Source organism: Sciurus vulgaris (assembly GCF_902686455.1).
Source record: "Sciurus vulgaris genome assembly, chromosome: 17".
In the NCBI taxonomy this organism is placed as follows: domain Eukaryota; kingdom Metazoa; phylum Chordata; class Mammalia; order Rodentia; family Sciuridae; genus Sciurus; species Sciurus vulgaris.
This window is the reverse complement of record NC_136478.1, coordinates 13,816,849-13,960,454: the sequence shown is the minus strand read 5'-3', so window position 1 is coordinate 13,960,454 and position 143,606 is coordinate 13,816,849. Positions and strand designations below refer to the sequence as shown.

The following is a 143,606-nucleotide window of genomic DNA, read 5'->3' as shown; positions in this document are numbered from 1 at the left end:
AGGTCTCAGGTGTCAGCAGAGATAAGCACATGAAGTCAACCCACCATGTTTCATCGAGGGTCCTGTGCATCATAGTTTAGAATTTTAAGATCACCTCAGATGAGTGCAATGCCACTGGCTGAGATCTAGAGTCCCGTGGATTCTCCAGTGACCTGAGTGAGGATGTTCACCAGGAAGAAGTAGTTCGTCACTCTGAGTACCACCGTATAAAACACACCTCACTTACCACCAGGACCGTCCAGAGCAGAGCAAGCCAATCATGGCCTGACTCTTCTTCCTTGAATCTTCTTTAGCCCACTTCCGCCACATAAGTCAACATTGACGTTTTATATCACCCTTAATATTAGAGCAAGTGAGTATTTCTTTGCTGCATTTGTTTTGCTTGAGATTTACTTTAATATTGCTTCTGTTTCTATAAAGTACGACTTTTAGAAGATTAGAGTTTATAGCTACTTTGTAGTACTCTCTATACAAAAACTTTTGGGAGAATCAAAATACTTAACATTGAATTTCATACCACATCATTATTATATTCATTCAGTAAACACTGATTGAGTGCCTACTGTGTACTAGGCACTGTTGTAGGAATTGAGGGATCAGCAGTGAACAAAACGGACAGAGCCTCTTCCCTCTGGGAGTTTATATTCTCACTGGGGAAGGTAAAGAAAAACTAGTTGGTATACATTTCAGGTGATCTTAATGACCAGGAAGAAAAATAAAGCAGAGTAAGGTGAGGTGAGTGAGAGGGTACTGTTTTTTAGCACGAAAAGGGAAATCCTCTCTGATTTGTGTCACATGAAAAGACACATGAATGGTTTTTACTTCTCATACCATTACCAAAGAGACTTTATAATTGTGAGTTAACCCTACTCATGTGTGCAGCCCCCCCCCACACACACACACACAGAACTGTATTTGGCAAGAGCTTTAGATTTGCATATAGTCACTATTCTATGGTTGACATGGTCACTATTTGAGCTTTTGTCTATGTCATTCTCTCCTGTTTAACCCACGTGGTTTTATTGCTCCTTTTCATGTTAATAACTGTTTCCTGACATCAACTGAGCTTTTCATCCAAAGAAATCGATATGCTTAAACTGATTATATCTCACTTAAATGAGGATCAGGCCATATTTTCATTTGCTAAATGAGGAAACTGAGGCACAGAGACCTACAAGCCCAGAAGTCTCTGGTGAAACCCACATGCAAACATAAGGCCTCTGACTGACTAGAAGATAGTCTCCTAAGACCCACGTCACTCCGTTGCTGCAGGGGCTGAGTAAGGCTGCTTGTCCTAAAGCTCCTTGCACACCCCTAAGTGCCTCGTACGATTTCTTTTTCCTCTACTAGTCCTTCTACTAACATCTGGCCCTGAGGTTGATAAAACCACACCTTACCACCATTGACTACCTGGAAAAGAACTTACCCAGCCAAGGAGCACTTGGCTGGTATTTTTCCTGCTTTTGGTCATGAGACCCTTGCAGCAGGGTAGTAGGTAGCTTGGTAACCTTGGACTGTGGAAGAGTCGGGCGACTGGGTCATTTCTGCAAAGATGGCCATGGGACTAACTTAACATGTCACTTGTCTTGCGGACCCCTGGCTAGCCTTGCCCCTGCTGTGGTAGGAAAGACTTCTTTGTTTCGCTCTGAGTCAAACCACTGGCGACCCAGTAACCACAGGAGCAAAATCGCCCCTGGTTTCCTCACAGCCTGTCAATCTCTGTTAAATCAGAGAGGGCTGAAAAATGAATTCTTTGTTGTCCCTGTCCAAACGTGGCAGCTGTTTAATTTCAATTAGCAAAGCTCGAAGAAGAATATTGCGCCAGAAGTAATTAAAGCAGGAGGAGGTTCCTGCTCGCCCCGCACCTCCTCCTAATTGAGGATCCGCGGGGTCCCCGGCAGAGCTGTGAAGTTTGGGTTCTGGGGAATTCTGGCGCCTGGGGCTTTGATGTAGCTCTCCTTTCAAACAAGTGACAGGACAGGGAGCACAAGCCTCCAGGAAGGATTCATTTAACTTTTTTAAAGTCTAAAAATTAGCCGTACAGATCAGACTTGTCTGCACCAAAGCGCCGGCTTGCTCACTTCCAGCTCTCGGTGAGAAGCCTGTCTGCTCTCAAAGCCCCTCCGCCTCTCCTGCTAGGGGAGGCTGGCCTCTCTCTTCTCTATCAAACAAATATTTGTTCTGGTTGATGCATCGGAATCTCCACCAACGAGCAAAGCCTCCCCTGCCTGCAACTTCTGCTGAGTTTCACTGTCGGTCAGGGTCCCCACCGGAGGCAGAATCCACCCATGAAGCCACGGATGAAGAGAAGTAGGGAAGCGGGTACGGACGGAGGAGAGGACAGGGATGGCGGAGAAGCCCGAGAGTCTAGCGACAGCACGGGCCGCTGGGAAACCGAGGCATCGCCACCGTCCTCTCTCACTGATTCTTGTGATCATGCCAGAAAGACTTCAGACGTGTCGCTGAAAAGGAGCAAGTGGGTCTCTGCAGAGGGAAGGACAGGGCATCCTCCTGCCCTCCAGGTTTGCTGGGGGTCTCAGGGACGTCTCCCAGGGCCACCTCCTGACTCTTGACGGACAGCAGACTCTTGATTGCACAGCCACCTGGAAGGGAAGAGGGTGTGGTGCGCAGAGAGGAAGTCTTAAGGAAATGGAGTCCCCTGCTTACCTTTGAATAGCACTCAACAGGCTTTCTTTGTGAGGGTGCTGGTGTTTGGGTTGCCTGGGTGATTGGGGCTGTGAAGGTTGGGTGATGAGAGAGGGTGCAGGCCACCTGGTAGGGTGTGATGTAGTTTGAAACAGCACTTTTTTTAAAAAAAATTTGATTCATTGTACACAAATGAAGTACAACTGTTGTTTCTCTGGTCACACACGCAGTAGAGTCGTACCATTTGCATAATCATACATGTACTTAGGGTAATGATGTCTCATTCTGTCATTTTTCCTTCCCCCCACCCCTACCACCCCTCTTTTCCCTCTATACAGTCCCTTCTTCCTCCATTCTTGCCTCCCTCCCACCTCCCATTATGTGTCATCATCTGCTTATCAGAGAGATCATTCGTCCATTGGTTTTTTGAAGATTGGCTTATCTCACTTAGCATGATATTCTCCTACTGCATCCATTTACCTGCAAATGCCATAAGTTTATTCTTCTTTATGGCTGAGTAATAGTCCATTGTGTGTATATACCACTGTTTCTTTTTTTGGGGGGGGGGGGATACACGTTGTTTCTGTTTGTACATGGAGTAACAGCATACCATTTGTGTAATCATACATTTACAAAGGGTAATGATGTTTGATTCATTCTGTTATTTTTTCCTTCCCCCCCCACCCTTCCCACCCCTCTTTTCCCTTTATACAGTCCCTCCTTCCTCCATTCTTGCCTCCCTCCCACCTCCCATTATGTGTCATCATCCACTTATCAGATAGATCATTCGTCCATTTGTTTTTTGAGATTGGCTTCTCTCACTTAGCATGATATTCTCCAATTTCATCCATTTGCCTGCAAATGCCATAATTTTATTATTCTTTATGACTGAGTAATATTCCATTGTATATATATACCACAGTTTCTTTATCCATTCATCAATTGAAGGACATCTAGGTTGGTTCCACAATCTGGCTATGGTGAATTGAGCAGCTATGAACATTGATGTGGCTGTATCTCTGTAGTATGCTGATTTTAAGTCCTTTGGGTATAGGCCAAGGAGTGGGATAGCTGGGTCAAATGGTGGTTCCATTCCAAGTTTCCTAAGGAATCCACACACTGCTTTCTAGAGTGGCTGCACTAATTTGCATCCTCGCCAACAATGTATGAGTGTACCTTTTTCCCCACACCCTCACCAACACCTATTGTTGCTTACATTCTGGATAATTTCCATTCTAATTGGGGTGAGATGGAATCTTAGGGTAGTTTTGATTTGCATTTCTCTTATTACTAGAAATGTTGAACATTTTTTCATATATCTGTTGATAGCTTGTAGATCTTTTTCTGTGAAGTGTCTGCTCATTTCCTTAGCCCATTTATTGGTTGGATTATTTGTATTCTTGGTGTAAAGTTTTTTGAGTTTTTTATATATTCTGGAGATTAGTGCTCTGACTGAAGTATGAGTGGCAAAGATTTTCTCCCACTCTGTAGGCTCTCTCTTCACATCCTTGATTGTTTCCTTTGCCGAGAGAAAGCTTTTCAGTTTGAATCTATCCCAAGGGAATGTAACTATGATTGATGGAGGTCTTGACATACCAAGCCCCCATCCTCCAGGTGCTTGCCTGTCAGGTAAGGCACCCTGTGGTTTTTAGTCACCCTTTATTGTCACACACACACACACACACACACACACACACACTGTTTTAGTCTTTTTTTTTTTTTTTTTTTCATTGCTGTGATCAAAAGACCCGAAGAGAACAATTTTGAGGAGAAAAAATCATTTTGGTTCATGGTTTTAGAGGTTCAGTCCAGGGTCTCCCAACTCCATAGCTCTGGGCCAGAAGTGAGGCAGAGCATCATGGAGGAAGACCATGGAGAAGGGAAACACTCAGGACATGGCCACCAGGAAGCAGAGAAAGCTCTGCTCACCAGGGGCAAAGTGTAAAGCCCAAACTCGTGGCTCAGTGCTACATCCTACCTGCCTATACTTGCCATCCCGTTAATCCTCTGGAGTAATCCACTGATCAGGTTACACCTTTCATAATGTTTCACCTCTAAAATTCTTGCACTGTCTCACACATGAGCTTTTGGGGGGCACCTTGTATCTAAACCGTAACACTTGCTCACCCATTCATGGCACCTAACTTTACTACCCTTAGGACAGAAGGAATATGGAGGACCGTAGTGTTACCAGAGCCAATGGAACTGGGGATGTAGCACAGAAAAACTGCAGTCATATAAAGATGTGACCTAGCCCAAGAAGGTGAAGCAGGGTGAGCACAGAGAAAAATTCCCTCCGCCCCACAGGCTTCTGCAGATGCCTCCTCTGGCTAACCCAGCTACGACAGTTAACCGTTCCTTCTTGTCTGTGGGTCTTGCTTCCTCAACTTGTGTGTGATCAACTTGAGGGTCGATGTGTTTTATATTTATTATATTTCCCATGGGGTTTAACCTAATACTGAGCACATTGGTGTTCAGCGTATGCTTTTGTGAGATTCTTTGCGTATAATTAGTTATTGTATTGTAAAAAAAACAAGTAAGTAATTGAGCCAGGCATGATGGTGCACCCCTATGATCCCAGTGGCTCAGATGCTGAGGCAGGAGGACCACAAGTTCAAGGCCAACCTCAGCAACTTGACGATACCCTAAGCAACTTAGTGAGACCCTGTCTCAAAGTAAAAATATTTTTTAAAAAAATGACTGGGAATGTAACTCCGTGGTAGCTGAGTGTCCCTGGATTCAATCCCCAGTATAAAAAAAAAAAAAAATGGAGAAAATAGCTGTCACAGTATATTACACCAGGCACATGATATGGTGATAATATGTAGTGATAGGTGAACATGTGGGGTATCATTGTAATTGATGAGTGGGTCTCAACTAGAAACACAGAAGGGACCCTCTCTTAAATGAACACAAGGAACAGTGAAGCCAGTGAGAAAGGACGAGCAATGGTCACGCTGGGTGGCTGACCTGCAGGAGACGCTGGGAAGAGACACGGACACACGAGGCACCTGCCCAGCTGGGCCAAGTGCTACTCAAGGGCTCTTCATGGTCTTCTGCAAGACATTAAGTGACAAGAGAGATGTGGTTTCCAGAAAGTGAGTTCCCCAGGCCCAGCTAGCTGTGCGGTATCTGTTTAAGGGCAGACGGCAGGTGGGGGAGCACAGGTGAGACCCCAAACCAAAATTCTAGAAAATGGTCGGCGATTCCATCACCATCTGCCTCTGGCTTCTCAGGTCCTCGATCTGTCCATTGTCATTGCTCACTATGTGTCCCTCCCTCCCTCCCTCCCTCCCTCCCTCCCCCCCTCGATCTGTCCATTGTCATTGCTCACTATGTGTCCCTCCCTCCCTCCCTCCCTCCCTCCCTCCCCCCCCCCCCAGAGCAAATAGGGAGCAGTGCAGGGCGGGCCGTAGCCAACCCTGCACCTGGTCCAGCTGACAGACCTATGGTTTCCACTGCTCCTTCTCAGCCCTCTGGTACCAGTGCCTGAGAAGTGCCCTTCCCTGCATTTCCTCGAGTAAACTCTAAGGCAGTGACAAGTGGCTAGAAGAGAGCCGCTCGGCATCCCTGATGGAAAGCCAGGAGTAAAAGAGCAGTGGACTGGATCTCTGTAAGGAGCACACACCTTCATCCACAGCTCGTTTCAGATGAGGAGCTGGATTTTTCCTTTGCCCCGATCATTTCTGAACCACCTGCTTCTCCCAATAGTGGGCATGCCTGCCAAAATGCAAACTCACCTTTGGGTAAATATACTAAAATGGAAAATTGTATGTTCAATTCCTCCTTTTGAGGCGGGCAGAATAGCAAAATGAAAGTCTGCATGGGTTAGCAAAGAAGAGTCAAGTTAGGCCTCCCTTATCATTTAAAGAACTATTAGCTGCCCCTGCTGTCCCTTCCAATTAGTGTGGAATTTTCTCCCTTTTCTTGGCTGCCAACTTCTCAAGTGGGCTTCCTACATTCTTTTTCCCAACACACATTTATTCTTCAGCTCCCAACAAGCTGACTTCACGGTACTTATGATAGTTAATTTTATATGTCAACTTGACTGGACAGCAAGGTGCCAGACATTTGGTCAAACAGTATTCTGGGTGTACCTCTGGATTAGATTGACATTTGAGTTGATAAACTGAATACAGCTGATTATCCTTCCCAATGTGGGTGGACCTCACCCAATCAGTTGAAGGCCTACATAGCTCAAAAGGGCTGCATAAAAGGAAAGTCCTCCTGCCTTTCTATTTGAACTGGAACCTAGGACTTTTTTGGTCTTTGAACTTGGACTAAAACATTGGCACTTCTTGGGTTATAATCTGCCAGCTGTGGAACTGAAACAACCCTATAACTTTTTTTTCTTCTCCTCTCTCCTGTCTATGCCAGACCTTCCCAAAGTCACTTCCTGACATCCTAGATGCCCCCCCCCCCCGTCCATTTTCCAGTAGCAAGAAATTATCTAGTCAGGACATGCATTTTCAGTGGATTCGGACTGAGGCAAAGAAAAACAGTGAGATTTCTATTCTGGCTTTCTGGTCATTATCTTTGGAGCACCCACCATTATAAACAGTCACCCCAGAGCAATAGAAAAGGAAAATACTGAGACCCTGGGGCACCTGACACATCTAAGGCTCACCTGCTTGTGGTGTGCCACCGAGCATCAGGGGTGATGGACAGGACAGAATTCTATAGGTAAGAATACTCCAAGAGGGAACCAAAGCGTGACTGGTGATCATGCCCTCCTCCAGCAAGTTCATTGCCGAAATCCCAGGACTGTCTTCTTTTAGGTTCCGCAATGCTGATCTCTAAAAATTCTAAAAATGCACTGTCGGAACTTCAAGAAAGGAGGCTGCTGTCCAGCCAGGTGGCCACATACGTGTGCAGAGTGTGTGTACAGCAGTCTGCATTGGCACTACCGATCCCAGTTCTGTCCTTGAATTGCCCTTTGTGTGTGTGGCCAGACCCAGCAAAGTTGCCGGGACTTGCATGTGTCAGGGTCCCCACAGCGATCCAGATGCCCCCGGGGGTGGTTTGTATCCCTGACCTACAACTGGACACGCTGTGGTTGCTGGAGGAGATGTCTCCTTCGTGAGGAGCTGATGTTCAGCGCAGGCCGTGGCAGGGTCTCCACAGTGGCCGGCAGACCTCCCAGTGGCACCAGCCTTTCAGGAGGGCAATACGTAGGGAATGTCATTCATCTTAAAGAGTCAGATGACCTTTAGAAATCAGAGGAAAGAGTGTTTATGAGCTAGTCCTCTGTTTTTAAAGTTCCCCCATGAAACCACTTCTCTATCTTTCACCTGAGTTGTGAGGCCCTGATCCTGGGCCCAAAAGGCAAAATCCCAGCCCAAAAACACTAAGAATGGTATCTAAAGTATACGATGGAGCGAATGGTAGCTGCAGAAGGCCCTGGGCCTGTCCAGCTAGTGTGGGTTTTGATGTTGCTCTTTCCAACATGGCACCTGCTAGCCACTGCGGCTACCCAGATTCAAATTAATTATAATTGAACAAAATCTTAAATGCTGTTCTTCAGTCTCATAAGCCACCTTTCAAGTGTGCAGTAGTCACCTATGGCAAGAGGCTACCTCACTGGAAGACAGAACATCTCCACTGTCACAGAAAGTCCTGTTGGCCAGCACTGCTGCCCCAGTGATGTTGGTTAAACTGGCATAAGGTCTTCAAAAGGACCCCCAAATCTCTATGAAGGAAAATGGTGAAAAATGACACATGAGGGCCAAGCCGGAGAGCACACCTCATGTCCCTCCCTTCCTCTGTCCACACGTTCGTATCATGAATGCCGTGGTGGGCCTGTACACACAAGGCACACCCAGGGTTGGGACTTGTGGGACCGTCTCTCCTTAAGGGTCGACAGTTTGTTCCAGGAGATAAGAAACATGCATAAGTAACAATAACAAGTAGAGAGTGATCCTTTCGTTAGAGGAATGTGCTCAGTGCTCAGTGCTGAGAGCTCAGAGAAGACAAGCTGCTCCCAGCTGAGTGGACTTGCAGCTCTCCAGGAGGAGGGTGGGGTGGAGCGCCTACCCAAGCAGCCTGAGGGCCTGAGCAGGCCACAGAGGCGGGCAGGGTCCTCCTTCCTCTGAACAGTCACCCTGAGGCTCGGTGTGGAACCCCTGCCAACTAGACTGACTGCCCCCGTGCACCCTGCGGAGCACGGGGGGATGAAGATCCTAGCCCAGTCGCTCTGTTTTGACTGAGAGTCAGCCCTAGGGAAGAGACTTCACTCCAGCAAGTTAGAGCCAGGAATCAGATGACTGGCAGAATTACCCAAGAACGCTTAAGAAGCAGACCCTAGGTTGAACTTTCAGGAGTGACTCTGAGCACCAGGCTACAAGGAAACTGCTGCCTCTTTTGTGATCAGGAAGCAGTGCCAGCAGGTAGCGACCACCATCCACAGTTACCACAGGAAATGCCAACACAGCCTTGATGGTGCTTCTGGAGAAATTGTGGCCCCAGACAACCTGGACTCCAACTGGTTTTCACCTTCCCTGTTTCAACTGGGTACATCTCACTGGCAGAACCAAAAGGTACCTGGAAAATAAGGATGTGGGGAAGAGCGGTGCTAGCTTTCCAAGCTCCCTAGTAGAGGAAGGAACATTAGGAGAAGGGGGATCCATTCTGGCTCCTGAATGCCACACCTGCAAACTCCCTGGGATTCGGGGCCAGGGGAGGTAAGGCGGCAGTCAAATCACAGGGTGATGAGAGCAACTTTCAATGGTCAGCGCCTGAGAGCTTGTCTTCTAAAACCAGAAGGCAGGAGACAACATTCATATAACCACATTAGCAAGAACAGAAAGTCTAGATGTTATTCTAAGGAGACTTGAAATACTTGTTGTTTATAAAGCAAGGGTTCCACGTTGCTTCAAGGCAGCCATTGCAATTCCAGTTTGCAAAGAACTGTAGCAATAGGTGGCCTTGGACAACATCCGCCCAGCCACACACCCAGAACGACTGAGGGAGGCTATTTTTAGGGTGAGTTTCCAAGTCCAAAAAATGCCAGGAAAGCAAAAGAAACACACACTAAATTGAGCTTTCAGGAGTGACTCTGAAAGTTGGCACCCAGCTCCAGGTTTTGTTTGTCATATCAGTCCCTGCTGAGGAAAGCAAACAGCAGGTAACTGCAGAACACACCTGTCTATAGCAGCTGTTTGATGTCAACCGGCTTTGATTGTCAACTGAGCAATTTGCTTAGGATTTGGAAACAAAGGAAGGAGATTGTCAAAAGCCAGAGGAGCAGGTGACATGCAGCATGCCTATGCGCTCCCAGCAGCCGGGAAGAGAGTGCGTGAGCGGAGATTGGCACCAGAGGTGCTGCACTTTGGGAAAGTGATAACCTCCTACGGGGCAATAATGGGATCGCTGCAACAAAGTGCCAACTCCCTACCCCAATAAAATCTTGGTGTTGCTAAAGACCACACTACCAGTCAATGATGATAGCCAGCATCAGGGTGGGACCTTGGAGGGAGGCAGGGTAGGGGGGATTGCTTGGTCCTTAGCATGTTTAGAGAAAGACATCAGCAAGGGATCCATGAAGGATGCCAGCCAGCATGGTTTATGGTTTATAGTGTCTAATTTATGACTGAATAAGGTGTGGACCTACCTGTCCTTCAAGATCTAGCTGTAGTTCCAAGTCAGCTCATTCCTTCAAGGTATACATCTGCTGAGCACCTTCTGTTTATAAGATGTACAGGGAACCATGCCCATCAGGGTGACCACAGAGAGATGAAAGAAAGACACAGCCTTCTCTAAGGTAATTTCTTTATAATATGAAGAAGTGAATAAATAATCTAGTGGGAGGTAGCAGGTGAAATAAAGTGAAAATTTCATAATGAGAAAGCGTCTTCAATTTGGCAGAGGGAATTGAAGAGAAGAATCTGAGAGATCTCCCAGGAGGAGGAAGTCATCCTGGTGGGTCTCTGAGCACCTGTTTCCAGGTGCGTAGTCCCTCTGAATGACCAGGGTAGTCTTCCATGTGGCCAGCACCTACCATATGCCACCTTGAGGAGTCAGGTTTTTTTTCAATGTATCTTATCTTCTCACTTATCTCTGACTTAAAATTGTAAGTATTGAAATTGGAAATACTGAATGGAGATGATACATATAAAGAAGGGTGTTATGCCATTTAATGGGTACTTAATAACATGAATCCTTTCCTGAGATAGAAATTGATCTAGAGGGAAAGGCAAATGTCATGACTGAACAGAAGCTAGAAATGCAGTACAATCCCCTGACCAATTTCAATCTTAAAGGATCGGGATTGGCAGCTTTGCTTGGATTTCTTCTTATTTGTTTTAGAGCCAGGCCCTCCTGTATCCTGAGAAAGGGTTCGTTATCATGTTTGAAGAAATTATTCTGGAAATCTCTGTTTCTAACTATGATATTCAGAGGAAGAATACCTGATTTTAATGGAATTTAAAACCAGATGCAGTGTGGGAAATGTTGAAAGGCTTTCCAACTATGGGCAATAAAGAGAATCCATCATGAAAATGTGAACATCGTTCCTATAATTTTTGCACCTCTCCAACTCCAATTTAAACTTAAATCCAAAATGCATTGTTCTAAAGATAATTGTTCAGCATAAAATTAAGAACTCGAATTAGCATCTCATCATCCTCTAAGGAAATCTCTAAAAACAGGACTAACTTTCCCATCAGACACCTCCAGGTCAGCTGGGAAAAGAGCTGGAAAAGCAATGATAAAGTCACAAAATATGTTTCTAGGAGTCTCAAGAGCCCTGCAAATCTGTCCCAGAGGTGGGGTAGGGACAAGAAGTTACTCAGGCTGTAAAACAATAAGTGAAAGAAAAATAAATGGATAGTGTCCAGAAAGAGCGTCATAATCTGACCAAAGCATTCACTAAGGACAGCCTGTCTCTATATCACCAGCAGCTTGCAGAATTGGGGCTCACACTAACTCCCTTTCCCCCAGGCACCCCACTATTCCCCAAGGCCTAGTAGAGAATGCCCAAGAGACGTGACTTCTCCCTCAAGCAGAGTGTTGTCTTGTGTCCCAGTACAGAGCAGGTGGGGAGGAGAGCACCAGGTACCATGGCAAGCTCTGGATGTGCACCCAATCCAGGGTATTTCCCAGAAGCCAAAACTCATGCTGCAGAAATACAAGGCAATCGAGCTCAGATGAGGGTCCCACACATGGCTGGAGACACAAAACTGCTTCCTTTAAAATGTCCACGTTTTTTTTTTTTTTTTTTTTTTTTTGGCAATTCAACAAGTCTTACTGAGCAATGCTTGTCAAGTACAGGAACATTTATATCATAGGAAACTGTAAAACTCCTTCAGTCCTAAACATGTGCTTTGGGAGTTTCCTCCCTGAGTTGGTGAGGTGCCATGGTGAGGGCCAAGAAGAGGAAAGCTCGGGCTTGGCACGGATGGCCTGGGCTCCATGCTCGCTCTGCCACTTGCTAGTGTGTGGCTCAGATGAGCTTCTCAGTCTCTGCACCTCAACTGAGCACATCTGAAAAGGGAGAGTATGCCTACTTTACAGGATAATAGTTAGGACTGGATGAATTAAAAATTCATAAAAATTTATAATGTGATTAGAATAGTGTTCGGCACCCAGAAAGCATCACGGAAAAGTGATCGTGACTGCCGCAGTCACTACTGTTGCTGCCATCATCCTCGTCTATTTCCTGTGGGCAGTTGAGTTTGTGACAGATGCTCTCTACTGGACCCCCAGGAGACATTTGGCACTGAAATGTCTAGGGACAGTCTCCGTGGTGGTGCGATGTGTGGGTGGGTGCAGGGAGCCATTGGCATCCAGCAGGTAGAGGTCAGGAATGCTGCTAAACGTTCTACATTGCACAGGACAGCCCCTGTGGCAAAGACCTGTGTCAGCCATGCCAAGGTTGGGACACTCTGGCCCAGCTGCTCCAGGTGTGCTTTCTACTCTGGGGTCTCGCTCTTCACCTTGGCTCATCGCCAGGACTCAGCATTCCTGTCCCCTCTGCAGTCCAGACCTCTACCTGTTTTCTTCTCTCTTTTGCCCCCTCCCTTCTCCTCCTTCACTCTTACCAACTTTGGGGACTGTCCTTTAGACCCTGGGGAATTCCTCTGCCTTCATCTTTCCTTAAGACAATAAGCCTGTACTCCTGACTCCCCTCTCCCAAACTGAAGGCACCATAGCTACTGGGGGCAGGACAGCTCATGGTGTGGGACTGTCCACTCTTTGCTACATGTTTAGCATCACTGTCCCCTAGAGAATAAAATGCCAATAGTACCTCGAATTCACTTGAACTAACAATAAAACCCATGGCACACATTTCCAGATCTCCCTTTTGGGTTGATATTACCCCTTTGGAACCATTGTCCCAAGAACTTGAGCTTTAATAATGTGAAAGCCAGAAAGACTGGCCATGCCCTACTGCATACCTCCCCAGAGACAATGACCAATTGCTTGTCAGGAGAGAAGGGAAAGACAAAAAGAGAGAAAGAAAAAAAAAATAGATGGATCTATCCCAGCAGTATCCAGGATCCATAGAAACCTGGAGGGGCATGGGGTTTTTCTATTAGCCAAATAATTATCAAGCCAGATGTTTCCATGGGGCCATTCCCCCAAAGTCCTTTTGATGTATCCTCATTCCACCAGCCAGTGTTAAAACTCTTTTTTACTGCTAGCTAATGTGTCTTCCAGACACCGCTGATTCTCAACCCACCCTGACCCCATCCGTGTACCACGAAGGACACGAAGGAAGAGGGTCTGGAATGGAGGAGGGCACACCAAGAGGTAAGGATGTCTGTGTCTTCCAAGACCTGGCAGCTGAAAACACAATGACTTGTATTTTTGGCTCCATCAAAACCTGAGATGCCACCTTCACCCTGAGCCTCACAGTTTCTGAGGCAGGCTTACACAACAGCCCTCTTGTAGAGGACAGCGAGACCTGTGATCTCCTTGGCCCCTGGGATTCACACTTTCCAAAAGAGAAGGTTAAATTGTGTTGGGTTACCTCCATTCAATCTGAAAAACTCTATTGAGCAGAATCCACCAAACTCGTTCATAGGCAGCTTGTCCAGTGGTGCTCAACCCACAGATAGTTGGCCTCTGATTAGCACCAAACTCCTTCCGTTCAGCTGTGTGCTGGTTGTTTCCAAAACAGGAACAGAGCAAACTGTGCAGGAGAGAGCCTCTTTGGGCCTTTCCCTCAGAAGGAGCTGTTTAGAGGGCAGGCATCCTCACTCTCAGCCTGTCCAATCTGTCCTGGGTGGTGGGGGAGGCACCTCACCAGTGCCTTGAAATCTAAGTCTTGTTTTTACTCTGTGAGAGTTTATTGTAGCCCAGCCTTTGTAGATCTTGATTTTCTCATCTGTGCCACCTACATCACAGGGTTGCTGTGCAGTTCAAATAAGATAATAGTTATGGAAGTACTTTGAAAAGCTGTAAGAATTGTAATAATGTTATTCCTTAACTATAGATTAATGAATATAATAAAATTGCTATTGCCAGTATTAGCATAATAGCCCAGATTGTCCTTCCCTTGAATGAAATTCATAGGGATAAAATGCTGGGACTCTTCCCTGACATTCTCTCACCCTCTTTCTTGAGTAGGAGGCCATGAGTCTCAGCGTCTCCTGGAAGATACTTCTGAATGGTTAAATTTCTAGAAGGCTATTCTGCCTAAAAAGACATTGCTTAGTGGCAGATCAGTCATCCTTTAGAAGCCCTCTAAGGCAGGAGCTGCCTGAACAGCCCCAGAAAGAGGGCCAGCAGGTATCCAGACTAGTAAGTGTAGAAATGATGCTCTAGTGTAAATCAAGTCAATTTTAATTGAAAATTGAATAGCAGGACAATTCGCCAGTTAGAGGACAGCGCTTCCTTACCTAGCCAGAGGGAACTTGTGCTGGGTTAAAATCCCTGATAGGAGCTAGCAGGAGGACTCTCCCTGAGGGTACCTTGTCACCCCTCTTGGGAGATGGGAAGTGTGGGATGAGACTCTTGACAAACCCTTCCAGAACTCGGTCACAGCAGGGCAGGCACAGAGCCATGTGCACTACCGACAGCTTGGCGTGTGGTTTTCTTTCTCCAGATCCAAATGTCACACTGCTGATACAAAATTCATTGCAAGGATTCTCTCCAGTTCCTCTCTGGCTGCTTCTCTCTCGCAGGCTCTGTGAAGATTTCCATAGTTACCACATTTTCTGTGTGGAGTCAGCTCCGACCACCAGCCGCCTGTCGTAATTCCATGCTGCCCTTCCCTCTCCTTGGGTGTCTCTCCACACTTCCGATTCCAGTCATGTTAGAACAATGGCTTGATGCTGGCTGAGTGACTTTCAACTCCATCCCCACCCTACTATTGCAGGAACCTACCTGCTTAACTAGGCCAGACCTTTCTAATAAATTCCCTATGTTTTAAAGGTTCTTTTTACTTGACCTTCAACATGGACTTTCTGAGAGCTAGACTCTGCCCTGTCTCCATTTAGCTATTCAAGCAGGTTTTACATCTTTTTAAAAGTGACATTCATAAAGTGGGGAGGTCACTGGAGGGCTAAGGCCATGCAAAGACTGTGAGCCAGGGAGGACACCGCCTTCTGCCTTGGAACACAGACCAACTGCTGACAACACCTGAACCGACAGGGGAGAGGTGACCTTGGGCCAGAAACAAAGGGCTAAGCCCTGGAAGCTTGCTTCCTAGTTCCCTGCAACGACATCGCGACTCACCCTGGGCAGCGCAAGAGAGCAGAAAACAAAGGCTCATTTGGCATCTCTGATATCATCTTTGGAAGTGAATAAGACAAATAACTTAAAAGGGGCAGGGGAGATCGATGACGCTGCTAACTTGAGACCATCCGTATGAGAGACTCTGATTTATCAGCCTTCATAGGAACTGATAAGCTCCCGAAATGAGTGTTCTGTGATCGGAGGCTGTACCTTCTGGTCGTCTGTGTTGCTCTCCCGATTGGGGGGTGGGGAGAGGTGACCATGATGGGGACGGAAAATACACACTCTGATTTCATTATTCACTGATCCGTGGGGTTTGCCTTATGATGGGGACGTTGGTTGTGGCATTCCAAGGGGTAGCCCGAAGCTGGTAGGAATTATATTGCAGAACAGGTTTGGGGAAGGGAGGGAAAAATACAACTCTTGCTGACAGTGGAGACTTGTCGTGTTTTATGGGTGTTATCATGAAGTCTGTGTTCCTTGCGTCGGCGGATGGAGCCAGAGACTCCGCGCAGCCATTCGGAAAGGAGGAGGGCAGTTCTCCCCAGGGCAGGGGGACGGGCGGGATCCAGCAGGGAGAGGGAAGCTATTATTAAAAATAAGAATAAGAAAATAGAGCTGTGAAGTGGGTGAGTAGCCGGACTGAATATTGGTGTGAACAGTGTCTGAGCACTGGCTGGGGCTGCCTGAGTAAGATTAAAATCTGCAGGGAAATTTTGTTCCTTAGCACTGGCAGAAATTAGGAATAAATTCAATTGCATTCTGCACAATAGCTGGAAGCGATTGAGGTTAAGTGGCCTCGCTCTCTGATGTGTTAGTATTACTGAGCACTCTCTGCTCACGTGACTTGGTGCGATCTGCTCTTGGAACATGTCGCCATGGCAACTGATGATTTCTATTACAGTACATTCAAGTTCACATTCTAGGCCTGTCATACGCTTGGAAATTTCCAGTTAAAATATTTATTTATGAAAAAGGCAAAAAAAAAGGGGGGGGGGAGGAAAGGAAAAGCCACCCCAGACTCTTTCAGGGATAGAAAACAAAAAGATGTTGCTGATGCAGAATGATTTATCTGCAGACAAGGAGAGAATGATGCATTTGCTCTTAGCTATTGCCACCAAACAAAAAATTTCCCATGGGGTGGTCAACTCTGCTGGGGAAGGGGCACATTGAAATCTTACCTACCGTGGTTTGGTGTGCAGGTGTGATCTCAGACTGAATGCAGAGCGACAGAAGTGGCCTAGAAAAGCTGCAGATCAGAGTTTCCATTTGACTCTCAAGGAAGGTTCTGCAGCACTTTATCTTAGTCAGCCCTCAGCTGAAAAAGAGTCACCCTCCCCTCTCATCTCTGAAGAAGGGGGAAAGGGATTTTTCATGGGATGGGTCAATATTCTGGGGTCCCCAAGGATTCTCAAGGCTAACTCCAGTAAAAGTGGAGGGCAGATTGGGACAGGATGGCAGACTGCTGTTACGGAAGGCAAAGCCTAGCTGCGTGACAGAGTTCCACGTGGCTTCTTATGTACTTCTTCCAGGTGCTGCCATAGGGCCCCAGAGACACCAGCTTTTTTAGGAAGGCTTATTTATACATGCCCACTGGCTTCTCCCTGGAGAAAGACAGCCACGGGTTAAAATAAACCCTTCCTGAGAAAGGAATCATTATTTCTTGGCCATGCACTATACAGGGATACGTTGCTAACAAGGCCTTCATATACCTTTTCCCCTTAGTCAAGCATTTTAATATGTTAATAAAAGATTCCCTAATGCTTCCTCTATCAGAAGCTTCCAGGTGGCTACAGTGACCCTAGGTGCCCAATTACCTGCCAAGGGCATCCCCCGACTCACAGATGGTTCTCTGACTATTAAAATCTCCAGGATCTCTTTTGCATTGTGTCTCTGCTGAGTCTGATTGGAATCATATGCTAGCTCATAGCTAGAACCCACTCTGTATAGTGGGACAGTGTTTCCTGAACTTTCCTAACCATAAGGGCCACTGGGCTGATGGTTGAAACTATATATTTGAAAGTGTACCTCAGACCAACTCAGTCAGAACCTCCAGATTGGAAGCCCAATAATCTGGATTCTTACAATCAAGCAAATTTAACTAGCACGGCACTTGGGCTGTGGAGCCTACCAGCAATATTAGAGCTATTTTTCAAAAATTATCATGCTGATATCCTCATTTCTCTTTATAAGGAACTAGAAAATTCCTAACTATTATTGATGTAAAATGAGACAGAAATGATGGGACACTATTTTTAAAAATGTAAATAAGGGGTTGATAAAAAAAGGGGGGGTTGATGATTGTGGTTCTAGAGATTCCTATATTGAAAGCATGAATGAATTCAGTCCTGTTAATATCAATGTATTATCTGTACCACCAAACAATCATCTCCTGCATAAGAAAATAATTTCTTAAAACTCAGATTAACCAATGTGCCGATCCAGCCTTCTCCAAGACATGAGGACTGTGCATCTAGAATGGATATGATTGATTAGCTGTGGGACTGAATTTCAGGGTTAAATTTTTAGTCCCACTCAGCATCTTTGTCCGTGAGGATTTACAAGACAGGTGTTATGTTTACAGATTGCTGACGGCGCATGGAAGAGGCGTAGGAGAGGCAGCATCAAAGATGGCAGCATGAAAGTCAGGAGCCTGGCCAGAGACACGTCTGTTCTGTGTTCAGCAAGGAAAACGCCAAGCAGAGAAGAAGCCCTGTTCCCTGTGCTCAGTCTCCCTATGCTACTAGCACAAGTGCATGATGCTTGGACATGCAGCTCTTTTGAGGGACTCTAGATAAAGCCTTTCATGTCAGTACCCTTCAAATTAGTCTTTCTCCCATGTCTGGGGCATGAGGTGGGGCTTTTGAGACTTTCACTTGTTCTGTTGATGCAAAGGTGCAAGCAGCCATGTTAAGTGAACTGGGGGTCACTTAGAAAAATTAGAGCAACCACTGACTATCATTGCTTCACACACACACACACACACACACACACACCCCACTGTAAGCTCTAAGAGAATATGAGATTGATTTAACCTACTCTTCTAGAGTCCAGAGAGTCCAGAATTCTCTATCTGGAAATTGTTTCTTCAGATGCTAGAGTGGATTATAGGCCTGCAGGCCCTATGCAGTCAGGGAAGACAGGACCTCAAGCCAGGATGACTCTGGCCAAGCCCAGCTGAGGCTGCTGCCTTTGTGTGGGGCAGCAGCATCACCTAGTGATGCAGTGGTTTAAGTACAGCTCTTTTCCTAGGAACCGTGCAATTTGATTAAACTGTAATAAGATCAATTATCCATATTAATGAATGAGAGGAGTAGTAGCATTACAATCCCAAACTGGAGGTGACCCCCAATCCATTTCATTTAGCCTAGAAGGCACCCTGTGACCATATCACATTTGGGGTTTCCATAAAGTCACATGAAAGCATGTGTGGCTGAGCTTACACCAGGCAGAATGGATGGGGAGGCAGGAGAGGTTAGCAAGGTTAAAAGGAGGCTGGGCTCTTATGTCAGTTCAGGTCCTCCAAGAAGCAGATGCTGAGGCAGCATCAGAAGTGCAGGAGATTCAGTGAGAGATAAAGCAGAGAGGGATCAGGGTAGGCAGGGAGAGCCTTCATTCTGCCGTGCAGGTCTGACATCTGTCGAAAAGAGGGGGAAGGAAGGAGATGAGGCGGGAAGAGCCTCAAACTGCGGCGCAGCTCAGAGAACAGAGGGGCCGTCCCCACAGGGCAATCTGGTGCACAGAGCACCTATGGAGAAGTCCTGCACTGGTGGAAGGGTAGGCCCTGGTCCCACTGTTGTGCCTGGTCATAGACCAAGCTGTCCTGAGACATTGGAGGACAGAGGCTAACTGCACCTCTGGGGGCAGTTGTCTCTCGAGGGAGACCAGAAGAGCATGCTTCCAGGTCGCTGTAGGCTTGAGGGGCAGCTGTCCCAGGAGCACAGGTTTACCTGCAGGTCCCCATGTGTGCATGCTAGGAAAGGGAACGCTGGATCAATGCCTCTCAGTTGATGAGTGTGAATCTAGCATCCCTTCTCTGATTTCATTAACTAATAGGAGCCATAAAGAGGACGCACCGAGCACCATTTACCTGTCTCGCCTTCTAAACTGCAAGCTCTCTGCCTTCCACAGTGTGTCCTCTGCCCAGGAAACCAAGCTCAATGTCAACAAGCAGGAACACCAACGGCACTTACGCGTCTTTGTGGAGGACACATTTGGGTCTGAAAATGTCTGTATCCTGCCCAAGGCATGCGCAGTGACCTCACATCTCTACCGATTCTCTCCTGCCCATAAATGGTCTTTGATACTATTGACCATGAGACACCGCTGCCCAGGTGAGATGACCTGATCCTGTCTTTGAAAACATTAAGGAGCTTGCTCAAGTTCAAGGATTTTTAGAAACCCAATTTAGGTGAATTAAGAAACCCAGATAGCACTACAGGCAAGGGCACAAAGTTTTCAAATCACAGTTAGGCCACAAAGGCCCAGGATGTCTTGAATGAAAAACGCAAGGAGCTGCTTGACAAAAAAACCTCTCGAAGATCTAAGGATGGAAGAAAGCCCACTGCGGAAACAGAGAGAATGAGGACGAGCAAAAAAGTAAACGCACCAAGTCTTTCTAAGGCTCGTCCAGGAAAGAAAGAGAAGAGCAGAAGAGGAAGAAGACATTAACCCCGCCAGGGAGGTGAGAGGCAAGCGCAGGGAGGAGGCATGGGCAAATAAGAAGGGGAGAGAAATTAACGCTGCTTCTGAGAGGCAGAGACACCGACCGCTCTTTTAAATTGGTCTTTCACAAGAAAATTAAAGACAGGGAGCATGGATAATTAGGAAGTAATGAAGCCCTTTAAACACAGAAGTTGAAGTAAACCAGGTAAGCGCATCCTTGAAATCACGGCACACTAGGTAAAGCGACGGGTCCAGGTAATGCACATTCCCCAACCGTAAGGGAATTTGTTAATGAACTTGACAAACTACTGGCCATTATTTTCAAAGACTCCACGACACCATGGACTATAAAATGAAAATGTTGGATGAGTTCTTTACCAAATAAAGTGACTTTGGTAATTAGTATACCTGCCACGATACACCCTCCTCCTCATGCCCTCATTGGGATGTTGGAATGGCAAATGGAATGAGAAATATTAAACACCTGGAGGAAATCACAGGTGAGTAGTGAGCTGGCCATGGTACACAGGCTGCCTGCAGATGGACCAGAACCCAGGCAGAGGAGATGAGCCTTGAGTTCGTGTTCAGGGGAATGCGACTGGTGTTGCGTATTTATATTTCTGGTTTTTTTAGGCTGATATGAAATCAGTTTGCATCCCCAGAGAGCACAGCAAGGGAGAAAAAGACTTTGGAGTAGGTATCAATCTATAACATCGTGCTTTCCAAAGATGATCCTCGGATGGATAATGGAGTATAGGCAGCCTCAGACACCTCCAGGCATCCTGTTTAATAAATAGACAAGTTATTCTTTATCAGAATAAGTTACGCACTATTCTTGTAGAAAAACAAAAAATACACCCAGGCAATGATAATCACAGTCATCTAAAATCCATCCGCTGCTTATAAAATTTGGTGTATTTGCATCTGTAACTTTTCCCATGAATATAAATATAGAGGTTATTTTTATACAAATCAGACGGTCCTAAAATAGCGTGGTTCATATGCATATTATATAACTGGTTCTTTCCTACTGACTATGACATACACATCCTTTCATTTTAAATTGCTGCATAGTTATTTCACCAACAACCTTTGGACATTTTTTATTATGTCTCCCTTTTTCCTTCTTGCTACTTTCAGTAACTCTGCTGGTAGCATCCTTAAACAAACATCTTCATTTACCTATCCTTTTCTTCCCTTAGAATAAAATCCTGTAGGGGGAATCGCTGAGCCAATTGTACTTTTTGGGGGACTTTTGTTCCATATTGCTAAATTACTTTCAAGAAAGAAAGCAATTAACGCTCTACAAACAATAAATGAAACCGCAGTCTCCTCATATGCACACCAACTGGATTTAATATATTTTTTAATCTTTCAATACAGGAACATTTTTAACATCCTACAGATAGAATAAAACACCTGAGGAAATGTGTATATTTTCTATACTGGTCTTAAAGTAGTCAAGGGAAGTGTGTGTGTGTGTGTATGTGTGTGTGTGTCTCCCTCCTCCCCTTGAGGCTATACTTATATATTCAATAAAAGTATTTTTTCACTGGATAAATAATAAACACAAAATTCAGAATGGTGGTTACCTCTGAGGGGAGAGCAAGGGTCAGAGAAATGTGGAGTGGGGACACTTGGGTGCCACAGTACCAGTAATGTTGGTTCCTAGAGGATCACACCTCCGTGTTACTGTCCTGCTTCGTAACTTGCCTATGTTATAAGCATCTGCATGTATCAGCTTCTTAGAGGGGATTATGAATTGTACACTCAGTACTTAGCAAATTTCATTTCCTAGCACATCAAAGAGTGTTCCAATGTCCCCAAAGAGCATAAGCGGTTTTTTGCTGCTAAAACCAGACCTGATGCCTTAATGTCTGGGTGCCTGCCATTGAGAAAACAGTACAGAGCCTCTCTGGAGAGTTCCACAAGCCCCCAGAGAAGGGGCTGGGCCCTCAGACCTCAAGTGGAGAATTCCTACCCTCTGGAGAATCAGGAAGGGAGAGAAATGAATCAGAACATATGACAGACGTGACTTCTAGAGAAATTCTCTAAGGTTCATGACTGTGACCTTGCCATTCTCAGTTCCTCCTCTAAAAATAGATCCCCAATTCTGGTAAACTATTAGAGGAAAATAGCCTATTTTTAAAGGAGAGGTCCTAAATAGCTAAATCATTTTGCTTAAGCAATGAGCCAAGTCGCTTCTAATGAGGTTGTAGCATTACTGGAAATAAAAGATATATTTAAATAAATAGTCCATACATTACCCAAATAAATCACTTGAAAGATATTCTCCAATGTTTTAAATGTATTTTTAGTGGCATGTGCCTGACCTTTCAGGAAGAAGAAAGATAACACTGGAACATGTGGAGAATAAACATTTATCCAAATTAGTAGTCAAGACACTAGTAAAATTGTTTTACATTTTCTTAACACCTTTATCTATCTCCTATGCCTCAGAAATCATTTGGGTTTTGTTTTTTTTTTCCTTACCTTTAATAAAATAGAGAATTTTTCTGTAAAGTGGCAGAATGTGAAGGCAGAAACTTTTCTGATGACCCAGTGAGAAATCCCGTAATGGTCCTATTACTCACGGCCCCGGGCGGGATGGATATGTGTATTCGCCACATTTCCTAAAATGATTCGCAAGGCTATAAAATTTTAGTTTTTTTATGACTGTGTTTCCAAGTACTTTAAAATCAGTGCCATATTCTTGTTTTATAATATTCACAATAAAAATGTAAATAAGACCCATTTATTCAACAAATGCGCTAAGAACCTGCGCTCGCCTGGTAATCTGCGGGGGGTGCACGGGGCACCCTCACAGACCCCCCAGCCTAGGGTGTCTTAGGAGAGCCCTGCGTGGAGTCCGGGTGGGAACCTTGGTATGCCATCCCCACTGCCTGAAATAACAAGTGCATTATCATTATTATCATTATTATTATCATTATTATTATTATTATTATTATTTATTTATTTATTTATTATGCTCCAGAGATGCTAAGGTGGGAGGTCTGAGGACGGAATTCCGTACCTGCTGCTCCACCGCCCGCGCCCCACCTCTCAGCCCTCCCTCCGCGTTTCTGCCTCACCGGCTGCGCCGCCCTCTTCCTTCCCCCGTTTCGCGCCCTCTCTTCCCTTTCCTTCCTCTCTCTGCCCGCAGCCCTGTACTGGCAGCTCCCAGGAACACATCCACACCACTCGGCCTCCCAGCAGCTCTTCGGCCCTGGCCCACCACCCTGCGTTCATGGCCTCAGATCAGGAGCGGCCTCTGATCTCCCCAGGGAGGGCGTCCTTCTCCTCCTCTCCGTCAGCAGTGGCACCGGGTCCTGCCTCCACGCTGCCCTACCCTTGCCGAGGTCCCTCCTCGGGTTTCTCTTCTGTGGGCTCCTTGTGTGGCTCTTTGTCGGCTCCCTTTTCTCTGCCATCCCTCCAGGCTTGGCCACACTCCAAAGGTGCTCCCGCTTGTCCCCCTGCTCCACCTCCTCATCAGTTATACTTAGTCACTCCTTGGTGCCCTTCGATGAGCAGGTCCCTGTGCCTGGAATGCTGTCCCTGATGTCTTCCTCTTACTCCTTTTCCTTTTCTCCATCTTCCTGAATTCCACTCTTCTTTCAGGGCCTGGCTTAAAGGGAACAGATAGTGACTGAGGCCGTGGACTCTAGAGACAGATGGTGTGTGGTCAAATCCTGACTCTGCATTGATGAACTGTGTGACCTTGGGTGAGTTACTTAACCTTTCTGTGGCTTAGTTTCCTCAACTATAGAACGAAGATGATAACAGTATCTGTCTCTGGAGATTGGCAGAATTAATGAGTCAATATTTGTAAAGACCATGAAGTGGCACCTGGCTTATTATAAATACTTCATATGTTTAAGAAAAAAAGTCAATATTAGAAGTGTTTTCCAAGGGCCCTAGCTTCTGATCACCTCTTACTAGCCCATTACTATACTTTTTTACGAGTGTCTCCCCAGCACACTTTGAGCTCCATTGCTCAGGGACCCTGTTCCCGCCACCACTGTATCCCAGCCTGGCAGAAGGTAGCTCTCAGCAAATGTTTGCTGAGCAAGTGGGAAATCATAAAGGCTGAGTTTTCCATGACGAATTAGAGATCATGGGTCTAGAATTTCCTCAGGAGGTATCTTGGCAGGGGATGAGGTTGGGGTACTGTTAGTCACCAGCGCTTTCCATTCCCCGTAAACTGAGCGGGTGACAAGAGCACTAACAGTGCCAAGCCCAATTAATCCAAACCAGAATGGCACGCACTGTGTCACATCAGTCGAGTTTTATTTTCCATCCTCCGTACCTGTTTCCTTTTCCCTGTGTGTTAATAAGCTTCATATTTAAAACATGAAAAGCCAATAAAACATGAAAACCACAAATCAACAGTGCTGTGTTCAAGAATATCCTATTTAATCAAAAAGCCTTTCCAAGTAATGCACTCAATTCATCCACCAGGTGCCAGGTGGCAGAGGGTGCTTTTAAAAGGGCATGTCGGGGGAGCACGCCACAGAGGAAAGCTGTGTTCTCCGCCATGGGGGACTCACGATGCTGTATAGGATTAGAATATGGTCCCCCTCCTAGGCAAGCATCTTCAGAAACCAAAGATGTCCCCATACCCCATGAATGTATCTGTACCTTTAATTAGCCCAATCGCACAGATAGCTCGCTGGAGTCTCTCACCTCTTTTGCTCCTTTCAACTAATCTCTGAACACTTCATTTTCTCTAGGAAGCTTTCACTGCATAACAAGCGGTAATGAAACGACCAATATTAACCCATTGTTAGATTAAACAAAGTACACCATTGGCTGGTGGTGGATTCTCTATTATCGGGGTTTGAAATGGGTCCTAGCCTGTGATGAAAACATTTGGTATTTGCCTAATGAGACCAATCTTGTACCTACGAAGGGAAAAAAAGACATTGTATTAAAACATTGCGTGTTAACGACGGCACGTTCAGCACTTCGGCTCCAACCGCGTCTGCGGGTTAGGCAGGTTTCTCGATGTTAGATGCTGCAGTCCGACCCATATTCTCAGCGAGGTGTCTGATTGGCTACTCCCCAAATATAACTTAAATTGGCTTAAAATAGAACAATCACATGCTAACCCGGTAGCATTAGCAACTCTATTAACAGCCAATTTCACATCCACACCAGAGGGAGTAAAAGGTAATTTGCTCATTATCAACACCCTCCGGCAGTGGAAGGAAATGACTGTTCATCAGAAAGTATTTTCCAACATAACAATAGCAGCACCCATATGTAACCACCTCACTCTCCCTTCCCTGCCACCACCTGATCACTGAGGAACAGCCACAAGGTAAAAGGCTTCCAGACATCAAACCACCCTTCATCTCTTCTTGACCTTCGGGGTTACAAGGGAATTTTGGCAAAAGTAATGCGACAGGGCACAGGGTACATCCTAGTACAATACGAATTGCTTAGACCGAAAGGTTTGCAAGTCCCGACTGCTTGACTAGTACTTCCAACTACTTTAACCCAACCTGGTGAATACAATCGGTTCTTGGAGCCCAGTGTAGTAGTCCTCATATGTAAACTCACCCAGTGATTAAAGAAAAGGAGCCATTCCAAAGGACTGTATTATCCCAATGATGATTTTAAATCTCACTCACCAGCAGTTTTCATTTAGTTAATAGTTCTTCAAAAATTAAGTTCCTTTGTTTCTTTGCTTTTATTCAGTGCTTAATAAGCTTCCACAGGATGTGTTTATCTATTTGGGTATAATAGTATACTACTATAGTGACAAGTGAAAGAAATTGATTTATTGCATGTTAGCTATTTTTCTTCTTCTTTTTTTTTTTTTTTTTTTTTTTTTTTTGGTACTGGGGATTGAACCCAGGGGCACTTTACCACTAAGTCACACACCCTCAGCTATTTTAAATTTTTTATTTGGAGACAGGGTTTCACTAAGTTGCTAAATTGTCCAGGCTGGTCTTGAATTTGCAATCCTCCTGCCTCAGCCCACAGAGTCTCTGGGATTATTAGCAAGTGCCATTGCACCCAACTGACTGAAGCAACATTTTTTTTTCTTTTTTTGGTACTGGGGATTGAACCCAGTGGCAATTTGCTTCTGAGTTACATCCCAGACCTTTCTTATTTTAAATTTTGAGCCAGGGTCTCACTAAATTGCTTAGGGCCTCACTAAATTGTTGAGGTTGGCCTCAAACTTGTGATCCTCCTGTCTCTGCCTCTGTCGTCACTAGGATTACAGGCAGACACCACTGTGCCCATCCTGAAGCAACTTTTGATGTATCTTTCCCAAGTTCAAAAACCTTTCAGGGTTCCCTATTACCTCTAGACAAATTCCACACTCCAAATCCTAGTATCTAAGGTTCTTCCTAGTCCTGCCTCTCCTACTCTTCTAGCTCCAGTTGATTTCTCTTGTTTATCTACCTTTGAAAATAAAACGTGCTGGTCATGTAGACTAAGAGCATTCCAGTTTCTGTGACGATTTCTTACTATACATTGGTTCATTGGCTCTTCATTCTTTCAATAAGTATGATTGGGTATCTATCTACTATAGCCAGATACTTATCTATTCATTTGAGATAAGATGGTAAATGAGAAAGATACAATCCCTTCGTCTGTGGCGTCTGCAGTCTAGAGGGAAGCACAGAGGAGTATGCCCAAAAATGAAGAGAGTGTGATAGCTGCAAAGGAATGGAGGTTCAGGGAGGATGGGACGATGGCTTGGAAGAAGAACCCAGGCCTGGGGAGCAAGAGGTGACTTTGTAGAGGAAATGATATTTCCCCTGAGTCCTTGAGGGATCAGCTGGAGTTAGCCTAGAAACGTGGGGAGAGGGGCAGGGTGGTGCATGCAGCTGAAGCAGCACAGGCCAGAGACTGGGGTGTGTTCTAAACACCAAACGCTGTTCAGTAGAGCTGTGGTAGGGAGCGTGAAGAAGGTCAGGAGGAGGGCCAGAAAAGAGCACGTAGATGAAGGAAGGCCTCTGCACCATTTTACCTAAACTTCATCTGAACTTTATTACTGAAAGGTAAACAAGGAATGACATGATCATTTCCTAGCTGCTGGAAGAATCGGTATGGCTTTGGGGATGAAGAGAGCCAATAAGAGATTTATTTAGAAGATACAATTTGCAGGACTTAGTGAGTGACGGAATGAACGTACTGGGGGTTGAAAAGAGAGAAATCAAGATGGCACTCAGATTTATGGACTTGAACACATGGTGTGGGAGTGGGTGCCTTTCAGTGAGGGAGCATGCTGTAGTGGTTATGGGTACCACTCCAGAGTTGGGCTGCCTAGGCTTCAATCCCTGTTTTATCACATAGTACTATCAAGTCCTGGACCTCCTAGTGTGTTTCTCATCAATGATAAAAATAACCCGAGTGCCTGTATCATAGATGTGTCAGTTAATAGTGATGTGTTCAGAATATGCCTGATACACAATAAATGTTATGTGTTTGTTAAATAAATAAGTGATACAGGAGGAGAAACAGGCTTAGGGAAGAGGATTATGGATTTAGTTTTAGAGGTTGAATTGCAGAAATCTGTGAAACAATCTAGTATAGCCATCTAGAAGGCAGTTGTGTCTACACATCAGAAGCTCCAGGTTTTTTCTTAGGGGACCCATCCTCATGAATGGTAACTGATATCAAGACTGTGTACACAGTGGGCCAGAGAGGGTATAAAATGAGAAAGGGGAGGACAAGACAAGGAGAGAAACTTTGAGACCATTTGATGGCAGAACAATAGGTACTTGCCGAGGAGACTGCAGAGCAGTCAAAAAAACAGGAGGAAAACAGGGAAAGGGTCTCAGGAACCAAGGACAGTGTTTCTAGGAGGAGGAAGTGTTTTTAGAAAATGATTCTAAAAGTAGTCACTGATGTCAAGTTTGCTAAATACAGTAAAAACCAAAAAGATCTGACAATAAAAATTTGATCTTGAACTATCAGAGGTTTCCAGGTGAGGTGGGAAGCAGATGGTGGAGAAACCATCAAGAAAAAGCAAATGTAGTCAAGTCATTCATGAACACCAGTGGTGAGAAGAGGGGAGGTGTTGTGGTTTAGATGTGAGCTGTCCCCCCAAATCTCACTTGTGAGACAATGCAAGAAGGTTTGGAGGAGAAAAGATTGAGTTAGAGCCTTAACCTAATCAGTGAATTAATACCTGCTGGGGTTAACTGAGTGGTAACTGGAGGCAGGTGGGGTGTGGCTGGAGGAAGTGGTTCATTGGGGGCATGGCTGTGGGGTACATATTTTGTATCTAGGGAGTGGAGTCTCTTGCTGCTTCCTGATCATCACGTGAGCTGCTTCCCTCTGCCACACTCTTCCGCCATGCTGTTCCTGCCTCACCTGGAGCCCTGAGGCATGAAGCTGCTGTCTATGGACAGATAGCACTGAAACTGTGAGTTCCCAAATAAATTGTTCCTCCTCTACAATTGTTCTGGTTGGGTCTTTTAGTCACAGCAACAAAAAAGCTGACTAAAACAGGAGGGGAGAAGAGAGGAGATGAGAGCAAGGAGCAGGAAGAGGTCAAAAAGAATTTCTTAATGCATAAGAGAAGACACTTGAGCATATGTCACTACTGTTATGAATTGAATTGTGTCTCCCCAAATTCACATATCAAAGTCCTAACCCTCAGTACCTGAGAATGACCTTATCTGGAAATGGGCCATTGCCACCACAATTAATTAAGAGGAGATCATACTGGGGTAAGCTAGTCCCCCATTCTATATAACTGATGTCCTTACAAAAGGCAAAATTTGGACACAGGCGGGCACACAGGGAAAATGCCATGTAAACATGAAGGCAAAGACGAGAGTGATGGGCAGAGGCACCAAATAAGGCCAAACATTTTCAGCAAATCACCACACGCCAAGGGGAGACCACATCAGACTCTGTCACAGCCCTCAGACGGAGCCACGCCTGCTGACACCTTGATCACAAGCTCCACAGCTCTGAGGTGATAAACTTCTGTTGTTAAGTCCCCTGTCTTGTTACAGCATCCCTAGGAAATGAATCCAATTGCTAATGAGACTTTCCACCATTTACCTTATTCATCAGGGGCCAGGCTGGTGATTTGTGGAATGTCTCACAAAGGGATGGGCATGCAGCCTTGACCACCACCAGCTCCCAGGAGCCAGAGGAGAACACAGTTGAAATGCCCTGGGAGAGGCAGTCTCAGTCACTCCTGGGGACTGCCGGGGCAGGAGCTGAGGGCACACATGCAAAGGGCTGTAGTTCTCCCTCCCCCTGACCTCCTGCTGGTGCTCTGCTTGGCCACAACAACAGAGGCCAGTGGGCAAGAAAGCTTGTAGGACAGAGTCCACCTCAGGGGCACAGAGCCGAGGACAGAATGGGGATGTGAGGAGCCATTGCAAACCCAGCCAATGCCTTTTCACATTTAGAACTCATGAATACATTACACATTCAACTGTTTAAACTTTAGAAATGATAAGAAGAACCATTAGAGGGGGTGGGGCTACCAGTTACCAGGCAGCCCTCGGCAAGGCTGCCTACAGGAAGCAAGTGGGCTGTTATCTCTGGTGCCAATATTCTCCTAGTTATAGTTGTCATTGTACACTTCTGCCCTTGGCTTATGTACATTGGGTTTCAGTATTTATGAATTTCTGAATAAATTAATAGTTTTAGTCTCGTTTTCTCTTTTTCCATCAATGGAAATAGCCATTGAGAGAGACATCTCCTGCTCTCACCTACAGTCCTGACTTTTGAAGTGACTAAAGGACACCTCCCTTTCTCCTATGCTAGAGGTACACCAGTGACCATGAGGAGAAAAGGTCTGATTTGAGTATGGGCTCATATCCAAGACGAGCTTTTGTGCAATCAGTGAGAATCACTTCTTTTATCTATAATTATAAACTGTATTTAAATACACCTATACTAAAGACCATATATTAATAAAGCTAACAACATGTTAACATTTAGCCTTTTAATATACCAGAGTTAGCCAGTGCTTTGTTTCAAATAAAATTGCAATTCATTTCAGAAGTTATCAGGACTACCATTGATAAGAATACAGGTCATTTATAGTGAAGGCTAGTATTTACATGTTCGTACCCCTTCACCTTTGGGTGTTGCAACTTGAAGAATCTTTTAACCCCATGAAGGAGGACCAGCCACGTGATAGTCTTTTGACTCCCTGGACTGGTTTTTCCCAAATGAAATCAGGGATCTTCTTTAAAACAGCCCACTCTAAAGGTCTCGAGCTTCTCATTCCATAGCCACAGTATTTTCGTCTATTGGTTCACCAGTTCTTGTAACAAAAAGTTCAAACTTGGAAATCAGGCTAATCCACGTGAATATCTGCACACTGTATTTTTTTATATATCTGGTGAAAAAAAAGGACACAATAAAATATAGAATTTTTCATAACATAAGAAGGCTGGGCAAATCATTTGAGGAAAATCAGAATTGAGTTTTGACCTAATTTCTTTCTCATATGAGTAATGAGATTAAGGAGAGGATCAAAAACAGGCCTCACAGAACATCCAGGGTGGCAAAGGAGGAAATCAGGTAGGTCAGAGAAATAATAGGTAATTCAGAGATGCAGGGTTCAGAATCTTCCTAGGAGGAGATATTTGGAAGTTGGACAGAATCCTGGGAGGAAAACTTGTGAAGCAATGAGAAAATGAGATAGTTAAGAATTTTACATCATGCGCACACATTGAAAAGCAACCCACCAAGTGGGGAGGAAGGGAGGAGATCCCACGGTCCACGCTGTCTTCCAATAAAACACACACTTCCGTGATGGTCAGTCATCCTTGTAGAGTATTTATAATTCTTTTTTTAAAAAAGTCACGCCCGGATGCCACGATGCGCAGAAATCTTTTTGTTTCTTCCATTCATTTTGGGGACAGAAATTCCCTTTGAAGTCTCCTTGTTATCAGGAACCACAGGAGCACAGGGACGTCCTCTCTGGTCACCACCTGTGCAGTTGATGCGCTCTGAGTTACAAAGCACAGGACGGCTGCCGCCTTCAGTCAATCCGTTTAGCCGAAGGCCTCTGATTTGTTCACATTTACTACAACACAGACAGAGGGAAGGAGGATTTTTTTTTTTTTTTTTTTTTTTTTTTTACTATTGATCTGGTGCTTTAAGAGGGGAAAAAATCTCCTTGGCTGTCTAAACACTATCGATCCCTGCTTGGGAGTCGCAGCAGAAGTGTAGAAAGGGCGTGGATGAATTGAAATTTCATTTCCGACAACTTGTTCCTGTTATTTTTACCCTTTTGGATGGGGAGAAACACGTTGCCGCGGCTGCAGTCAATGTGGTCGATAGCTCCACTGAGAAACTCAACACGGCTTCTGCCAGAGGTTTGGCAATGAGACATGATGTTGGATTTAGAGTGTATGAAACTGAAGGATGCTGCTGAAATGCAGGAGGTCTTAACACCAACCAGTGGCAAAACAAGTGGCTTTGGGCTCAAGATGGCCTACAGGAGCCCGGGCTTTGGAGAAAAAAAAGGATTACGGAGAATAATAACACTCGCCTTGGGAAAGGGGGCCCTGGGTGTTGCCAGTGCCTGGCTTTCCGACTGTTGGCTGACTTTCTGTAACAAGCAAGGACGAGAGGGTCTCTCATCAGAGCTGTTTTAGGCCTCAGAGAAGAGTATCATGTTGAGCATTTACAGGAAGTTGCTCATGAGCCCTCTGGGAAAGGACCCATGCAGAGTCTGGAGCTGCAGGTCAGTAGGGAACTAGAGGCAGCCACCAGGTATGCAAGGGTACGCACACATCTGCGGCCCGCAGCCTGGGGAAGCGCTCGAGCCCTTAAGCTCACGGACTAGGAGATGTGGTTTGGTGCCAGCAGCACCAGCTTTGTTCTTTTATTAGATGTTCAAAGAATACAGGAGAGAACCAGGCTCCTTCTTAATGGCGACATCTGGCATTTATGTAGCCGTGCACCTTTGATCCTGAAAGATCCCAAAGCTCTTTACAACCTGCTGCCGTGTTAATGGCCACAGCAGCAATCTTAGAGCAAACGTGGCCACGGAGCCCCCAAAACAGTCCCCCTTCTCAGTTTTTTGCCGTGTACACAGTTCATCCTTCCGGAAGGGAAAATTGCAATTTGGATCCCAAATACTCCTTTTGTTCGTCTTTTTTTTTTTTTTTTTTTTTTCAAAGTTTGTTCAGGATTGCTCCTTTTTTTTTTTTTTCTTTTAACAAAAAGTATTCAATAACTGTTCTTAATAAACAGTACTTCATTTACATTTCCAATTCTTTTCTCGGCCCATTTCTGCCCCATCCATCCCATTGCAGAGAGAGATGGAAATGTTCTCTCCTGGGAGCCAAGAATCTGCATTGCCGATGAGGTTGCAAATTCAGACACAATAAACAGAATTAAGAAAAACTGAGCTGGCATTTGACAGAAATTGTAAAATGACACTCAGAAATGTTGCTCTTGTGGAAATTACTGATATTAAAATATAAATCAGTGTCTTGTGTTTCCCGTAGCACCAGGGGCTCTATTAGGTTATGCAGTTTGATTGCTGAGCTGAACGCAGGAGACTTGGCAGTTCAGTGCTGAAGTTATCACAAAGTATTTAACCCTTGCATTGCTGGAGAACAGGCACCTAGGAGGATGCCCGTTGGTACTATGGCCTCCAAAAGACCTTGACTTTTTACTGAACTCTTTGAAACCAGGAGAAGTCTTCAAAGATGAGGAGAGGAGATTTTTAAAAACTGGAAAATTCTTTCTCAAAACAAGAGTTTTGTTGCACAGTGTGAGGCAGAAGGCAGCTGAGAGCAGCTCAAAAAGCAAAATCCACCCTCCAAAAGGCAAAGAAGAAAAGCCCACTAAAAATGTTAAAATATTGCACATGGTATACATATGTTATTTATTTAATTCTCATTATAACCCTGTGAAGTATTTTTATTGCAATTGTTTCCAAGTGAGGAGACTGAGACTCCAAAAACTTAACTTGTCCACTGTCACATGATTTGGACCAAAATGTGATCCCTGGCTCCATGAAGAAGTGGCTGGGACAGGAAAATGCTAGATTAGCCTGGAGGACGCTGTGGGGCCAGGAAGTGTGGAAATGTTCCAAAAAGGATAGGGGCTGTGGAAGAGCCCAGGAACCAATGTGACAGAGCTCTAACAGCCAACGTCGGGACAACTGGGCAACCACAGGAAGACTAGTATTACAGTATAACCCAACGTTAACATGGATATCCACGAGGTCATACCAATATGCACAAATAATTAAATGGGGAGAAAGAGCAACTCTTCCTTCCAGAAGAATTTCCATGAACAAATGTAGAAGGAATAAGAGAAATAGGAAATTTTCATTGGAATGTCATCCTAATAATTTTTGCAGGCAAAATCCACCTTGATAATAGCAGGTGAAAATTCAAGGAAAAACAGGATATTTGTATACTCTTAAAGTATCTCCCCTCAAAGTATTTATTAATCATAATGGGGAAATAGGGACTTTATAGTAGATGAACCCAGCAGACACCAAATAACCAGTGACTCTAGGTTAACATCATCAGTGACAAAGATACACTGACATCAGCTATCCCCTGCTATGATTCACTAAGCGCGCGTAGTTGATATACCTGCCCCAAATGCACAGCATGAGGAAACAGAAGGCTCATCCAAATTGAAAGTCATCCTTTTAAGACAACTGACCACTATTCTTCAACACTGTCCAGGTCATGGAAGACTAGGAAAACCTGAAGAACCAATCACAGATTGGAGGAATCTAAAGAGACAAAGAGCAACAAAGTGCACCGTGGGATCCTGCATTGGATCCTAGAGCAGAAAAAAGGACATCAACAATAAAACTGGTAGCATTATTCTAATAGAGTCTGTCATTTTTTTTAATAGTTTTGGATTCAAAACTTAGTTCTGTTCCCTGTACTCTTATGAAAGATGCTAACACTGGGGAAACTAGAAAAGGGATATATAAGAATTCTCTGTACTATCTTTGCAACTTTTCTGGAAATCTAAAATTATTTCCAAAAGTTCTATATGTTCCTGTTATTTCACCTGAGCAGACACTGCTGAAAAGAAAAGCAAATCAACAACATCCTTAGTAAAGGCCAAGAGTTAGTCCATACCAAAATCAGATTTCTAAAATGTACCATCTATTGTGCATTTTGCAGCAGTAGGGGTGCTAGAAATGAAGAGTGAATTGTAAAGAGGTCTCTTTGAGGGTACTTTGTCCGTTTGCATAAAATTTATCTGCATGAAACAGAAAGAACAAAATAACAGTGACTTAAATGAGATAGAAAAGTATTCTGGGTAGTTCTACATTGTTGGGGCCTGAACTCCTTCCATCTCTATGAGCATCAACTTGTGTTCCAAATGGTTTCTGAAGCACCAGGCATTAAATTAGCACTGCAGGCAATTAGGAAGGAGGAAAGGAACCAAAATTTGTGCATCACACCTCTTTAAGATTTCCTTAGAAAAGTCCTTACATCTCCCTGGCCAAAACTTCAACGTAGCAATACCTAGCTGCAAGAGGAGCTGAGGGTGTAGACACTCCACTATATTCAGGGTTCTGTTACTAAGGAGGTAAGAGGATGGATATTAGAGCAGGCTGTTAGCAGCCTCTGTGAATGGTACCAAAAGGGAGAGCCCGGGAAGAGATTTTCGCTTAGGACAGTGAGTCTAATAAATCCTGGTACTCCTTTTTGGCTCCTCCAGGCCCCTCATTTCTTCTATCATCCCAAAGTCTTTTGGGGGGCACTCAACCAGCCCTACTTTCTCTCCAGAAGCACATCAGTCCTGGGGTTGGATTGTGACCCAGTTGGTGCCTTCAGTATCAAGTTCCTATTCCCTGTCACTATACAGGACCCCACACCCTCCTTCTACGTCCCCCATCAGTCAGGCCCCACAAGACCAGGGAATTTTTTTTTTTTTACAGAGACTAGTTGGGATCCAAATAGGTGAACTCTCTTCATGCCGGGCTCTGGACTAGAGCTCCACTCGCACACCCAAAGTAGAAAAAAAAATGTATTCTACCAGGAGCATCTTGATCCATCCATGGTGCTCACCTATCTTTAAAAATAAAGGAAATGTTGAAGATCTTTTCATCATTTCAATAATTCAGAGCGCTGCGATTCATCACACTTTTTGTTGGTAGGAAGTAGAACATTGAAGAAAACTCTGAAACCTGCCATAGGTAAATCTAAGTTTTGATTTGCCTCTGAGGATAGCTTCAACTTTAAACTTAATAGCATCTCTTTCCCTGAAAACCCTGAAACTGTTTTAGAGAGGAAAAACAGATGCTTGATATTCTTCTATCCAGATCCAAAAGGAAAAGGAATAGCCCATGTTGTTGGAAGACCAGTCCACTGTCCACCCAGGCAGTTACCATTCCCTGGGGAGACAGTCACCAATCCACGGTGGTGGACTTTGCGGAACCCGCCGTGCTTCCAATCCTGACCTGCTCAGCTTGGGTTTCACTGAACTTGTTCAACTGCACCCTTTATCCTTCCTCACCCCAAGACTAAACAATGATCCTCTGAGTTAGGAAAAAGAAGTGATTGAGGGATTGAAATATAAGCAAGAGAATTAGACCCTGGTGAGATCTCTAAGATGCAGCAAAAGCAGAGGAAAATGTTATGTGCTACATAGGCTTAGCAACCCAGGGGCAGAGGCACCTTGATCGACATGAAGAGAGTGAGCAAGATTCTTGCAGTCTACTTTCCAAGGCAAAGCATAGAATTTTGGTGGGACAAGTGTAAGAGGAGAGGCCCTGACACTGTGCATGTGCATGCCCGATCACACCAGGAGCAGGGAGGGATGTCTTCCTAGAGGCTCGGGTAGGGGGAGGAAGATGTCTTCCTAGTGGAACAAAATTCAGCTCTGACTTATTTTACTTAGGAAAATCCAGTATATTTTCATTCAAACATTGGAACCTTTGTCTTCCACTTTTCCTTTGAAATGCTCTTGACCCTTGCATTGGTAGCTCCATAGTGGAAGAAGCCATTACAGTCTAGAAGATCCTCTGTGTGTGTGTGTGTGTTTGGATAAGATTTGACTTAGGAAGCATCTGCTGATTATCCAGTGGGTCTGCTGCAGAGACATATCTTCTCAAGGATACATTTGTTTCATTACAACTTCCGTATAATTGTTTTAAGTTTAAAGTTCCTACTAAAGAAAGACGTCCATCATGTTATAACACTGAATCGGTAAGCCTTAGAGCTAGGACAGACCTTAAAGGTCAGTTTCCAGAGGCAGAAAAAAAGGCTCCAAGAGATGAAGACCTTCCCAAAGACACTCTTCAAACTGAGTACCGCAGGTGTAGAAGCTGTACCAGCGTCCTGTTAGGGTTCCCTTCTGCCACTCTATTTTCAATCTTCCCACTTGCCTAGTGTGAAATTAGTTTGTGACACTTGGCAATATTTTCTTGAAGGACAAAGGAAGTTAGGCATGGTCACGTGATTTCTTTTGGCCAGTGAAATGTGAGCGGCAGTGAAGTGTTTCACTTCCACTTTAAGAACCAGTATGTAATTCACCAAGTTCCCTTTTGGCTGCCATGGCAACAGGTCACATATTAGATAATAGAAGTTCCACCAGCTGAGGACAATGAGGAGCAGAGAGGGACAATGTGGTACAGAGCCCTAGATGACTCATAAAGGACATGACATGAGTGAAAAATCAACCTTCATAGCTTTAAGCCACTGGGATTTGGGGGTTGTTTGTTACTGCGACATCACCTAGCCTATCCCTATCAGGTAAGCCTGATCTACATCATTACTCCCATAATGCATCTCTGTGCATGGAGACCTAGGAGGATCCACAATACAGAAAATCAGAATACAACTCCATAACACATTCCAAATTCCATGGATCACCAGCATTCTTTCTTCCTCTTGGCTTATATTAAGGGTGGGGGATGTGGTTCATTACAAAGAATGAGTATTTTGATAGCTTCTCATTCTTGGAAGTATTCTGCAGGTAAGTGCCTGGTGAAAATCTCCTCTAGTTCTAGAGATTAAAATAGTGAATTCGATTATTTTAATAAGTTTAGTGCATTATGACCTCAAATGCATCATCCTGTACTTACACATACATGTGCAAAAATCTTTGGTTTCCTTGGAGGCTTTTTAGCCAGATAATTCTCAACGCTTTACAAAGTTTCCTGACTTCATAAGCACCAGCATTATGGCAAGTTGATGCTTCAAAAACCTCACATCATCAGACATTTCAGATCAATAGTTATAAAATGAATGGAAGATCTTTGTGGAGTAGGGGAGAGCCTGTGTGACCTTGAGTAAGTCACTTAGTCTCTCTGGGCCTCAGCTTCCTACTCTGTAAAATGAGGGGAGAGTAAAAGTACTTGTCTCCAGAATTCTTGTGAGAATGAAGTTGGGTCATGCACATCCTGTCTGGTTCATAATTAAGTACACAATATCAACTCCATCTGAGCCTTAAGAATACTTAGAAATCTAGAAAATAAGTTAAATTCAGTGTTTTTGCTTCCCAAGAAGGGTGAATTTGGAAACTATTTGGTCCACCGAGTGGTGATTTTTCTGGGAAAAGATATAAAAAACATGGTCCTACCTCCCCTGGTGAAGGTTTTTAACACATTTTTGAAAACACAAACAGATGGGTAGGAAAGTAAGTACAGCTAACAGTTTAGGAAAATTTTTCCAAACCCCCTGCTGAGGGCATAGATCCAGCTGAAAAATTGTTAAAGGGTTAGACTCATTTATACTTTTTCCATCTTAAACACTTGGACTTTTCCAGGTTTATAACAAAGCTCAGAAAATGCTAAAGCTTAAAGGAGAATTGAGTGCTGCCAAGGAACTGAAAGATGAGGTAAGGCTCCTAAACTTGTCCACACACATGGAGTTGAAACTGAGTTACAAGGGACTTCTTTTCTTTTTAAGTCTCATGACTCAAATTCCAGGTATAAGCATCACAAAATATCACAGACAGCAATGAACTGCAGAGTGTAGAGTTTAAGAGCTCAGACTTGAGCTAGGTGGGTCTGGGTTCGCATCTCATTACAGAATGACTTGTGGATGTGACTTTCTCTGAACTTCCTTTGCTTCATCCAGAAAATATGAGTGAAAAGCACCTATTTCAAAGGCTTGCTAGCAGGGTCACGAGATATGATGTGAAAACAGCACTTAATAAGTATTTATTATGGTTGCGAACATTCTTTTTTATCTGGAATGATATGGAAATGGGGTGCTCTGATTTGTCTAACATTTTGATCAAACTGTATGTGTATCTCCTGACTTATTCCAGAAAGGATTGTAGGGGGCTATTTTGGTTAGTACAGTAGTATTCCACATGACTTAGGCTTTTTAACAACCCTCCGACCAAGAGGTGAGCAACTTCTGCCCCTTGCCCGCTGGATTAGGAACCACAAGGGATTTGCTGCCAGTTTTGCAGGAAACCAGGATCTGGTGTGAATTTTCTAGAAGTCCATTCCTTCACTTCACTGATCTCTTTTGGAACACCTTTACCATGCTGGGCATTTTCCTAGGAGCTGGGGAGAGAGAGGAGAACAGCACAAAGACCCCTGCTCTCATGGAGCTTACCTTCTAGTGGAATGACAGATACGATGGTAAAATGATGTTTGTCCAAGTGCCAACTAAAGTCAGCCCACCTTCCAAAGGTCGCCCATCTCTGCCATACGTCATGTGCAATCTAAACTACATAGTTAGACAGAGTGCCAATGCTAAAAAGAATTTAGAGTCTAACAAAATATTCTTATTCTTCACTATATGAACATAATTTGTTCCAAAATTCTTGCTCACAGGCAAAACCTTGTATGAGTATCCATTAATTTCCATCATATGTAATGTGAAATCTGCGATGTTTCCATAAATGTGAAAGTAACTTGGAAATCTAGTGATATCAAAATCAGTTTTGAAATTACTGTAGATAACTATAAACTCTATCATTACACAAGTAAAATGTAATGATTCCTGAAGCACGATTAGTTTTAAAGGTTCCCTGTTCTGTAAAGCATGGTTCTCTCCATAAATTGAAATCTGTTGAATAGCTGTGGTCTTAGTGATAGTTTAAAAAGAAATGGTTTTCCATTGTTTATTGAAGATTTGTCCTTATCTCAAATAATTTCTCAAAGATGATAACCCTTATAGTGTTGTTGGTTAACTCTAAAACTACTCTGGAAACTCTTCCACCAAGCTTTCTTGTTCAAGTGCCAAACCCCTGGGAGTGCTGCCATTTTGAATCTTTGTAGAGCTCTTGAGCTCTAAAAGTGCTACTGAGTCCCCAGCTCTAATTTAACATCAACTCCTCCTCAAGAAGAAATATGAAACTACCCTTTGGAGCCTAAGCATAAAGTCTTCTCTTTTGAAATATGTTTGAGAAGGCATGTTCTTTGACAAAAGAGTCATTTAATCAATACAGAAATTCACCTCAGTAAATAATCTGTTTTCTCTTTTCATGAGTATGGTAGCAAGTGCAGAATCAGTACTCACCCTTTTGCCTGTGGGTTGTTAGCTCTGCTGGTGTCACATGCTTCTAAACAGAATGACCAGGTTCTACCCTTATATAAGCAAACGTGGGTATCTAAATATATGACTTGCCTGGATGAAACCCACCTAGCAGCAGGGACTTGTGATTTCAGCCATCGCTAATGACTTCAGATCCAGGATAGGATCAGGTGGTGCCTGAGGGGTCAGCATTATGCCTCTCAGTTCATCTCATGCCTCGGTCCTGGTTGCAGAGTTATGATTGATGAAATGTCAGATTAAATCCATTCCTACTGCATATTGACACTCAAAAGGCATCCGCCTAGAATTTCGCCTTCACAAAGTAGATAGGATTATAAATAGTTCACGGCTAAAATCTGTGCAAGATATTAGCAGGAAATTAAATTTACTGGGACTCCAGAATAATTTTCCTTCTGGAGTTCCAAGGTCAGCACAGCTTCCTCTAACAACTACCTGTAGTTACAAATGGAACACGGTTCAGGGAAGTCAGCACACTGCTTCTCAAGCACTTCGATTCCTGTTCTGGGGCTTCAGAACTCCTTTATGGTTTGGTCTGTAGGAACAAATGGTTGGGTTTCGATTTCAAATGCAGATTTCATCTGACATTCAGCAAGAGACATTTGTTATTCAACTGGTTTAGGGAATCTTCAAAGAAAGATGATTTATTCCAAGTCTCTTGTTTTATGAATGAAGAAATTTCCTCAGAGACTCTGAGCCAGTGCTAAATATCCAAATCAGATGAGATCATCTCCATTAAAGATCGAATTCTGAAGTCCTCATGATATAAAAGAATATGGCTAGTAGACCTTTTACTCATAGGACATCCAAAACTGGAGCGAGGGGACATTTTTATTAGCCTGCGAGAGAACATTTAACTGTTGACTTAGAGGTTCAAGTTGTACAGCATTTAGTATTTTGCTAGTGAGACCTCAGTGGACTAGGGCACCATGTGGAGCAAACTGGTGATATGTTCCTCTCCTCAAGACACATATATTCAGCACTGGGCACAGGGGATTCAGTTCTCCAGCCAGTAGGCATCGTGTCATCACCTAATCCACTCACTGATGCCAAAGAAACATGGCTCAGTGACAAGAGCCAAAGGGATCCTAGGGCCCTGCTCCCACTCAAGTGAGGTTCCATCGCCTATTCCCAAGCCCTTGAATCAAACTACTACTTCTTATTGGGTCAAGGATTTTATTTTCAAGTTAGAAAACAGCCTCTGCACATTATTTCTTTTAACCACTCTACACGTATTCTCTTAAGAGAGTCCCTGGTAATTGTCTTAATGGTAATTACATGCTTGGGGCAGTTGACATCCACTGTTATTTTTCTGAAAGTGAGGAACAAGGGACAGAAGCAAGAGAGGAGGAGGGAGAGTTTTGAGATAATGAAATCCTTTTAATGACAGAGCCATGCCGTTAACCTAATTAAATTGTAAAGTGGTAAAAAAAAAAAAAAAAAAAAAAAGATCCAGGTACTAAATGGAAATGAAGAAATAAATCAGCTGAGACAGCAGTGCTTCTGGGAAACCTTCTGAATTCCGAACACTCTGACATTGCAGTGTCCGGTTCTCACGTTGTTCTCTGGCCCCCTTTGGCCTTGTACAGAGGTCTCTTAAACTGACCTGTCCAGTAGGACTTGATTTATGATGTCCATATCAGGTCTCCAGTTCCCCTGGGAATGCGTGTCATGTAGCTCACATATTTCAAAAGCCAGACGGGTCTGTAAGATACGGTGGCAGAGCACTGGCTATAGGGATGGAAAAAGGCACTTTCCTGGCTCTACTACTAACCAGGTAGAGGATACCTGGGACATTGTGGCTCAGATCCCTGCACTCATTTATGTAGACCCGTCCCTGACTTCTCTCTTAGAAGAACTGCCCTGAGACTATTGAAGTCACTTTGCCTACAGGGTCAAGAGCTGGAAAACCTTGGGAACTTACCTCCCAGGGGGCAGCCCTCAGCCATTAACTGACTGATGCTGAGCTTGCAGCCCAGCATTAACTGCCACAACTCAAGGCAGACTCTGAGACACAGCTTACACTCTGGAGTTCCCAGAGTTCAGGCTAAAGCAATTCACAAGGACACTGTCTGAAAGTGTCCCCTGCATGGCTTCTTCTCCTTCCCTTTCCTGCCTCTGGGTCCTTTCTGTTGGTTTCTCTTGGAGCTTGTCTTTAATAGATGCCACAAATCTGCATGCAAGAAGCGGCTTTTGGGGAGTCTGACCTCAAAGACAAGCGTTTCCTATACATGCAACAGTCCAAAATCTAAAAGTCATAGATTATGGCAATGCCTGTCCCCATTAGTGAGGAAAAGCCAGCAGTGATAGTATAGGCAAAGTGATAGGATCCTACAGGCAAAGTGACTTCAGTAGTCTCAGGGGAGTCTTTCTGAGAGAGAAGGCAGGGATGGGCTTCCAAATTCCTTTTCATACTCCTGCCACCTATAACAGAGAGTGGAAAGGGACATCGTGATGTGACAGAGGGCCTACCCATCCATCACTGCTCTGCCTCCCCACTGCACCCCACCCAAGTTGCTGCACTCCACAGTCTCTATTTTGACCTCCATCACTATTTTCCACTCCAACCTAGCAACAATTAGCTAATCCTTTTCACTCATAATCAAAGACACGAATCTTACCCAATCAGCCCAGGGATTTTACTTTTTTGTTCCCATTGGGGAAATCCTATAAAGAAAACCACAAGGTTTGTAGATGAGGGAGATTTGGAATAACAGATAAAGTTGATCCATTATACTTCTATGGGACTTCAGAATCACACATCAACTCCATCACTGAGTCACTCAAGTCTTGACGAGCTCATTTGACATCGCAATGTGTTCATTTCATCGGTGGCAGAACCATTAATATTTATAGACAGTTCACTGGGTGCCTGGAATTATTCTAGGTGTTGACTTCCTTTTGAAAAACAGGGAAATTATCTGAGGCACCCACAGCAATGTGGTGAAGATTAATTAATATAAATAAATAATTGCCTGAATAATGCAGAGCACTCAGACACCTTGCAAATGGATTTTGTGTAAATGTTACACAGGATGAGTAATAATTGTAAAGGCTTGATGGACAAATTTCCAGCAAATTTAAAGTCTCTTGTCAACCTCATAAGTGAATGAAAGTAAGCATTTTCTTGATGGTTTATAATTGATGCTTTTGTTTTTCCTGTTGCCTAGGCGGAGGAGAGAGACAGAGAAGTGAGCAACCTGAGCAGCAAGCTCCTGAGCCTGCAACTTGACATCAAGAACCTTCACGATGTCTGCAAGAGACAGGGGAAGACCTTGCAAGAAAACCAGCTCTGCGTGGAGGAGGCCATGATGAACAACAGCCACGTAAGGAACTGGGCAGCTGCTACCTGCCGCTGCTCCCTTGAGCAGGAGCGGTGGAAAGTTCTTTCATGGGTCATTTAAGACTACTTATTGAGCAAGTGATGAGGGACAATGAAATGGATACACCCTAACACACAAAAATGCCACTCCTGCCCTCCGGATGTTTCACTCTAGCTGTTTCCAAGATCATCTGCCTCCCGGGTGTGCTGTGTTTTCCTTAACTGACCTTTCACAGGTTGGTAGCCCATTGCCCAGAAAATACCAGATCACAGGGATATAAGGAGAGTAGCATCTGCTAATGGCTCTTAGACACACTTCTACATCAGCCCTGAGAATAAAAGCCATTGCACCTACTCAGGGGTGTCACTCTTCATCTGTGCCACCGGAGCTCCTTATGGCCACGCCTGCCTCTCGCTGCCTTTGAGACGTTCTTCTGGAGGCCAGAACCCAGTCACAGAACAAGCTAAAAGGTTGAAGAAGAAATGCTCGTAGGCGCAGAACTCAGCCAATAGCAAATCAGGAGATGGTTGATTACATAACCTATCCTCTCTCCTGTGTGGGAGTTATCTCTACACCCGCTCTTAGCTCTCTCCCACAATCCTTCAAGGGGATCAGGCCCAGTTGCCCTTGGTGGTAACTAACTCAATGACACACCCTCCGTCAGCTTCCTTCCCTCCCCATCTCAGTTCCTGGCTCCTCTAGCAGAGCTTCCTACAGTCTCCTCCTGCATAAACTACTAGTTGACCGTCACTCGGTTCCTTGTTCCAGGGCCTGCTTTCTTTCAGGGTGCCCAAACCAAGAAACTCAGTGCCATTTACCCTGCCTGCGTGTGAATGGTTAGGCCCCCTGGTAGGACCATCTTTCTGGAGTGATTTTGAATGAATACTGATCTAGGGCATTCACCAGCTGAGGTGGTTTTATTTCAGCCTGAGGTTCTTTCTCTTTGGAAACTCTAAAACTAAGGTCTTTTAAAAACCACTCTCTAAACTTATCCACACACTGGAGAGCCGACTGGGATATATTTTCTAAAAATTGAATTTCCAAGAATTTCTTACTTGCAGTCTTTATTTCCATCTAGTGACTTGAGTTCTACGCAAACAGAAAGCGGATATTGGTTGCACAGGTCTTTGCTGAACCCCAGGTGCTGTGTAAGCAATCACTGTGTTCCTTGAGGTCAAGGATCTGGTTTCTCTCGTGGTATCTCTTAGAGTTCCCCCAGGACTTATCACCTCACTATGGAAACTAGAACTGTTCTCCGCCATGCCCAAAAAATGCCACCAACAAAGCAATTCTACCCTACCCTCCCAAGCACTGCTATCCTTTCCTCAGGAAGTAGTGAATATAGACAAATCTTTGGTTTCCCTAAATGGATCTTGGGAAGAAGATGATCATAATTTACTTCTTTCTAAATATTAACATTCTAGGATGTTTTCACTGTCCTCGGCTGTCGTGGATTTACTTAGTCCCCCAGTCAGGAAAAGCCATGTACTTATAAATGTACCTGGCAACTTGAAAGGAGAAAAGTATTAAATTGCATTTTATTATTCTAATTGCCTAGAAGAAGGTCTAACAGCTTGAAACAAGCTTTAAAACAAGCTCTTTTTTTCCTAGCACTTAGTGCAAAATTTAAATTGCAGACTATGCATACAAATACACAATTACATGTAGCCCTATACTCATCTACTCAGAACATCCCTTTCAAATCCGCTTTGCACAAGGAAATGTAATATGAAAGAGAGCCATCACCGTGTGGAGGAAACCATGATTTACAGCAGCCACGGAAGGAAGCTGGCACCTGCTGCCTACCCCCGCTCCTTTGACTACCTTGAGCAAGAAGAATAGAAAGCTCTCCCATTGGTCATTCAAGAGTCCTTGTAGAGCAAACAATGAGAGAGAACTAAATATAAACACCCTAACAGTGAAAATGTGTCTCCTACTCTCAGGACTCTTCACTGTAGCTATTTTCAAGGTCATCTACATCCGGGGATGAAACCTAAGACTTTCTGGAATTTTGGCTAATATCTGAAAGGAGCAGGGGAAAGAAGCACAAGGTCCCGGTTCAGGATCACAGCAAATTACATCAGATGTCACTGGTAACAAAAGAAATGGAAGGGACGGTGTTTGATAGGAAAGAAAATGATCTGACCTTATTCATCAAGAAAAATTCATTATGCTCTAAACCCCCAGAACAGAGCCAGCGAGGTGCTCCTGGTGCAGAATTTATGGGCACTGGCTCTTCGGTGCCAATCTGCACTTGCCTGATCCCGAGACTGAGTGCCTCCTTAAAATCTGCACCTTGCTTCCCTCACGCCAGTCCTGGCCCTGCCCAGGAATCAAAAGAAAACCTCAAAATGAAAGGAAAAAAGAACAAGAGAGGAATTGCAATAAAATGAGGATCAAATCAGAAATGGAAGGGTCTTTTTGAATAATTTTTCCAGGCCCCATTCCCTGGTGGAAGCATGGGTAGTATACCCTGACATTCAGTTGAACTCAGGTTGTCAAACTGAGCTGTGAGTTATTTTTAGGATAAAACTGCATAGTGGAACTTTTAATCCTACAGATGAAAGTCATTAGTTGAATATGTAAAGATTAGTAGTCCTGATGGATATTATCACACAGTGTCATTTTGGATTATTTTTCATCCTTTTTTTAAATGTTTTCCATAATTTTTCTTGGTGCATAATGATTGTACACAATGGTGGGATTTGTTGTTACATGTTTGTAGTTGCACACAATATAACAATATAATTTGACCGATTGCATTCCCCAGTATTTTTCTTTATCCTCCTCTCTTCCCCACCCTCAACACTTTCCTCTACTCTACTGATCTCCCTTCAATTTTCAAGAGATCCCCTCCCCCACACATACTTTTATTTTCCTTTTTGCTCCCCAGCTTCCACATAGAAGAGGAAACATGAGACCCTTGACTTTCTGAGTTTGGCTTATTTCACTTAACATAATGTTCTCAAATTCCATCCATTTTTCTGCACATGACATAATTCCATTTTTCTTTATGACCGAGTAAAACTCCATGGTGTGTATATACCACATTTTCCTTTTCCATTCATTCATCGAAGGACACCTAGACTGGTTCCATAGTTTCGCTACACATCATTGATAATGAAAAATAAGAATTTTTAAGTGAATCTGCTAAATGTAATAAGGAATCCTGGGTTGGATGATCATAGAACAGAAAAAAAAAAATTACATTAGTAAAAAAATCTGACAAAATTCATCTAGTTTCATTCATAATCATCTAACAACATTAATTTTTAGTTTGGGCAAATGTATAACATTATGTGAGAAGTCAACTTTAGGGGAAGCTGGATGAAAACTCTATAGGAACTCTCTTTGCTACTTTTGAACTTTTTCTATAAATTGAAAATCATTCCAAAATAGTATATGTTTTTAAAGTGAATCTCAGGTAAACAGAGGTCACTGGTGAAAAGAAGGTCAAAGTCACAAATGCAAGCAAAAGAAAAGCAGGTCAGCTAAGCACACAGTTCTATATGCTACCAGTACGAAGACCTAAGAAGTAGCAGATCAACCTATCTGGTGATTCAAGGCTAACATACATCCCAAGAAAACTCACTATGCCTCAAAGATAGAAGAAGTTTATAACAATGACTATAAAAAGATAAGGAGACTTTCAGTTCTTAAATGAAAAAAAAAAAAAAACATCAGAAATCCGGTCATCAGAACAATGACAACTTGTGACAGAAGAGCATGCAAACTAGAGTAGGGAATAAAAGGGTTAAAAAGTATTTTGAAAAGCCGGCTTTAGGCAAATCAGCAGGGCCTGATGACATTCTTCTAAGAGTACTTAAGGAATTGGCAGGTGTTATTACATAGCTGCTAGTGATTATTTTTGAGAACTCAAGAGGATAAAGAAAGTCCCTGTAGACTGAAAAAGGGTAAATGAAGTGCTCATCTTTTAAAAAAGGGAAAAAGGACAATCCTGGTAATTATAGACCTGTCAGCTTAACTTCAATATCAGGGAAAATATAGAACTTAACATCAATCAATTAGCATCAACTTGAAAAGCAAAAAGTATTGGGTGGAAACCAACGTGACTTTTCAAAAGGCAAATCATGCCAGGCCAATTAATTTCCTTCTGTGATCAAGTGGCCACATAGGCAAGGAAGGAGCAATAGCTATAATCTCTGACCACAAGTAGGGCTGAAAGGTTGACTAAATATGGGAACAAGTTCCTTGGGTGGCCAGCACTCTTCATGTCAAGCAGCTGATACCAGGATAGAAATCTAGCTGAGAAACCTGGTAGACCAGAAGGCCCCCAGAATCATCCATCTCTGGATGGTCACCTTAAGAATTAATCTTACTTCCATAAAAATCGTTTCTATCATTTCTAACTTGCTCACTTTCTCCAGATCTCAGTTTCGAAGTCAAAGAAAAATGCAAAAATTTAAAAAAAAACAAAAAACTATGTCTTCACTAGGAAAAAAACTTTTCAAAAAGAAGACCAAAAAAAAGGAATGTTTTGGTGCTTTTATTAAACTGTTCTGTTCCTTAGCACATATATAAGGTAAATGTAGATTTCATAGCATGTGAAATGGATTAATAGCATGTCATTTTCTATTCACTTAGAATTAATAAAAATAAACTTTTGAATACATAAGGATAAATAAGTAGAAATGTAGCAAGTCTTAAGTAAGTTTAGGCATTTTTCCAAGTCTTGAAAATTTGATTTCTCCAAACACATAGGTTTCTGTAGTACACAAATATTTATATTCCCATCCAAGAGACCTCTACTTTCTCTGTAGATATAGGCAGTTTGGGGAACTTTATACTCAGGCAAATTAGGTCTGCTACTGGAAAAGTTGAGAGATCTCTCATCATCTGGCTGGTCCATCATGTTACCTCAGACCAAAATTAAATCCAGAGACTCAACATGACCTCTAGGAATAGAAATTATTAGTGGTTCATCAGCATCACTGCCAGGCTGGGAAGCTCCCTACACCCCATTCAGGAAAGACACCCTTTACCCACAGGAAACTTTAAAGCTGAAGAGCAATTCTGAGCACACCTAAGCATGGGTGTTATACCAGATACGAGGAGCTGAAACCCTGAAGTTTGACTTCTTTTAAACATATAGTGTTTCTCTCATTCTATTGGGCAATTAAGAGAACGTGGGCACGTGGAAAGAAGGCGAAGCAAAGAAAGAATACACATGAGAAGAGCACAGCTGAGGTTTCAGCTGGGTCATACCTGCCCATGGTGGGGAGGCAGTTCCACATCAGAAGTTGCACATGAGCACTGGAAGCGCCAGGAATCCAGGTTCTTAACCCTCAGAGACCAGTTCACATTAAGTGAAGACAAGAGAAAAAGATTTTGACCAAAATAATAAGGATTTTTGCCAGGTGTGGTAGTACACACCTGTAATCCCAGCAATTCAGGAGGCTGAAGCAGGAGGAGCTCAAGTTCAAAGCCAGCCTTAGCAACTTATGGAAGCCCTAAGCAAGTAAGTGAGACCCTGTCTCAAAATAAAACACAAAAAAGGTTGGGGATATAGCTCAGTGGTCAAATGCCCCTGGGTTTAATTTCCAGTGCCCACCCCCCCAAAATCCTTAGTAGTAGCAATAATGGTACTAGTAGTCATAGTAGGCAGCTGCAGCACTTCATCACTAAGCTACATCCCAAACCCTTTTTAATTTTTATTTTGAGACAGGGTTTCAGTAAATTGCCCAGGCTGTCCTCAAACTTGTGATCCTCCTGCCTCAGGCTCCCAAATCACTGGGATTATAGGCACCCAGTAATAATAAGAATTTTATTGGGTAGTTGCTTCACTAAGACAGCTGTTCTGAATTAACCCCATCCCTGGGTATTTACGCCTTTGCTTTAGTTCTGTCCACATTGAGTGCTTATTCGTGACCATGTGTCTTTCCAAGTAGCTCCTCATGCCCCTGGCAGTGGCTTCACTGCTACCTCTGTGTACACAGGAAGATTTGGGCTCCTGAGCATCTTCCTACACACACACACACACACATCCTCTCTCTCTCTCTCTCTCTCTCTCTCTCTCTCTCTCTCTCTCTCTCTCTCTCTCTCTCTCTCCCTCCCTCCCTCCCTCTCTTTCAGTATTTCCAAGTCCTTTCTCTCCAAACCTCAACCAGAAATGGGTTGTAAGAACAGCAGTATTCTTATCCTGGAAAGAAGGAAAGCACTCAATAACATCTAACATAAATGCTGACAATCAGAACTACACAGAGTAAATACAAAATCCAACTTCACTCAGCTTAGGAAAAGGGCACTAGCCATATACACTAGGTTTTCAGGCCAAGAGTTCAGCTAGTCTCTGCTAGGATTTCCTTTACCCGATGACTACCGTGATCCATTTTCTCTGTTAATTCCGAGGCATTCAGGTTGAGATAAACGTCCAGGGGAACTGGAAAAGAGGAGTTCAGATTGAACTGGCACAACCAATCCTTGTCTTTCTGGTTCTGAGCTGGGCTCAGCCTCCTCTACCTTACCTGTGCTGCCACCACCCATTCTCACTAAAGAAGATTCTTCTCTTTCAATTCTTAGCTTAATCCCACTAAAACGCCACCTCTCCAGTGATCTCAGGCCCCAACCTTGAAGTCATCCTGTTATGGATGACCAGCATTACCCACCCTCCAACATCTTCCTCAGCAGTAAATTCTGTAGACTCTACTTTCAAAACATGCGTAGAAGCCAGACATTTCTGCCAGCCTCTACTGCTACCACATCGGTCTGCACCGCCATCTTTTCCTGCCTTCAGTAGCCTCGTGTCTGCTATCCCTGCTTCTGTCTTTGCCAGAGAACATGAACCACTGTTGCTATCAGTTGATTTTCAACAGAACAACCAGTGTGTCCTTTGTAAACTCTGAGGGCCATCATGTCGCTCCCCTGCTCAGCGCCTGCAGTGGCCTTTCATCTATGTGAGCCTTTGGAGTCTTTAAAATGGCCCTTAAGTCCCTGAAGGACCTCATTCCTCTGTCTTTTTCCCCTCATCTGGCACCTCCTGTCCCCTTTACTTTCTCTACTCCAAATAGAACAGAGGGCCGGGGATCCTCACATGCCACCAGGCACATCGCCCCTCTGTCTTTGTACTTGCTGTTACCTCTCTCAGGAGCATTCCTGCTACAGATTTCCACCAGGTCCCTTCCCCTGCCACCCGTGTCACCTCCCCAGTGTGGTCCTCCATAAAAACAGTACAAACTCCCTCCTGGCAGTCCTGTCTTGCTCCCTGCTTTCCCCTTGTCTGTAGCACTTTTACCTCCTAGTGCACGCCATAACCTACTGGTTTGTCTTGCTTTCTCTCTCTGTTCCATGCAGACTCCATGGAGGCAGGTATCTTGTCTGTCTTAAACAGTTTACCTCCATCACCTAATACAGGGCTTGATAGAGTAAGTGCATCGTAATACTGGCTGAACAAATTAACTAAAGAAAAACACAAAGACTAGTATATTTATGTTCATAGTGGCATTATTCACAATAGCCAAAACTGAAACAGTTCAGATACCCATCGATGGGTAGATCTTTTTATCCACCATAAAAAGGAACAGAACACTGATTCTTGCTGCAACCTGGATGAACCTCAAAAACTTAACACCAAGTGAAAGAATTCAGACACAAAACATGATGTATTGTACAATTCCATGTATGAAACACCTAAAAAAGGCAAATCCATAGAGGCAGAAAGCAGATTAGTGGCTGCCTGGAGGTGGGGGAACAGTAGTGACTGCAAATTTTCATGAGAGAATTTTAGGGATGATGGAAATGTTCTACAGCTAGAATTGTAATGATAACTGCATAATCCTATAAATGGATTATAAATTACTGAACTGTATACACAACAATGATGGAATATCATGATTAATTTATTTGACATAAAATGACATTATAGGATGGTAACAGGGTGAGTTTAGCAGCATTTCAGGTAAGTTGTGGATTGGCAGGTGGAGGGCACACCACACACACACACACACACACACACTCAACATCCCCAAGGTCTCCCCTTCCTTCAGGAGGTAGAGACAGAGGCAGTGCCTAGATGGGGACAGTATCTCTCTCTCTCCATCCCATTTTCCAGTATTCCAGAACCCCCAAGAACTTACCCTTGACTCCTTTCAATATTCCTTTACCCAGGTATTCCAAATGTGGTCCAAGAACATGACCCCAAAATCCATTTCTTTCCAAGTCAAATCTTATCTTTACATGTGAAGGTCAAAACATAAGCATTTTATTACACACCTCCCTCTAGATCCTTAATACACATGTGTTTTTCTTGGCCTAACTAAACTTTCTGACAGGTAAGAACCATCTTTTTTTCTTCTTTTGAATCCTTCTTACAGAGTGGGAATACGAAATGATATCTCTCCTTGTGAACAGAATGAAATGTTTAGTAAGTTCTCTGTGGATGATAGGGTGGATGGGTGGATGTGAACAGTTGAACAGATGAAAAACTGCATCCTTAGTGATGTGCTAAAGCCTTTTCTGTACACCCTCTCTGTACGACAGAACAAGAAGCAAGCCCAGGTGTTGGCATTCGAGGACTCCCTGATGGAGTTTGGGTCCACTAAAGAGTGTCATCTGAGACAACTCCAGCAACTGAAGAAAAAATTGCTGGCCCTTCAGCGAGAACTGGAGTTTCGCACCGATGAATTACAGACTTCCTACTGCTCTCTCCTGCAGTACCAGTCCATCCTGGAGAAGCAGACTTCCGACCTGGTTATTCTTCACCATCACTGCAAGCTGAAAGAAGATGAGGTACCGCTAGCTTAACTACAGAAATGCAGAAATCAGGTCACCCCCGCCAGAAAGCAAACACTGGACTTAAAGGGGGGAGCTTGGCAACATCTCGAGCAGGTTTTTAGCAAAGTCAGGTTCTGATTATATGAATTTCTGGCATCTACCCAGTTGATGAGATAACCAGACACTGGGTCTGATTCCATCACTCAGAGTTTTAGATCCTATAAACTTAGCTTAAGTGTATTCTGGACATATATAACTATAAATTCATGTTCCAGGATAGCATCTTTTCAACAAAAGAATAGCATCCCTGTACAATCCCAAGACTCAAAACTAAGAACTAAAGCCAGTAGCACTAACAGCAACAGAATCATTCTGTGTAATGGGACGGGCAGACTCATATATGATATATATACTATATATAAGATATAGTATATATATCTGGGGGTTTCCCCTTGGCATTGTCTTCCTCCAGATTTAAAGAAAATTCCAAGAAGTGTTTAAGCAGTGCTGTTGCTTAAGGACTATCTCCAGGGGCTTTATGAGGAAACTTAGAGACACAGAATTTTTTAAAAGGGATTATTGTGAGAATTTGCTGAAAAGAATTGAGAAGGGAAGGACAAAGAAGAGGTATTCTACAATATACAGTTTGGAACAAAGGCCGTGAGCATAAATCATGGTTCAATAAAGCTTAAGTGGAACTGTGTTAAAATTGACTGGTTCCACAAAAGAGTCTGGTTTCGCCATCTCATCTGCTGAAAGTTTCCATTAGCTAAGTCACCTGCTGTGGTTGGTGGACCTCCAACCATCACATCCCTGTTCCACATAATCCAGAGGAAGAGGAGGATGGGAAGAAAGGCACACTACTTCCTTTTAAGGACACTTTCCAGAAACCCTACACAACACTTTCATTTGTGTATCATTGGACAGAATTAGTCACATGGCTACTGCTAGTTCTTGGGAAGTCTGGGAAAAGTGGAGCTTTTAGAGGTCTATTGACGCACCAATAAAGTTAAGTTCTGCTACTAAGGAGGAGGAGGAGGAGGAGAGAGATGGAATTTGGCAAGTAGCAGACACTGCCACTGACCCCACACTGAGGAAGTGCTGGAAAATTTACTTGAGGCCTTCTGCCAAGTTTCCCTAGTGCTTTGTTACACAGAAGCATCAGACTTCTGCCTAAGGTCCAATTCAGCCAACAGCCTAAGACAAGGATATGAATACACAAATGTAGTTAGCTCGGGAAGCACATAGAGAGACAAGTCGAATAAGGCCAGGAAGCCCATGAGTTTAATGGCTTACACTAGTGGAAGGGTTCTATCAGTACTGGGTTACTGGAACCAGCATGAAGTCTTCCATGATGAGTCTCCTCAGCACTCCTTGAAGACAAGCAGTTCCAGCCATACAATGTAGCACACACTAAACTGTATACAGTTGTCTGCTAATTTTAAATCTTTTCTCCCCAAGATTGTGAGTTTTTAACTCTTTGAGAAATGAGTCTGTCTCATATGTATATATCCCCTCTGCACCCAAGCAGTGTTTATGAGTATTCAATAAATATCTGTCAGATGGATGACTAATTAAATGATTAGAAAGAAAAGGAACCTAAATAAGGATCATGCAAATCTCAGAGGATCTTTAGCTGGCACTTCCCCACTGTCTCTTGGGAACTTTGCCAATGTGGTCCAGGGTACATGAGGGGTTTTCCAAATTAGATCTCTGGAGAACACCTAGGGAAGAAAGAATACTGGCATTTCAAGCCCGTAAAAAAACATGCAAGAGTACAAATCCATTCCTGCTAATCAACAAGTATTTTTTGAGTTCTTACCACATGGCAGACGAGGAGACAATAGGCATGGTCCCTGGTTCCAAATAGGACAGTCTTCTATTTCTAATCATTCCCATTCTGATATCACACACAGCTTTTAGATCCTCACTGCGCCTATTCCCTTCATCCGGGTTTCTAGTTCAGACTTAGGAATGCTTTGCCTAGGGTCTTATAACCATGCCCTTTGCTCATTAGATGCTTCGTGGGTTCTATGTGGTTTCCTTCCTCCACTAACAGGTGATTCTCTACGAGGAGGAAATGGGAACTCATAATGAGAACACAGGGGAGAAACTCCATTTGGCACAGGAGCAGCTTGCCTTGGCGGGGGACAAGATCGTCTCCCTAGAAAGGAGCTTGAGCCTCTACAGGGATAAATACCAGACTTCCCTGAGCAACATCGAGTTGCTGGAGTGCCAAGTGAAGATGCTGGAAGGCGAGCTCAGGGGGCTCATCAACCAGGTAGGACTCAAACCAGGCTGCTCAGTCCAGAGGTCAGCAAGCAGACAGGCTCCCACGTGGTTCCCTTTAATGGCCCTTCACCAGAAACTAAGACCCTCAAACAGATGTCCACTCCTGCCCTTGAATTTTGTAGCTCTCAGTTTTTTAATTTCCAGCTTTCATGTTTTCTTTAGGGTTACGCCTTAGCTCTTCTGGGGTTCCCCGATTAGTATAAAGAGTCACCACTTCCAATAAAGCAGAAAGAGAATTGCCAGTGAGCTCCCCAGTCTTCCATCTCCTCATGGAGGTCTGGTAGTGAGTTCTTCCAGGTCCCAGGACTCCTGCAACCATGTCTTCAGGACCAAACAGGAGGAAAAGGCCATGAAACGTGAGAAGGAAGAGCCAAAGGGCTTGGACTTGTTTCTTTTCTCATTACTTTTTTTAAATTACACGAGTAACACAATGATATAGACTCTCTATGCAGAAGGATGGAGACTAAATGTGAAAGTCTGACGTCAGCCTGCTCCCCGCACCCTTCAGTCACTGTCCTGGGAACCCAGGGCTTCGGTGACGTGGTTACATATACGAATGGCTGGGGCTCTCTTTTCACATAAATGGGCATTATAAATGTGGTTTTATAACTTGCTTTTAAAAGGTGTATCTTAACAAATTTAGTTACTACTTGTATTCTATAGGATGAATGTACCATCTACTGACTTTTTTATTTTCTGTTACAAACAAGTTGTCCTTATTTCAACTCTGTCCAACTTCAATTCTGAAGTGTGATTGTTTTGGTCATGGGACATGCTTATTTTTAATGTTTAAAAATATTGCTAAATTATATATCCCGAAAATGTTTATGCTTTTGTCAACAATGATTAAAGAGTTTTTTCCCCTCCACACCTACCCCCACTGTTTTCAATCTTTTTTAAGTTGTGCTAAACTGAGGACTGGGGCAGGAGGGAGTTTTCTCATTATTTCTTGTATCGTTTTCACTTCATTAGTTACAATAGTCACAGGTTGGGTTCCCCAGGAAGGAGACTCCAAACAGATGAGCATTCAGGATATTTAGGGATAACTGGTGCTATTAACGCCCGAGAATAAGGGGAAGGAAGCAGAGATGGGTAGGGAGAAGCAGGCTGTTTTGTCTCAACAAAGGCTCGGCTGACCCCATGGGGTATCGTGGGACTGGATGCAACCCCAGAGCAGCCTTAAGCTGAGGGAAAGGGACCTGGCTTTGCACCTCTTTGTTGATCACTTATTGGATGTGGGGTGCCCCTGGGAAAGGTGTGACCTTCGGCCAAGCAGTCTTCTTCAGCCCAGGCAGTCCCCAGAAAGGGCTGATTCCCGGTAGCAGTCCTTATAGCTGCTGGGCCAGTAAGTTCTTCCCTGCTGAAAGGGGGTCTGGCTGGCACAGGGGTCACCACCACAGGCAGGGACGTGCTGACCACTATTCATATGGGTCATAGGGAGCTGTTTTACAAATCACTTCTTTTAATCCCTAACCCATTTTCTTACTGGATTGTTAGTTTTTTTGTGTGTTCATTTATAAGAACTTCTTCATCTATTATGAGTAATAATGCTTCATTATGAATGCTGGAAATATTTTTCCCATGAGCCACAACTTTTCATTTTACTTTATGAATGGAACTTTTCACTGTACAGAAGTTTTATAATTTTTATAGAGTTGAATCTGCCAGTCCTTTTTTATAGATTCTAGGTTTTATGTCTTGCTTTGGAGGGCTTCTCTACTCCCAAGATTATGAAAGTTTATCTCAGATTTTCTTTTTGTACTTTTATAAATTTTGCATCTTTATGTTTTTATCCTTAGTCCATCTGGAATATATATCTCATATACATATTTATCATCGTATATAATTTGATGTCTCTATTTTTTATCTAAACGGATCTCTACTGGCCCCCAAACCATTAGATGAACATCCCAACTTCCCACTGATTTGAGTACCAATTCATAATACTGATTGTTTCATACACAGAGCTCTTTATGGGCACCTTTCTTTGCTCTGCTTTCTAGAAAGTTCCTACACCAGTTTCAGAGGTTTTAGTGACTTTAACTGCTAACATGTTTTAGAGCTCCTTTTAGGATCATTCCTCCTTCGTGAGTATATTTCAGATTTTTCCTAGTCATTTGTGTACATCCCCTCATGATGAAATTTAGACTTTCATTGGCTGACTTGCACATTATATATTAACTTGGGGGAAATTAGCATGCCCTCGGAATGTGACATACTTCTTGTTTTATTCTGATTTTTGGATGTACCCTTTTACTAAGATTTTACACTTTTTTTTTTTTATAAATCTCACATACCTCTTGGTGAGTTTAAGCCTAGATATATTACAGTTGCCATTAGTTTTATGAGTAAGAACTTTTATATATTTAATCTTAAGAATTACTACTGAGGTGTAGGAAACCTTCTCTCTTACCCTGCCACCTTACTAAGCTCTCTTAGGGGGTTTTCAGTTGAACATCTTAGATTTGTCTAAATTGATTTCACTTTATAAGTTTATACAACTTATTTTCTATCTCATTGGACCAACTAGAACCTCCGGAACAATGTAAAATCACAGTTATCTTTGTTTTGCTTCTTACTTTAAAGGAAATGTTTCTAGTATTTCACTATTAAGCATAATGCCATAGTTGCTGAGCTAAGTAATGTGATTCTTGAGTTTACAGACTTAAAAACTGTCACTGAAAGGTTAAAGTATCTACTATTTTTATGAAATCAAATTTAGCACGTTGACTCTACTTCATGTACAACAAGAGAAACAAGTTTACCCCATTTGTTTACAATGAATCAAAATAAATTAATTTAAAAAAAAAAAAAAAAAAACTTAGTTCTGTGTCAGAAATCCCGGTACCGAAATGGTACCATGGAAGTAAAGAGATCAGTATGAAATAGTGATGAGTCCATGATTTTAAAAAAGGTCAGTTTGTAGAAATCCATAAGAAGAAAAGGTTATTGGAATACTCAACAGCACATTCACTCTCTAAAGTAGTCTCATATAGGTTGGATTTTAAAGATCAGATTATCATAATTTTGATCTTTGGTCAAAATTCTGTACCTTAGAATACTTACAGCCACATTTAACACCATATGACTTTGTCTACTACAGATATGTGGCAATGCCACCAACTATGTTATTCTCTAAAAAGTAACTTTCTCTTATTGATTGAAAAAATACAGTTCTTATAAACAAAACCCATATATAAATATACACATAAATTAATTTTATGGCAGAAGCTTGGAAGTTATAATTTTGGCAGTTGAGTGTGTATTTGACAAATAAGCACTATACTTTTCAAATGATTTGAAAATCACATTTATTTGCCTCTTTATTTTGGTAATGGTTTGATTTTTTTTTTTAATTTTTAAGTAAAATCACTAATCTTGTGCGATGTTAGCATGGAAGTTATCCGAAGTGTCTTTGCATGATTGTGCTTTAACCAGGGTGGACATAGCTTAAATTATAAAAACTAAAGATTAAAGTACAAAAAAGCACAAATTCCTGCTGCCTACTTCTAAGAGAACTTTTGTTCTTCATAACTAAATAGCACGTCACTGATTCATAGGGGGTTTAAATTAATTCTGTGGGTTAGAATACCAGAGTTACTAGTGTCCATTTTCATCTAAGATCTTTATTCTCTTAACATTCTTGGTCCTTTGAAACATTTCAGTATTCAAAAATACTGCAATGTTGAGAAAAAAGACATTGGCATATCCATATGTATGCTGGTCATCATGATCGGTGTGGTACAATTAAAAAAAAAAAAACTATCATGCCCTTCAAAAAAAAAAAGGCATAATGCCTGTTGTCTTTTTGTTTTAATGTCCTTTTTCAGGTTGGAAGCATGACTTATATCTAGCTTATCAAGAATGTTTATCAGAAATGAATTTTGAATTTTACCAGATGTATTTATGAGCATCAATCCTTTAATGAAGGAGATTATATCAACAGATTTTCATATACAGAATAATCTGTGTTCCTGGAATAAATTCTACTCATGATGTGTTATTTTAATAAACTGCTTTACTTAGGATTAAATGTGTTAAATTTTTATTTTTTAATTTATTTTCAGAAATGGGATTATTTTGTGCTCTCATCTCATCCAGATGTCTGAATTATGCTATCCTACTATGAAGAAAAGCTTTTCACCCATGTTTAAAATATCTGGAGCTGTTCCTACAACATATAAAATGTCTATTTCTTTAAGATCACAAATAAACCCAACTTATATACCTTAACTGTACTGGGCAGTATACTATCCCTCTTCTGCGTTATTGGACTTTTCCTTTTGCTGTAATGATTTCTTCTTAATTCTTTCAGAAACAATTATGAGTGGAAATTTTTCTCCACACTTTCACATCTGGACAAGGTTTGTTTTGACATCATTCTTGAATGCTAATTTAGCTGGATAGATAAACTTTCAAAAGCACCTTCCCCTAAGTCTTTGAAGACACTTCTGCCTGTGTCCTACCACCCAGTACTGAAGATCAGTTTTGGGGTGTCGTTCTGTTGTCTGTAGGTCATCTATCTTATCTCTCTAACGTTTTTAGGCTAAGGATATTTTATCTTTCATTAAGCCTCTCGAAATACTTAACTGACTTTTAATCCAAAGATCTATGCTTTTCTTTGATTCAGAGAATTTTTCTTCTATTACTTTTAAAATCAATTTCCTTTTTTCTTTCCAAAGCATTAAAAAGATATTAAAACCTACAGATATCTTCTTCTAGTTTCTTAACTTTCCTGTTATGTTTTCCATGCCTTTGCCCTCTTAGACACTAAATTATTTACACAAATGTCATTTGTGGTTAATTTTAGATTTCTGACTGGCCTTTCTGCAGGTTGCTCACGGGCAGCTTTCACGCTCAATGAACATGAACTATTTCTAACTTGGCCTGAAAGGCCCAGGTAGAGAGGAGGTTTAATGGGCAAAGGAATCTACCATGCAAACTAGAACTCTTTGCTCTTTTTTTATTTTTTTCTATGTGCATCAGTTCACCCCATTATTAATGCAGACAAATGGGAAGGTAGTGACCTTCATGCATGATTTCAGATGATCTAAGGAAAGATATTTTTAAAACAAAAAATACAGTTCTCAGAAAGATTGATTGGTGTCTATTCTTTTTTTTAAATATAACTTTATTTTATTTAGTTTTTTTGTATGTGGTGCTAAGGATGGAACCCAGGGCCTCATGCATGCTAGGCAAGCACTCCACCACTGAGCCACAACCCAGCCCTGGGTGTCTATTCTTACAGCTTCTTTTGAAGGACACTTCAAAAGAAGTGTGCAACATCTAAGTTCAAATATGAAGCAGCAGTCCTACATCTACAGATATAATCTGCACAGTTGCCAAAATAAATACTCAAAGATTTATGTACAAAAGTAATCATTTCAGTTTCATATTAGAAATAACCTATATTATCATCAGTAAGAACCTGGATAAATACATATAAAGGCAATTTAAAAGGACAAAAGAGAAGCATTAGTACCAATTTGGATAAGTCCCTAAAATATCTTGTAAAGTTAAAAAATCCATTCTGTACGTCACAAAGCCAACATAATCCATATTCTATAGATTCATTTATGGTAGGTAAACATATAGATAAGGTTCTAGAAGGATACGCACCATTTGTCATCTCTGGAAAGCAGAGAGGGATAAGGGAGAGGCGTAATGGTCAAAGGGAAATTTAGTCTTGATGGTAATGTAGAATGTTTTAGAAAGATAATATAGACATGGTGACTTGTTTGATGTGGACTTAATTTTTAAAGTATAAGAAGATAGATCTACAAATACTGATGTGAAAAATATTCTAAGGACAAAGTTTGAATTTCCAAACGCAAAGTTCGGAATAGTATGTAGAAGACTCTTTTGCGTAAGGAAACGAGAGGGGTCATATAAATACACACCTGTGCAGACACAAATATCATAGAGTACCTCTGGAGGGGCCCAGAATTCTGGTGACACAGACAGTCACCGAGGAGAGGCCCAAGTTCCCAGAGGCTGACATTGCCTATGAACTGTTTGGACTTTGGCCCCGTGTCTGCACTAGTTGCTGTTTTTTTTCTTCTTTGGGGGGGAACCACGCTTCCCATACGTGAATGGGTACTTTCAGAACCTAGGTCTAGAGATTTTCCATACTCATGGACTTCTGAAGTTAATTCACAAATTACAAACAAAACTAACTCATCATTTTTAAATATCCCAGGAGCCTGAGAACAAGGGTGACCACCCAAAGGTGCGTATATACCCTTCTCCCTGCATGATTCAAGAGCACCAGGAGACCATGAAGCGACTGTCTGAAGTCTGGCAGAAGGTCTCTGAGCAGGATGATCTGATCCAGGAGCTTCGAAATAAGCTAGCCTGCAGTAATGCTTTGGTAAGTTCCTCATTCTAGAACATTTTTCTGAGAGATCCATAATGAAACCATGAGGAAAGAAAGGAGAAAATCACCTAAATTAATCTTTCATTAAGAATCCTCAAATGTCATACATACTTGACCCCACCTTTTGTTCATATTCTCTGTGGCATGCTATTAGGGAGCTATTTGTATTAAGTTTGAGAGTCTAAAGAGACAATGTCTCAACAACCTCAGAAGGTAAATGGTTAAAAGGTAAATGGTTAAAAGAGTTTAAGAGAAATGCTGGAAGAGTTATGCTTGTTATGGAATAATATGCAGTGAGTAAAAAGGATGAAGCAGATCTTTGTGATACAATGTTGAGAATAAGTTACAAAATCCTGTTTTTTTTAAATCTCTGATCATAATGCAGAAGTATACACCATAAGTTTTCAATCATGTTCTCCCTCCCTTTCTGGAAGTGGGAGAGGACAGCAGAAATAATGATATTTTCACATCTTTCAATGTTTGGGTTTTGTTTGAATTATTTTCAACAACTTCAAAAAATCATGGCAATGAAACAAAAATTTTATTTTTTCTTAATTTTCAAAAGAAAAAATTACATACGCTTTCATCCACTCCATAAGAAACTTCCTTCCTTAATTCTCAAACCCTGAATCTGGTCCTCTGATTGATTAGACACTGGTCTCCACTGCAGCCTCCAAGAACCATCTTCTGCCTCATAAAGTGGACCCCACAAGAAGTTCAGGATGGAGTCCCAAACGTGGCTGCCGATGCACTTGATGCAAATCACTCTCTGTGCCTAGATAACCTTGATAAAAGATTGAGAGCATAATTTCTTCTCCCTACCCACCCTACAGGAAGTGCATGATAATCACAGAACAATGCAACAGACAGGCTGCCGAAAGGAACAGCCTGCAAAGACAGCAACGATGGCAAGATGCGACACCACTCATTCACCTGACTTGTGCTCGCTTGCAGGTTCTGGAGCGGGAAGAGGCTTTGATAAAATTACAAGCAGAATTTGCTTCTTACACAGCCACCCACAGACATCCTCCCTGCTCCGCAGAAGACTGTGAGGACATCAAAAAGGTGGGACACTTTGGTTTATTGTGCCTGGTGGCAGAAGGTTGAACAGGACTTTCCTGATTATTTTTTATGTTTATATTATAATTTATATTTTATTTTATATTTTGGGACCCTGGTTGGCCCTGCCACAAGAATCCTGGGAATATTCTATGCCAAGTCCCAAAGATTGTGGCAGCATTCAATTTTGGAATTGCACCTGTCTCTACCTGTTTCTAACAGAGCAGCTAACAGCACTCCTGTTGGCTTGGCAGATTGGAAAGACCATCCAGCCTTTTAGTGTCTGGCCAGAGTTCAAAAGTTACAAAATTTAGGAAAGATTATTAATGCAAGTTCATTACTTTTTCTTGAAGATTCTGTAAACTTCAAAGCAGTGTCAAAGGTTGGTTCTAATAATGAATAAGCATTTACACCATGTAAACAAATTGCAAAATCTAATGAACCAATAGTCAAAACTTAGTCAGGGGCTGGGGCTGTAGCTCAGTGGCAGAGCGCTTGCCTGGCTTGTGTGAGGCACTGGGTTCAATCCTTAGCACCACGTAAAAATAAACAAATACAATAAAGCCATGCTGTCTATCTACAACTCCAAAAAAAATTTTTTTAAGAAACTTAGTCAGGCTTCCCCCAGGCGAGGTCAGACCTGAACTTAAAGTATGTGACAAAACCAGTCACTCAAGACTATGCCGTGTGGCAGGTGGTGACAGCTCAGGCCAGGACAGGATGCTGCGGGGGGCAGCGGGGGCAGACAGGGCAAAGAACTCACGGATGCTCGCCAGGGGATACCCTAGAGGTTGAGGCAGAGGTTCTTCTCTTCCGGGGACTTCCTGATCCCAGAAAGTTGGAGGAATGGAGGGATGGATATTAGACTTCGCAGTTCTTCCTTGGAACTACAAATACCTGACCGCATTTTCTTGAAAGGTCAGCTCCATGTTATTCACATCTGACCCACAGCATGATCTCCTAACACCCCATCTTTTGCAATGATCCAAACTTCCCTGTGAAATGGAGTATACCTCCCCCACCTTTCCTGTCTACAGACTTCACACGGCCTGATGTTCTAGGTTTTGTTGGTTTGTTTTTAATGGTGCTGGGGACTGAGCCCAGGGCCTTGTGCATGCGAGGCAAGTGCTCTACCCGCTGAGCTACGCCCCAGCCCTACCTGGTGAAAGGATCCGCCTGACTCTTCCAACGGCCCTCTCCTCCCCTCCGCGCCTCAGGCTAGTGTGAGCCTTCGCGTCCCTGCAGTGCCCACGCCGGGCACTCGGGGATGGTCCTGCGGTTCTCCTGCCGCCGCCTCCTGTCTCCACGCTGCGGCTCTCCTTTCTGTCAACTCCAAAACCCTCCCAGCATCCTCTGATGCCCAGACGGCCAACTGCTGCTCCTCAGTCCTCCTCTGGGTCGGGAGGAAGGCTCTCCCTGAACTCCAGCGGAAAAGCCGAAGTCCTTGAGGAGGGACTCCGAGCCCCACCCCAAGTGACCACCCAGGGCTCCCTCACCTATCCTCCTATCCTCCGGTCCCTCGCCCGTTCTAAGCCCACTGGCCTTCCCCGTGTCCTCCCTGCAGGAACTTGTCACCAGCTGGTCCCTCTGCCGGCAAAGCCCTCCCCTCAGACACCTACAGCATGGCTCAGTGCGCTCCTCCAGCAGGTCCCTGCTCAGAGGCCACATCTCGGAGGCCGGGGCAGCTCCCAAACCCGCAACTCACACCCCGCCGGGCCCAGCACCTCCGTGTCCCCAGCTCTCCTGGGTCTCCCGGGAGCTTATCAATACTTAATTTTCCTTTGTCCCACCCCACCAGAAGGCCAGAGGTTGTGCCTGGGTCCTTTGCACCACTCTCCTCAGCACCTCGGATCAGGCCCGGCACATAGCAGCTGCCCCATCCTTGACTGCCCCGCGGGGAGGAAGGAGTAGTTCTTTTGTGCACATTCTGTGTGAGCGTGAACAGTCTGCCATCTTCTTTTTTTAAGTTATTATTTTAAAAAACTTTGTAAAATTGAGATATAATGGACAAGCCATAAAATCTGCCTCTGTGTGTGTGTCTGTGTGTGTGTGTGTGGCCACAGGAGTGGGCCACCGGCACTGCTATCTCATTCCAGAACATTTTCACCCCCTCCCCAGCCTCTGGCAGCTGCCACCCTCTCTGCTTCCCGTCTCTCCTGGTCGTCCGGACCTCTGGCATTTTATTTTGTTATATTTTATTTTGGGTGCTGGGGATCGAACCCAGGGCGTGCGAGGCGCGCTCTGCCACTGAGCTTCGCCCCAGGCACTGGCCGTGTCCTCACCCGCCCACTCTCTTCACTGCCAGATACTGAAGCACTTGCAGGAACAGAAAGACAGCCAGTGCCTGCACGTGGAGGAGTACCGGAGCCTGGTGAAGGACCTGAGCGTGGAGCTGGAGGCCGTGTCCGAGCAGAAGAAGAACATCATGAAGGGTAAAGCCGGGGCGGGGCGGCGGGCGCCCGGGGGAGCGGGCCTCCTCTGAGCAAGCCGCCCGCCCCGTGCAGACATGATGAAGCTGGAGCTGGACCTGCACGGGCTGCGGGAGGAGACGTCCACCCACATGGAGAGGAAGGACAAGGAGTCCGCCATCCTGCAGCACCGGCTGCAGGAGCTGCAGCTGCAGTTCACAGAGACCCAGAATCTCGCTATCTTGAAAGAAAAGGTGAGGCGGGTTACCTGGAGCCGCCAGGGCAGGTGTGAGGCCAGGCCTTGGCTCCACCAGGCCAGCCGTCTCCACCGCGGGGACCGCTTCAGGAGCTTCAGCAGGGACAGGCCAAGGGCTCCCAGGGCCTAGGCACAGATTCAGGGCGTCCTTGGTATTTCCTCTGCACATCAGAAGGGGACATGACTATGCAGGGACCAAAACAGAGACACCGACTCTAAGATCTTCCCCAGCATCGTGGGGTTGAGACCCCCTTCCTGCCTTGCTCCCTTATTTTAACACCTGAGAGTGGAAGAAAATGCTATGAAATAATGTGTAGCTTTAATAAGGATTTCAAGTGAATTTCACCTTTTAAAATTATAAATATCTTAAGAATACACAGACCGAGTAGTTTGAAAATGTCAATGGAGCTCTGCCCTAGAAGATCTGTCATTGCCAACATAAATCAAGTTTCCGGAAGAGCCTGGAAATGGAACTCAAAACAAAAAGGTCTTGAAGCCAGTGCAAGCTTTCATAGCCAGCACTTCCCCAACTCTGAACTTCCATCAGAGCTCTCAAAAATAATCCAGCTGACGGACTGGACAGTCATTAAAACTTTGTGTTTCCAGGTATAGAGTAAATCCACTAGTCAAAATGGAGGGGTCTGGAGAGATGGCCAGATTAAACAAGGAGTCATCCATTCAGAAATATTCTTGAAAAAGTGATGTTCTTGAGCACTACAGTATGCCAAGCACTGTTCTGGGCACAGAGCATATAACAGAGCATGCAGTGCACCTGCCACCATGGATTCTACATTCTAGAGTGTGGAGGCAGACAACAAATAACAAAATTAAAGTGTAATACTGATATATGGAAGTTAGGGACTGATAATTTCTCCAACAGTGTGGTGACTGTTTTACCCAGTGTGGCAATGGAAGACCTCTCTGATAAGGTGACATTTGGGCAGATTTGAGTGAAATGAGGGAGGCACCTAGGCTAGGTCTTGAGGAAGAATATTCCAGGCAGGAAGCATAGCAAAGGCCAAAGGCCCCACGGTGGGTCTGCTTGCAGCACTCAGGAGTCCCTGAAGCAGCCAGGGCTAGGGCGGCAGGACGTGAGGCCAGACACGTAGCCAAGGCAGGACCAGATCACCCACATCCCAGGAGGTGGTTGTGAGGACTTAGGCCTTTTTCTAAGATGGAAGGCAGAGGAAGGTTTTGAGCAGAGGCAGAAGAACATCTAACTGCGCTGGGAGCAGCCTGAGGTGACCAGTGGTGGTCACTGGGCGCACAGAGGGGAGGACCCTGTGACAGCTGAGCTGGGGATAACAGTGGCTTGGACGAGGGCTCAGGACATTCTCGACCGACTCCCTGCTGCTGCTCCTGGCCTTCTCAGCGTCCCCACTTTGCTCTCCTCAGTTACTCCAAGATAAGGACGAAATGCTGAACGAGCTGGAGAAGAAGCTGACGCAGGTGCAGAACAGCCTCCTGAAGAAGGAGGTGGAGATGGAGGAGCAGCATTGCCTGATGAGAGAACTCGAAATGACCTTCAAGGACAAGGCCAGGATAGAGTACGGGGCCCTGCGGGCCGAGATCGAGAAGCTGAGCGACGCTCTTGAGGAGACCAAACAGCAGCACAGGCTGGCAGGTGAGCCCCCACGGGCACTGCCCCACCACGCTGCAGCCCCCTGCGTCTCACGGTCCCCTGAATGCCCCACTCTCCCCAAGCTCACCTCCTCTCCGAAGCCACCGCAGCTGGAACAGCAGCTGCTGAACTCACACTGCCACCGCTCTCTCCGCCATCTTGTGAAGGCCCTGCCTCTTCCCAGCCTCAGGGAGGACGGGCCCTGGCCTCGTTTGTTGGTGTCACGTTCTTCTCCATTTTCTGCGGCCCCTCCCCCCACAGTTCGGCCTCCCACCCTGGTTTTCAACGCCCTCTCTTCTTTCGGCCTCCAAACACGCTCTTCTGCACTGCCTGCCCTGGGTCAGAGGCCCTCTGAGGAGACTGCTTTCTCAGGTCACCCATAGCTTCTTGCCTTGGGAACAGGGTTTCTTTGGAGGTGATGAAATGTTCTGGAATTAGATACTGGTGATGGTTACACAGCCTCGTGAGTATGCTAAAATGCACTGAATTGTGCACGTTAAAATGGTGAATTTTATGTCACGGAAATTCCTTTTCAATTTCAACCGAAGATCCACAGCTGCTTGCTCCCCACCCTCCTTTAACACTGTGTCTCCAGAGGCCGTTAGTGGCCACACCTGACCCCTCATTTCCCAGCAGTTTTTCTCCTGTGCTTCTACAGATCTCACCGTTGTTTTCTCTTTTTCCCCTGCTCTAACTAAAGCCATCCGTCCCTGAAGAGTCTCCCTCTGCTCCACTTCTCTCCTCCTCCTCTTTATGCTTTCTTTGCGAGCTGCCCTCTTCCTCCAGAGCTATGTTTCTCTGCTGATGATTCCAAAACTTAGAGCCCCTACCCTGACTCGCTCTGTGTTGAGTCTCGTCTTTGGAGAACTTCCCGGAGCCACCCACCTCCTCTCTCTAGGCGTTTCCAAAATGACTTCTCTCTCCAACTCTGTTTTTCTTCCAGTGCTGGGATGGAACCCGGGGCCTTGCACATGTGAGGTGATCAATCCACCACTGAGCTACGTTCCCCAGCCCTTTCCAGTGCTTTCCAAAATCCTCCTCCCTCCTTCTTCCAAGGAGTGTCTTTATTTCGGTAGTAAGGCCCTCCTTCCAGGACCCCAGGCTAGGGAACTTGGAAGAGGGAATGAGAGAACGATGTTCAGAGTGAGGGAATATACTTAGCATAAAGGACCCACAGTGAGGACCCACTTGGGTGCTTCTCCAAAGAAGTCACTGGGTGCCGCCCTGTGGAGCAAGGGTCTGGGGCAAAGGGATGTTACTGGAAGCCTCTCCTCTGAAGCATTCCCGTCTTCCCCTTGTGTTAGGTCCCTGCACTTTAGCCACTTCTCTCAGCCTCTCAGGGTGCCCCAGAGCTCCCTCTAATCCACCCCATTACTCAGCTCCATCACCCATTCCTCCCTGTTTCCTTTCTAATCAAACTGTCCTTTCTATTCTCCCCCCACATGCCTCCTCCATCCCTGGTGCATTCAGTCTACCTATCCTGCACCTGGAACTCTCCTCTGCCTTCCTCTAAGGCCCAGCCAACTTCTGTCCCTCCACAAGTCCATCTACAAATGTCCTAACCCCCGTGGCTCCCTCCTCCTGTGTCCCTTTCTGGTGTTCTCTAGCTGGGGGTGTAGCTCAAGGACACAGCCCATGCTCAGCATGCGCCAGGACCTGCGTTCAATCCCCAGCACTGTCCTCCTTGGCAGGTGGGCTGGTATGCTTCCCTCGACAGACTACACCCCAGACAGGTTGGGAGGGGTCACGCAGGAGATACTGAGCCATTTTTACCAATTTATTTCACTTTAGTCCAGAAGAGCCCATGGCTAGAGGGTGGTTGAAGACAGATAGATGAACAGAGCTCCTTAGGACCGATAATGAAATGGACAGACGTGAGGACAGATTGGGACTTGAAGTAGGTCACAAAATGAAAACACAGACATTTTAGGCAATCTTATTTGAGAGTCTGTTCTTGACACACACTCGTCCTCTAGTGGACATGCCCCAGCTTGTCTCCTGGCTTCTGCAGCTCAGCAAGCAGCCCAGTACAAGGAAGAGGCCATGCAGACGGGGAGCACTCTGGAGGATACCCAGAGGAAGCTGCAGGACTGCCTTTTTCTGGACCAGCAGAAAGCAGACACCATCCAGGATCTGCAGAGAGAGGTTCAGAAGCTGCAGACGGAATCCGTGGCAGCTGGAGAGGAGCTGACAAGCAACAGGTACCTTCCACACACCTCCAGAGAACCCTGTCCCCGTGAAACAACCACTGTGGGCCGCCACCTGGGGTGGGACCTCAGAGACTCCCCGTGGGGCCAGCTCCATAGTCAGACAACACAGGCACTGAACTCCATCCCCCTGTTGTCCCTGTACTTTAGGAAACAGATAGACGAACTGACTTCAGAACTCTCTGATACCCTGGGGAAGCTGGAAGACTCAGACAAGGAAAAGAAGCAGTTTCAGAAGGCAGCCGAGGAGCAGGACCAGAAAATAAATGACATGCAGGACCAGATCAAACTCGCTCAGTACCAGGTATGCAGGGCCGGCAGGCAGCCAGCTCCAGCATCTGCCCAGCTTAAAGTGAAATATATGGGTCCTTATTTGAGAAGATGTTGCCATCAACCCATGCGAACTAACTGTTCAGAATTTGTGTGAATGCCACACCAGTCACCAGTTTCCAAGTGTTTTCAAGGGTTAGACTCAAAAATAGTCAAAGAACAGTGTTGTTCTTACTAGGATTCAAAAGCTATCCTTGTCAGCCAATTTAAAGTCTTTGATCTCTGAATTATTCTTTTTGCACTTTACTAAGATTGTTTAGGGAGTAAGTGGGAAAGAAGGCTGGCCCTGTGGGAATTGGATCTATAAGTGAAATAAATTGGTCTATTTAGTTAAACAAAGAAGAAATGTTGCAGAGCATTGGCGCAGACTTTTTTGTTACATATGCTGTCAAACTAAGGGACCATCATGAACAGTATTTCCCTGGGCGCAACTGCCTGCATTTCTTTTCCCTAATATGATATAGTGTAAGTCTGTCTTCCAGCCCAGTCTTTATGTTCTCAGCACAAGGAGCTATTAGGAGCCAAAAACAAGCTAGAAGAGGAGATACCAGAGCTAACAAAGTCACTGAAGGACAAACGGGATCAGCTGAAAAAGAGCAAAGAAAAGGAGAAGTTTTTGGAGGATGAACTTGAAACTCTGCGACAGGAAGACAAGAAGAAGGAAAAGATGGTGAGAAGGAGAATGTCGGAAGAGTTGGGTCATGAATCTGGGCATGGACATGGACGGAACTGGGCCAGGAGGAATGCAGAGGCCAGGGATGCCCAGAGCTTAGGAGACAAAGGGAAAGTCGGAAGGCCAGTCAGCGGGAGAGCCAGGGGGCAGAGAAGGGGGCCCTGGGGAAGGAAGGAGGAGGGGGCCCTGGGGAAGGAAGGAGGAGGGGACTCTGACAGTGGCTAACTCATCTTTCTGGGGCTTTGCTCTTTAATGGGTGAGCAGTTGAAAGATAACTTAAAGAGGCAGGAGGAGGAAAAGGGAAATCTCCAAGAAGAGCTGAAGCATTGTGCTACACAGCTGGAATGTTCTCTCAGCAAATACAATGCCTCCCAGCAACTCATCCAAGAGCTAAACTTAGAGGTAAGTGGATGTGAGCCCCAAAGGGGCCAGGAACTTGGACCCTGTGACCCCGGCCTTGAAATCTGTACCTGTCTCTCCATTGCCACAGCAAGGCCACAAACGGGCTCAGCCAACTGTGCCTCCTGTGGCACCCGCGGCTTGAAGTGGGTTGACACTTCGGGACCTGGTTTCTGAGGCAAGGACACGTTTCTCCCTGTGGAAGGCTTTATTTCCTACTTAGTGGGGCCCCAAAACTATCTGGGTTGTAGCATCAAGTCTTCCAATACTGCATGTTAGACCAGAGTTGGGTGAGTTAGTGGTTTAGGGCCATTTGTTAGGGAACACTTCCAAAATTGTGGCAAAGCACAAAAAGGGGGTGAGGGGGAGACAGCCCACTGCAGTTTTTTCATTGCATGAATAAAAATAAGGAGAAACTGTTAAGTGGCATCTGACATGCTAGGCCCTGTGCCTAAGTTCAGTCATCTATTTAATGTCTGCTTAAGCTCTTTACATACCTTCCACCTGCTTTACTCTCAACAAGGTACATTACTGTGATCCCCCATTTCCAAATGAAAGAAAGGCTGAAGCCAAAGTCACCGAGCAGGCAGCGCTGGGATGAGCCTGCGTTTGAACCTGGGCCACCCAGCTCTGATACCTACCGTCTTCATCATTGAGCAGCAACACCCTCCCAACTGAGTACATTCCATCTTTCTGGGCAAGAAAAAATATGTAGTATCTTGGGAGATAGTGCCTTGGGTTACAAATGAAGGACCAAGCAGGTCTTTCTCCTTTGTAATCTTTTTTAAAATTTTAAATAGTTTGACTATTCTATGAATAGCACTGGCCAATAGAACCTTCTGCCTTCCCGTGATGACGGAAAAGTTGTACATCTGAGTTGCTAATACTGTAATCACAGCCACCTACCTCTCCGCGCAGAAGGGTGCTGCCTATGGATTCTATACAGGCCTGTCGTCATGTTGGCCAAAAGATTTCCATGTAAATTTGGAAGCCAAAGCACTCATTTCAGAATTCTTTAACAGGAAGATTTTTCTTTTTTGATGTGTAAGCACGTTCAACATTTTGAAAAGCATACCCTACATGGTAGACTTACTGAATCAATTGAAATAGCCATTAGAAAGAGAATTAGTTTTGCTTTCTAAAATGCACTTCCTTTAATCAATATTCCATATAGTGATATAAAAATTCCCCATCTGATGGAGTTGGAGAATATCATGCTAAGTGAGATAAGCCAATCCCAAAAAACCAAAGGCAGAATGATTTCTCTGATAAGTGGATGATGATACATAACAGGGGGTAGGAGGGAGGTAAGAATGGAGGAAGGATGGATTGTATAGAGGAAAATGAGGGGTGGGGAGGGGGTGGAGGGAGGAAAAATAACAAACTCAGACAATCATCATTACCCTATATACATGTATGATTATGCAAATGGTGGGACTCTACTTCATGTACAACCAGAGAAATGAAAAGTCATACCCCATTTGTGTACAATGAACCAAAATAAATTAAAAAATTCCCCATCTGAAAACAAAGCAATATTTCATAGAATCCTTTCAATTATTTGACTTAGTGTATTTTTCCACTGTTGTTTTATTTATTACTGTTAATAGGAAAGCTCATTCACATTTTTTGGTATAGAGAGTTTATATAATCAACATTTATTTCTCTGAATTACAAACATACCTTTGGATTTGTATTCAAATAGTCTACCTTCACAGCATCTAAATAAAACTGAACAACTCCGGTGTGACCAGAAGTGAAGTCATTTCAGTATAGGAAAACTACCCTCTGGAAATCTACAGATGATTCATCCCGTCACGCCTCAACATTTCCCCTAAAGTCTAGCCCCCCCTGGCATGACAGAAACCTATTAACTAATGTAGACTATATTACTTTCTACTTTTTCCTTTTTTTTTTTTTTTTTTTTGCCTTTATTGCCTACCTATTTCTCTACTGGTGGTATTGACTCTCAAATAAGTTGTCTGCTTTCTAATTCTTGTCTCAGGATCTATTTCAAATATAGTACTGTCACTAATCTTCTATGTGACACAATAAAAATTTTGAATTGCATTTTATCAAAAATTGGAAAGACCTACTTATACTTAATGCCATAAGCAATTCCAAAACTATAATTTTTTCAGAGACCCAGCTTTGCCAGAAATTAGCAGATGCACAGGCATTCCTGATTAGCTAACTGAAGAAGAGGAGTTAAATCCTTTTTTTTTTTTTTTTAAGGTATAGTTATAGTATGGCTTTTTCCAGAAGTCCATGATACCAAGTCAAAGTTCAGCCTGAAGTACAACAGAAGGAAGCATGCTAGTTTCTGAGTGAAAATTGCAAGCCAAATTATTAATCCAAAAATTAGAGCTAGAGACAGTAGTAATCTCTTCAAAAGACCTACACAAATAAGACATAAATTTGACATGGACCAAATGTAGACAGAACGGGCAATCATTCATTTTTATCTCAGAAGGAAGCCAAAAAGAACAATCACCAACTTCTCCTACAGATGGATCCATTTTGCAAACTATGATTGAGTTCTTGCCCAAATATGCTTCTTTTTTTTTCCTTTCACTTTTATATATTGATTCTGAATTTGGACATCTTATTGAGCTCACTTATAATCTGTAATAGTTTCTTGGTTGATTCTCATGGATTTTTCTAAGTAGATAATCATATCACTTGCAAACAGAAGTTATGTAAATTTTCCTTTGCAATACGTATATTTTTCTTGCCTTGTGGCACTAGGCAGTACCTCCTATATGATGTTCAGTGGCAGCAGTGTTAGCAGGCATCTTTTTCTTGTCCTAAACTTTAATGGGATGCATCTGTTTCAGCCTTTGTAGGTTTCTTATTGGTATCCTTTATCAAGTTTCTTTGATTCTTCAGTTACTAAGAATTTTATCAGTAGATGTTGAATTGTCTCAAGTACTTTTTTTAAAAGTACGATCATATCTTTGTTTCAAAACAGTAATGTGGTAAATTAAATTAATTAACTGATCCTAATTTGGGCCCTTCCTTGCATTTCTAGTATAAATCCTGATTGTGTATCTTGTATAACTTTTAATACACACTTGGCCCTTAGGACACTCTTAGTGAAATAAGGCCAGCATTAGTGAAGTAGACTTATTAAGGGAGACTTATCTTGTTGGTGTAAGATTAGAAAATTAGGCAGGGACAGACAGTATGGCTTTTGTTAAGTAATTTGGGATTTTATACTCATATAGGTCTTAATCTGATAAGATTTCCTCAAAAGGACAAGAGAGATGATTCAATCTGATTTCAGTTTTCAAATACAACTGTAGTGTGCAGAAGTAGATTTGGAAAGGAGTTCAGTTAGGAACCTGTTCCTGCCCAGGCTGGAGTATTGTCAGTGAAGAACTTAGTGCCAAGATTGACCAGACTTGCTGATGGGCTAACTGTGAGAAAAAAGAAAGGATTCGAGGATGACTTCATGTAAGGCACCTATAATGCCATTTATACCTAACTAGAGCCTGCCTTTGGTAGGAGACTGTGTAGGTCTTCTATGAGAACCTTCATTAGAACTCCTTGGATCTGTGATTTACATCTCAGTTTTTAGCATTTTTCTAACCTAAATCACTCATGTTATCAAAACTTCCATTTTAGCATCATCATGATTTTCTTTAGCGCCCTTCGTTCTGCTACCTCACCTCTATCGTGACATTTCTCAGCTGAGCCACCACACATCAAACACACGAAACTGTATTTCCCTAATGACTTCTCTAGGTTACGGGAGACTCAGCTGACTCCACATTTTTCAGAAATCCCCAGAAAGAAAAGCACTGAAGTTCCAGTTTGTATCTTTGGGAACAGTTTCACCACCAGGACTTGAAAAATATACAGTAAGAAGTCCAATGCTTTCCATCTCACTGATTCCTAGGGTCGATGATATTCTCAATTCCATCTGAAAAAGTAACAGACTTTATCCCAGTGGCTCAGGAGGCTGAGGCAGGAGGATTGCAAGTTCAAAGCCAGCCTCAGCAACTTAGAGAGATCCTTTCTCTAAATAAAATATAAAAAAAGGACTGGGGATGTGGCTCAGTGGTTAAGTGCCCCTGGGCTCAATCCCCAGTATCATAAAAAACAAAAGTGACAAACTTCAAGCACTGAACAGTTATTGGAGATAAAGCAAGAAAACCCAAAAGAGTGTATTTCTGAGGTGTATGGGACCAGCTTAGGACATACGTGTACTAGAATACCAAAGAACACAAATCAGGCACACATATTTTTGAGATTTCCCTCCTGCTTCCAGACTTAGAAACAGCTCTGACCTGGACTTAAAATATATGAGATGACACTCCTTGTGCCTGATAGTAACTCACCATCATATGACAATCTATACATTTAAAAGGGGTTTTACCCTTTTAACATACACCTTCTCATTTGGTCATCATGAAAACTGTATAAAACAATTGAAATTATCCCAATTTATGGAAGCAGAAAGTGAGGTAAGAGTAGCAATGACAGACCTCAACCCAAAACATCTGACCTCATATCTCAACTCCCTTTTAACCACACTATGAATACTCATTACAAAGTTTAAGACAAATAAAGTTGCTTTTAAAGGTACTTCTGCCCAAATTTTGTGTTCAATTGATCCCTGACTTCAAACAGTATTCATAACCTTAACTAAGAACAATGCAAAATATAACATTTCCTGTGCACCTTTTACGTGCCGTGCTCTGAGTTACAGCAATAAAGAACAACCAGCAAAGTACACTTGGGGTCCTGCTTACATGGTGTGTCAAGTCTAGTAAATTGAATTAAGTGAGGTTAAAAAAAAAAAAATGTATCATGTCTACCAACCTAGAATTGGATTCCAGGTCTTTATCAATGGCTGCAGAGTCCCTGGGGACTTTATCAAAGTCCCTGGGGAAGGGACTTTCACACATTTGGCATATCACACCCTAGTACTTCTGGTACTCCTTGTATTTGGGGGATATACTAACTCAAAGGAGGAAACGTGGGTGGAGGGTGCAGAAGGGCCTGGAAAGACAGCTCTGCCTTTGAAACCTAGCACAGACTGCTCTGCAGGTTACTGCAGAGAGAAGAGCCCAGCCAGCCCCTGTCCATTTCCTATGGTCAGAGAGGGCAGCTCTCCGGCCAGGAGCTGGGCCTGACAGTGACGTGCTCACTCCCTATAGATAGCCCAACACAAGGAGGCCATAGAGAATCTGCAAGCCCAGCTGGACAAGGCTGTTCAGAAAGAGAAACACTGCATGCAGACCATGGTGGCTAAAGAAATCTATGACAACTTATGCCGGAAGTCAACCACCTGCCAGGATGACCTGACGCAAGCCCTGGAGAAGGTGAGGCAACACCTTCTCATCTGCAGGGGGGTCTTCAGGGTGACGTGAGCGGTGCATGAGCTGGCTTCCGGCAATTTCAGGGCATCTCAAACCCTTGCCTGGGTTGGGCGGTCTGTCCAGAGAGGGACTACTTCTTCTTGGCGAGGCTTTTATTTTGAGAGGAGAGGAAAAGATGGGAGCCAAGGCTCACAAGTCTTTCTGCCCAGGGATGACTCGGGGCAAGGTTTTCCCAAAGCCGGGATTGTCAGGGAAATTTGTGTCCATCCCTGAGCTGATCATGCCTATAGATCAATTATCACACTAGAAACAGAAGAAGCGGGGGAGGGAACGGAGGCCTGAGGGGAGGTCTGCAGAACAGCAGGCACTGTCACTAGGAAGGTAACCACCTGCAGCACCCTGGGCAGAGGACAGGGAGGGACCGGAACCCTTTTCCATTCAAGACTCAGCAGAGAGGGTCAAAAGGTCCCATGGCCACTGTCGTCCCTTTATCTTTACCGGAAGCTCAATCAAGTGACCTCAGAGACCAAGAGCCTGCAGCGAAGCTTGTTACAGGCCCAAGACAAGAAAGCTCACCTGGAGGACGAGATCCTTGCTTATGAGGACAGGATGAAAAAGCTCAATGTGGAATTAAAAAAACTTCAGGGCTTCCACCAGCAGAGCGAGCTAGAGGTGAGCAGAAGCCTGGTGCTCAAGCTGCGTCCTGTTAGGAGTCCACAAGGTCACAGTTGGCACGCAGAATTATTTAGCGCTAAGCATGCCCTTGGCTAAGGGGTTCCCTCTACCACCTTGGCTCCTGGAACTTTAGGCAGAGGCAACAAAGATCAGAGCAGGGGTGCCCTCTGCTGGCCGCTGGAAATAAAATACCCCAACACGTCTTCCAAGGCTGGAAGGCACCCTCTGCCCACCCTTGGGGTCCCCTCCTCACTTTCCATTCCTGAGTAGGTGCATGCCTTCGACAAGAAGCTAGAGGAGATGAGCAACCAGGTGCTGCAGTGGCAGAAACAGCACCAGAACGACCTCAAGATGCTGGCGGCTAAAGAGATGCAGCTCAGGGAGTTCCAGGAGGAAATGGCCACGCTGAAAGAGAACCTCCTTGCAGATGAGAAGGAGGTGGGCACTCCTCAGCCTCTGTCACTTCCTATCAATCCATCCCAGCCAGACAGCCCTTGGTGAGCTGGGGGTGCGGGGAGAAAAGACAGGAACCCCCCACACCTCCATTCAGCATGAAGCAGGGGCTGGGTCCTCCAGGCCACCGCGGCTGTCCCGGCCCACCTATGTTTATGGCTGTGGACCAGAACAAAGGCCCCATTCCAGTCTCAGGTACATCAGACACCCCTGACTCAGACGACCCGCTGGGCAGTCCCCTTCTGGAGTAAGTTCAGTAGCCCATTCAGCAGCCCGACCCTGCTGTAGACTGGCTAACTGAACGTGCCCTGTGCCCAACTCCCTGAGCAGTGAAGGTCATGGCAGGAGACCTCGTGACATCCTGAGGTAGCGACAAAGCCTTTGTTAAAATTAGAACGAAGCCATCTCTCTTCCTCTGGATATTTTCCCCCCATCTGTTAAAATATACTGCTTTGTTAGAACAGGTCACTTTGTTAGAATTGGTCACTTCAATGCCTTTGGCCATTATTAGTTCAGATATATTGTCTCTGCTACAAATGAGCACCATAAATGGTGCCTCCTAAGAGATGTCACCTTTGGGTAGAATGCAGCTGGAGGTGAATGTCTGGTGTGACAACTCCGATCTTGGGTTAGACAGAAGAGTTGAATTTTCTTCTCCCAGGAAGAGAGAAGAGACCAGGCTTAGGGAAAAGGAAGTGTTGGTCCTGATCCCATCCTCTTACTGTCTCATTTTCTTCTTGTATGGAAGCCCTGCTGCCTGTCCCAGCGGTCTGTGCCCAAAGACCCGTGTAGGCTCCACCGAGAGAATGATCAGATTATGTGCAACATGGAACAGTGGGCAAAAGAGCAGAAGTAAGTAAAGCAGAAACAGAGAAGCAGGTCCCAGGGTTGAGACTGAGCTGAGGAGCCACATGTGTGCCAATTAGTCACACGCAGCCTGCTGCCATGGGAAACTGATCCAGTCTCAGCCCACTCCCACGGGTTGGGATAAGATGGAGGGGGCCCAGCTCTTGAAGAAAGCTAGGAAAGTCCTGTTGACTTAAGAATAGGGCAGAGTCAAGACTGAAGGGATGCTTTGCTGGGGCTCAAGTTTCCTCTTCCCAACTTGGTGTCTGGCTTCACCTGGATTCCTTAAACTCATTCCTTTGACCTCCCCTGGGGATCATAGTGACTCTGCACAGCACTTAAGTACAGAGAGTCCCCTTAGTTGCCAAGTGCTAGGGAGACTCTAGCTCTAGGGACAAGATGGTGCATGGGGGTCTGGGATCCAGTAGGAGCCTTGCTGAGAAAACCCAGTGCCCTATCCAGCCAGCCTGCACCCTTGCTCACAGGAGGCTGGGGAACCAGCCACTCTTTCCCATTGTGGATTTTATTACAGGATCGCCAACGAGAAACTAGGAAACAAGCTCCGTGAGCAGGTCAAATACATCGCCAAGCTGACTGGTGAAAAGGAGTAAGCCATCCCGCACCACCCTGGCTGCTCCCTGGGACCTATTGAGAAGGGCTGGCAAGCAGCCAGGGCTGGTCTTATCATTTTATGTGGATCAGTCCCAGGAAAGGCCTGGAACTTTGGAAAGCCCCTTGAGTCCTGAACCTGCATCTCCATGACACTGGGCACATCCCTGGGCCTCCCTGGCCCTCATCCTCTCACAGCAATAGAAAGAGGTTTAATAGCCCTCGTGCTCCTTCCTCTCTCATCTCTGTGATTCTCCAAGGTCGAGAATGCTGAGAAGGGACCGGAAGGGGAACTGAAAGGCTTTAGTTAGGGTAGGGCCGAACTGCTGAAAAGAGATCCCGAAGGAGGAGTCCAGAAGGAGCAGGTCTTCATGGGATGGTCTGAGGCCAGCAGCCCCAGCTGGGGATCCTCTCTTCCTCCTGGCCATCGGGGACCTAGGTTCCTTGTACCTGGGGCTCCACGCTCCCCTGTGGTCTCGCTTCAGCTGCAGGTCAAAGCGAGGTCTGCTGAGAGTGAGTTGTAGGAGCAGCATAAGAACCTCAAAATGAGACGTGAAGGGGTGAAAGGCTAAAGCTGAGACCTGGGAGGTGGCAAAGTGACAGGCAACAATGAGCCCTAGACACTGCACCCTCAGCTTTTGTCAGGCACATTGGGAGCACTGAGCCTGCTTTGCACAAAGGTGACCGAGCAGCAACTGCCCCAAACCCTACCCCAAAAAAGGAGGGCTTCAGTGCCACAGCATGCCTGGGCTTCAAGTCCCAAAGCTCCATCCTAGGCTTTGATCTTAGGCGAGGGACAGAGGTTAAGCTGAAGGGAAGGACAAGACCATAGAGTTCAAGGACCCAAGAGGCCAGGACGTGGACAGGCTGTATGGGATGTTGAAGGCATCAGGGGTGCTGGCAACAGGGCACCCGAGAGAATAACGGCGAGCCAGGGGAAGGGGCAGTGCCAGGACCCCGCCTCCAGCCCAGGGGGAGTGAGGGGCGACAGGAAGAGGGGGCTTAAGGCATGTGGAGAGCAGAGGGTAGAGCGTAGGCCCAGAGAAGAGCTGAGATTCACTGTGTGATTTCCTCTAGAAAGGACCATGACATTCTTTACTGGACAGAAACAGGGATTGTACAAAAGAAAAGTTGTCAGAATCTGGAAAATAGCAAATTACTTCAGGCTTTTCTTAGAGAGCATCAAGTTGCAGAAATCCCGTTTCACAAAGGAGTCATTTTTGAGTTTGCCTGATCCTATTTGAAAAAAAAAATCTTAATAATAGCTCAACTAACATTCCCTGTTCCGCACGTGCGATGACTGTTCTAAGCACTTTGCAGGTTACTCTTCCTACGACCATGAGTTCAGCATGCAGCTGCTCCTCAACTTGAGATGGAGTCATGTGTGAATAAACCCATTAGAAGTTGAAAATGTTAATAAGTCAAAGTGCATTCAGTGCCCCCAACCTACCAGTGCCCTGCAGAGCAGCGTCTGCCTCCCCCCCCTCCCGGCATCCGGGGGCTGCCTGGGAGCCGTAACTTGCTGCCTCTGCCTGCATCTGCAGGGAGGATTGTACTGCAGGGAGGATTCGCCAGCCCAGAAAAAAAAGATCCAAACACAAAATGCTAAGTAGGGTTTCTACTGAACGTGTATTGTTTTCATACCACTGTGAAGTAAAGAAAAGAAAATTGTAAGTCAAACCATCCCAAGTCAGGGATTGTCTGTAGGTCTTGACAGACAATGAGCCAAGAGAGGAACCAAAGGTTCCATCACTTGCCTCTGGTCTCACAGCTAGCAAGCGGCAGAGCCAGAATTCCAACTCCAGAAGTCCTGTTTCGGAACTCACTGTGATCCATTGTTCCCAACATTAGTTTGGAGAAATGCAACTACTAAAAATAACTGCCATTTACTGAGTCATGAGGAAAAGGCTAAGTTATTTTCCATTCACTGACATCACAGCCTCCACTTCCTCACCTGTGAAATGGGAATAAGGAATTTGTCCAAATTCTCAACAGGGCCAAGATCCCCTGTGCTCCCTGCTCTTTAGCAAAGGGAGGCTGAAAAAACTAGGGCTCTGGCATTGTACTGGGTGAAAGTACTCCCCAGGCACAGTCATGAGAACCCAAGGACACGTGATCACAATTGTTCAGAAGAGCCTACTGGCTTTTCGAATCAAATTTCTATTGTTTGTCCAACAGGATCTTTCCATGAACCCCAACAGGCAGATCAGACTTGATTTTCCCCATTGAACAGATAAGGCAACAGGCCCACAGCCAATAGAATGGTCAGAAGTCCTAGTTCTGTGTCCTCCCAACCCCAGGCCTGGGCTGCTTCTAAGGGACACACACAGGCCTCCATTTCCAGAGTGTGTAATAAGAACCCAGCTCTGACAGGCACTGGGCCTTCAAGCCTCTTTCCTGTGACACCCTTATCAGTTCTTTCCAGCAAGGAACCAAGCCGAAGACGTAACCCGAACACCCACGTGCCCCTCCTCCTCCTTTCCACAGCCACCTCCACAATGTGATGGTCCATCTGCAGCAAGAAAACAAGAAGCTGAAGAACGAGATAGAGGAGAAGATGATGGCTGGGAACACAAAGATGTGCGCCAAAGCCCTGGGCCCAAGCAAACTGGAGCCCACGCAGCGGGGGAAAATGTGTGGCCTAATGGGCCCGAAAATGGACCTCGCCAAGATCATGGGGATGCCTCACTGCCCGGGTACGTCTGCCGTTTGTCTTTTGCTTCTGTTAGGTCTTCTTTCTTAGTCCCACGTGCCACAACAACTGTATGATATCGTTTCAAAGATGATCAGATGGGAAATTCACAAAGGGAGAAGACAGGTTATTCTTGACCTCGGTTCATTTGCTTAGCTACCCTGGACCAGTGACACGGTCTCCACATCTGATGATGGAGGAGGCAAATTAAGACCCATTCTGACCTAAGAATTTTGTTGATATCCAAGTGCCTCAGATATCAGACCTCCCCCGTCCCTGACTTGGTTCCTCTGGGGAGTGCAGGGGAAGGGAGCATAGGCAGCTTCCTCCAGTCAAGTGACTGCAAATCCCACAAGAGCACTGCAGTTCCCCACTCAGCCTGGGTCCTGCCATCTTGAAACTACACGTGGCCCCAGAGGGAAGGCGGCCCCACGACAGAGCTGCCTGACCCTGAGGCCAGTCCTTGAGGAATCACCTCTTTCATTTCTTCTCAAATCAAACTCCATTTCCTCTCTGTTCCCTCAGGTTCCTCATACTGCTAAAAGCCGCACCTTGCCCTGAGCATCCTTTCCACGCACGTTTGCAGAGGACAGCAAGTTCCCATCCCTCTCTCCTGGCTTGGATCAGCTCGTAGGGGAATATCAAGGCCCCGGCCTATTTTGCAAGATGCTAACATGTTGTTGAGTTTTGTCCACTTCCTGCAGTGGAGTGAGCCTGGGAACCATACTTCCACCTCCAGGTCCAAATTCTGAAATAAAGACATGAGCACAGCAGCCTCGGTGAGTGCCTGGTATCTTGCAGACATCTTCACCCTACAAGCCCCAGCAACGAGCTCATCCCTGTTTTCTCTGGATCCTAAAGGAGATTGGTCTCTTTCACTCATGTAAGGGAGCTACCATTCCCAAAGCAAGCTTCCAGATTGCCTGGAGTAATCTTTAAGCCAATGAGAGCTTGATTGGTTTATTTTTTTCTTTTTCTCTCTCTTGGGAATTTTAAATAGAAAAAAAAACTAGACCTTTTTTCCAAAAAGGAAAGTAATCCTGAAACCCAAAAGAAAGTAAAAGAAGTGATGAATTTTCCAAGTGGGGGAGCAAGAGCAAGCCATCTGCTTCCTCCCTGGCCACCATATCACATTCCTCCTTCTAACCATTTTATTTTTCTCCCCAGCCACCTCAATACAGGTAAAATTCCATTATCACAAACTCCAAGGACAACTAAAGTATTTTATTGTGGATTTTGTTAAACTGAGCACATGTCTAGAATTTATATTTCTAGTCTGTAGGTAATGCAGACAAATAGCTACTAGGGTAAAGTAAGAGAAGGAAATGAAAGAGCTTGCATTTCTGAGGGGGTAGGGACAGTGAAGGAAGAAACCCTTGGTTGGTGACAATTTTAAATACTCTACTCTTGACTCCTTCCCGGGGCAAATAAAGGCCAAGAAAATCCACTGCTAACAGCGACTCCTTTCGTGGGTGCCCCCGCCATGATGGGAAGGGCAAGTTCTGGAAGTGTGGTGTCAGGGGAGGGATGAGCCTCTGGTAGTTTCTGTTCCGATGATTGTTGTCTGTTTATGCTTTTGACTATTTCCCTCCAATTGGTTTAGAATAAGGATTTATTTTCTAGAGAAAACTAAAACTGAAAAATCTGGTACTGATGAAATTGCTTCCTAGTCCTAACCATGGCCTAGTTATTCAAACAAAAGCACAATGTCATTAAAATCCCAAATCTAGTCTACTAAAAACACATTTTCAAAAAGGCTTCATATACATTGGCCAAAATTATAATCTCTGCATTCTATGACTATTGTACATTTTTTTCAAAGTTGACTCACTTCTTGAGGGGTGACTACACCAAAGCAAAGCACGTCACATATTCTAGGAAGCAAAGAGGTAGAAGAATATTGGTATGTCACCTAGCCACCAAGCTGTGAAAGCCCAGCTGGGCAGACCTGAAAGAGGGGATGAGTCAGAGAAATGCAGTTTCTCCAGAGACAAAAGGAAGGCTGGGAAGCTGAGTGTTGCCTGCATGTAGCTTTTTAAGAAATAACCGAAGAAGTGAGTTCCCAAAAAAAGTAGTTTGAGGGCTGGGGCTGTGGCTCAGTGGTAGAGCACTTGCCTAGCATGTCAGAGGCACTGGGTTCAAGTCTCAGCACCACATATAAATAAATGAATAAAATAAAGATCTAGCAACATCTAAAAAAATATATTTTAAAAAAGTAGTTTGAACATCTGATATTAAAAAGAAATTAATACAATACTTTTTCATGATTAAAACACACAAATAACAAGGAACAGAAGTAAACTACCTCAATATAATAAGGTCACACAGAAAAACCCACAGTAGACATCATACTCAGCAGTGAAAGAGTGAACGCTTTCCCCTAAGATCAGGAACAAGGCAAGAATGCCCACTTTTGCCACTTCTATTCAACCATTAGTACTAGAAGGTCTAGCCAGAGTAATTAGGCAGGGGAAAAAAATGAAAGGCATCCAAATTAGAAAAGAAGAAGTAAAATTATCTCTTTTCACAGACAATAGGATCTTAAGTGCAAAAACCCTAAATACTCCACACTAGACATTGTTAGAACTAACAAACGAATTCAGCAAAGTATTAGGATACAAAATCAACACACAACAATTGGTTGTATCTCTATATATTAATAGAGAACAATATGAAAACACAATTACAAAAATAATTCCATTTATAATGGCATCAAGGAGAATCAAATACTTAGGAATTACCAAGGAGGTGAACAACTTATAAAATGAAAACTGTAAAATATCACTGAAAGAAATTAAGACATAAATGGAAACACATCCCATGTTCATAAGAAGACTTAATGTTAAAATATCAATTCTACCCAAATGATCTAAAGATTCCATGCAATCTCTATCAAAATCCCAATTATATCTTTTGTAGAAATAGAAAAACTCATCCTAAAATTTACATGGAACTTCAAGGGGCCACCCAGTAGCCAAAACAGACTTTAAAAAGAACAACAAAGATAAAGAATTCACATGCTTGATTTCAAAGCTTTCTTCAAAGCTAGAGTAATCAAACAATTGGTAATAGCATCAATCCCAACAGGATCAAAGACCTAAACGTAAGACTGAAAACTAGAAAACTCTTAGGGGAAAAAACTAAGGCAGAAGCTTCATGGCATTGGATGCAGCAGTGATTCTCGGGTATGACACCAACGCACAAGCAACGAAAGAAAAACAAATCGGATTTCATCAAAGATGTAAATTGATTTGCATCAAAAGACAAAATTAACAGAGTTAAAGGGCAATCCACAGAATGAGAGAAAATATTTGCAAATCACAAATAAGTGATTAATATCTGGAATATATAGAGGGGGGTTTTCAAGATGGCGGCCTAGAGGGTGGCTGCATTACGTGTTGCTCCAGAACTCAGGATTCAAGAGAGGAGATATTGAGACGCTTGGGACCAACTCAAAGTAGCCGGGTGACTCTCACCCCCTGGGGGGGCATCCCGGATGGGACGGGGGTCCCGGAACGCAGGAAACTTTGTGAAGTAGAACTGCCGGCGAGACGGCCCTCCCCCCGCTGGAGCGCCATAGAGGAGGCCGCTTGGCACAGCGCTGGGACTCGGAGCAGCCACTGGGGCTCCGGCGGCTGCCCGGGGGAGGAGTGGCGGGGAGAACTGTGTGGACTCAGGACACCGGGGCCTGCCCTGAGGAGGAGGAGAGGAGCGTGGCCACTTGGATTCGGAGAGACTGCGCCAGAGCTGCAGGCGGTTGCCAGAGGAGAAGCCGCGCGGCGAGCTGTTTGGAATCAGAACGACGCTTCTGAACCCCGGGGCCTGCCCTGAGGACAAGGAGGAAGAGGAGCGGCCGCTTGGATTCGGGTGACTATACGGGAACTACAGGCGGTTGCCAGAGAAGGGGCTGCGTGGCGAGCTGTTTGGACTCTGACCACTTCTGAACCCCGGGGCCTGCCCGGAGGAGTAGGAGAAGGAGGAGAAGGAGCGCGGCGGGTCCTTTGGACTCGCAGTGACTGCATTAGCGCTCCAGGCGGCTGCTCAGAGGAGAAGGCGAGTGGTGAGTTGTTTGGTCTTAAAGTGACAGCTCCTGAACACAGGGGGGCTGCCTGGAGGAGAAGCGTGGTGGGACGCTTGGTCTTGAGGGACCACACCAGAGCTCCGGGCGGTTGCCCAGAGGACCCGTGCAGCGGGTCACGTGGATTCAGAGCCACTCAGAGGGACTGCTCCTGAACACCCGGGGGGTTATCTGGAGAAGGAGGAGGAACGGGCAGGGTCACTTCGACTCGGAGTGATTGATTGCCCAGGGCTACGGGTGGTTGGTGGGAGGAGGAGGCACGCAGTGAGCTTCTTGGACTCCTAGTGACCGCACCGGAATACTGGGCGGCTGTCTGGAGGAAGAGGCGTGTGGCGGGTCTCTGGGACTCAGAGCGATTGTTCGGGGCCACAGGTGGCTGCTCAGAGGAGGGGCCACACAGCCAGGCGATTAGGTGCAGAGCAGGGTCCCAGGATCTAGGAGGCTTCTGGGTGGAAGAGCCGCACAGAGACAGGCTTAGGGCGGAGCGAAGGTTCCAGGCCTATGGGCAAATTCTCTGAGGAGGGGCAGCCTAAGGAGATTCATCTGCGAAGGGTGAGGCTCCCAGGCCCAGGAAGTAGGGCCGGGCCACTGGAAACTTTGCAGAGGAAGGCAGCCCAGCCCAGGCGGTAGCTGTAAATTGAGGGGAACCTCTAGGAGGAAACTGACCAGCGAGACCTCCCCACCGGGTGAGTCTTCCCTGCTGGGTGAGGTTTCCCACAAGGACGGTAAAACCAGAGGCTCAGGCCCAAACAGGCCTTGCCTCAGCCCACAGCCTAGGTCCCCTTTGGATGACCATTGGTCAACAAGTGGAGGCACCTCTGCCCACTAGCAGGGAATATACCCCACCTGAAGGCCACCACTCCTAGAGAGGCAGCTTCCTTGTGGAGCACCGCATTATCAACCTCCTCCAAGACTTCAGCCTACTGAAGGCTAAGAGGGGATATATATAGAAATCTTCAGGGTCATTGTAAATCAACAGAGGAAATCTGCAATATCTCAGCGGTCCACTGATATCTGAACAACATGAGAAAACAAGGAAAGAAAATGCTGCAAACAAATCTAGATGTTACATCAATAAAACCCAATGACAGCATGGCAGAAGAAATGACAGAAAAGGAGTTCAGAATGTACATAATTAAAATGATCAGAGAAGCAAACGAGGAGATGAAAGAGCAAATGCAAGCATTGAATGATGAGATGAAAGAGTAAATGCAAGCATTGATTGATCGCACCAATCGACAGTTAAAAGAGCAAATACAGGAAGCAAAAGATCATTTCAATAAAGAGTTAGAGATATTGAAAAAAAACCAAACAGAAATCCTTGACATGAAGGAAACAATAAACCAAATTAAGAACTCCATAGAAAGCATATCCAATAGGATAGAACACCTGGAAGACAGAACCTCAGACATTGAAGACAAAATATTTAACCTTGAAAACAAAGCTGAACAAACAGAGAAGATGGTAAGAAATCATGAACAGAATCTACAAGAACTATGGGATATCATGAAAAGGCCAAATTTAAGAATTATTGGGATTGAGGAAGGCCTAGAGAAACAAGCCAAAGGAATGAACAACCTATTCAATGAAATAATATCAGAAAATTTCCCAAATCTGAAGAATGAAATGGAAAATCAAGTTCAAGAGGCTTACAGGACTCCAAATACACAAAATTACAACAGACCCACACCAAGGCACATTATAATGAAAATACCTAACATACAAAATAAAGACAGAATTTTAAAGGCTGTGAGAGAAAAGAACCAAATTACATTCAGGGGGAAACCAATACGCATATCAGCAGATTTTTCAATCCAGACCCTAAAAGCTAGAAGGGCCTGGAACAACATTTTTCAAGCCCTGAAAGAAAATGGATGCCAACCAAGAATCTTATACCCAGCAAAACTTACCTTCAAATTTGACGATGAAATAAAATCCTTCCATGATAAACAAAAGCTAAAAGAATTTACAAAAAGAAAGCCAGCATTACAGAACATTCTCAACAAAATATTCCATGAGGAAGAGATGAAAAACAAAGAAGCAAATCAGCAAAGGGAGGAATTATCCTAAAGGAATTGTCAAATAAAGGAGGAAACAAGTTGTGTCAAACAAATAAATAAACAAAATTTTAAAAATGAACCAAATGACCGGGAAACCAAATCATTTCTCTATAATAACCCTGAACGTTAATGGCCTGAATTCATCAATCAAAAGACATAGACTGGCAGACTGGATTAAAAAGAAAGATCCAACAATATGTTGCCTGCAAGAGACTCACCTCATAGAAAAAGATACCCATAGATTAAAGGTGAAAGGATGGGGAAAAACATACCATGCACATGGACTCAGCAAAAAAGCTGGAGTATCCATCCTCATTTCCGATAATGTGGACTTCAAGCCAAAGTTAGTCAGAAGGGATAAAGAAGGTCATTTCATACTGCTTAAGGGAAGCATAAATCAGCAAGATATAACAATCATAAACATCTATGCCCCAAACAGTGGCTCATCTATGTATGTCAAACAAATCCTTCTCAATTTCAGAAACCAAATAGACCACAACACAATAATACTAGGTGATTTTAACACGCCGCTCTCACCACTGGACAGATCTTCCAGACAAAAATTGAGCAAAGAAACCATAGATCTCAACAACACAATCAATAATTTAGACTTAACAGACATTTATAGAATATTCCATCCAACCAAGAGTGAATACACTTTCTTCTCAGCAGCACATGGATCCTTCTCTAAAATAGACCATATATTATGCCACAAAGCTAATGTTAGCAAATACAAGAAGATAGAGACACTACCATGTATTCTATCAGATCATAATGGATTGAAGTTAGAAATAAATGAAAGAGTAAAACACAGAAACTATTCCAACATCTGGAGATTAAACAATATGCTATTATATGATGAATGGATAACAGAAGATATTAGGAAGGAAATTAAAAAATTCTTAGAGGTAAATGGAATATATAGAGAATTTCTGAAACTCAAAAAAAGAAAAGAAACCCAATTCGAAAATAGGCAAAGAACTCGAACAGACATTTCTTCAAACAAGATATTCAAATGGCCAATAAGCACATGAACAGATGCTCCATTGACATCACTAATTAGAGAAATACAAATCAGAACTACAGTGAGATACCATCCGTTAGGATGGTCGCTAAAAAGAATACGGAAAATAAGTGTCAGAATATGGAAAAAGTGGGACCTTTGTGCACAGTTGGTAGGAACATCAAACGGCGCTGCCGCTACGGAAAGGAATATGGTTAGTTCCTCAAAAAATCAAAAACAGTCGCCAAGGGAGGCAGCACACACCTGTGGTCCCAGTCACTGGGAGGATGACAAAGGAGGATCACAAGCTTGAGGCCCCTGAGTCTTAGTGAGACCCTGTCTTTTAAAAGAGATGGACTGGGAAAGTAGCAGGATATGAAATCAACACCCATGAATCAACTGCATTCCTAGACATCAGCAAAGAATCGACTCAAAGAGCAAGTAGGAAAACTACCCCGATTCACAATAGCCTCAAAAAAAATATTTGGGAATCAATCTAACAAAAGAGGTGACAGGGGCTGAGGAGATAGCTCAGCTGGTAGAGTGCTTGCCTCACAAGCACAAGGCCCTGAGTTCCATCCCCAGTACCGCAAAAAAAAAAAAAAAAAAAAAAAGAGGTGACAGACCTCTACAATGAAAACTACAGAGCACTAAAGAAAGAAATTGAAGAAGATCTCAGAAGATAGAAAGATCTCCCATGTTCTTGAATGGGCAGAATTAATATTGTCAAAATGGCCACACTAACAATAGCACTATAAAGAGTTAATGCAATTCCTATTAAAATTCCAGTTATGTTCTTCATAGAAATAGAAAAAGCAGTCATGAAACTCATTTGGAAAAATAAGAGACCCAGAATAGCAGAAGTAATCTTTAGCAAGAAAAATGAAGCAGGAGGCATCACAAAACCAGACCTTAAACTATACTACAGAGTCACAGTAACAAAAAAGGCAAGGTATTGGCACCAAAACAGACATGTTGACCAATAGTACAAAATAGAAGACACAGAGACAAATCCACATGAATATAGTTTTCTCATACTGGACAAAGCTGCCAAAAACATACATTGGAGAAAAGATACCCTCTTCAACGAATGGTGCTGGGAAAACTGGAAATCCATATGTAGCAAAATAAAATTAAACCCCTCTCTCTCACCCTGCATAAAAATCAACTCAAAGTAGATCAAGGACCTAGGCATTAAACCGTGCACCAAAGAGAAGAAAAAGTAGGCCCAAATCTACATCATGTCAGCTTAAGAACTGACTTCCTTAACAAGACTTCTAAAGCATAAGAAGTAAAATCAAGGGCTGGGGTTGTGGCTCAATTGTAGAGCACTTGCCTAGCATGTGTGAGACACTGGGTTCGATTCTCAGCACCACATATAAGTAAATGAATAAAATAAAGGTACATCAACAACTAAAAGAAAATATATTTTAAAAACGAAGTAAAATCAAGAATCAACAAATGGGAGGAATCAAACTAAAAAGCTTCACCCACAAAAGAAAGAAACAAGAATGTGAAGAGAGAGCCTACAGAACGGGAAAAAATCTTTTCACCTGCACCTCAGATAGAGCATTAATCTCCAGGCTATATAAAGAACTCAAGGGGCTGGAGTTACAGCCCAGTGGTAAAGTGCCTGCCTAGCATGTGTGAAGCACTGGGTTTGATTCTCAGCACCACATAAAAATAAATAAAGGTTCATCAACAACTAATAAAAATATTTTTAAAGAAAATAACTCAAAAAACTTAACAAAAAAAAAAAAACAAATAACCCAATCAATAAATAGGCAAAGGAACTGAAGAGGTACTTCACAGAAGAAATATGATCAGCCAACAAATATATGAAAAAATGTTCAACATCTCTAGCAATTAGAGAAATGCATATTAAAACTACACAGATTTCATCTCACTTCAGTTAGAATGGCAATTGTCAAGAATACAAGTAACAATAAATGTTGGTGAGGATGTGGGGAAAAGTTACACTCATATATTGCTGATGGAACTGCAAATGGGTGCAACCACTCTGGTCTGGAAAGCAGTCTGGGGATTCCTCAGGAAACTTGTAATGGAACCACCATTTGACCCAGTTATCCCACTACTCAGTATATACCCAAAGGACTTTAAATTAGCATACTATAGTGATGCAGCCACGTCAATGTTTACAGCAGCTCAATTCACAATAGGCAAACTATGGAATCAGCCTAGGGACCCTTCAACAGATGAATGGATAAAGAAAATGTGGTATATATACACAATGGAATATTACTCAGATGTGAAAAAGAATGCAATTATGGTATTTGATGGTAAATGGATGGAACTGAAAAATATCATGCTAAGTGAAATAAGCCAATTCCCAAAACCCAAAGGTCAAATGTTCTGTCTGATATGTGGATGCTAACTCAAATGGGGGAGAATAGTAGTAGGGAAGAAAAGAAGTATTTTGGATTAGACAAAGGGGAATGAAGGGAAGGGAGGGGGAATGGGACTAGGAAAAAGTAAAATGAATCAGACTCAACTTTCCCACGTTCATATATGAATACACAACCAATGTAACTCCACATCATGTACAACCACAAGAATGGGAGGCTGTACTCCATGTACATATAATATGTCAAAATACATTCTGTCATGTATAACTAAAAAGAACAAGTTAAAAATTATCTTAAAAAAAAGGATGGGCTGGGATGTGGCTCAGTGGTAATGCTTTCCAAGCATGCAGAAGGCCCTTGTTTAATTCCCAGTACCACACTCACACACACACTCACACACACACACACACACACACACACACACACACACCAAAAAATAAAAAAAACTGAGAATAGATTACCATATGATCTGAGTATTTACCCAAGAGAATTAAAAACAGAGAGCTGGAAAGGGCTCTTTGTACACACATGTTCATAGCAGCATTGTCCACGATCACTAAAATGTGAGTCCCGAGTGTCCAGGAACAGATGAATGGAGAAGCAAAATATGGTAGATACACAGAGTAGATGTCATCCAACCTTGGAAGGAAGAAAATTCTGGCATATGCTGTAACATGGACAGACCTTGAGCACATTATGGGAAGTGAAATAAAGCAGTCACGAAAGGACACACAGCGTGTGGTTCCACTTCTGGGAGGTGCTTAGAGGAGTCGCAAGCTGAGGCACAAAGAATGGTGGTTGCCGGGGCTGGGGAGCGGGAAGTGGGGAGTGGACATTCAGTGAGGGCAGAGCTTCAGCTTGACGAGAAGACTTGGGCGACCTCTGCTGAGTCCCCCTTGAATAGATCCTATTCTTTTACACTCAGAGTTTCTGAAGATGGATGATGGTCATGGTTACAAAACACTGCAGACATATTTAAGGTCACTGAATTGTACACTTAAGAATAGTTAAGATGGTAGATTTTGGTTTGTATGATTTACAATGGAATTAGAGGAGCTGGGGATAAATAGCTCAGTTGGTAGAGTGCTTGCCTCACAAGCACAGCAAAAAAAAAAAAAAGAGAATGAGAGAGAGAATACGCGTGGGCTGGGGCTCAGAGGCAGAGCGCTTGGCTAGAACATGTGAGGCACTGGGTTCGATTCTCAGCACCACATACAGATAAATAAAGGTCCATCAACAACTAAGGCATATATATACACATATATGTATATGCGCACACACACACACACACATATTTAAATTAGAAAGAAAAAAAGACATGCTTGGCCAGAACTTAGCCAAGATTATAAATAAAACAAGCATTGCAGGACCCCAGGATGAGGATGCTGCTCCATTTCTGAAAAACAGTGCAACGAAATCCTGCTAGAAGCAGATCTCCTCCTCCCCACAGGAGTACAGTTCCCTCCCGAGCTGAAGGAACCCAGAGCGAACGTCGGCCACCTGCCCCACTCTGAGAAGGGACACTCCCTGAACACCATTCTGCCACAAATAAACGTGCCTTGTGAAACTTTTCCACGCAGCCCAACTGAGGACTGTGCTGGGGATCCGCTGCAGAGAAGAGCCGGTCAAGCAAGTTCTGGGGTCCCAGGAGCCCCCCCCACCTTGGACTTTGTCTAGTAGATGACTTTGTCTAGCATGTGACTGCAACGTGCCCTGCAGCCCCAGGCAGGGGTCTCCTGTAAAACCTATCCAGACCATGGCTCTCAGTTCCCTCACTCCAGCAAGCCTGAGGCCTGAGTCAGACTCAGGAGCCCATCGGAGGAAGCCGGTGAGAGCCAGGGTAGAGCTCAAAGGCAGCTCAGGGACGAGTGAATGGAAAGGGTCTTTTAAAATCATAAGAAAACCTTGGAGATGCAGGTCCAGACAGAATCTTGGACAGTTCCAATACTAAAATAGCTGCTGTGGTGCAGGTACCTCCCCAGTCATCTGGGGACACCTGTGCATGCCAAATGTCCTTTGCCAGCTGTTCCTTGCTTTTAAATTAGGTTGGATAGGACCTATAGTTTTCATAAGCTCTCTGGCCTGATTTTTTTCTTATCTAAGAGACTTAAATAAAAAGATGAGTTTGGCTGGGCACGGTGACACACACCTGTAATCCCAGGGGCTCGGGAGGCTGAGGCAGGAGAATTGCAAGTTCAAAACCAGCCTCAGCAACTTAGCAAGCCTCTAAGCAACTTAGTAACTTAATGAGACTTTGTCTCAAAATTTTTTTTCTTTTTTTTTCTTAAAATCTTTTTTATTCTTACAAACTGTATTTCGATTCATTGTACACAAATGGGGTACAACTTTTCATTTCTATGGTTGTGCACAATGTAGATTCATACCATTTGTGTAATCATACATATACACAGGGTAATACTGTTTCATTCTATGATCTTTCTGTCCCCCACCCCTCCCACCCCATTTTCCTCTACACCATCCAAAGTTCCTTCATTCTTCTCTTTCCCCTGCCACACCCCCTCATTATAATTTTTTTTTTAAACACAGGCTGGGGATACAGCTGCTAGGTTAAGTGCCCCTGGTTTCAAACCCCAGAACAACAACAAAAAGAAAGGTGAGTTTGTGAACAAGGTCACAGCTTGTTATTAATAAAACTACCAACTAGAACCTCCATCTTTTTCCTATTTCACTGCATCCTGAGCCTTAGTCTGTACGTAGGGTTATAACCCCAGCCAACTCCTCCCAGCAGAGCAGTCAGACACACTTCTCCAGCCCTTCGACCTAGATCCAGATCAGAAGGCTTCCCAGGCAGGCAGCTGTAAGGCCTCTCCTCACTGCAGAGCCCTGAAGTCACTCCCAATAAAGGCAAATGGAGATAAGGAGAATGGAGGCAGGGGTGGTAGGGAGCCAGGGCTGGCTGGCAAAGCTGGGCTTCCAAACTCATAAGCAAAACTGACTTATATGCTAACTCACACTGAGTTACAACAGAAGGAAATTCAAATCTTGAAAGGAGAGGGAGACTGGATCGACAGCACAGTGAGCCAGGCAGCAAGGGCTGCCCTGAGCTGGCCTGCAGAGGTGCTGCTGAGCCTCAGCCACGTCAGCAACTCACTCAGCACACCTGCCAACCAAGGAATCACAAAGCAAAGACCAAGTGGGTGCAAAGGGCCAAATACTCAAAACCCATCTCAGCAGATTTAAGAGTCTGTTTATCAAAAAACTAGCAATTCCAATGTAAGGATCAACTTTTACATGAAAATCAAATAAGCGACATTTTATATGACTTTGCAGCCATTACGCCTGCAAGGAGTAGAAACCATTCTGAGCAAAGCACAGGCCTCTTTAAAGCAACCGGCCTATCCCTGGCCGGGCAGCAGCAGGTTCCTACTCACCAAGCTCTACTCCTGGCCACCAAGGCTGGCCTCACCATTGCCCACCAGCTTTAGGAACATCCAGGCATCCTCTGAGCTTGGCCTTCCCTGTGCTTTGACACCCTAGGCCATTCTTAGGTCACCAAACCTAAGCTGTGTCCCGCCTGCCAACCCTCCCCTAAGACGCCCGGCCTAGGGGAGTGAACATCCTCTTCTAGGAAGAGCCAGGCAAGGAGAGTTGGCAAGGCTTTCCCTTTTCACTTACAGGATTTAAGGCAGGGAAGGAAAAAGGAAATAAAAATTACCATCACATTTTACAAATAATAAATTTATTTTCAAATCCTGAATGATAACCAAATTACAATTGCCTCTGGGTCTATCTTACTGCTTTACACAAGGATTAAAAAAGACATAGTCACAGCCAAGTCACTCATATACCAGGCATCCAGCGACGGTTATGCGGACAGATGGATCCAGCCACCTCCCTCTGAGCCGGCAGCACCTCAGCTGCTCTGCAGCCCCAGCTCCTGCCAGGCTCCTGCACCCAGGAGCTACCCCTTCTTCTGTGGCAGAGCCTGGCCCAGCAGGAACTGCCCGAGGGGCCTTGAAGTACACAGATGGAGTCCACAGATGAGAAGCTTTGTCCACAGCCTGGGGGCACTCCCACCAGAGGGCTCGGACCCAACACCTGCTGCCACCCTCTCCTCAGACAGCCTTAGCTCACAGCCCAAAGCGGGCTGGTGTGCGGCGAGGTGTCATGGGCTCCCCCTGCTCTTTCCGACCTGGAGTGTAGATCTTCGTGGACCTGGAGACACAGAAAGAGGGTATCGGAGACACACTGCTCCTTACGCAGCAGGGTCCCCAGCAGGACACAGAGCCTAAGCTGTGCTGCTTCTAGCTCACATTGAGGCAGCTCTGGGGCTAAAGCGTCTTATCCCCAGTGCACGCTCACTCTGCCTTCCCTTTTTTTTTTTTTTTTTTTTTTTTTTGTGGTGCTGGGGATCGAACCCAGGACCCTGTGCTTGCAAGGCAGGCACTCTACCAACTGAGCTATCTCCCCAGCCCTTGCCTTCCCATTTTTGATCAGGAGTGTAATAAAATAAAGAAAGCACTTTGTTCTGACATCCATTTTTAAAGAACTCCTATCACACACACCCCCTAAGTGAGCTGTGGCAGGAGCTTCCATCCACTTCAGCAGACTACCACTCCAGCTGTGAAATAAAGAGCTGGACCCACCTCCATCCCACTTCTAGAAGGAATTACCAAGGAATTAGAGTGTTTCTGCTGTTCACAGCAGGCCCTTCAGACCACACCTGATAGTGAGTACGATGGGCTGGCCTGGCCAGAAAGCCAACCATGTGATTAGGATTGGGACTTTGAGCCTCAGAATCGGGAGACATGTGATAGCAGCCTGATCACTGGGGAGGGGAAGGAGGCCAGAGACTGAGTTCAGTCACACGGGCAAGGATTCAATCGTTCATGCCAATGTCATGAAACTTTTATCAAAGTTCTGAACGCAAGCTCAGAAGAGCTTCCCTGGTTAGCAATACCCTGTGTGTACAGACACTGATGTGCCAGGAGGGTAACTGAGCCCTGAGGACAAAGGAATCATCACTTTTGGGGCCCTCTCAGACCTCCCTCTATGCATCTCTCACTTTGGCTCATTCTGATTTGTACCCTTTTGCTACAATAAAACTGTATAGCACTTTCCTGAGTTTTGAGTCATTCCAGCAAATTATTAAGCTTCAGCAAATTCAAGGGGATGACCAAATTTGTAGCAAGTTGGTCAAAAGTAAGGGTGACTTCCCAGCTTGCAGCTGGTGTCTGAAGTAAGGGCAGCCCTGGGGAGGACTGTGCCCAACTTGTGAAAAACTAACCAAACACCTCGTACCAGCACAGAGACCTACGACACTCTTCTCCCCTAGCCGCTATTTTTCCTAATGTCGTGGCTTGTCAGTACAGCCGTAAGACCTCCCTGCCACTCCATACCACCTCAAGCCCTCAATCAACATGACATGACCAAACACTGCAAATGAATGACTGCCTTTAAAGCAGTCAGGAGTTCCTCCTTTATCTCCACATGTGACCAATCAGCACAGAAGCAGCTTCTGTCACCAGTTCACCTTCAGAGAGTCCACTTCTCTTAAATCACGACCCGGGCCTAGTCCCTGGCAGCCTCCCAGCCAGGGTCCCAGGTGGAGGCTCACCTGACACTGCCCAGGGGGCTACGCTTTTCCTGCTCCTGCCGCCGGGCTCGCAGCTGCTCCTCAGCCAGCGCCATTTCCTCTTCCATGGCAGAGGCTTCCTCTTTGGCCCGCCGGCGATTCTCCTGGAGAAGGGGTAGAGGGACTGGCTGAGCCCAATGAGGACATCATGTGAGGAGGCCCTGTCTGAACCCAGACGCTTGCTGCACAAGATGAGCTCTCAGGGGCAGAGGCTGTGTGCCTGCCTGCCTGCCCCACACCAAGGCCTGTAGCCTTCTCTCCCGTAGCCAAGGCCTGCTTTCTCCATTGATCTACAACGGACACTGGACAAGTCAGTCCCAAACCAGTCATGCCTCAGCACTCCAGACAAATCAGTTAAGTACTTACATTTTTAAAAGTTCACACCTACGCCAGAGAGTATAGGAAAATAAGGAAGACATTGTCACCTGGCTGGAAAGGACGGATGGAAGATGTGTTTGGTCAGATATGGAGAGACCTATGCTAAGCAGGAAAGCAAAAGCTCAGCAATATTTTGCAACCCTAAATAATGAATATAAGCGATGGTCATCAATGGCTGCCAAATCCTTGAGGAGATGGATAGGAGGTGAGAATTTAGAACGGAGACCAGGCTGCTCACTCACCCTAGCATCACCTTGTGCTTCCTGAGAGCACCTGAAAGGAGTTTCACAGCACCACACAGATGCCTCCCTGCCTGGTATAGCTGAACAGGATCCTGTCAAGCTTTCTGGAATATTGACTATGTTATGGAAAGCACACAAAACAGAGGCATAAGTTAAACACCACTATGAGGAAGCAATAGGTCAAATCCATAACATGGAATATTCTATGATAGTTTCTCCAGTAAATAAATGTCATTTAAAAATTAAAAAATAAAAGTCAGCTGGGCATGGTGGTGCACATGGGTAATCCCAGCAGTTTGACAGACAGAGGCTGGAGGATTGCAAGTCCAAGGCCAGCCTCAGAAACTAAGCAAGAACCTAACCAACTTAGTGAAACTCTATCTCAAAATAGAAAAATAAAAAGGGCTCCAGAAGTGGCTCAGCAGTTAAGCACCCCTGGGTTTAATTCCTAGTACCAAATAAAGAAATAAATTTAAAAATTTTTTTCGAAGTCAGGGTGGAATCTTTCTGGATAAGAAGTAACACATATAACAATCAATTGAAAGGTTTGGATCCCACTTCAAGCAAATCAGGCATGAGAAGTTCTCAGAGATAAATGGTGAAATCTGAAAAAGGACTGGAAACTTAGGTGACATGGAAGAATTAATTCTGTTAGGAGTGATAATGACATAGAGGCTACATTTTAAAAGTAAGTCCTTGGGCTGGGGAGATAGCTCAGCTGGTAGAGTGCTTGCCTCACAAGCACAAGGCCCTGAGTTTGATCCCCAGTACTGAGAAAAAAAAAAAAGTCCTTTCAAGCTGAGTATTTGGACTTTTCAGTAAGTTTTTAAAAAAAAAAGAAGAAAAAAAAAAAGGCCCAGAGACCCAGTCACTAGAGTGGTAGGGAAAATAAGACACACCAGGAAAGCTTGATCCCAGCTTTTTTTTTTTTTTTTTTTGCAGTGCTGGGGATTGAACCCAGGGCCTTGTGCTTGCAAGGCAGGCACTCTACCAACTGAGCCATATCCCCAGCCCTCGATCCCAGCTTTTATATTGGGAGGGAGAAGTAAGAGATCAGATGATGAAGTCTTCAATCACAGGCAAACAGCACCTCCACCAGAGATGCAGAATCCTCACCTGCCGCGACTTGCCTGCCTGCTTCACGCTGTAGAACATGGGGCCCAGCTCCGCCAGCCACTCTCCATCCACAGCAGTCACACACTGCATGTACTCCTGTGGGCAAAAGGGCAGCGAGGCAGAGGTCATGGGTAGGCCAGTTCCTCCCACAGGTTCCACAATTAGGAGTCAATTTAGGAGGGCCCTGTCCCCAACCCACCTAGGCAGGGGAGAGCCCCGATACCAAATTGTCATCCCTTCTCCTATCCAAGTTCTCCCATGCTTGAAAAACACTCACTCCCACTTATATAAGAGAAAGGGTCCAACCCTGTAGAAAGCCCTTCCAGTGACACTCATCCCAACAGCAAGTAGGAAACTACGCTGCTGGCAGGATTGAGATCACTGTATTTAGAGGTTATCTCTACAAAGCTTCCCCAAACCCCCAGCCGAAAACCAGTCTTGAAAGCCCTGCAAAGCAATGTGTGTGGCCCCAACTCTGCTGGGGCAAGAGCTCGGCCTAGAAGGCAGGAGATGGCCACAAAAGCGTGGCCAGGAAGGTGGACCCACATTATGCAAGCACCTCAGAAAAGACTCACCTTGGTGGTCATGACCAACTCATGGTACACTATGTAGTCCGGGGTGTAGCCCATTCCAAAGAGGGAGCTGGTGGGGTGCAAGTGGCATGGCATCCCCGTGCGGATATTCACATACTCCCCAATTCCCTAGGGAAGACACAAGAAGTGGCCACATCAGGAACACAATGCCCACTTGGGCTGCCTCTCCATCCCTCAAACCCATCTTGACACAGGCTTGAGCACCGCCCTCAGACAGGTACCACACCAGGAGGAGGCCAAAGCTCCAAGGGCTCCCAGGGCTCACCTTGAGCTTGGCTGCCTGGTGGAAGTAGGCAGCACAGATACACTTCCTGACGATGTCCCAGTCAGTGCCACATGAGGCCAGGCTCATCCGCTGCTGCACCATGATGTCCTTGAGTTGGGCCCGCACCTCCCGGACCTAGAGCAGGACACAGGCAAGTCAGGATGGAGCACTCCTTGCCCTCCTCTCCCACCCCCTATCCAGAAGTCCTGCTCATCCGGGCTGCTGGCCCCACCTTCCGCATGGCTTTGGCATGAATGAAATGGTCATTGCACCAGATGGTAGAGTAATTATTGTTTTTCCACTGCAGGTAAACATTCAGGTAGGTCAAATGATCACTTTCGGGAACAGCAAACTTCTCCCGGATTTGGTCACTCTCCTCCTCTCGGCCCTAGGAAGGGAAAAAGGAGCTTAACCCTAGGCATGGAGGAATCAGGCCCACCAAGAATATTGGGGGATTCTCCCACCACTACCTACCCACACATAACTTCAAACACATCAATGTTACCTAACAATATGGAATAAAAAATAACTTATAATAAAATATGCTAAAGCATAAGAGCTCAGGAACAACCATCCTAGAAGACAAAAGATACTCTTACAAATTTCCAAAGCACCCCCAGAGGACCACTGATCCAACCCAACCTTGCTCCTCCTACACAACCTAACAGAAGACAGCAAAATAATGCTTCAAAAATTCTGATTCCCAGCCTTATGTTTCACTTCCAAAATACAGAAAAAGCTCTCCCCATCTCAAACATTCCCCCAAGCCTTCCTAGAAGGGAGAGGAGCCTGCAGCCACCTCCCCACCTTGGGCCTGTAAAAGATGGCTGGGACAGAGAGCATGGACACAATGAGCAGGATCTCAGAGCTGCAGCCCATGTCACAGGACACGATGAGCATCTTGGATAGGGCTGGGTCCAATGGGAACTCCACCATCAGTCGCCCTGTGGAGGTAAGACCACCTAGGAGAGAGAAAACCCAGACATTCAATGCACAGTGAGAAAAAGAGAGAGAGAAGCCACACACCAGCACCCCTAAGGCCCTACCAGCTCCCAGGGCCACCATACCTGTGTTGTCCAGGGCCCCAAGGATCCAGAGCTGATACATGGAGTTGAGCATGTTGTCCTCTGGGGGTGGGTCCATGAAGTGGAACTGCAGCAGGTCCTGCACCCCAAGGGACTTCAGCAGCAGCACCACATTGGCCAGGTTGGTCCTCTGGATCTCAGGCACCGTGGTGGTCAGGAGTTCATTCTTGTAGGCACTCTGCGTGTACAGCCTGGCAGGGAGAAGACTGGTTCTGCTGCACCTGCACCACATTGGCCTGCCAGGCCTCTTACTACCCTGGCTGCCCACAGGACCACATGGTGGAAGATCAACACTATCCCACTTCATCTAAGTGTACCCCACAACAGCCAGTAAATCCTACAGGCTGGGGGAAGTACCTTTTCTTCCCCCTACCTCCCACTCCTTTAACTCAGTCATTTCTACCTACTCAGAAACCCACCCTGCCAACTCAACTTTTCTGCTTCCTACATATCTGTTTCATTTCTGAAACCAAAGTGCCCAAGACTAGAACTATGGCAAGGTTTTATTGTCTCAGTATCTTTGTATACACTGAATCTCTACAATGAATACACTTTTTAATAATTATAACAAAGAATAATTGAAAAGTACAAAACAACCAATGACATCATTTGCTCAGCTCCACCCTCGATGGGGGAGCCTACTAATCTTCCACTACACGGACATTCACTGTAAGTCTGCCTCACACCTCACCACTCCCTGGAAAGGTTACTTATTCCGCTCAGCAGTACCACAATGTGGCAGCCCACCAGGAGCCCAGATCTTGGGGATCAGCTCTGGGACCAGCATCCCGCCCACCTCAGCAAACCAGTGCTGCACTAGATAGCAGACTAGCACAGGGCTCGGCTCCTACCTGAAGCACTGACCTGGGCCCGTCCTGCCAGCTCGCCCTGACCTCTGGTTGGCATTGGCCTGACTGATGGGGTAGATCTGCAAAGCATCCATGCCAATCCTGGGGTTAAAGACCTAGGAGCGGGCAGAAAAGAAACTGATTAAGGATAAAGTAAGGGGAAAAGCGTGGCTCTAAAACACAGAAAGACAAAACCTGGTTGCTGCACATCACAGAAGTGTCTCAGCAATGCCAGCAGCCATTTTTTGGAGCCAGAAGCCTTAAGGAATGTTCTCACAAATTTCTAGAGAGATTTCCCCAAGAAACACCAGCTTTATAAGCTCTACAAATTTATTTAAATGATCTACCTCTTCAGATTATCACAAGGATTAAATGAATCAAGCTCACACCAAAACCAGACTCACGAAATGTTAGCCTAACACCACCAGTCACGTGGGTGTCACCTTCCAGGAGGACTAAGGCCTGACCTCCCTCCTAAGCTGAGTCAACATCAGGTGAAGACCAGGGCCCCACTTCCCATATCTCCCCTTACCTTTAATTTGCAATAACCAGAATCAATAACAAACATGATTCCATCAACAGTCAGAGATGTCTCAGCAATGTTGGTGGCAACAATACACTTCCGAACGCCATCTGGAGCCTAGGGCCAAGCAGGACATGCAGGGGTAAAGACTGCACAAGGCAGGACCCAGCCCACCTCCCTCCCACCCCCTCGAGTGAAGGAACATCTCCTCCCCTTTGCTCTCCTTTGCGGGAGGAGATACCCAAAAACGGGGACCCAGAAGAACATTCCTGCTGTCATACCTTCTGGAAGATTTTTGCCTGGAGGTCAGAGGGCAGCTGGGAGTAAATGGGCAGCACAGCCAAGGCAGGCGCGTTTTCCAGTTCTTCCAGGTGCTCCACAATCTGGTCTGAGGTCACCTAAAGGCACCAGGAGGAACTATAAGATTCTAGGGCCTAAAATTCTCATTTGGACGACACACCCATTCACCACAGTGGTGATGAAGGCACATACCTCGATATCCTCTTGGCCAGGCATGAAGATAAGGATGTCCCCAGGGGCCCCTGAGAGGTGAACCTGCAAGGACTGCTTCACTGCGGCCTCCACATAATCTTCCTGTGGGGTCTGCAACACCAGTCAGGAACAGTCAGAGGGTAGCACGGGCCAGGCATCCCTCTGCAAGAAGTCCTGGTGCCTCCCAGGCCCATGTTTCAGCTTCAAAGAAGGAAATAAAACCTCGCCCAGAGCACGGTCCCCTAGGCCTAGAGCTGCAGGTAGCTCCGTTTTGCTCCATGGCATCCCCCCCATAGCATGGAGGTCAGTTCAAAAACAGACCCTCAGTACCTTGCTGAAGAGGATGTCCACAGGGAAGGTTCGACCAGGGATGTGGAAAATAGGAACATTCCCAAAAAAGGAAGCAAATTTCTCTGCATCCATAGTGGCTGATGTAACAATAAGCTTCAGGTCTGAGCGCCGAGCCACTACCTAAAAGAAGAAGTCACTCAGTAGCTCCCTTGAGTTTGGTTCTGCCCTTGGTCCTGTCCTGCAGTCCCATCAGCACTACCTCGAATAAAGCAGAAGGCAAAGCTTGCAAACAGCTTATTAGATTTAACAGTCCTAGAGATTTGAGCAACAGGGTCATAGCCAAGAAAACCACAAGTCACTCGGCTAAGCAAGAAGAAAGTAAATTACACCACCAGATTTGAACTTGACAACCCAGGGCCTCAGGGAAAAGCTGGCCTGCCAGAGACCCTCTCGGTGTCACCAGAATAGTCCCAGCCCACCCGCAGCACCTCAATCACTGGTTACTGGCAGTGCACTGGTCAAAGCCCTGGGTATAAAGGGACTGGACCCTACAGTCCTTACCTCCCGGAGCAGCCCAAAGAGCACATCTGTGTTGAGGGAGCGCTCATGGGCTTCGTCCATGATGATGGCACTGTAGTGATCCAGGTCAGCTTCCCGGAGGGACTCTCGGAGCAGGATCCCATCAGTCATGTACTTGATCAAGGTGTTTTCTGAAGTGCAGTCTTCAAAGCGAATGGCATAACCCACCTGGAGGTCAGAGAGATGGCTCACTCAGAGCTGGGGCCACCCGCTCACAATAAGCACACCTTATTCTTGAGTCCAGGTCTTGGCAGATCATACCCTCCAACTCAAATGAGCAGAACAGGAAAAAACTATTTGGCTCAGGATGCACATCCACTTACCTCCTCACCAAGGTTTCCCCCCATCTCTTCACTGACTCTCTTGGCCACCGACATGGCAGCCACACGCCGGGGCTGAGTACACCCAATCATCCCATAGTCTGTGTAACCATCCTCATGCAAGTACTGAGTCAGCTGAGTGGTCTTGCCACTCCCTGTCTCCCCAACCACAATCACGATGCTGTTGTCCCTGCAAGGAAAAGCAGTTCAAAAGGCTAAGTGAGCAGACCCAGTCGAAGGCCAACTCCAGGAAGCCTCTTCCCCCTCTCGTCACCATGGCTAGCTAGGCAGAGAGCATGCCTGCTCAGAGAAGAGATTTCCTTGGGAAAAGAGTCTCCTACAGAACTACCACCTGAGATATCTGGAACACAGTGAGGTTTAAACAGGTCCACTAAAAAAGAACAATGCCATCTAGTTACTTCACCCAGCGTAGCCCCAGACAACAGATCAGGGGAAAACAAACGAGTTCCCTTCCCACCAGACAATGCACGGAAGAAAAAAAAAAAAAAAAAAAAGGTTCCTGAGAAAACACAGGAGACAGAGGGATAACTGATTTAACACTGGAATCCTTGGGCCTGGGTGGCATTACCTGATAATAGTGAGTAGCTCCTGCTGCACAGCAAAGATTGGCAGATACTGCCTCTGCTCCAGGATTGACTTCTTCTTTGCAAACTCACTGCTGGCTTCACTTTTCTTCTTCATGTGGTCTGCAAACTTCTGTTCTGTTCTGGGAACACAGAGGAGCCTAAGCACCATGCACAATGTCCCACATTATTCCTCCTGATTGGGTTACTCCCCTTCTTCCTGAACCAGGAATGAGTCTGACAAGCAATAAATGTGAGACACTAAAGCAACCAGGTGATCTGAGATTATTTCTCTTCAGAACTAAGGACTGGGAAGTGCAGTGAGAATCTTATGGTACAACACTCTAACACCACAGGGTCAAACAGAGCTAAACACGAATCTAAGGAGGTACAGATTATCAAGTGGGCAAATGCTCTGCCATAAATAGCAAGTGACTAGGAGAGGAGTTAAAATCAACCAGAGTTACTAACTTGTAGAGAACACGTTGGGCAATTTCTGCATAATACTTAAAGGGCCAAAAGAGCCACCTATTTTAGCCATCTTCCAGTCACCCTTTCCCCAAGAGATGCTTCTTCCCTTAGACCTATTATCTGATTCCTGTTTCTAATTTCACCCAACAATAGATTCCTAAGAGATTAAACTACCCAGAAACTAACAAGAGCTAACCAATAACACCAACTTCTCATTGGGGATATTTCACACAAGGGTACAAAGAATTATTAACTCAGACAACCATTCAGAAGGATGTAAGAGAATTCAAAGAATAAATCATGAGGGACATTCGAGTCAGCTTCTCAAGGCAGGAATCCCAACAGAGAGTTATGCAGTATGTACTTAATACCTCTGTAAACAGACAAGTCACTACCTGATAATATAATCCTTTCTATTTTGGAATAGGTTAAAATAGTTGATCCTCACATGGAACTGAAATTTGACTAAGAGAACAAAACCCGCCTTCCCACCATGAACACCTGAAATACACCAAAGCAGAATGGCCAAAAGAATGGGCTCCAAAGACAAGACTGTCTGGGACTGACCCTGATGCCACCATTTACTAGGTGAGTGACCTTAAAAAGTGACCTCACCTCCCCAGGCCTCATACTATTCATATCACCATCAGGCAAAGAGGAAGTTCCTGTGGTAGTGGCAACAGACATAATACCTAAGAAAAGCTAAAGATAAAGGAAGAGAGATCAGGAATAAGATATTATGGAAAGCAAAAGATTCAGAGTGATAGCCTGCCATTTTCCAGTCCACAAGTCATGGAGTCTATGAGCTCTGTCATGACTGTCCCAGGTTTTCAAGCAAGTCTGCTCCTGGCAAAGACTACCCACCTGTAGTCCACCTTTCCATCTTCTGTCAGAGCTTTATCCGGCTCCTCCTCTTTTTTGACACCCATTATATCTCCCAGTTTGGTCCCAGCCAGTTCCCAGTGTTTGTGCTGAGCCTGAAGAAGACAAGAAAAAAAAGTCTGCTCTATCCAGTGATACAAGTGTGGCCAGTGGAAACTCAGTCCCAGTTAATGACAGGTTTCATCTAGCAGGTGCAAATCCCACGAGGCACTGGTGGCACCAGGCTACATATTCAAAGTCTCAAGCCTCCAGCTCCCCAAGCCCCAGGCCCTGTGACTGCCTTGACTGAGGACAAGTGGAGGAATGCAGTGTCCTTCTCGGGAGCTGAGTCTTGCTCCACAGGTGTCATTTCTATGAGGAATCCCACCTGTGTAGTCTAATGAGATCTTTTAAAAGGAAAAGAAAAGAAAACCATGCACAGACTTCCCAGCAAGAGTGGTGAGAAGCTAACCTTTTTGCGCTCCTTTTGCTCCCTGTGCTTCCGCACTGTTTGGCTGCCTTTCCGAGCAATGATGGCCAGGTCAGAAGTGGCATCCTTGACTGGAATCACAGGCTCTGGCTGTAGAAGGTGGAAGAAAAAGAGAAATCACCCACTAGTCTCTCCAAAGGGCCTCTTTCCTAACAGATCTCATGAGTAACGGGGCAGAGAGGGTTCCCCTATCATGATACTGAGCTGTTTCCCCACTTGTATTCTTTTTTCCTTCTATTCAGGTCTTTCTGAATGTTCCTGCCTCTGGCCACAGGAGCCTCACCTGCTTGGTGAAGACGATGCGTCCATCCAGAAAGGGAGGCACCAGGTTGTGCACCATCAGATGTACTTTGGCTGCATTGTCCTCTTCAAAGTCCTCGTCCACCTCCAGCCGATGGACCACTCCACTGGTCAGCATGCGGTTAGTCTCCCAGCGCTCATTATCCTGTGAGGACACAATGCGAGCACCACTCAGACTGCAATCAGAAGTCATCCTAAAAGGTCTCCAAGCAAGTTCACGTAGCCTATCTCAACAGATAAGCCATGGTGGCCACAGAAGCATCACAGACCTCTCTACCTGGAGTTCATTAAGAGTCACTGACCTCAAATCACACACAATACTTGTTCCAAGAAGCAGCACCTTAGATCTAAGTCAGAACATCTAGCCAGACACACAAATGGTGACCATCCATAGCCCCACTGAGAGACACAAAGAACACAGGCCATACAGGCAGGTGCCACAGTACCAGTTCTCATCCACAGGAGTGTGGATAACAGAAGTATGAGTTGCTAAGTGACCCAAGGTTTCCCTGTCTATCCTTTCCCCCCTGCCAGAGACATTTCTGATCCTGTCCTCTCAGCAATGCCTAGCGAGGCTGTCTTCACCCGACAAGACCTGATGCTTCTCTCACATCTGGACTCCAGCTCTGAATCTGCACCAACCACTGTCAGTGGCCTCACCTCATTGATCTGCCTGCGCTGGGCTGAAATTCGCTTCTGCTTCTGTTTATGCAGATGCTGCTCCCGCCGCCTCACATAGTCCTCGGAGGAGTAGGCCAGGGGGTTGTGGAACTCATCATAGCCCTCATCCATCATGTACCAGTCCCGGTCAGCTTGCTGCAGGGAGACAAAGCAACAAGAACAAGGAGAAGGTCAAGTTTATGCATGAAACACAGCAACAGGGGAGCAGATATTTGGTAGGCAATCATGTGGGTGCTGGAACAACCCTCCTGAGAGGTGCAGGAAAGTCCATCTAAAGGAGGACAACAGAGGGAGACAGCTTTACTTGGTCACCCATCACGAAGGCACTTCTTAGATTCACCACATGGTGGCACCACCGCATAAGGAGTTAGGTGTGACCTCCTGTATTAGGAGAGGCCTCGCTGCAGCCTGGGTTTCTCCAAGGAGAGTCCACTGCACAGCACCAAGCACCATCCTCAAAGCCCAGTACTGCTGGAGGCTCCCTCAGCACCCTTGGGCTCTGATACCCCCTTTCACCTGTGCCCCTAAAGTCATACCCCACTTTGAATCCCTCAAAGATGTCTGTCAACTTTACCCTCTGGTCATCCTCCCACTGCTGCCGCTCCTCTTCTGTGTCAAATGAAATCCCTTCTTCACCATCCTCACGTCTTCCTGAAAAGCAGATGGTAGGTCAGTCCACAACAACCTGGCTTATCCCAGGGACCCCCAAAAGACCTGCAAAGCCACATGCCTCTCTCAGTCTCCCCAAGATGAACCAAGTGCTATCCTGCCTCCTGCTCCCAGGCCTTACCTCGGCCCCTGGACAGCCGAGGGGTGGAGCCCAGATGTCGTCTGTCATCAGCCCACTCGTTGTATTTGTAGGAAGGAGTTGGCAGAGGTGTGTCATCTGAGTACTTGCTCCTCACAGACCTGGGACAGCAAGCCCACCAGGTACCAAGTTGAGCTGTGTCCTCAATCACCAGCTCTCCCTGCCCAGACCCCTTTACCACCTCACCAAGACCCAGGGCAACGCTACCCAGACATCACCTCTCTCGATCTCGAGTTGACGATCGATGGCTCCGCTCAGAGTCCCGATATGAAGGTGTCGGGGAGGGTGACTCCCACTGAGAGCGCCTTGAGGAGCCACAGCCACTGTCCTCCTCCTCCCAGGTAGACCTTGAAGGAGTGGCCGCATCTGGGGCCACAAGAAACACACCACAGGAAACATCCAATTACTCCCAGTCACAGCTTCAGAATCACTGACCAAAAGTTAACTCCCCTAACTTATTTTACTATTTATAAACCTTTGCACTTACTTGCAATGGATAAGATGGTTCTGAGAGTTTTTAAAAGACATCTGAATTTTTTGGGGGGCAGGGGGGTACCAGGGATTGAATCCAGGATGCTTAACCACTGAGCCATATCCCAAGCCCCTTTTATTTTTTTAAATAGACAAAGGGTCTTGCCAAGTTACCTAAGGCCTTGCTAAGCTCCTGAGGCTGGTTTTAAACTTGCGATCCTCCTGCCTCACTCTCCTGAGCCACTGGGATTACAGGCATGTGCCACCATGCATGACAAGATATCTGAATTTGGAGGTCCAGTTTCCAGTTTTCATTCTGTTTATAACAATGTTTTAAGGAATATTTAATTTCTCTCTGCAAACATACCCATCTTAATGCAAATAATTCTTTTTTATAAATTCTTCCTGAGCCCCTAACACTTGGTTCTTTCCTGACATTTGGAAAACTGGCCATCCAGCTTATCACCTAAAGGAAGCATATGCAACCGAACAGAGGGGGGCACAGTGGCACCCACTTGGCTCAGAGCCCAATATTCCCAGGGGTTCAAGGTGGAGTCACGGCTTCTGTTCCACTGCCTCAGCAACCCACTGAGAAAGTAAGTCACTCAGCCTTGTAGACACCTGAACCATCGCAAAACATCACAAACCACCGAATAAGAGGTCAGTCTACCTTTAGGTCGATGCCTTGGGCTCTCTGGTTCATTTCTTCTGCTGCTGCGCTCTGAGCCTCCATCTCGCTCCGATCTGCTGCTGTGCCTACTTCTATCCCGCTCATCTATGGAGTCACACACAGAGCTCAACACCACATGTCCCGTCCTCATACATACCCAGCTGCACCCTAGAGAAAGGACAGGCCTCCCCACTCACTCACGGGTGCAACCTGTACTGCTCTAATGCGGTCCATGGGCTCCTGAACTCACACATTCCCAGTCTTTCAAAGGGAAAAAATAGTTACTAGCTAGAAAATTTTAAACTCACAGTAAGAGTTATTTTCCTGCAAGAATTCAAAAAATAATAGTTACAAGTCTATAGTGAATAGTTTGTAGTAGGTAAAAGCAGGTAAGCTATAAAACACCGAGCAAGGCCAGCACTGGCTTTTATGTTCAGCTTCACTCCATAGCACTGTCCTTTCTCTACTACCAACACTCTTGTAAACTCTGGTTTCTTACGTTTCCTTTATCACCAATTCTCATAATAAAACAAGGACCACATGCTCAAACAAACCAGAAGTTACAAGTGACAGCTGTTCTTAAACTACCTGCTATCCCCAATCCCAGCAGGGTCAAAACCCCTCAGGCTGACATCATGTATACAGGGATCCCCAATTAATGGGCACAACTCAAGTTTCTGCAACAGGAAAAAGGATGGCATGTGTCTATTCAAATGCTAACAGGTAACAGGAACTATGCACCTCTGTCTCTTTTGCGGTCATAGTCTCCTCGATCCCGTGATTTCTCTTTCTTCCGATCCTTTTCTTCTTTGGATGAGGCATAGACACCATGTTCCCGCCGCTCCCGCTCTCTCTGCCTACTGCGTTCCCAAAACTCTTCACTCACACCCCCAGGATGGGATGGAGTCTCTACACGAGCAGACCGATAGTGTCTGAAACAGGGAGCAGCTGGTAAAGGGACCTCCACAGGAGAATATCCCTGCCCCAGACCTCTGGCTGTGCCAAACAAGTGACCTGTTCTTTTCTACTCCTCAATGCAGTAGGCTTACAAACAGCAATCACCCAAGACATTTCTAACCTCTATCATCTCCTCCTTAGCTGCCTTTGAATTCTGCCCACAAATGTGAAGAAAATGCCAATTCCTACCTATCATCAGTATTACAAACCCATAAAATAAAGCACAACCTCTCAGAGTCCAACAGGAAAACTGAGAACTGAATACAGGCTATTGTTTTCTGGCCTCCACTTTTATCCCCTCCAGGCCAAGCCACTCAAAGGACTTTACCTGTCTTTCCGGCTACTTCGGCCAGCCTGCTCATCACTGTCCTCTTCAGCATCCTTCTGGTCATCCTTGCTCTCTTCCCAGTCCTTGTAGGAAGAGATTCTGGACTTCTTCTTGTCCTCCCCATCATCCTTCTCTTCTCGCTCCCTCCGTTTCAGGGAGGCCAACAAGTCCAGTCCCAGCAATGAAGGGCGGGGAGCAGGGGCTTTGAAGACATGCTGCTCACTGGCTGCACTTTTGGTCTTGCAAATAAGACCACCAACCTGAGAGTTCAAATCAGTGCCTTCTAACCGATGGATCGAGGCGTCCTCAATGGTGTCCTCCATCATAGGCTCTGGGATTTCCCTGAGAGGGAGGAGAATCATTTGGTACAGGACATAAGAAACAAAGCTCACTTATGCTATAACCCAGAATAACTATAGTTACAGGTATGCTTAGGTAGCTAATCCTACCTCCCCCACACCAAGACCAGGACTTCTTTTCCTACCTCTTGTCAAGACTTCTCCATCAAATCAGCAACAATCTCAAAAGACCCTCCTCTTCTTACCCCCACACTAAAGATACAGATACACACACACACACACACACCACCAAACATCAGTATCCAAGAGGATATCATACAGGCAAGAAAAGACCTCACTAAGAGTTGCTTACTAGAACATGATGGTATCTATAAATTGAGTGCAGGGGCAACTAGATTTGAAGTCAGAAACTCAATTGGAAACCAGACTTCTGGCATTTTCTACTTCTGTGATGGTAAGCAACTTCATCTTTCATTGGCCATAATTTCTATATCTGTAAAGTGGAAATAATTTTGGCTTTATCTAACCCTTAGAATCTAACCCTAAGAATCAAGTAAGGGGCTGAGAACAGAGTTCAGTTCGTAGACTGCTTACCTCGCATGCACAAGGCCTTGGGTTCAATCCCCAGTACCACAAAAAAAAAAAAAAAAAAAAAAAAAATCAGAGAAAATGCATGTGAAAGCATTCTGTAGCCCTATTTATCTATTTATAGATGTAATCTTTATAATATTTAATTTGCTATACTCCTATATACTAATTGGGTTCCTTACCAGTTTTTTACATGAGTTCTTTCACCTCTCCCTCCCTTTCAACCACAAGTACAGAAGAGTAGAAATGTGAAGACAGAAGGTTACCATCCAGTTCTGTCCACTTTAGTGGCTTTTTCTTGACCAGTAGTATTTTGAAAAAAAAAAAAAAATTACCTCACAGCAGTCAAAATCAGTTTAATAACAATCCATGTTTACTAAAAATATTTATGGGAAACATTAAGTTAGGAAGTAGTGTTTCTGAAAAGTACTTCAAAGACTATAAGATTCCCCGGAGCTCAACATAAGGCACTTTCCTCTTTATCTCTCACTACACACTACCACTTATAAACATACATCTATGCTGGGCACTTGGATAAATTCCTTCATTCCAACAAGTAAGTGAGGTAAAGGAACTGTCAAGGGGTAAGGTACCTCCAGAATCCAGAATTTTGGGCCAAATTCTAATCAACATGCACAGATCTACAAAGGAGTATTGAAAGCATAATGTGGATGCAAGAACAAGAGTTGCATTTTGAACACGTCATCAGACAGAATAGAAAAGAGAACCTGTATGCTGGTGAAGTCTATATGCATGTGAGGAAATCCAGGGAAGAAGACTGAGATTCACAGGCTCTCCCCAGCAGTCATCTGAACTAGGAATCATGCCCCTAAAAGGCCACTCTATGCAAGCAATGGAACCTGGTCTGCCTTGTTGACTGCTATGGCTAGGTGCCTAGCAATAGAAACATGTGATGAATAAATGAATAAGTAAATTTAAACTGAAATGAGAACTGGAAGTCAAACGTTTCTAGAAACAGCATGAAAAGATAGCAGTAACACAGGACATGGGAGAGAGGACGTAACTGCTGCTGAGAAGACCAAACAGAGTTAAGAGGCCAGAATCTGCAGAAAGATTAATAGCAAAGAGGCCAGAGGGTACCAGAAAAACACTGAAGAAACCTGGACTTACTCGTTCAATAATTATTCATTGACTGCCTCCTTGAGCCATCACTGTTCCAGCAAAAGGGATAGACAAAAATCCCTGGCCCCTTGGAGCTGACATTCTAATACAGGAGGTCATCGCCAAATCTCCTGGTTGAGATACTACTGTGAGAGAGAAGAGGAAGACACGAGGAGCCCTATTCAGACTCCCACACTGCCTGGGAGTGGGCTAGGGCCTAGGGGCGCAGAGCGACCCTGGACAGCACTTCTGGATCTCAGCATCTAACCCGAGAAAGAAGAAAGGAAGCAGAATGGACACAGCATCCCCGAGGCAAGTAAAGCAAGTTGGGTGACAAGGACGGAAAGAACTTTACAAACTAGGTCCCAAACCTAAGCCGGGGGCCGGTATCTGTCTCCTGGAGCCGCCATGATAGGCCAAGGATAGGTCATGAAGGAAGAAGGGACACTCACCTCACCAAGAGCGACTCTTGGGACCCTTCTGTTTCGGATTTGGGGGTGCTGGAGCTGCCACCCCTTGGTTTGAAGGCCTCAAAGAGACAAATTCCGCTCCTTGAAAGCCGCCATTATCCTCCCATAACGCCTTGCGCGGCCCCCTCTACCTCCCAAAGACACCATCGAGAACATCCCGGAAACGTTGGCCTCTAGGCCAAGTGTGGGGCAGAACGAGAACAAGCTCTCAAAGCTAGAGGGCCTTCTGGGGCTCTGCTCTGATCAGAGTGACCAATCACTCTGTTAATGAAGTGGCCAATCGCGCCTAAGCGGAGAGGTGAGACCCCGGCCTCGAGTCTGTGTGCGGGAGAGCCGGAGGCGGGGCGCGACTTTAGAAGGACCATATTGACTAAGGGCGGAAGTGACAGCGAACTTCCGGTCAGGGGTGTGGGCGGTGTCTAGAATAATCTCTTCTGTTTATTGGCCTCTTGAGTGGGTTCGGCTACCGCGAGTTCGTTCCATTTCCGTTTGGTTCTCAAGAAGCTGACTAACGAGAGTTGCTAGGCAACGACCCAGGGATACTTTGGCTGGAGGTCGCCGACCTGCTTGGGGCAGAAGAAGGGCGCCGCCTGCGTCCTGGCTACTCCCGGAAAGGACCCCGGTTGCTGACCGCCCTGGAGCGGAGGGGACCTGGACGAGTAAAGTATCATCGTCTCTAGCAGCTGTAGGCCAAGGATAGCCCAAGCACAAGCCTCCTTAAAAAACTTACGTTGGGTATTTTCCAAAGTAGAGACGTGCGTCTCGATGTAAATAAAAATCGCCCTTCTGTTCATATGCAGGTATGTCCATTGATGATGTTTTAGAATATTCCACTTTTCTATGTAAATATGTACATGTATATTCTAGTTAGGTTTCGTAAAACTGTGGAATCATACTTCCTATGCTGCTCTGTAACTTTTCTTTGATGTCTGTAATTACGCTTCGCAGGACTTTGCTGTCATTTATTTCACCAATCTCCTATTGCTGACCGTTTAGGTTGTTTTTAGCTTTTTGCCCTAAGTGCGCGTAGAATAGCCTATGTACATAAACCTTTGTGCATTTGTCTAATGATTTACTAAAAATTAGTTCTCAAAAGTGGAATTGTCAGAGTATGTCGGTTTTCTTTCCAGAAAGGTTTTGTCCCTCTGCTTTTAGCAGAGAACTCTGAATGCCTACCCCTGCACTCACACTGTTACCCTTATTGTGTTTTACTATCTTGTTTAATCTTTGTCAATTTAATTAGTTTTTTGGATTTGCCTTTATTTGCTTATTTGTAAAGCTTAGCTTTCCAAATGTATTTACTATCCACCTGTACCTCTTCTTTTGTGAATTCTCTGTTGATACCCTTTTCTATGGATGTCTTCTTAGATAGGTCTCAATTTTGGTCTCCAGCATTTGTCCAAGCCCATCCCTAGCCTCCCTGTTGACATTGCCTTCCCTTTTTTGCTCCTTATTAGTAGCCTAGAGGATTTGCTCTGTCTGAATTCCAGTGGTGGAACATATCCATATTCTCTTTGAAGTTCTCTTTCATCAGGATTTTTTTCTGCCACTCAAATATGACAAAGTCCCTCCTGGTAATCAGCTTCCCTATTTAAAGTATACCTATTGCTGGAACACTTCCATTTCCTATATGAATTTTTATTAAATTTCTATACTAAAATGTGATTTGTGACCAAAAAATAAGCATAGAAAAAGAAATCCTACTTTTTTGTAGCATTAGCCAACTCTGAAAAGTGTTGAGTGTCTCAGTGAAGTCTTCTGTAGATGCCTGCAGTGATATGCTCCTTGATCAAGGAGCTTCTCAAATATGAAATTTCTTCTAATCATAAAATTAGGATCTGAGTTAGTTGGGTTTTTGTTGTTGTTGTTTTGTTTTTTGGTTTTTGGCAAGGGGGTGGGTACTGGGGCTTGAACCCAGGGGCACTCAACCATAAGCCACATCCCCATCCCTTTTTTGTATTTTATTTAGAGACAGGGTGTCACTGAGTTTCTTAGGGCCTCACTAAGTTCCTGAGGCTGGCTTTGAGCCTGCCATCCTCCTGCCTCAGCCTCCCAAGCTGCTGGGATTACAGGTGTGCACCACCACACCCAGCTTAAACTCCTATTTTAGAGGTAACACTAAGCTAGAAATTTGGTGACCAGTATTCTAGTCCTTGTAGACTAATTAATAAGCACACTAGTCTATGAAATGAACTACCCAGCACCCAAAGGAACAGTTGGATTGGGCACTTCTATCAGTATTTTATGATTCATTTACTTAATTGTGGTTTTCATGCCATCTTCTTAATCTCTTTGTCATATGATGAGGTGCATCTTGTAAGGTATGAACCAAAAATCTTAAAGCAGGAGTTGTGATAATATAAATATTCATCAATAAAAGGTTGTTTAAAAGTATGGTGCATGCACGAAGTAATATTCTGTTATGGCAGAGAATCTAGAAGTTTTCTGTACAGAGATATGGATAAATCTTCATGTATTAAGTTTAAAAAATTCAAAGAGCAAAAAAAGTGGCTAACGTGTGCTGAGCTCTGCCATTTGTCCTTCTCCTCTGGACCACTCTGGGACCAGGATCTTTGCCTGCCTCAGCAGCTCCCATACCCTCTGGTTCCAGGTGGAGACAGGCATCGGGAACATGAGCAGAGGTCAGAGGGAGAGTGAAGAGCAGTTACATCCCTAACTGCAGGCCGACTGTGCAGCAGCCCTGCACCCTGCTTTCTCCTCCACACAGTTCTGGCAACTACTGCTGCCCATTGCTCCTCCAGGCCTAGGGCTATGAACAGGAACCTGCGGTTACTAGCTAGCTACTAGCTGGTTGTTTTCCTGTGCCCTGCCTTGAGTGAACTCAGGTTACCAAATTTGAGGGTGCCATCTCTTTCTTGCTGGAACAGTGACTGATACAATATGCCGTCTCTTAGGTAAAAAAAAGAAAATATAGAAACACATATTTGTAGGCTGGTGTTGTAGCTCAGTGGTAGAGCACTTGCCCTGCATGTGTGAGGTACTGGGTTCTATTCTCAGCACCACATGAAAATACAATAAAAAAAAAAAAAAAAAAAAAACAAGTCCATCACCAATTTAAATATATATATATATATTTAAGAAAAAAAAAGAGGGCTGGGTTGTGGCTCAGTGGTGGAGCACTTGCCTAGCATGCATGAGGCACTGGGTTTGATCCTCGGCACCACATACAAAACTAAATAAAATAAAGTATTATTTTTAAAAAACCACTTCAAAAAAAGAAACACGTATTTGTATTTTCTTGTGACTATGTAATGAAACTCCAGAAGATACATTAGAAATTAAAACAGTTTCCTGGTGTGTAGGGCATGTGTGGCAGTGGGAACAGGGCCCAAGAAGGGGCCATAGGGGGGAGGGACACTTTTCATGTATACCTTTCTATAATGTTTCTTTTTTAACCATGTAACTATGTTACCTACTCTAAAAATTGTTTTAATTAGGACTCCTGCACTTAAACTGTCTTTAAATATTGCAACTTCGTTTCAGGATTTATGGTGGGGAATTAACATTTGGATTATTTCAAGATGAGCTTCCTGTTGCCCAAACTGACTAGCAAAAAAGAAGTAGACCAAGCAATAAAAAGTACTGCAGAGAAAGTGTTGGTTCTCCGATTTGGGAGAGATGAAGATCCTGTGTGTTTGCAACTAGATGACATTGTAAGTGAATTTTTTAAATAAATATGGTTTTTAAAAAAAAATTTTGTAGTTGCATATGGATAGAATATCTTTATTTGTTTACTTCTATGCAGTGCTAAGGATCAAACCCAGTGCCTCACATGTACTAGGCAAATGCTCTGCCACTGAGCTACAGCCCCAGCCCAAATAAGTGGTTTTTATTAAAAATCTGTTCATTCTTGTTCCAGTGTCTGAAAAATGAATGAAAGAGAGCAGGCAGAGCTCAGATGTAGCTCTTGGTTCATTAGCACACTTTCACTAAGAGCTGATCATGGTCTTGCCCTGAGCTAAACCTCCAAATATTTGTTTGTGCTGGATCTGTTTCATTGTCCTTCCCCACTAGCAGATCTCAAAACTCATTTTCATAGATTAGACAGTGGAAGAGCAGAAAACACTACCAGGTGTCTGTGAATGTTACCTTCTTTTAAATTTTGTTTTCATTCCATCTGCTATTATTTTTAGTTATTTTTATGTGATCAAACCTGTGCTGGGTAAGCACTCTACCACTGAGCCACAGCCCCAGCCCTTGTTGCCTTATTTTGATGCTGGAGCAGTGGCCCCATTTCCCAGTGGCAGAAACAAACACCAGAGAGGTCAAGGAACCTCCCACTGGCATAGATGCACTTAATTACAGAGCTGAAATTTGAACTCAGTTTTCTCTAGGTGCCAATTCTCTTTTCTTACGTACTACCTCTAGAATGTCCCTGATGATGGTTTCTGATCTCACAGAACATCTTCACACTTTGATTAGTAAGGGGAAAAATTATGGGACAGAGTGAGTGTATTCTTGTCTCTGTTTATTATAGACAGAGATTTAACCAAGGACTAAGACCTCTTCCCTCTGTACTGCTGCCATCCACCATGGAAATTAAAGTGTAAGAATCCTCATGTGGTTAAAAAAACGGATGTGTAATGTGTTAGCCTGGAGGACAAATGACCAGAAAATTATACCCTTATGTAACGTGGGGAGGAAAAAATAGCACAGAAGTCAAAACGGTAGATTCTGAGTTGGGGTGTATCCTCAGGAGCAGAGCACTTTACCTAGCATGTGAGAGGCCCTGGGTTCAATCCCCAGCACCGGAAGAAAAAACCAAAGTATAGTTTCTGAAGACAAGTTGCCAAAATTCAAATCCCAGCCCTAATGTTTAGGAACTGTGTGAACTGGAGCAAGTTACTTTACCTCCTGTACATCTGTTTCCTTCATCTATAAAATAGGAACTCTGATAATCCATACTTCATAGGAATGTATAAGGATTAAATGAATGAACAAACAAAAAGCATGTATGGCAGCATGCAGGAAGTTGCATAAATATTTGCTACTATAATTATTATTTCTAGGAGGATTGAGTGGAAAGAGATTTAGGGGAATTTCAGTATCTGAATTACATATTTCTGAGTTGTTTTAAGAGAATACAATATGTGATTTTTGTTTGTTTCATGGTGCTAGGGATAGAACCCTGTGCAGGGTAGGTAGGTGCTTTGCCACTGAGCTCTATACCTACAACCTACTTAAAATGAGTATGAATTACTTTTATAGGAGTAATCAAATGTGGACAAGAAAGTTAAAAAAAAAAGTGTATTTTCCCAGGGAGCTCTCATAACCTGTGAACAGTGATTCAGCCTCTGAACAAGACAGTTACACTGTGTCTAATGTGGAACCCAAACAGGCTACAGTTTTGGCCCAGGAAATTTTTTCAAACAAAATATTGTAGTAAAATGTTGCCCAACTTGGAATAGACCCACCATTTGACCCAGCTATCCCACTCCTCGGTTTATACCCAAAGGACTTAAAATCAGCATTCTATAGTAACGCAGCCACATCAATGTTCATAGCTGCTCAATTCACAATAACTAGATTGAAGAACCAACCTAGATGCCCTTTGATTGATGAATGGATAAAGAAACTGGTATATATACATAATGGAATGTTACTCAGCCATAAAGAAGAATAAAATTATGGCATTTGCTGGTAAATGGATGGAGCTGGAGAATTTCATACTAAGTGAAGTAAACAAACCCAAAAAACCAAAGGCCGAATGTTTTCTCTGATAAGTGGATGATGATACATAACGAAGTAGAGGGGGTGGCAGGGGGTGGGGCAAGAGAAGAATGGAGGAACTTTGGATTGTGTAGAGGAAAATGGGGTGGAAGGGAGTGGGGGAAGGAAAGATAGTGAACTGAGGCAGACAGTATTACCCCATGTACATGTATGATTACACAAATGGTGTGAATCTACATTGTGTACAACCATAGAAATGAAAAGTTGTACCCTGTTTGTGTACAATGAATCAAAATGCAGTCTGTAAAAATAAAAAAATAAAATGTTGCCCAGAAGAAACATTGGTTACTTCTCTTATTGTAACCTCCTCCTCTCTTGTCATTCAGCTCTCTAAGACCTCATCTGACTTAAGTAAAATGGCTGCTATATACCTGGTAGACGTGGACCACACTCCAGTTTATACACAGTATTTTGACATCAGTTACATTCCATCTACTGTATTTTTCTTCAATGGGCAGCATATGAAAGTGGACTATGGGTAAGTTAAGTTTGACTTTGAAGTCATTGCAATCTTGAAAGTTTCCTTTATCGAAGCCATTTCTATAACTCACCTATTTGCATATGATATTGGTTCTCTGAATCTTGTGTTAGTATTGTTTCCTCAAATGATGCATCCTTTAATTTTCATATGAAACTTAGGTACAAAATGAGAATATTTCAGAAATGATTGGCAAATATTTTAATTTCCAGCTTAAATATGAAGAATAGTATAGCTTATAAAGCACCAATCGTTCTCAAGTCTAGAAATACAAAATAGTTATATTAACTAAGTATAGAATGTAAAAAGTTTCCCAGAAATTCTATTTGAAACATAATATGTAGTAGTTCTTAAACTTTTGAGACTGTAGATGGTGTTTATAAAAGAAGCATTTCTGTCAGCAAACTTCTCTCTCACTGAGTGTCTTCTGCCACTCAGATATTTCAAAGTCATTCTTCAACAATGCCTGTCAAAACATATAACAAGAATTTTTTAATGTCTTCTATTCTGTCTAGTTAGCATCCCAGTGGTGAAGATCACTGACTGTATTCATCATTCTTAACATTTCTTACTTTGGTTGATACATACTTCTAACATATTATTGTTAGAAAACGAGTTATACTGTTTGAAAATGTTTTAAAGCTATTTATTTTCCTGGAACACTGTAAAGTAGTACTTAATTGATGTAAGTATTAGTTTGAAACAAACTTTTTAAAAGGCAATTTATGACACTATATATCAAACAACTTTAAAGTGTTTCAACATTTTAACCCAGTGATTGCATTTCCAGGAATTTAATGTGATGTTGTAGGTACATATTTAATTACTTTGAAAGAAATATATATTAACTGAAAAAATACATTATTAAATAGTTTATAATATGATTCTCATTACCCTGAAAAAATATATACACTTATGCATATACATACATACACATAAGATTAGAAGTATATAACACCAAAATGTATCTTCTGGCCTCACTGGTGATTTTATTTCTCTCTAAAAAAAGTTTCTACAATAAATATACCTACCATTTAAAATTTTTTTAAATAATCTGTTAATACCTATATCTCAAAAGTTTAAGTGGTGAGAACTTAGAAGACCCTGACTAGTTAATGGACTTTGCACAGAAACACTAACCACACCTGCTCCAGTGCTCAGTGAATTCTACTTGATGATGACTTATGAAATGATTAAAATATATTTGAAGCAGAATCTTAAACATAGCACAGTGTGGCCCACATCATATAACAAGTGGGAAAAATCACATGTCAGGCTGTGTGTCTAAAGTCTCCCTGAGAAGATGAAAGTAATGAATCTGCTGTTCATTTTGTTTATCCTGCAAGTCTTCAGCAAGTGATTGTTGTGAGTTCTGAGAGCAGTTATTTCTCTCCTGTGCCATCTAGGTCTCCAGATCACACAAAGTTTGTGGGAAGTTTCAAAACCAAACAAGACTTCATAGACTTGATTGAAGTAATCTATCGGGGAGCCATGAGGGGAAAGCTTATTGTCCAAAGTCCTATTGATCCCAAGAATATTCCCAAATATGACCTTCTCTATCAAGACATTTAGCACATTCACCACTGTTGGAAATTAAGAGACGGCACACATTGGAACAGTGCCTGACTCCAGCTGTGCTGTTTTCTGGAGTCCCTCAGAAACGTGTTCAGTGTCCCAACAGAGAAGAGGTGTGACTTGTGTGTAAGATGTCCAGCTCCCAAGCAGAAGACTGTCTGGCACTCCCAGGTCTGGAAGGCTGAGCATCTGTTCTCTACAGGCCTCCAAGGAATCGAGGCAACAGTATTCATTTTCCCCAGGGTGGTTTTTCTAACTTCCTTTAGACAGTGCTTTTCTTTGTCCCTCAAGATGATGCAGAATCCTCCTAGACATTTCTAGTACAGTTGATTTAGCCATGTTTATCTGATGCACAAGTAAATGGAAAGTCAGTCCTGTAAGAGCAAAGCACTTCTTTTCTATTCTGAATGTGCACATGTACATGCAAACCCCTGCCCATTCCTCCACTCATATCCCTCACGCTCCCCCAGCTCCAGGCCTTCCTTCAGTTTCTTTTGGAATAGTAATTGTCTACTAATAGTAGGCTTGTTTTTTTTGTTGTTTTTTGTTTTTGTTTTTGTTTTCCCCAGAGGCTTTTGAACTGAGACTTTTCAGAAATACCATCCTGAACCAGGCACAGAGGTAGTCCCACCCGGTCACTTAAGAGGCTGAAGCAGGATTGCTTGAGCCTAGAAGTTCAAGACCAGCCTGGGCAACAATGAGACCCCATTTGACAAAGCAACCAAACACTGTCTTGGTTGTCCTCAATAACATAAACTAGATTTTTTGTTATTAAATTGCCCAAGAAGTAAGAACTTGAATATCATTCAGCACCCAATTTGAGCTAAACAGAGACTTAATTACTCTTAGTAAATAAAGGTTTCACAGAAGTCAGAATCGCTACCGCTTTCTGAAGCAGAAAATTGTATTTCATGGGCTCAAAATTTTAAAAAAGTCAGAACTTTTAGAGAAAGTATCACCTTTATGGGATTTGCCAATCCCAATGACTTTACAAAGAAGCTTTGCTCTTCAGAGTCCTCCTGGCACAACCTTGGCAGTTGACTGCTTCTCTCAAGCCTCATGGCAGCTGTTGAGTACTGACTTTCTAGAATGAGATAGTAGACCCTGAGCTATAGGAAGTGGACCTGCTTGGCAGCACTGCCTTCTTTACCAGCACAAGCCCAGTTCTGTTCAGGGCAGTCAGTACTATCTGTCTGACCCCTTTGCTAGGTGCTTCTCTCCAAGATTGTCTCGCAGGAGGGATAGCCATGAGACTTAGTTCTAGCTAATGTGGCACAGAAGAAAGACTGCTGGGGGGTTTGTGTGTCCTTTGCTGATAAAAGGAGAAAGCAGCTCCAGGAATAAAGCAAAACAAAATCCTTTCTTTTTTCTTTCTTTTTTTTAAGCAAAACAGAATCCTTTCACTACCACCTGTCTTTTCTCCCTGACTTCCCACTTGATTTTAACAGTGATGCATGGAACTGTAGCAGCCATTCTTAGGCTCAGGAGGTGACCAGCATCAAGATGAAAAAATAATATGCTGAGAAGAACAATGAAAAGGGTCTGACCCCTGGTGATGTTATTGAGTTCCTGAGTGAACTCTAGATCCACCTCCCTCGAGACTTCAGTTTACATAGGTCACAGTTGGTCAGGTTTTCTGTTCTTCACAACCTCAATCACGCAGTATTTGATGTACAATAAGTATTTAAATACCACCACAATCTCAGAATGCGCATGCTAAAATTCTCATATCATCATCTTACTAAGGGCTTTAGGGAATCTATCTCTGAAGTCCTGATTTTTATCTTAATTCTTTCCATCCCACAAGTATTTATTGAGTATATTCTGGGTGCCCCATCTGACACTAGCTGCTGCACAAATATAAACAACTCATGGACAGAGAAGAAGGTTTCTGAGAGGAGGCGATGCCTGAATCTTAAGGGAGAGTAGGAAGTCCTCGTGCAGAAAGGGGAGAGGTATATCAGCAGAGGGACCCAAGGGAAAAGGCCCGTGGTTGGAGGCAGCAGAGAGAGCTCAGACTGTTTCTGGAAACCCAAGGAGGAGGCCAGAACAGCAAGAGATACCATAGGGAGGAAGGCAGAGAACATAAGTGATTTTCTTAATCTTTCTCATCATTGTTTTCCTCCTGAGGAGTGACCAGAAACCACTTAATACAACCAGATAATTCTGTAGGAAACTGGGAGGTTTCTTCTTCCAGAAAACTTAATGCTGAAGATATTATCAAAAGAAAAAGTTACAAATAACTGCATTCTGAGAGGCATTTTGTAAGCATTTAACTGTATAATTTTCAGTTTCTGTCTGTTATTTCTTTCATCAGTTCTAGGATATAGGTCCATGTCTCCATTGCTCCTCTATTTCTCACCTGTCAAAATATATCAGTGGGTCTTGCCGGGTACTGTGGCCCACACCTGTAATCCCAGTGGCTCAGGAGGTTGAGGCAGGAGGATTGCAAGTTCAAAGCCAGCCTCAGTGAAAGCAAAGTGATAAGCAACTCAGTGAGACCTTGTCTCTAAATAAAATACAAAATAAGACTGGGGATGTGGCTCAGTGGTTAAGTGCCCGAGTTCAAATCCTGCCCCGCCCCCCCAAATATTGATGGATCTGGAAGGTGCATGTGAAGAGAACTTAACAGTGAAGGCCAGATCCTGGTGAAGGAATAGTGACATCAGTGACCTTTTGTACTATGAAAAGGAGAGACCATATGTTTGACATGATAAGAAGGTAGATTAGTGAAGGGTCAGCGTACTAAAGGCTTACTAGCACAAGAAAGCATTCAGAGAGAAAAGCTCCCTGTTCACCTTTCACCTGTGAGCCCCTTTCTAGCAAGCCCCTTATCTTTGTGAAATGGAAGATCACACAGCTTGCATTTGACTTCGGGTAGAGGATGAATTTCTTCCAGGTTAGCAAACATCTTCTACTGAGGAAGAGATTCCTAACTTTTTACAGAGTCCCAGAGCATTGTGTCTGGTAGAGACTTTAGCCATCCTCTGTTAAGTCCTTATGGAAGAGACCAGGGATCTGATCATGGCCAGAGAGCTGAAAGCATTTAGCAGGTTTGTACGCTGAGTTGTGATTTAGACCCAGCAAGTCAGAGATCCTCCTTATTTTGTTTTCTGGAGCCCTGAAAAGTTGGAACACAAACAGTAAAAGTATTGTCTGGGTCAGAACACACTCTTTTCATCCCACTTTGGCTTACATTAGTTTCCCTCTCTGTGACAAAAGGAAATGTTTGCTTTGACTCAGAATTTGAGAGTTGGCTCTATTGCTTGGGACCTGTGGTGAGGCAGCACATCATGAAGAGGAGCATATGATAGATCAAAACACAGCTCACCTCGTGACATCCAGAAAGCAAAGAAGAAAAGCAGAAGACCAGAGCCCCAGAGTCCCCTTTAAAGGCACAGCCCATTGACCTAACTTCCTCCCATAAATCCTCTCAAAGACTCCACCACCTCCCAATAGTGCCACAGGCTGGGGACCATGCCTTAAACTCATGGACTTTTGGAAGACATTTATCTAAACCATAGCATCAGGCTTGCACCCTTTCTCCTGATGCACTTCAAAGAGCAACAGGATTCAGTTAAAATGAACTAAGGGTTTGTATTCAAATAGACCTAGATTCAAGTTTAGCTTCCATTTTCAATAGCTGTGGAAACAAACAAAGCACGTTGCTTCACTGAGTAGTTCCTCATCTGTAAAACAAGGATAAGAGCTCTCTCTCTCTGAGGGCTGGGCCTGTGACTCAGTGGTGAAACACTTGCCTAGCACATGTGAGGCACTGGGTTTTATCCTCAGCACCACATAAAAATAAATAAAGTTACTCTGTCCGTCTACAACTAAAATTTTTTAAAAGAGATATCTCTCTGAGACCTGACATTCAATAGGCATTAAGTCAATGCATAATTCCCCAAAATGGACCAATTTGTATCACCTTGGGAATTTCCAGGCAGCTTGGAGTGTTCTCTGCCATACTCTATGCCACTCATCTACTCATCTGCCCAGTAACATAAATGAGAGAATAAAAAAGGCTCAGACTAAAAACAGCACAGAAATTAATCATAGCAAGTTCTTTATTAATTAACTCAGTAGCCCAGGGCTGGTGCCTGTCAGCTTCAGACGGTGTCCTGTCCCATCCACCTTTCCTTCTTTCAGGGTAAACTCTCACTACAAAGAGGGCTTCCAGCCAGCCTGTGTTATTCATCGGCTATGGTTTCCTGAACCCAGTCCAGAATGGAGGGCACCTTCACGTATACACCGTACTCAGCCACGGTGCAGCTCTTATCAAAGCTCAGGATCCCAGCTGCATACCAAGTGTCCTCCTCCAGGTCGTGAATGACAAAGGCACTGCCAGCATCACCATAACAGGTGTCTTCCTGGTACTTGGACATGCCAGCACAGAAAGTGTGCTCATTCAGGATGGGCTGTACCCCAACAGGGCTCTTTGGGGTCTTCTTTTCGGGCACCGTGCTGCCCTCATAGTGCTGCACACAGTTGATTTGGTCAGCCACAGGCAGCATGACATACTTGAGGTGCTGTGTAAAGTTAAAGTTGGTGTTCCGCCCCCAACCAGACACATAACCCACACGCCCAACTTCTGCATAATCCTTGGAAGGTAGGCAAATGGGCATCACTCTCTCATTGACAGGCACCTTTTGTTTGAGTTTGATAAGGCCAATGTCTACCATAGAGTAGTTAGGGTGGAGAACCACCTTCTCAATCTCCACCAGCTGCCTTCTCCCCACGTAGAGTTTTAAAGTAGGAGCAATGTCCTCTGCTGTTGCATCCTCTGTGTGATTCAGGAAGAGATTTTTGGCTGTGGTCAACAGCCACTGTTCATTGATCAGCGTGGCCCCGGTGGTGAGACCATGTCGTGAGATCATCTTAGCCTGCCAGGGAAAGCTGCCTTTGGCATCCAGAGATCCACCGATGATGCGCTGCACCTGATCCACTGGATTCTTAGGCTTTCCACACACTGTCAAGGAGAGCAAGAAACCCATGAGCAGGAGTGTGAAAGGCTCCCAGTCTAGGAAAGCCAAGTCTTTCTACACGATCATTCACTTTTTCAAAACTAGAAATGCTTAGATGCTTGCTTTACCGTCTGCTCATCTAATTGCCAGTGTTCACAGTTTAAAATAATGTTTTTTTCATTGTTTACATTGCAAAGCAGAGCTCTATTTCCTGCTTTTCCAACACAAAAGAAATAAGTAACACTGAGATTTTTAAACCCTAGCTGACAAACTATATGTATATTTAAATAATAATTTTTGTCACTACAAAGGAATTTCCACAATTCCCTGAAACTATTGAAAGGGCTGGATGCTATATAATTCCTTCTCTCTGACTCGCAAGGGCTCTGTTAGCATTGGCAGGAATGCAGATTTTACAGATGTTACAGTTGATCCAGGGCAGATTAGCACTTCCACAGCCCTGCTGGCAGAAGATGAGCAAGATCCTCTGTTCCCAGAGAAAAAGGGGGAAGCAAGGAGACTCCTGATTCCTGTTTTATACCTCCATGGGTTAAGCTTTTACTCAGCCTTCCTTGACTTGTTCTTTCTGGGCCTCATTTTACTTTTGACCTAGGCTCTCTAGGTAGGTTGTCTGTGTGCACAGGGTCTCCTAATCCAGGGGCAGTAGAGACAGTACCCTTCAGTCCCCTAAAATAAGATGCTCAGTGAGCTGCCATTAGAGGTCACCTCCTCACTGCACAGTCTTGGCTCCACTGGCTGTGGTTCTCCCTGATCCCTTACCTTGGCTCCTGTATGCTCAGGGGAAGCCGCACAAGAGGGATGTGACTCTGCAACATTTCAGCCTAGGTGCCTGCCCATGTACTAAGCCCTCAGCACCCACCTGCTTCACATTCAGGAAGTTTCTCTCCAATGTCTTTGTTGATCCACTGCTTCTGGCTGTTTAAGGTATACACTCCTGAAACAAAAGGAAAGAAATGAGCCCAGAAAGAGATTAATTCTGGACCTCGTGCAGGGTGGAAAGGTTTTTCAAGAGAATTTAGAAGGAAAAGGCTAAGAGAAGATGAAGAAGGGGAGGAGCACTGAGCTTCAAGTCAAGCCCTGGGGTCTCCAGCAGTACAGACTGTGGTCATGGTAAGACAGAACAAACAGAGATGGGACTTCAGATCCTGACTCCAGCTCTCAAAGGCCACCTCAACTTGAGCAAGATAATCATTTTCTCTATGCTTCATTTGCCTCATCAGAAAAATAATAGTATCTCTTAAGAGCAGTGCTGTGGGAACTAATTGAGCTTTAAATAGTTAGGAAGCACTTAGAAAGTGCCAGAATGTAGTGCTCCCTGGGGAAGGGTTACCCACTGTCATTGTCATTTGTTCTTTCACCACATTTCCTTTCATAAATGGAGAACTTACTCTAAGGTAAGCTACGTGGCATGGCTTCCACCTAACAAAAGAGAAACAGGCTGATAAAAGTTTGCTCACAGAACCACCTACTGATGACAAAACCTAATTCAATATCTAAATCTGGCTCCAAGAAGTGCAGGTGAACTTGCTGGCCATTATGGGGATGTCAGGGCCATGGCGTATGCTGGGCAGACTCTTGCCCAGGCCTCACCGTCTCCTTCAGTGCGCAGCCTGTAGTAGGTCTTACACTGGTAGCGAACCATGTGATCCACACGGCCATTTGCAATCTCAGGGGGCTTTGGGCAGCTGTCATCTGCAAAGAAGAAGAAACCAGTAAAGGAAGTTAATATTCAGAAATTACTCCCAGAGACCTATAAAAAGTCAGAGAGGAAGCTGCTGTGCACATCAACCTCCTTCTGACCCCTGGAAGACAATAAAGGGCATCTCCCCTCGTTTCTAGGAGAGACTAGGATGAGAAGGCTCAGCTGGCTCTTCTCCAAGAGTGCAGATCCAGTGGGGTCAGAGTAGGCCACAGCAGAGCTGGGGATGCACAATTACTGCCCAAACCCAAAGACCTACCTGCAAAATCCGTGACATCATTGCCAACGTCCACCGCAAAAAGCTGTCCCCAGAGCAGGAGGGCGACAAGAGCTCCCAGGGTGCTGCAGAGAGATGATGGGAAAGAATACAAAGCTGATCTTCCTGCTTCACCACACGTGTGTGCGTGCGCATACACACACCCTCAAGCAACCAGAAAAGAAAGTAGACGTGTGCAAGTGCCGGGACAAAAGGCTGCCCTCCCGCTCCCGCACACAGGCTGTGGCAGCTCTTCTGAATGCACCCAGTTCCAGCAAGCTCCATGCTGCTAGGAACATCACGTCCACTTCAGAGAACCGCCAAGATAGGAAGGCAGAGTTAAGGGAGCCTCAGTTACTGGCCGCCTTTAGGAAACATTCAGTTGGCAATAATATATGAGCTTTCCAGCCAAGAGAAGCTCCATCAGGTACCCCTAAAGCCCTAGGCTACAGGATGTACCCAATGTAATGTGGGCTTAAAGATGGGAACATGGGGCTTAGTATGCTAAACTCTCTACTTTTTGGAATTTTCTATAATAAAAGACTTTTTAAATATATAATCATTTTTTTTTTCCTGAGATGGGAAGAAACATCCCAGGTTGGTCTCTAAACTCCAGGGCTCAAGCAACACGCCCTTCCTCAGCCTCCCGAGTAACTGGAACTACAGGCCCTCATCACTGGATCAAGCCCAAATATGTCATTTAAAATCCACATATGATTGTATGAATTATTTCATGAACATTTGCCTTTAGGAAATGGTATATCATTAGTTGGGTGCACATCTATAACCCCAGCAACTCAGGAGACTAAAGCAGGAGGATCGAAAGTTCTAGACCAGCCTCAGCAATTCAGCAAGACTGACTCTCAAAAAATAAAAATAAAAAGGGCTGGGGATGTAGCTGAGTGGTAAAGTGCTCCTAGGTGCTATTTCTAGTACCAGCCACACACACACACACACACACACACACACACACACACAACTTAATACCGAAATGGTAATCAAACTCCAGAATGCCAGGAGGTTACAAGAAAGAGTAACCATCTTGCTGGCAGATGTCAGTCATTCAGATATTACTTGGTGTGATGTTAAGTTTCCTATCTTGTTATTTTAACAATTCAAAAAGTCTTATTTTTATCAAATCTAGATCCTTAATTATATCACTCAAATGTGTTGCTATTCGTCTTATTTTAAAAAGAAAAAAAAAATTTTCTAGTAAATATAGTCACAATGCCAGGAAGCTTCACCCTTGTGAAGAGGAAAACTGTAACCTCAAGAAAAACGATCTGTACTGGGGACATAGCTCAGTGGTAGAGCACTTCTGGGTTCAATCCTCAGTAGTGCAAAAAAGAAAGAAAAGGAGGATGAAGAGGAAGATGAGAAGGAGCAGGAGCAGGAAGATCCTTCTTAAGAGTAGATCCTGTCTCCTGGGAAAGACAGCACTGCCTGAGAGAACCATCTTTGGAGACAAAAAAGGAGAGGGCTTAATATACTAAGTGCTTTAATCCACCACAGTTTAGCACTTGGTCTTGTTTCAGATAGATAGATAGATAGATAGATAGATAGATAGATAGATAGATAGATAGATAGATAGATAGATAGATAGATAGACAGACAGACAGACAGATATAGAGATAGATTTTGCAGGGTAGGGGGAGTACCAGGGATTGAACTCCAAGGTACCCAACCACTGAGCCACATCCCCAGACCTATTTTGTATTTTATTTAGAGACAGGGTCTCACTAAGTTGCTTAGTGCCTTTCTTCTGCTGAGGCTGGCTTTGAACTTGAAATCTTTCTGCCTCAGCCTCCCAAGCTGCTGGGATTACAGGAGTTTTGCATCTCCCTTGTAGACTTCTATACCAGTACATAAAGAAGGACGAAATAACAAGGGGTCTGGGGTTCTATGAACTCACCTCATCTTTGACTTGGCCTCTGGACGTGCAGTACTGTGGGGGCTGCTGAGCCTTTTATGCCTCAAAATCTCACCCCACCTCTTTCTTAATTTGTAATTTCTGTGTTTACCCAAAGTTGTGTTTACATAACTTTGGGCTTGTTAAGGTCACTGGCAGTTACCAGTAACCAAACCACAAACAACATCCTTGTTAAGAGTTGATCTCTTGCTTCATGCTTGGCTTTCCCATGGTGTTATTTTACAACCCTGAAGAAATCTGGCAACTTTATGACCCCATGTACCTGCCAAGTGTTTCCAGAAAACAGCAACAGGGCAGAAAGCCTGAATGAGAGGACTATTAATCTGTCTCTTTATTTTGGACCATTTTCAACACAGAAAAAGACCTTTGAGTTATTTCAAACCCCTGATAGACACTCCTGCAACCTAGCTTAGATGGAACAGTAAAGAAGGCATTTCCTTTTCACAATCAGTTTCCCCATCCTGTGTGAACATCTCCCTATTGCTAAAATCTCTCCAACCTGAAATCTATAAACTGTTGTATCTTCTTCTGTGATTGCTCTTTGCAGGAAATCACTCAAAATATACCAATCTGTCTCTATTCTGGAGGATTTTCAGCATGAAAAAGGCCTTCTTTGTTTCAAACCCTGTATGGACATTTCTAGCTTACGTGGCAACTGTAAAGAAACCATTTTCTTTCACAGTCATTTTATCCACTCTTCCTGGGGATCTCCCTGAGGCTGCTAAACTCTCCAACTACTTACTGTGTTCTCCAATTGCTCTTTCCAAGAAATTCCTTAAAGTGGTTAAAGTTATAGCATCGACTACAAGATCACACTCAATGACAGTGATGCTTGTGGTTTTGTAGTCCTTATTAGTTCAAATAGGCAGATGAGAAAAATCAATGTTACATTCAAATATCTGCATATGTACAATTCAGTTGAAAGTAGCAACTTAGAAGGTGCACACCTGTAATCCTGTGACTTGGGAGGCTGAGGCAGGGGGATTGCAAATTTGGGACCAGCTTGGGTGATTAAGCAAGACCCTGTCTCAAAAAAACAAAATGGGGCTGGGAGCAGTGGTGCACACAGCTCAGGGGGCTGTGGCAAGAGGCTTGTGAGTTCAAAGCCAGCCTCAGCAATTTAGCAAGACCCTGAGCAACTTAGCAAGACCCTGTCTCAAAATAAAAAGGGCTTTGGATGGGGCTCAGGGGTTAAGAGTCCCTGGGTTCAATCCCTGGTACAAAAAAAATAAATAAATAAATAAACCCCAGCAGTTCAAAGGTTGTTTTGTTCATTTAAAAAAATTAAAAAGGTTAGTGGTTCTGAAGTTAGACTGTACCAAAGAATCACTTGGGATATTCACAGTGGTATTGATACAATACAAACATCTATCAATAAGAGTAGGTAAATAATGTGTGGTACATTCATACAATGGAACATTATACAGCTGTCAAAATGCATAAAAAATTTTAAAAAACATGAATAAACTTATAATTTTGAGAGAAAACTGAAAGACCCATAAAATTACTTTAGAATGATACTGCTGTTATAAAGCTCAATGCCAAGCAAATTTTGGCAATGAATTCTTACGTCTGATACCAAAATTACAAGCAACAAGTGAAAAAATAGATAAATTTGACTTCCCCAAAATCTTTTTTGTGCCTCAAAAGACAGTATCAAGAAAGTGAAAAGACAGGGCTAGGGTTGTGTTTCGGTGGTGGAGCTTGCCTAGCACCTGTGAGTCACTGGGTTCAATCCACAGCACCACATTTTTAAAAAAGTAAAATAAAGTTATGAAAAAAGTGAAAAAAACCATATATAGAATAGGAGAAAATATTGGCAAATCATCTATCTGATGAAGGTTTAATACCCAGAATATTCAAAGAACCCCTACAACAACAACAACAAAAAGCCTAGTTAAAATATGGGCAATAATTTGAGTAAACTTTCTCCAAAAAAGATAAATAAATGGACAGAAGTCACATGAAAGTGCTCAACATGATTGAGAAATGTCGTTAGGGAAATGCCACAATGAGACACTACTTCACATCTACCAGAATGGATCTAATTTAAGAAACAACAACAGTATAGCACATGTTGGCAAGGCGGTGGAGAAACTGGAACCCTCATATTTTGATGGTGGTAATATAAAATGCTGTGTTCTCTGTGGATAACAAGTCAAAAAGCTCACAGAATTGCCATGTGACCCAGAAATTCCACTGCTAGGTGCATGCCCAAAGAAACTAAAATCAGAGACCCAGAGACTTGTCTGCCACTGTTCATTGCAGCCCTTTCACAACAGACAAAAGGTGGAAGCACCCAGGTGTCCATTAGCAGGAGAGTACGTAAACAAAATGTAGTATATAAATGCAATCAAATATTAATCACCTATAAAAAGATGAAGTTGAAACATGCTACAACATAAATAAACCTTGAAAGCAAGCTAAATGAAAGAAGCCAGACACAAAAGAACAGATAGTATATGATCCACTTATGTTAAATATCTAAAATAGGCAAATTCATGGAGGCAGAAAGTAGAGTACAAGCTGCCAGGAGCAGGAGGAGGGAGGAAAGGGGATTTTTATTGCTCAATAGGTACAGAGTTTATGTTTGAGATGATGAAAAAATTTCTGGAAACAGCAGTGATGGTTGTGTAACATTGCTAATGTAATGAACACTGCTGAATTGTACACTTAAGAGTGGTTAAAATCAATATGTGTTAACAATTATAGTAAAAAGACTTATTGTTAAATTTTCAAATTTTATGTTGTATACATTTTATCACAAGAAAATTTTCAAAAAATAAATAGTAAATAAACTTTTTATTTGATAAAAAAACAAAACTGCAACATTGTGTAGATACGTATAGCTACTAATGATAACACTAGATTTCTTGTACTGAGGATAATTGTTATCAGCACTATGTTAATCTAAAGCACTAGATTTAATCTAGGGGCACTTTACCACAGAGCTACATCCTCAGCCCTTTTTGTTTTTTATTTTGAGACAGAGTCTCACTAAGTTGCTGAGACTGGCTTTGAACTTGCAATCCTCCTGCCTCAGCCTCCTGAGTCACTGGGATTATAGGTGTGTATGCCCAGCTTTTGCAAATTAAACCTAATAGTTCAATTAATGTTCTAAAATTTTTAGCCATGGTCATGTCTTCTGAAAACAACAACTCTTTCATCTCTTCTTCTTTTCTAATAATTATGTTTTGTTTCTTTTCTCATACCTCATTGTACTAAATAGAATTTTCATAGAAGTGGGGAGTGGACATCCTTGTTTTTTTCTCAGACTTTCAAGAAAACATTCAAACTCTCACTCTTAAGGATTGTTTGCTGTAGTTTTGTTTTGTTATTTTCTTTGTATTATCATTTGTGTGTTTTGTTTTGCTTTTATAGATATCCTTTATTAGATTGAGTACCTTACCATTCCTTACTGAAAAGAGATGCTGAATACATTTTCTTTATTCATTAAGATCATCTGTTTATTCTGTAAAGTGAATTGCATTCATTTTTTTTTTTTGGTAGATGGACAGAATACCTTTTTTTAATTTATTTATTTGTATGTGGTGCTGAGGATCGAACCCAATGCCTCACATGGCACTAGGCAAGCCCTCTACCACTGAGCTACAACCCCAGGCCACATTCATTGATCTTTTTAAAATATATTTTTAGTTGTAGATGGACACAATACTTATTTTATTGATTTATTTTTATATGGTGCTGAGGATCAAATCCAGTACCTCATCTGTACTAGGCAAATGCTCTCTACCACTGAGCTACAACCCCAGCCCACATTCATTGATTTTTTTAAATATTAAACTAACTTCATATTTTAAGAATAAACCTCAACTTCTCATAATGTAGTATGATTTTTATGTTTTCTGGGTTTGATTCGCTAGATTTTCTTTTGCCATCTGAGTTTCTAAGAAATACTGACTGATGACTTTCCTTTCTTGTAATGTCTACACAAGGATTTCATGTTAAGTTTATATTGATCTCTTAATGCAAGTGAGTAGTGTTGCCTACTTCTGTATTTCATGAAGGACTTTGTGGTAGACTGATATTATTTCTTTCTTGTTTGGAAGAATTTTCCACTGAAGTCATGTAGTTATCTTGTGAGAAGATTTTAGCTTTCAGATTCAATTTCTTAATTAAAGAATTCTTCAGATATTCTCTTTTTTTCTAGTGAAAAGCATTTGTCTAGAAATTTGCCATTTCAATGAAGTTGTCAAAGTTAGTAGAATAAAACTTCCCAACATTATTTATTTAATATCAATAAGATTAGTAGTGATAGCCTCTTTTATTTATAATAATAAAATAATGATTATAATAATTTATATTTTCTATTTTACTTGAACAGTCTGATCAAGGGTTTATCAGTTTTATTAATCTTTTCAAAATTCAGACTTTTACTTAGTTTTTTATATTGTTTTGTCTCTTTTCTGTCTCAGTGATTTCCATTCCTATCCTTAGTATTCTCTCTCTGTCTCTCTTTCCCTGCCCCCTGGTTGGGTTTTGTTTTTTGTTTTGTTTTTGTTTTTGTTTTTGTTTTCCTTCCACTTACTTTAGACTTAGTTTTTTTCTTTTCTGGGTTTCTTTAAGTAGAAACTCATATTAATAAAAGTTAACATTTAATTTCTAATACATGCATTTAAAACTCTATATTTGCTGTGCACGGTGGCACACACCTATAATCCCAGCAGCTTGGGAGGCTGAGGCAGGAGGATCATGAGTTCAAAGCCAGCTTCAGCAACCGTGAGGCACTAAGCAAGTCAGTGAGATCCTGTCTCTAAATAAAATACAAAATAGGGGTAGGGTGTGGCTCAGTAGTTGAGTGCCCCTGAGTTCAATCCCCAGTACAAAAAAACAAAACAAAACAAAACTATGTTCTCCTCTACATGCTTCTTTACCTATGTCCCATAAGTTTTACTGCATTGCATTTTTATAAATCATTTTAAAATAGTTGTTAATTTCCATTTGTTTTCTTTGCCCTGTATTTGTTTAAAAAGATGTTGCTAAACTTCCAAACATTTTGGAGATTTTTAAGTGATTTTTCCAGGATTGATTTCTAGTTTAATTCCACTGTGCTTTTGTTTTTATGTTTTTCATCTGAAATTTTTGAGACTTAGTTATAACTCAGCATATGGCCTATTTGGATAAGTATTCTATATGCACTTAAGAAGATAACAGTTCTAAAAAAGAAGATAGCAGTTCTTCAGAATAGTGATCTGTATATGTCAATTAGATTGTTTAATAATTGTTCAGTTCAAATCTGACTTTTTCTGCTCTTTGTTTTAGTTACTGAGAGAGGGCTTATAAATTTGTCGTTTTTATAATGCTATTAAGTACATCCAGATTTAGTTTTTTTTATGTCTTCCTGTTAAATTGACCGTTTATCATTATGAAATATCCTTAGTTATCTCTATTAACTCTTCTTTCCATAAAGTCTCTCAAAATACACCAACTTTCTTTTAATGTTTTGTGGTATATCTTTTTGTATCTATTTACCTATATAACTGACACATCCCTTCTGACAACCCTTGCCTTTTAATGGAAATATTTACTTATATTTACTGTTATTGTAAGTAGAATTGGTTTTAAGCTTACCATTGTACTATTTTGCATTTACCTAGAAGTTCTTTTTTTAATTTCTTCTCTCCTGCCTTTATTGGATTACCTAAACAAGCTAAAAGCTTTTCTGATTTTTTTTTTAGTGGTTACCCTCTGATTTCAAGGTATGCATTCCTGTCTTATCACAGTCTGCTTTAAGTTCCTTCCTTCACCACTTCGCAAACTGTTCTCTTTACCTCTCTTCCTTCCCTCCTCATGCTATCACTGTCACATGCTTTACATCTACATATCAGATGAGAGCCTTGTCCTCTGGGAGCTGATCTTCTAAAAGGAATATAAAGGATGATTAATGGATGGAGTCGAAAAGACGTGATTTATTGACACACAAGTATAAGATATATTTAATAAGCAGAACCTATAAGGGCACTGTCTGTGAAATTTTCAGAGTTGAAAAGTTTGAATAGAGCAACAGCTTCCACGCTTTGCTGTACTCTAGGATCAGCTGAGGTGTTTTTTAAAAACATATCCCATCCCTTTTATATCAGAATGCATGGAAGTGAGCACCAGGCACTGGTAATGTTTAAAAACAGTCAGGCAATTCCAAGTGTGATAAACTATGGGGACCACTGCCTTATTTCATTAAATTTACTATGCTATAAATTATAAGAAAGAGAGCTAAAGAAATAACTCGTCTTGGAGAGCACGTGCCTAGCATGTGCAAGGGCCGCGGTTCAAATCCCCAGCACCTCAGAGGGGAAAAAAAAAATTATAAGAAAGAGAAAATCCTGTAAATTAAACTCTGACAAATGCTGGGTGTGGTGGTGCATGCCTGTAATCTCAGCAAACAGGAGGCTGAGGCAGGAGGATTATAAATTCAAGGCCAGCCCGGGCAATTTAGTGAGACCCTAAGCAATTTAGCAAGACCCTGTCTCAAAAAAAAAAAAAAAGGTCTGGGAATGCTAACGTGCCTATGGGTTCATCCCCAGTATCAAAATAAATAAATAAACCAAATTCCCAAGGTGTTAAAAGTGAAAAAGTAATTTGCCCCTCAGAACAGATGGAACAGTGTGGTCCCAAATGCAGCATGGGCTAAAACCCCTGTGTTTCCCCAGGAATGGACCTGATCTTAAAATAGAATAGAGAGGTGGGTGGTAGATTCAGAACAGCACATGTTGTTCAAAATTGCAATTTGTTTCCCTAAGAAAATTGAACAACGAGGTTCCTGTTACTGTGCCTCTTTCTAGAATATTACCCTTTTCCTGTCACCAGTGTCCAGGGACTCCAGGGCACTGATATACCAGGAACATGGGCATTGACTCCTAGCTGTTCTTCCTGAGTGCCAACAATTCTCATTTTGAAAACCCAGGGGCTGGGGAGATAGCTCAGTCGGTAGAGTGCTTGCCTTGTAAGCACAAGGCCCTGGGTTCGATCCCCAGCACCCAAAAAACAAAAAAGAAAAAAAAGAAAAGTGGACCACCAGCAGGCACACATACTTACATTTATACTAGACATACCTAGATGTTAATCTTATTTTAAAGCTGCTCAACACCAATCCAGACACTTTGTAACTGAGGAATTTGCAAGATCCAAGCTACTAAATCATATACTGTCCTAAAGCCAACTGCCTACCAGCAAACAACCAACTAGAGACGGGAAACCCATGCAGTCTGTCACAATTTCTAGTGAAACCTGCCTTTGCTAGTCAAAGGTCAAAGGTAATACTGGGTGAGGTGGCACATGCCTGTAATCCCAGCAGCTCGGAGGCTGAGACAGGAGGATCACTAGTTCAAAGCCAGCCTCAGTAATTTAGCGAGACCCTAAGCAATTCAGCAAGACCCTGTCTCTAAATAAAATATAAAAAAGTCCTGGGGATGTAACTCAGTGGTTAAGTGCCCCTGGATTCAATTTCTGGTACCAGAATAAGGGATGTAGGGGCAAAGGCACAAGGATGTTAGCATAAGTCTAAAAATGGACTACAGTCAAAAGAATTCATATCAAATTTCTTCATTTTTTGCAGCCTACACTTACAGGGTACATATTCTCCTAAGTTCTATGTGACAAGGTAGGACCATGTTGGCAATTACTTATTCATCATTCCACTATACCCAGCAGTGCCTGGCTGAATGGATGAACACAACCTCTACTCTCAGAGCGTGGGGGTTCAATGCTGCCTGTCACTCAGTTTCTGTCTGCAGTATAAAAGATCCAGCCCTCAGGGGCATAAAACCTATCCGCAGGACCACCCTACAATTACTGCAGCAGAAAAGGTCACCCTCTAGCAGTGGTAACAGCATCGTGGGTCCTTTTTCTAAGCCAGGCATTGTTCTACCCCTTGCTCATCTGAACACCTCTTAACAAAATGTCCTTTATTCTTACAAATGGAGCACAGAGAGGACAAGGAACTTGCTCAAGGTAAGACAACTAGTAAGTAGAGGAGGCAGGACTTAAACTCAGGCCAACCCTGGACCACCCTGGGACAGGGGTTCCTTTCCTGACTAATGAACTTTCCAAGGCTTTTATGGTCTTTTCACTTAATCAGCTTCAAGTTCTTAACACTAGAGTCATTTTAAGAGTCAACTAGAAGCAGACCCTTTAGGAGTTAAGGCATTACTTACCTGGAAGGGAACAAACCTGTAGTTAACCACATTGGCCAGCTAAGGGTATCAGTTCTAAGTGGCTGTGGAGACCCATTAAGAACTTTGTGCATCAGATTAAAACCGTGGCCAAGGTAGCGATGCCCAGCAAAGAAAGGGAGGGAGACCCTACTTCACTGGCACCCACAGCTAGGGAAGCCTGATGCTTCAGAGGGAGCGAGGCTTTTCCCAAGCGTGAGTCTCTGCCCAGGCCCCGGAGGCACTGCAGCACAGAGGCTGTGAGGAGCCAGCAAAGAAATGGCCAGGAAACATAAGGAAACCGACCAGGAAACTGCTTCACACAGCATTTGGGCAACAGATTCCCTGGTGCCAGTCAGATGCTGGGAGGAGTTGAATCATCCATCCTGTCCCCTGACAGATATCTCTAGAAGAAATGATATTGAAACGGGACTCTGCTTTTGAGCAGTCAGTGCAAGAAATACAATACTTGTATAAACTTGCTAAACCCTAAAGTAAATCCCCTCTCTACTCCCAAAGCTCCTTCCCCTATTGTTGGGTGTGATCCACTGGATTCTGGCCAGTTGTGTTTGCATTTGTCTCTTCTTAGAGACTGAGAGATGCTAGAAAACTCAGTTATCTTCATCCCCAACACATAGCTTAGCCCCAGGCAAGCAGCAGGTTCTCAATAAAAGTTTGGCGGAATGAGTAAAAGAACTGAAGAAAATGGGTTGACAGCATATGTGTGTGTGTGTGTGTGTGTGTGTGTGTGTGTGTGTGTTTATTTGTAATGGTCATATCAGTAACTCAAATATAGTTGAAATTCTAATACAATCAGAATGACTATTTTGGGTCCCCAAGCCCCAAATCCACACTCCTTGCTCTGTTGAGGTAGGAGGATATCACTAGATTAAGAACTGAAATTTCAACACCCAAGAGAATAACCCAAGTCTTCTCAAGTAACCAAGGATGAAATGCCAGTACCAAGGTCACTACTCAGGAGAATGCCTCCCGTGTACCTGGGGCAGAAAGGAAATGTTCCCACACCTTGACACAGCTCTGTTCTCAAACCACCAAGTCAAATGATTACTGGAGCAGCCAGTGGTAAGCCAGACTGCCCTCAAGCACTGTGACTCCTTTTGTGTCCTATGGGACACTTTCCAAATGGAACTGTTCACACCCAGGAAACTTGCTCTTGGCTGACAATTCAAGATGCCAATGTTTATCAAATTTCCTCACCTGGAGGCCCTGCCCTTTGGAAGTTCACCCTTATGCCACTTCCCAGATACTTCACAACCCACTATGTGCGAATTCCAGCTTGTTCCCACTCTGTTGTACAGACACCTCTCAGCCCTGTCCCTTGGTGTCCTCTTACATGTGGCATACCACACCATCTTTATTTCCTACATGTATAACCACAGGGTTCCTACAGAAAATTTCCCCAACTGCCAAGACTAGAGGTTGGGTAATGTGACAGCTTCAGCATATTATCATGGGGTCCTGACACCAGAGATCTGCACCTGAAGGAAAAAGAAGTCCTGAAATCTCTCTTAGCTGAGCAGAAAGCAAATGACATCTTTTCCAGGCCAATACAAGATTGTTAGCCTCAACCTGACTTCTTTACCAACTGGGATTAAATTTGGTTGAGTATAAAATCCCAACTAACAATGACTCAAACACACAGGGCTTTATGTTCACAAGTTAGAGGTATGGGAGTGGGCAGAGGGAGCCGATGTTGGCCACTCGTGAAGCTCTTTCTGCTTTGACACTATGGGTCACTATGGTGTCATTATTGGGTGACCCTAATCCTGAAGAATAAAGTGACTGCCAGAGTTCTATCATCATACCCATGTTTCAGGCAGTTGAAGACTTCCCCAAAATTCCACACATTTTCATATATATCTCATTGAATAGAACTAGGTCACATGACCACACCCAGATATAATGAAGATAAGGAAATGTAGTGTTTATTCTGGGAATGTAGAATTTAGTACCATCTACAAGACAACTGACCGATCTAGTCAGAAGTTACGTTCTAGATTAAAAGAAACTAGAGACATGGATGAAGCTTCATTGTGGAAGATCATTTGGGGAAAATAGGAGAAACGTAAAGATGTTGGCTTATATTAGAAAATCATAGTTAATTTTAGGTTGATTATGTAATTATAATTGCATAGGAACATGGTCCTGTTTTTAGATGATACATGCTATGAACTACTTAAGAGTGAGTCAAAACACACTATGTAAATACACTATGTAAGTAGTTTAAAAGACTGATAAGTCAAACATGTTAAAGATAGGATTATGAAGTCAGGTAGGACAATGGAGGCTATACTACTCTTTCTAATTTTCTGTATGTCTTAGATTTTTTATAATAAAAATCGAGATGGGGTGGGGTTGTAGCTCAGTGGTAAGAGCACTTCCCTAACAAGTGTGAGGCACTGGGTTCAATTCTCAGCACTGCATATAAATAAATAAAATAAAGGTTCATCAACAACTAAAAATAAAAAATCGAGGGAGAATAATTCTCTCTTTGGTTTGGCTCTGCCAGTCTTCCTCAGATGAGTCTGCCTGCCTCCTGCTACTAAGGCCTGACATTCCTGGAGCGCTCCAGGGCCAGTCAGCGCAGAGGCCCGTGAGTGATGGGGGAATCCCCACAACCTAGCTGGGTCGAACCGCAGAGCCTGTAGGTGTGGGAGAGAAGACTGCAGCTGGCTCCTCAGCTCCTCAGACGGTCCTTCATCTCCTGGTATGCAGCAAGGATCCATCCCATCACCTGTTGGAGATAACATCCCGGCAGTGGGAAGGAAGTGAGTGCAAGACATCTTACACAGTGGAGGCCTGCAGAGGGTCAGGACCCACCAGGCAGAGCAGAACAAATGCTGGATTTGAGAAACTCCTCCCTCCATTGTTCCTGCCGACATCCCCTAAGAGCACACTTTACCTCATCATCTTCATCTCTGAAAACGAGAACTATAATCACCTGCTGCAGAGAGCTGTCTGATGATCAAATAAGGTATTATGTGGGATTTTCTATAAATGTACAGCATTATTAGGAAGATGACCTTGCTCGTTCCAGTACCACCACTTTGTCCTCACAGACTCCCAGGCACCTATCGCATACATTAGGCCAAAACTTTTTGAACTTTTTCAAAATCACTTGCTGTGGTGGTTTAAAAAAAAAATCTCCAAAGCCAGATGCAGTGGCACATGCCTGTGATTCCATCAACTCTGGAGGCTGAGGTGGGAGGATTGCAGTTTAAGGCCAGCTTCAGCAAATTTATTGAGGCCCTAAGCAAATTAGGAAGGCTCTGTCTCAAAATTTAAAAATTATAATAATAATCTCCACAAATTCTTTGACATTCCTCCTGTCAAAAGTGAAAACTAATTCCCCTCCCCCTGTGTGGTGGGCTGAACTACATGACTTGTTTCTAACTAGGGTTGTCGGAAAGTGGATGATGCCGTTTAATTTCAGACAAAGAATGAAAAATTTCTTCGTATAGTCAGTGCTTATTTAGAAACAGATCTATACTAATATTTTTTTATCTGAACAAATTAGCTCCATTTCATGTCTCACTTTCCTGCTTGTCCTTGAGACCACCATTCTGACCAGATATTGTTCTGGTCAGGTCGACACAGATAACTGCACTAAAAAGTATTGGCTGCAGAACCTGACCCAGGGAAGCCTATCAGAAGGTCAGTCGTGAAATGGACTTTTTCAGAACACCTAGTGACATGATGCATCTACCCCTTTGAAGGTAAATGCTGCACGATGGAATTCAGTCCTTTCTGACCCCAAGCTGAGCCTCCTGTATGCCCTACTGGCCAGAGTAAAGGTGGGCAGGGTTGCCTGAGACAAGCGAGACTGGGTGAACCCAGGGAAAACTACACCCCTTCTGTCCTGCCCTGTGCTGGCTTAGGGGAAGCTCTCTCACCCACACAGGAGGGAGAGAGAGAGAAACAGATGGCCATCAGTCTGGCTGCAGCTGAAAGTAGCCTGCTGAACCCAAATTCCTTTTGTCTTTTCCCACAGTGGGAAAGCCTAATATAGGCTATTCCCAGCAAGGGAGCAGAGAAGAAAGAATAGCTTATTACAATCCATTACTTAGAAATTCCACCGCAGAGCAGCATAGAAGGAAAGAAGCTCTCTCCAATCTGGAAAGTATAAATGGAGACAGGGCTCGCTAATGGCAACCTGGCAGTAACATGAGCAGCTAAGTGCTTAGAACCTGAGCAACACCACTTCTGGGGCTACACTCTCCTGCACCTCAGAAGGAAGAGCACAAAACTACAACCAGTCGCTGCAGCGCTGTGATGTGGAGGATGGAACCAGCCAACATGTTCATACCTGAGCACACATCGATATTTTCACGACGGCAAACCAAAGCCTGGTTCTGCTAGAAAGGCAAAGGTAGGCCTAAGGGACAGATATCAAATTATTCATTATAACGATATGTGAAAAGAGCAAGTTACAGAATAGAATTAAACTTACTCCATTTATAATGTGAAAATGACAATGATGCCCATCAGGTACTCCGCAAAAAATACAAGAGCAAATCATATAAAGAATATTAGGAATTCCATGCACCACTGCACTCACTGTCCTAGGTCCCAAGGGAGGCTGATAGGATGCAGTGAGACCTGAGCAGATGACATTTTTTCTATCAGGTTCCCTATGAAACTGCAGAGCCAGAATCCAGTAAGAAAACACCAGACAGACCCAAATGAGAGGCACTTAGCAATAGTAATTTGCCATCATCTTCAAAAGTGTCCATGACACAAAGTCAAAGACAGGGAGAAACTCTTCCAAAGGAGACTAAAGAAACAGGACCACTGTCTATGATTCTGAACTGGGGATCTTTACATTAAAGAACGTTATTGGGACAGTTGGCTACACAGGAAGCTGGCCTGTTTGTTTTCTCTTATTGTAACAAATCACTACAAACTTAGTGGTTTGAAACAACACCTACTGATCAGTTCACAGCTCTGGAGGGCAGCTGAGACTTAGCTGAACTCTGTGCTCAGAGACTCACAGGCTGATATCATCAGGCCAGCTTGGTTGTGTTCAAAGTCATACAGGATGTTGGCAAGACTGTTCTGTGTGGCTGTAGGTCTATAGTAGGGTTCTCCAGAGATACAAAATTAATAAGAGATAGATGATAGAGCCCAGCTGACTTGAATATTCAACTTCTGCCTTACTGAGCAATGAGCTAATCACAGGGTGTTGTTTTAAACCACTGTTTGTAGTGATGTTACACAGCATAGAAAATACAGGCCAGTTTCCTGTTTAGCCAGTTGTCCAAATAACGTTACTTATTGTAAAGTACCCAGTTCAGAATCACAGGTTGCATTCAATTGTCCTGTCTTAGTCTTCTTGTGTCTGGGAAAGTTCCTCATGTGTACATGAGATATTCTACACTTTATGATAGACTAGGACAGATGACTTTGCCCACCTGTAGGCTAATGTAAGTGTTCTAAGCATGTTCCAGGTAAATTAGGTATATTAAATGCATTTTGACTTGCAGTTTCAACTACAATGGGTTTGTTGGGATGTGGCCCTATCATACAGTGAGGGTAATCTTATATATCCAGGAACTTCTTTGAGTAGAGGCTGAGAAGTCTCATCTGCTGTCTGCAAATTGGAGAGCTGGGAAAGCAAATGGTATTCAGTTCAGACTCAAAGGCCTGAGAACAAGGGGAGTGGATAATGTAAATCCAGCCATGGGGCAGGCAACTGAGTTGAGATGCTCCCCTCAAGTTGTGACAGGCAAGGGGCAAATAGGGGCCAAATTCCTCCTTCCTTGGCCTCTGCTATATTCAGGCCTTCAGGAATGGATGAGGCCCACCCACATAGGGGAGGGTGACCTACTACACTGAGCCCACTAGCGTTAATGCCAGCCTCATCCAGAAACCATCCCATAGACGCACCAGAAAGCCATGTCTTAAAATGCCTCAAGATTAGATGGACATAGAATATCATTGATGTAATGCAGCTCTGATGGTCGCACTATGATTACACAGAATGCCCTCATTTGCAGGATGTCCACATTAAAATATTCAAGCCAATAGAACATCAGATCAGCAATTTATTACTCTCATATGATTCTCTATATAAAAAGTTGCATGAACTTTTCTACATATGTGTACAGAGACAAAAGGCAGAGAACTTTGGATACATGTGTATGTGTAGATACTGAAAGCACCCAGAAACCACTCCGGACACAGGAACTCACGCAAAAGATTTTATTAAGCAGACAGAGTGTCCGCCCACAGGGTGGGGGGGAGGGGATATGAGAGAATGGCAGTGGAGCTATTCCTAAGTAGGGGAATTTCACAGGCTAATAACAATGGACCAATGACTGACCAGGAAGTTCACAGGCTAACAATCTGGACCAATGACTGACCAGGAAGTTCGGAGGCTAACAATCTGGGTTGTAAAATGGTGTGGGGGCAGCCAGAATACTGACAAAATGGCAGATCTGATGCCAAAAATACAAAGAAAAATGTCTAGAAAAAATCTAGACAATAGTCAATCATCAAAAGTTACCTGTGGGGGCTGGGGTTGTGGCTCAGTGGTAGAGTCTCAGCACTACATAAAAATAAGTACACAAAATAAAGGCATCATGTCCATCTACAAATTTTTTTTTTTTTTTTTTTTTTAGTTTTTTTTTTTTTTTAAAGTTACCTGTCAGTTCTGGAAAGTGGAATTGTTTGTGGGGAAGTAGGACTTTTGTTTAGGGGCTCATATACTTCTGTATTATTTAAATTTCTTTATATTTTCATAAAATAAAAACCATGGAAAGATGTTTGAACAGGTCAGTGGGAGACTGGCTACTGGCTTCTTAGCAGAGTGAGTGAGTGGCAGGGGGAGGCACTGGCTGAGCCCAAGGTTCAGCAACGTGACCTGTTATCTTCACTGAAGTTCCATGTCTCGCCACAGAGCTGCCAAGAACTTAAATTTAAAATAAAAGTTGTAGAAATGGGAATGTAGCTCAGTGGTAGAACACCTGCCTAACAGGCATGGGGCCCTGGGTTCAATCCCCAGTACTGTAAAAACAAACAAAATAACTTAAACAAAAAGCCATGCTCAGGTAACAGGAGCAGGAGATTCTCTGTGGGCTGTGTAGGAAAGCCAGAGTTCAAAAATGGTTCCCAGCTTCACTCCACCATTCACTTTTTTTTAAATAACTTTATTTTTATTTACTTATTTTTATGTGGTGCTCAGGATCGAACCCAGTGCCTCATAAATGCGAGGCAAGCACTCTACTACTAAGCCACAATCCCAGCCCCACCATTCACTTTTTGGTACTGAAAACATGGACATTAAGTTACAACTACAACATCTATCAGTTTAATGTGTTGTGCAGTTTTTGTGGCCTTGGCTGACAAGAAGCTGTTCTGTGAGGTTTGCTTAATTAATGACTTAGTGATCAAACTGTGCACTACTTGGCACATTTTGGATTTTAAGTGTTTTTTTTAATTAGACATTATATCAAGTTACCACTGTACAAGTAGAAATTAAGACTTCAAGTAAGCCAGACATGGTGGCACACACCTGTAATCTCAGTGGTTTGGGACACTGAGGCAGGAGAATCGCAAGTTCAAGGCCCACCTCAGCAACTTAGTGAGGCCCTAAGCAACTGGGTGAGATCCTGTGTCTAAATAAAATACAAAAAAGCGCTGAGGATGTAGCTCAGTGGTTAAGTACCCCTGGGATCAATCCATCAATCCTCAGTACCAAAAAAAAAAAAAGGCTTTACGTAGTTTTTATGTTTTAAGATTTCTAAAACTGACAACTAGACTACTTTAGTCTCTTGTCTAATGTCATCACACCCCCAAGTCATAGACACTATTAAAATAGGGAACGGCTAGTACATTTCCTCCTATGGATTGCACTAGGTCCCCTCAAAGTGGATATGTTGAAATTAACCCCCAGTATCTCAAGATGTGACCTTATTTGGAGACAGAGTCTTTAAAGAGATAATCAAGTGGGCTGGGGTTGTGGCTCAGTGGTAGAGTGCTTGCCTAGCAAGTGCAAGGCATTGGGTTCGATTTTCAGCACCACATAAAAAAATAAATAAAAAATAAAGATATTGTGTCCATCTACAACTAAAAATATTAAAGAAAAAAGAAAGAG

At 43.9% G+C, this 143,606-nt stretch overlaps 5 protein-coding genes across 5 annotated transcripts in view; 2 read left to right on the top strand and 3 right to left on the bottom strand.

The window, feature by feature from the left end:
• The first annotated feature begins 50,880 nt into the window (after window positions 1-50,880).
• Window positions 50,881-80,354, top strand: PMFBP1 (polyamine modulated factor 1 binding protein 1). Its single transcript, XM_079117737.1, has 18 exons — window positions 50,881-51,505; window positions 53,550-53,771; window positions 59,982-60,152; window positions 61,113-61,223; window positions 63,523-63,649; window positions 63,722-63,879; window positions 65,277-65,505; window positions 67,514-67,703; window positions 67,860-68,013; window positions 68,542-68,709; window positions 68,977-69,114; window positions 74,277-74,441; window positions 74,943-75,110; window positions 75,384-75,551; window positions 76,315-76,418; window positions 76,945-77,019; window positions 79,509-79,717; window positions 80,239-80,354. The coding sequence occupies exons 1-18, from the start codon at window positions 51,194-51,196 to the stop codon at window positions 80,253-80,255; spliced, it is 2,886 nt and encodes a 961-aa protein (XP_078973863.1). The 5' UTR covers window positions 50,881-51,193; the 3' UTR covers window positions 80,256-80,354.
• A 12,549-nt stretch (window positions 80,355-92,903) lies between these two features.
• Window positions 92,904-110,905, bottom strand: DHX38 (DEAH-box helicase 38). The gene is made up of 27 exons (XM_079117736.1): window positions 110,631-110,905; window positions 108,170-108,511; window positions 107,626-107,816; window positions 106,885-106,989; window positions 105,962-106,109; window positions 105,726-105,844; window positions 105,510-105,586; window positions 104,915-105,070; window positions 104,238-104,399; window positions 103,937-104,044; window positions 103,468-103,580; window positions 102,138-102,275; window positions 101,552-101,738; window positions 101,211-101,396; window positions 100,689-100,829; window positions 100,359-100,469; window positions 100,148-100,264; window positions 99,876-99,983; window positions 99,347-99,459; window positions 98,478-98,686; window positions 98,218-98,372; window positions 97,643-97,798; window positions 97,411-97,545; window positions 97,128-97,253; window positions 96,553-96,648; window positions 94,799-94,920; window positions 92,904-93,396 (listed from the first exon to the last, which is right to left on the bottom strand). Exons 2-27 carry the CDS (start codon window positions 108,493-108,495, stop codon window positions 93,312-93,314), a joined length of 3,690 nt encoding a protein of 1,229 aa, XP_078973862.1. The 5' UTR covers window positions 108,496-108,511; window positions 110,631-110,905; the 3' UTR covers window positions 92,904-93,311.
• A 127-nt stretch (window positions 110,906-111,032) lies between these two features.
• Window positions 111,033-123,159, top strand: TXNL4B (thioredoxin like 4B). Its single transcript, XM_079117744.1, has 4 exons — window positions 111,033-111,448; window positions 114,153-114,322; window positions 116,726-116,877; window positions 118,284-123,159. Exons 2-4 carry the CDS (start codon window positions 114,191-114,193, stop codon window positions 118,447-118,449), a joined length of 450 nt encoding a protein of 149 aa, XP_078973870.1. The 5' UTR covers window positions 111,033-111,448; window positions 114,153-114,190; the 3' UTR covers window positions 118,450-123,159.
• Window positions 122,489-127,377, bottom strand: LOC306648053 (haptoglobin). Its single transcript, XM_079117743.1, has 5 exons — window positions 127,305-127,377; window positions 125,396-125,478; window positions 125,028-125,129; window positions 124,297-124,371; window positions 122,489-123,421 (listed from the first exon to the last, which is right to left on the bottom strand). Exons 1-5 carry the CDS (start codon window positions 127,307-127,309, stop codon window positions 122,643-122,645), a joined length of 1,044 nt encoding a protein of 347 aa, XP_078973869.1. The 5' UTR covers window positions 127,310-127,377; the 3' UTR covers window positions 122,489-122,642.
• Window positions 127,378-142,063: 14,686 nt separating this feature from the next.
• Window positions 142,064-143,606, bottom strand: part of DHODH (dihydroorotate dehydrogenase (quinone)) — a 15,219-nt gene continuing 13,676 nt past the window's right edge. Inside the window, 1 exon segment of the mRNA XM_079117745.1 lies at window positions 142,064-143,606. This exon segment is cut by the window's right edge and continues 858 nt beyond it. The gene's annotated coding sequence lies outside the window, so the exon portion shown is untranslated.

Excerpts from the sequence above, each read along its gene's own strand:
- DHX38 (XM_079117736.1), bottom strand. The coding sequence starts at position 108,495 with ATGATGGAGGACACCATTGAGGACGCCTCGATCCATCGGTTAGAAGGC. Across the intron at positions 100,470-100,688 it reads TGGACATCCTCTTCAGCAAG|ACCCCACAGGAAGATTATGT; the intron begins GTACTGAGGGTC and ends CTGGTGTTGCAG. Across the intron at positions 94,921-96,552 it reads AGGCAGGCAAGTCGCGGCAG|GAGAATCGCCGGCGGGCCAA; the intron begins GTGAGGATTCTG and ends CCCCTTCTCCAG.
- TXNL4B (XM_079117744.1), top strand. The coding sequence starts at position 114,191 with ATGAGCTTCCTGTTGCCCAAACTGACTAGCAAAAAAGAAGTAGACCAA. Across the intron at positions 114,323-116,725 it reads GTTTGCAACTAGATGACATT|CTCTCTAAGACCTCATCTGA; the intron begins GTAAGTGAATTT and ends CTTGTCATTCAG. Across the intron at positions 116,878-118,283 it reads CATATGAAAGTGGACTATGG|GTCTCCAGATCACACAAAGT; the intron begins GTAAGTTAAGTT and ends TGTGCCATCTAG.
- LOC306648053 (XM_079117743.1), bottom strand. Across the intron at positions 125,130-125,395 it reads TGATGTCACGGATTTTGCAG|ATGACAGCTGCCCAAAGCCC; the intron begins GTAGGTCTTTGG and ends TCTTCTTTGCAG. Across the intron at positions 123,422-124,296 it reads ACTTCCTGAATGTGAAGCAG|TGTGTGGAAAGCCTAAGAAT; the intron begins GTGGGTGCTGAG and ends TCTCCTTGACAG.
- PMFBP1 (XM_079117737.1), top strand. The coding sequence starts at position 51,194 with ATGAAAAACTGCATCCTTAGTGATGTGCTAAAGCCTTTTCTGTACACC. Across the intron at positions 75,111-75,383 it reads ACCAGCAGAGCGAGCTAGAG|GTGCATGCCTTCGACAAGAA; the intron begins GTGAGCAGAAGC and ends ATTCCTGAGTAG. Across the intron at positions 76,419-76,944 it reads CAGTGGGCAAAAGAGCAGAA|GATCGCCAACGAGAAACTAG; the intron begins GTAAGTAAAGCA and ends ATTTTATTACAG.